The 144,179-nt window shown below is 34.6% G+C and overlaps 6 protein-coding genes, 2 long non-coding RNA genes and 1 other non-coding gene across 14 annotated transcripts; 7 read left to right on the forward strand and 2 right to left on the reverse strand.

Moving 5' to 3' along the window:
* The first annotated feature begins 1,027 nt into the window (after positions 1–1,027).
* On the forward strand, positions 1,028–1,100 carry Trnah-aug (transfer RNA histidin (anticodon AUG)). The gene has a single exon. It is a non-coding gene; the product is annotated as a tRNA-His (tRNA).
* A 14,618-nt stretch (positions 1,101–15,718) lies between these two features.
* Positions 15,719–28,509, reverse strand: LOC137393467 (uncharacterized). Its single transcript, XR_010978295.1, has 5 exons — positions 28,413–28,509; positions 23,801–23,946; positions 23,218–23,411; positions 22,971–23,066; positions 15,719–18,305 (listed from the first exon to the last, which is right to left on the reverse strand). It is a non-coding gene; the product is annotated as an uncharacterized lncRNA (long non-coding RNA).
* Positions 28,510–36,300: 7,791 nt separating this feature from the next.
* Positions 36,301–45,366, forward strand: LOC137394620 (uncharacterized). Of its 5 annotated transcripts, none has more exons than XM_068081363.1 (5): positions 36,301–36,862; positions 38,309–38,452; positions 40,503–40,677; positions 43,115–43,313; positions 44,966–45,366. In XM_068081363.1, exons 3-5 carry the CDS (start codon positions 40,519–40,521, stop codon positions 45,127–45,129), a joined length of 522 nt encoding a protein of 173 aa, XP_067937464.1. In that variant the 5' UTR covers positions 36,301–36,862; positions 38,309–38,452; positions 40,503–40,518; the 3' UTR covers positions 45,130–45,366. The 5 variants fall into 5 exon arrangements, with proteins under 5 accessions (XP_067937464.1, XP_067937465.1, XP_067937461.1 ...); XM_068081364.1 differs by having other exon boundaries at positions 38,309–38,440; XM_068081360.1 differs by having other exon boundaries at positions 36,303–36,862; positions 40,487–40,677.
* A 10,446-nt stretch (positions 45,367–55,812) lies between these two features.
* Positions 55,813–57,851, reverse strand: LOC137394547 (uncharacterized). The gene is made up of 4 exons (XM_068081271.1): positions 57,826–57,851; positions 57,102–57,235; positions 56,466–56,821; positions 55,813–56,010 (listed from the first exon to the last, which is right to left on the reverse strand). Exons 2-4 carry the CDS (start codon positions 57,194–57,196, stop codon positions 56,006–56,008), a joined length of 456 nt encoding a protein of 151 aa, XP_067937372.1. The 5' UTR covers positions 57,197–57,235; positions 57,826–57,851; the 3' UTR covers positions 55,813–56,005.
* A 12,449-nt stretch (positions 57,852–70,300) lies between these two features.
* On the forward strand, positions 70,301–70,804 carry LOC137394228 (protein FAM200C-like). Its single transcript, XM_068080950.1, has one exon. It carries the CDS (start codon positions 70,301–70,303, stop codon positions 70,802–70,804), a length of 504 nt encoding a protein of 167 aa, XP_067937051.1.
* A 5,401-nt stretch (positions 70,805–76,205) lies between these two features.
* LOC137393674 (uncharacterized) lies at positions 76,206–78,260 on the forward strand. The gene is made up of 4 exons (XM_068080315.1): positions 76,206–76,225; positions 76,815–76,948; positions 77,230–77,606; positions 78,064–78,260. The coding sequence occupies exons 2-4, from the start codon at positions 76,854–76,856 to the stop codon at positions 78,066–78,068; spliced, it is 477 nt and encodes a 158-aa protein (XP_067936416.1). The 5' UTR covers positions 76,206–76,225; positions 76,815–76,853; the 3' UTR covers positions 78,069–78,260.
* A 13,689-nt stretch (positions 78,261–91,949) lies between these two features.
* Positions 91,950–95,114, forward strand: LOC137393676 (uncharacterized). 2 transcript variants are annotated; one of them, XM_068080318.1, is made up of 5 exons: positions 91,950–91,968; positions 92,575–92,708; positions 92,990–93,093; positions 93,163–93,342; positions 94,918–95,114. In XM_068080318.1, exons 2-5 carry the CDS (start codon positions 92,614–92,616, stop codon positions 94,920–94,922), a joined length of 384 nt encoding a protein of 127 aa, XP_067936419.1. In that variant the 5' UTR covers positions 91,950–91,968; positions 92,575–92,613; the 3' UTR covers positions 94,923–95,114. The 2 variants fall into 2 exon arrangements, with proteins under 2 accessions (XP_067936419.1, XP_067936418.1); XM_068080317.1 differs by lacking the exon at positions 91,950–91,968 and having other exon boundaries at positions 92,990–93,342.
* An 18,812-nt stretch (positions 95,115–113,926) lies between these two features.
* Positions 113,927–114,671, forward strand: LOC137395177 (uncharacterized). The gene is made up of 2 exons (XR_010978458.1): positions 113,927–114,026; positions 114,475–114,671. It is a non-coding gene; the product is annotated as an uncharacterized lncRNA (long non-coding RNA).
* Positions 114,672–129,710: 15,039 nt separating this feature from the next.
* On the forward strand, positions 129,711–132,777 carry LOC137394229 (keratin, type II cytoskeletal 68 kDa, component IB-like). Its single transcript, XM_068080951.1, has 5 exons — positions 129,711–129,731; positions 130,713–130,778; positions 131,369–131,502; positions 131,783–132,135; positions 132,581–132,777. Exons 1-5 carry the CDS (start codon positions 129,711–129,713, stop codon positions 132,583–132,585), a joined length of 579 nt encoding a protein of 192 aa, XP_067937052.1. The 3' UTR covers positions 132,586–132,777.
* The last annotated feature ends 11,402 nt before the right edge of the window (positions 132,778–144,179 follow it).

The following is a 144,179-nucleotide window of genomic DNA, read 5'->3' on the forward strand; positions in this document are numbered from 1 at the left end:
TGGCAACGGAGTCGCGTTGCGACTCTTTGTCATCTACATCCACTTATCTCAACTTTAGAGTTATGGTTAAAAAATGTTAGCACTGCATAACTGGTAGCAACCCTGAGATTAGTAAACAGCATGCATGGTGTGAATAAAATGTTAAAAAACTAGCTTTTTACTTATTTCTTCTAAAAACATCATCTTGAAGAACTTCTTACAGCTACCTGGTGATCAGCCCATTTTCCGCCTAACAATAAGCTTGGGAACTTTTATAAGCGGCTCCTCTCTGTTTCAGAGCAAATGATCTGAGAAACATTTTGAAAACTATTTTTGAGAACTTTAAAATTTCTACAGAGAAAAATAATTGTATAAAACTATTTGTTTAAATAAAGGGTTAATAGAGAAGCAATGAGATGAATTTAAAATTGTATTTATTTTGTGAATGTGGATGAGTATTTGGTAGCAGAAATAAGAAAGGCTCACTCACAGATTGAATTCCACTTTTGGAGTTGCCTCACTTCGCATAGATATACACAAACTTTGTGTAAAGACTGCATAGATTACTAAATTGCATAAATTCCTAGTATGCATAAATGTTATTCTCGACTCATAGAATAAAAGACAGTCGCTAAATGACGACTCCCAGAAATTCTAGAAAAATAGAATCCATTACATGGCTCTTGCTTGTTGTGAATTTACAATGTGATAGTACTTCTCAACAACTACTGATTATTTAAACTAATGACTAAATCTTCAAGTCTTTAGTTAGAAATCTGGCTCTAGTAGTAGTCTACAGCCACCAACTTCCAATCTTTTCCGGAGCACCTTCATTCTGATAACGTGCGCGATCTCTAAAGTACCATTGTTTCCTCATAAGCATACAGATGAATGTATCTACTCTACATGTATGAAGTAAATCATCTGTTTGTTTGTACTTTTTAATCTGATTAGCTGAACTGCACAGCGTTAAAAGAACAAAACGCAAACATCAAACATCAATAACATAAAAAGTCATTAAGCCAAACATTTTCATTGTTTAGTATCTGGTCTTGTGGCCCAATGGATAAGGTGTCTGATTATGAATTAGAAGGTTGTGGGTTCGAGTCCCATCAACGTCAGCGTGCATTTTCTGTTTTGGCTTTTTTTAATAATTTTTAACCAGAGTTTTTTATATGGTCAGTACGATTTAGTCTTTAAAAATATATAATTGTTTCCTCACTCAGGTTTACCCAAATGGGTGGTAATGTCTACTTAAGTTTGAGTCTCTTATCAGAAACCTGAGAGTTTGAACACTCGCCTCAAGATCTTAGCTGTTTCAAATAATGAACTTTTCTGCAACTTCCTTGTGTAGACTGTTACTGTTATTTGGCCAAACTATATTTGATGTGCAGATTATTATTGTACTCAATGCTCTAATGACTACTAGCATTACAGTTGTTCTCATCTCCCTTTAAAGTTCCCCATTGAGTTGTTATTAACGTTGACTTAGCCAACGTTATGAATATATATACTGGCTGGTGTGTACCAATAACAATGAATGATTGATGTAAAATGTTTGTCTACTTGTGACACCTTAGTGTCACCTTAGACACCTTGTGTCCTGCTTAGACACCGATTGTGACTAGCACCTTGGCAACCCGAACCTGCCTTGAGAGATCTTCATGTGTAATAACTATGTACACAATTATGCTTAAATGCTGTGAGTCGTGAGAGGTTGTCATGTATAATAACTATGTGCACAATTATTCCAAAATATGGCGAAGTCTTGGGCTCATGAATGAAACATGATTCATAGATCTATAATAGCTCTAGCACCATCTCGCTTTGAAGGGCTATAATGAGACTGCATTTATAGATCTCACTCTTTCTCTATATACATGTTTGTAATAATCAATACTTTACATAGCAATATAAACAAGGCAGCGGTGAAGAATGCTAGAACATTTCAACTTGAGACCAAGAGAGACCAGCGAACATGAAGATTCTCAGAACTCTGTTGAAGGCAATGCTATTACTGATACTGGCTATATGTAAGTGTTATATTATATTCTAGTATTTACTAAACTTACTACATTAAAAGTATTAGTTAAATCCAATTGTTTAACCACATTAATTAGATAATTTAAAAGTACATTATAATCAGGTTTACGACAAAAGGTGGAATCAATTGCTGTTTACTATAATACATAAGAAATAATGTATAATATCTCAAATATACATGATATTTCAATAAAAATGTGTTGCTAAAGTTTAAAAAAATACCATTGAATTTAAGACGACAAAACCACAAGTATTAAAATACATTTGACTAGCCTAAGAGATTAAATGGGACATTTATACCAGACATTTTGAGAGATTTACATTTGTTAATGCAATTCCATGCAATTAAAAACATCTTTTTTGGGTCTCTTCTGTTTGTAGTGTTTGTCTCTACCAGTACATATGGGCAGTTCTACAGTTTGTATAACCCTGAGGGATCAACTGAAAACTACTACATCTCCGATCCTGATATCACAATGCCTGCTGACAACTTTACAATTTGTTTTTGGTGGAAGTCAAGTGAGGAAAGTCAAGTGCGGCCATGCTGGATCAGCATAGCAACAAAAAGTAATGGTGTCTCTTTAGTACATAATTGCACCATCGACATATCAGAAAAAGATAAGTGTGTACTTTGTATGTGTGAAGCTGTAAATCACTCGGTGTGATGAACATCATAAAGTCTAGACTTGTACCACAGAGCTGAAGACTTGAGCACTTTCACTAGAGGCTTGCTATATAATGAAATATTAGCAGTATGCATAAATAATATACCTGTTCTGCAAGCGCCATTACACCCAGTAAGACTATTATAACTACTTGTATTACTTTTTGCTATTGCAGCTTTTTACTGCTACTTTTATTGCTTTCTATTGTATTGCTAAACTTTATATAAATATTAGCAATACAACAGAAAGCAATGAAATAGATATATATTTTTTAAAAGTTAGAATGGGTTATTCTGTTGTTTCTATGTTACTGTCATAGTTATGTATGGATAGGGCCTAGTCATGTTTGTCATAGCATCTTGTTAGTTTTTTAAAAATCCAAATTCATGACAACCACCTGATTTTTAAAAACTTGCTAATCTACCTGATTGAGGGTATTGAGGAGTTAAATCCTAAATATAGAGAGGTCAAATCTTAAAAAAATGACAAACAGGAAAAAGTATCTGTATATTAATACAAATACAATAGCGTGTGTGTTCATTGTGTGTTTAGCTTTTGTCAATCTTTGCGGTACCGCTATACTTGCAATACTACTATATTAGATATACGTGTAGATGTGTCCAAAGATAAACATAACTAACACAAAAAATAAAGCAAAATATAACGTAATAGGAAATTTAAAATTCATCAGAATTCAACTCATATGAGCATATGCTGTATGTCTACCACTTTCTTGCTATAGTAAAACAATAGTATAGCATTGAGACAGAAAGTATAACAAAACACTTTATAGCTTTTGCATATGTGTTTAATGATACCGTCCATATTTATAATAAGAACAGCGATAATGTTGAGTAAATATAAATAAATCCAAAAAATTAATAAAAATAGTTAAAAGATTTATGTTTTAGTTTTAAACTTTGTTTTGTATTATCTCTATCAAACTTCATGTAAAATATAATTGTAGAAAAGTTAAACTATTTGGTGATATGGGGGAAAGATGGAGGGCTATTAACAGTGTTTCAAAATAAACGAAGCTTAGCGTTCAACTACTCTATCAGTTCGAACTGGGAATTCCATTGCGTGACAGCTCTGTATGGTGGCTCTAAGTATCACTTAGAGGTGAGTGAGGCTTATTGAATTATAATCACTTTTTTTATAAAATAGTAGTAGGCTGTCAGTCCCGTGTGCGGTGTGAGATCATCAAGTGTACTAAGTATGCGCATAATTATTTCACAATGATGTGAAGCGGTAGAGTGGCGAAGGTGGTAGTAGGTCTGGTTACCACATGATGCATCTTTTCTAACCTGTAAGAATGGCTTTGGACAAACAGACGGACTCTTATTTTATAAAGACTTGTAAGCTGGTAGTCCCACGCAGCCCGTTAGATCAGCGTGTGATATAAGTATGTGCATATTTATTCTGTTATGCTACAAGGTCATCAATTGCGCAGATAGTAGCCTCTTTGGTTAAGACTCTGAATATCCAAGTTCAATTCCTACATGGTGCAATATATTTTCCTGACTCTCGTAGGGTGGCTTTAAACAGACCGATCGACACCGCTCTTATTATAGTAGAAATAATAATAGCGGTGTCTGTCTGTTTGTCATTGGCTTAAAATAGTTTAAAATATACTAAACAATTTTAACGTACTTTTTGCTGATATGCATAGCGTAATGGTAGTAAAATAAAACATGTTTGCGATCAAAAATATTCTAGCACTTAGCATGCCTCTTTAGAAAGTATTTTGTACATACACTCATCCAATTTATTAATCGTATATGTTCTCCATCTTTCAAGATAGTTGTGAACAGTGGCTGATGTTTGAATCACATTTCACAACACTTAAAGATGACTGACACTAGATTCTATCAGAAAGTATCAGCATTTATTTATCATTTGCAATTGTTGTTAATTCTTGTGGCGATCTTTTGTTTGCGAATGTTTTAATGTCAATAATGTCCTAATAAGCCATAATGTTTTAAGATTAAAATCGAGAAATCTTGATTTTGACTAAAACACTAAGAAGAAAAGTATGAGACTGAATGATGTCACTAGTTGTTATCATTGCTGTAGTTGATATCAGCTCTTGTGTTCATTTTGCAGCATTACGCGTCTCTATTCTGTCAGTCTCGACTATAGATGTCATAATCACATTTTCGGTTGATCTGAGCGTTAAAGTTTTGTCGATTTTAATTTTGAAACATTTTAGCAGTCAGATCTTCTTGAACATTCAAAACAATTGCAAATGGTTGAAAAGCACTTTTTAATAAAAAGATGAAAACGTGTCGTGAATTTACTTAGATTTTTTACTTCTACAATAAACATGTAATGATAGGCCCAATTTGAAAACAAAGATACTTCACATAAGTATTGTATAATGATTAAACTATTTGTCAGCAAAGTTTTGTAACTTAGATTGCCTGTTTTGAAAATAAAAGTGCCAAAAATTTAACTCTTGAGCATTGGATTGTGAGTAACCATGGTTACTTCAACTTCTTTTTTTACTAACTGTTATCCTTCATTTACAACCACTTCCTGTAGACGTTCACCATTGGCGTTCATTTGCAATCACTTCCTGTAGACCTTGACCATTGGCGTTCACTTGTGATCACTTCCTGTAGACCTTCACCATTGGCGTTCACTTGCAATCACTTCCTGTAGACGTTCACATTGGCGTTCACTTGTGATCACTTTCTGTAGACCTTCACCATTGGCGTTCACTTGTGATCACTTTCTGTAGACCTTCACCATTGGCGTTCACTTGTGATCACTTTCTGTAGACCTTCACAATAAGATACCACTTGTGAACATTTCCTGAGAATTAGCACCTTTGGCATTCATTTGCAACTGCTTCACCACCGTTGACATTCATTTTTGACCACTTCCTGCAGCTCTTCCCTTACTAATGCACTTTACTCAAGCACAAAAGTACCGATATATACTTTGGGTATAACGTTTTGAATGGCTGGCGCTAGGGAGCGACTGAGCTAGTATTTAGATACTCTCAAGGTCTTAAACTTCATGCAGTTGCTTCACGACTTCTAAGCAGTGCTTCTGACTTTTCCAGGTAATCATAAAAACTCGGTGGAACCAGCAAGCGTGTATGCGCCTGTAAACAGGGACCCTTTTTAGCCGACTTCGATTTTACCACACTTTTTCCCTGCATAGAAGAAATACTAGTAGGGACTCAATAGTGTGACCGTTGAGCCATTTCTAAACAACCATATGATAGCATGAGTGCTTTGTTCCTATTTTCTTCATGTCTTCTGATCTTTTCAGAATTGTGGGCTATGAAAGATGCTTTCGTAAACTAAATATGGCTGGTCTAATGATGATATAAGAGCTGATGGTCTAAAGATTGATGGCTAAGTTGTTGATATCATGATTGCATATTGTTTAGCTGAGATTAAAGTGCTTTACATAATATTTTGGAGAGAATAGTCCGGAGATTGTTGTCTTTGGAACCGAGAGAAAGTTTTTATGTCGTGATTTTGCAACTTAAATTAACGCAAGTTCAACGACACAATAGTCAATTCTTCTATTTCTAACATCAAAGTGATGAGAGTTCGAAAGCTTCTTTGATTATTTACAACGTTTGTGAGAGCGCTTAGAGAAACTGGCTTCATAGAATCGATTAGTCATTTGTCTAGACGCTGGCAGCCTACTAAACTTCATCAAACAAGTCAATTTTAATATGTGAAGTGAAAAGAGAATCTCGCTCAATGCTACACTAAAAATAACACAGTCTAAAGTTTTTAAAACTTTTAAATAACGTTTTTAAAGGTTTCAAGCTCATTCATGGCTTGTGTTCTTGTTTTTTGCATGACAGTTACTGGTTTTAACTCACTGCATACAATATCTAAAAATAATTTTAAAAATATCCTTGCTATGTAGCTGCGTTAACAATCTTTCTCTTAATATTTGTTCTTTTAGCAGAGAAAGGTATTTTAAATGCTATTTGTCAAACTTTCTATTTTATCGGCTAACTGTTGCTCTTAGTTTTTTTTTATGGTCGTTATATGGTATTATTTAAAAAGAACTATTTGGTGATTTAGTTTTTTGTAAGGTCAACAGATAAAGGATTAAAAAAACACATTGAAGTAACATGGTGATGTAGAAATTAATCGAGCAGGTTTTTTCTTTTGTTTTTGGCAACTAAACCGTCAACTCACATGGAGAGGGTTAATTGGATGCCTTTACAGAACCAAAAACATCATCTTTAAAAGTACTGCGCTGCTGCACACTTACTACGTACTTACTTTTGTATAATATGCAACATTTATTTATAAGGTTAAATGTTGTATAATATACAACATTTAATTAGGAGGGTAATATATGTTGTATATTGTACAACATTTTATCTTATAGTCATATACATGTACATGTATTTAGATTTATATCTACAGCTAAGTGTATGATCAAGGAAATTGAAGTTTGTTAACAAAGCAAAAATATTACTTTAACCTCCAATCAGAATCAGTTTAGTACCGCACAACTCTACAGCTATTGGTCAGAGTGTATGAGCTTAAAAACTACCAAAGTTTCCTGTAGAACAGAGTCAAAGAATGTGTTAGAGAGCTTTGTTACTTTGGCAAAGCAAACTGAAACTGTCAATAAATATTACATTTATGTTCTCTACCTAGATCTGCACACTAGCTCTACCTCTCCATTAACTAATCTTTCCTTTACCCACGACATCTGTTGGCATCGAAACCTTCACTTTCAATATTCATTCAAAATCCCTTAAACATTTTGTGTCATTTGTAAACTATATCTACTGTCTGTACTGAAGAAGTCTATTAGTCTTTAGTATTTCACTTTTTATCTCTAATTCTTAAATGAATTCTTGCATCACAAACCACGATCAAGCGCAGCAAAACTGGTTTTCTGTTTTTCACGTTATTTTATTGCTATTCTGTTGTTAGTTTATTGTTATTTTATTGTTATTTTACTTTTAAAGTTAAATGTTTGAGAAACATTAATCTTTTGAGACTTCATCTTCATTATACACTCATCTTTTCTAACTTTTAGCATTATGTGAAAGATCAGTTTTCTGTTGACTGGACTGTCCAACATTCGTCTCTTGAGTTTGATATCACCATCACAAAAAGTAGCAAAGGCACTCTTGTTATTTACAATGATCAGGATGCTGTCGGAGGTAAGTAAATCTGACTTTACGGATTGAGACTTACAGAACTAGTGTAAAGGATGCGGCTAGGCTTTACTTGCCATACCAACAACACTAGCACTTGTAGACATAACAAATAATGTATAATATAATTAAATATAAAAATAATAAATACATTTATTTCATATCTAGCCAATTCGGTCCTTTAGGCCAACTGGTTCTGATATAAGCATGGTAGAGCATATTGAAATCATAGAGTAACACATACATGATATATTATATATTATCATTATTATTAGTTATTATTTATGCTTGAAAGTACTTAAAATGATATTACAAATAAATAGGATGTGAGTAGCATTTTTAGGAAGTTAAAATGATACAATCAGGTATGTTAAAAAGTTTACTCCTTAGTATTTATGTGGGCTTGTACGGCGAACCCTAAATATGTTTCACGATCTTCAATTTAAATAAGCTTTCGTATTAGACAAAATCTAGGAAAGTCTTGACTTCGCTAAAACCATGTAGCTAAGAAAAACTTCAAACTGGAGACAGATCAATACCAACTCATGGCAGATGACTGCTTGTAATTGAGTAATTGGAGATCTGCAAAAGGGGGAAAGAGAGAGAGGAAGAGAGAAAAAGAGGGAGAGAGAGAAGGAGAGAGAGAAAGGGAAAGAGAGAAGAAGAGAGAGAGAGAAAGGGAGAGAGCTATGTTATATATAGTACTAGTTGACTGAGTGGCATTGCTCGAGTAATAAAATTCTCTGTACAGAAAATTTATTTTTATTTAACTTATAATAACAATTACCATTCTAACTTTCAAACTTCATATCATGAGAAAAGTGTTTTGCGCAGTTTGAATGTATTAAGAGAAAAAATAAAACAACTGTAAAGGTTTTCAAACTTTGTCAAACAGCTGTAACTTTCAAGCTTCACATCATAAGAAAAATGTTTTGTGCAGGTCAAATAAGTTAAGAAACAAAATAAAACAACTATAAAAGTGTTTAAATGTAAATGTGAAAGACTTAGCAAGTAATAGCTACACCAAGTCTGTTTATCTACGATTACAATAAAAGATGATTTAGTAATGATACCATTATTACGAATTGAGAAAGCAAAATAAAAATCCTGAATATGCTGACTTAATTCAGCAATTCAGCTTATTCAGGATTTCACATTTAGATTTATAATTATACACACACACAATTCGTGCATAGAAGTGTGTGTGTATAAAAAAGGTTACTGCTTCAGCAGAAGCTATTTATCAAAACTCTGAATACGACGATACTGGTACCTCTTGATACTGGTACAAATGTAAAAATGAGATATCAGACTGTCTTTGTTGGGTACTTGGTTTGACCAAATAGAGATAAAGTAAAGGCTATTCTTACTCGAGACAATACAATTGTCCGCGTGTAAAGTAGTATTAGCCTTTACCGATTGAGCAGTTTAACCTTACGTAAAACTGGAAATAGATGTGTAATGGCACAGTTGAAATTGAAATGGTACATTTAAAAATTACAAATAAAAAAAATAGATATTGGTAGCGAAAAGATAGTTTTTAAAAAATTTCAAGAAATAACGAATGCAAAAGGTAATATTAGTTAATAATCAAAAGTACACATTTAGCCTGTGCATAAGGTATACGGTAAAGGATAAAAGTGATAAAATGCTAAGGACTTAATAGCTCAGTGGTTAAATGCGTGGGTCAACACTTGCGGTTGTTCTATATCTTGTGAGTTCAATTCCAGAGCGCCAAGAGCTTTTCATTTCAATATTTTAATAGCTATAGCTGGACACACCGAATGACAGGCTTTGAGATTTATTTATATAAATATAATATATAAGGTATATTCTGATTTCTTATACTTTTAATAATCTAATGAGTTTAACTTTATCTTTATTGGTCAAGTTAAACACCAATTGAGGAAGCATATCTATAAAAGTATCAATAATTATAGCATTGTTGACAAACAAGCTTCTCTCATCGAAACTTTTTATTTTATTTTTTCTTCAGGTTTGAACAACTTTGTAATATGGTGGACTTGAACAGGGCTGTTAAGTTCAGTAAACTAGTTTTTGTACTTGGTACTTCTTTTGCTAAAAATTATTACATAAAATTACTATATAAAATGTATAATTAAATAAAAAATGTATAAAATAGAAGAAATGTATGCGGCAGGAAGTCAACAATGATGGTGAGATGGTATGTTTAGTTTCAGAATGAGGTCCTTTTCACCTCACTTATTATCATGGCAATTTCTCTGATAGGAGTTTGCTAGTGACATGCAAGGGATTAGTATTGAACATCTATGAATTTCAGGATCGTTTGAGTATGAAGAAACAAGTTCTGGCTGGATAGCTTGCCTGAACATCTATAGCCGCAGCTTTCCTAGCGATGAGTTATTGGAGCTCGCTTCATGCATGAAACCGGGTGATGTGTTCTCTCTCCAGCCAGGAGTTGGCCAGATATTTGGATCCGTACAAGGCAGCAAAGATGCTGATGTACTAAAACCCAAGGAAAAACCTGGTGAGTTGAAACATAGTTTAGTAGCTGTGAGTTTACATTTAGGCTGAAGTCTCAATTAAGGCACATTTAAAAATTAACTCGCACAAAAATTTGGGCGGATTTTATTAAAAAATATCGGTATTTTTTATCATTCGTGGTTGTTTTTCATGTTTAAGGTGATCTGACTGCCAGGATGTTTCAAAATTAAAATCAAGAAAATTTGGTTGCATTTAAAACGCTCAGATGAAGCGAAAGTGTGATTATGGCAGCTATAGTTGCGATAAGACCGACAGAATTGAGACGCGTAATGCTGCCACTTGTACGCAATAACCGATATCATCTATAGCAACGATAGCAACTAGAGTCGTCTTTTTGCACATATTTTGCTTCTAAGCATTTTAACCGGAATCAAGTTTTGTCGATTTTAATCTTGAAACATCCTGGCAGTCAGATTTCCTCAAACATCAAAAACAATCACAAGTGATAAAACATACTGATACTTTCTAATAAAATCTACTAAAATTTTGTGTAAGTTCATCTACTCATAACTATTTGCAGGCCCGTATTCCCTGGGGCGGCTGTGCGGCTGAGCCGCCCCAACTTTTTAGTAATTTTCGGCGGCTGCGTCCTAAGAATTGCGATCTAAGCTCATCCACTTGGAATTTCCAAGTTGGAAATTCCAAGAACGGTTGGAAATTCCAACAGCTAATCTATTAGCTACCAGCGCTCTATATTGTCTCCGTGGTGATCTCGCCAAATGAGTGAGCGAGTCTCTGTTAAGACTTGCAAACTGAACTTTATAGCTTATAGTGGGAGTGAAAAGAGGACCTCCAAACTTGCATTTTCAATAATTTTCAGGCTCACTAATCTAGTAATGGTTTTCCCTGCCACTAATGTAATGAGTGAGAGATTCTTTTCTGTATTGAAGCGAATCAATACATCGACGAGGAGCGCTATGGAGCAGGCTTGGCTAAATAATCTCCTAATATTACACATATAGAAACATGTTGAAACAGATAGAGAATCAGTTGTGAAAGATTTCTGTCATGGACACATTGACAGAACTAGAGCTATTGCAATAAAGAAGTAATAGCTCTTGTTCTGTCAATGAACTTTACAGAAATCTGTAGTGTCACGAGTTTTATATTTTTCGTTGAATAAAGAAAAAATTTTGTCTACTATGAACCATAAAGAAAATATTTATGTAGATTTTGATGCTTATAATTGATTGCATTTAGGCACACCTTGAGGGTTGTTGATGCTTAAAGGTTGACTTGCAACAAAGTTCACATTACAGTTATTTGGTATCAAAAGATTCACCATGTCTTACTCTGTTGTGTTGTAGGTGCAAACTATGTGGAAATGTGATTACAAGCTCTTAATAGCTCAAAAATGAACAGTTAATCGCAGCCACACGAGACAGCCATAGTTTGGATTCTCTTTCCAAAACGGCTCAAATGTGACGTAGTTGTGAGAGATGGTTTCTGTTTACACCTTCATGCAACCTTATTCGTCAAAATATTTTCACAAATATACTTCACGCATTCAATAAAACTATGTCTATTGTTCTTACGCGTCTGTTTAATCGTCATTGTAATGCCGTCACTTTTAGCAGTGATATCTTATAACTTACCGTAAAAGTTCATTTAATTTTTTAACCTTACCTCGAAGAAGTTCATATTATTGTCTGATAATCATGACGAGCCTGTTGGTCACCTGTGATAATCAAAAAGTGCTGCAAAAATCATTTGCGAAGTATTGGGTCACATGATCAGATTACGACTTGCTGATTAGACTAGGCTGAAACAAAACTGTAAAGTAGGGAGCATCTATATTTGATACGGGGTCTTCGGTAAAACCCGAAGTGTTTGTCATAAACTAGTGCTATGATAAGTTTTATATTGAGCTTTTTATTGGCCTTCCAAATCACGTGAGAACATACGTGACAAAATAATAACCAAATTTCATGGCTACGTCATCGAAATAAAGAGATTCCAATCTACGGCGGTTCTTCGTTTTTGAGCTTTTAAGAGCTTGTAATCACATTTCCACATATTTGGCACTTACAACAGAGTAAGACATGGTGAATCTTTTGATACCAAATAACTTTAATGTGAATTTTGTTGCAAGTCAACCTTTAAAAGGTCCAGAGCTCCGGGACGCTGCTCCAAACCCCGTTGGGGGCTTACACCTCCCCCAAACCCCAGGTGATCATAACTATTTGCCAAACATTTGCAGCCCCAACTTGCAACCAGAGAATACAGGCCTGACTATTTGCTTTGTTTCACAATAGTTATAGCTAACAATAATTATTTAACAAATTGCACTGAATGCAGTTTCTTCTGTACAACTTGTTCTGTACAACTGCTGCTCAAAAGAAACTAACTGACTAGTTTATAACATTATACAACTCTCACAATAGACTAGTAAAAGTTGGCAGTTTAGTATGCTGTGAGAGATCATCATGTGTGCCAGTGAAGCGCAGATAACAAGCATGTGCACAATTTTTACTATAATGAGAGCTGTATCCGTCTGTCTGTCCAAAGTCATGACAGGAAGTTAGGAAAAAATATTGCATCACACAAGATTTGAACACATACTATCAGTCACAGAAGCCCAGTGCGCTACCATTTTCACTACCCATGTATTGCGGAATAATTGTATAGATGCTTATTACACCCAACTCTCTTGCGCACTGAACTGCCAGGGTGCTGGCATTCTGAAAGGAATAATGGAAGGCAGTTGTTAGAGTGTCGGACTGCCGAGCTGGAAATCAAGAGTTCAAATCCTGTATGAAACAGTCTTTTTTCATCCTAACCTCTATTCATAGCTTCGGACAGATTGATGGCTATACAAGCAGATGCTGCTCTTTTTATAGAAAATATTATTTAAAGAATATTTCGTTTTTCACATGAGGGATTTTAGTGAATTTAGATTTCTAAGTGAGAAGAGAATGGAGAACATTGCATCGATGCGTGGCCCAAATGTTTTCTATAAATAATAATTCAATAAAAAATGGCAGCCGGAAAACTACGCTACAGCTCACATATTTAATTCCAATATGTGTACAATTTTTATACACCATTCTTCTATCTTTTTAATATTTTGTACCATAATTTTATACAACTCGTCAAGACAATGGAGTACAGAGTTCTTTCCATGGAACAGTCTCCCATTAGACTTAGGCCTACCCATGGAACAGTCTCCCATTAGACTTAGGCCTACTAAAATATCAATAATTATTAACTTTAAATGAAGTGTCAATACAAACTTGCTAAACCTAGATTAATATAGACTAGCTTAGTTTCTACAGTAACTTTGGTGAAATGATGGATGTTGTCTTCATTGCCGAGTTACGCAAAATTTTTCGGGCTCAGTACCTCAACTAGCTGCAGTGCTACTGGGTGTGTGGGTCTCATCATGCATTACTGTGTAGGAATTAGGCTTTCATTTTGTTTATTTAATCAATATTGTAACTATATCTTAATTTTTGCTTAATGCTGTATTTCTACTAATTGATAAAATAAAACACACGCACACAGACACACAGACACGTGCATGCACCACGCACACACACATTATCTGGCAATTTTTGGGTACTGAAAGCTAAAAGTGCATCTCTAGTTTAATATCTAATCTACTACATACTGTAGTTTGTAATAATCTCAATAACATCAAATATTTTAGTTATCTTGCTATGATTGTTAGAATTTAGCTTCACGAAACCGTTGCTTGATTTTATATACTTGACATACATACTAATCTCATTGTCTGGTAAATAAATTGTCTCAATTGTGATTGCAAGGTGCATGATAAACAGGAAGCCATATAGCTTTATACCCTTTGAGCAACAATGACCATTACTTGCTCCACCACTACTGCTATTTTTTTTTTTTAGCTATTGCAACTGATGGTTCAACATACTTCTGCATCTTCAAGGACCAAGTGCTGCCTTTTGCCATGCTGTCCAAACACACTACAAATAGCTTATTTCACTGTGTGGCCATGTGCAAAGCGACCATGAATTGCAACTCGGTTAATTTTGAAGCTCAGACTAAAACCTGTGAAATAGGCCTGAATCAGGAATCTAAAGATCTTGAGGCCAAACAGAACTGGGTGCATGTTTCAAGCCATTTATGTGACTAAAATAGCTTGAGACCTTCTTTAAAACTCACCACCTTCTCTGTTAGTTGCTAGTTAAACATACGATTTCAAAGATGTACTTTTCTTGTTTGATGTTCTGTTCATCTCGGGCTGCCATCAATGAGTTTCAGCTTCTTATTTTTAAAACAACATAATTTAAGCTGCTGATGCTCTTTGAAAACTTCATTCTACTGTGAATACCACTGATCACTTTGTTATTGAAGGTAAATGGTCATGTCTTCCCATTCAGTCTTGTCTTCTCTTATAATTAGTGTAATTGTTTACTTATGCTACTGAGCCATCTGGACATCAGTAACTTCTTACTAACTATGAATGGAAGTCAACTAACTTCTTCATAACCTTCATAACTATAAGTTGAAATTAACTAGCTGCTTACTAACTCCGAATTGAAGTTAACTAACTCCTTACTATCTATGAATTGAAGTTAACTAACTCCGTACTATCTATGAATTGAAGTTAACTAACTCCTTACTATCTATGAATTGAAGTTAACTAACTCCGTACTATCTATGAATTGAAGTTAACTAACTCCGTACTATCTATGAATTGAAGTTAACTAACTCTTCACTATCTAAGAATTGAAGTTAATTAACTCCTTACTGTCTACGAATTAAAGTCAACTAACTCCTTACTAACTATGTAATCAAGTACTGTGTGAAGCAATATTGTTATTTACCACCTTGTAGTAAGAATATTGGCTGGCTTCTATTAGACTGGTTTCCTACTCACGACTTTTTTATAATTGCTAGAGCCTCAACCCATCTAATCTTTGAGTACTGTATATTCTTTAACGTATGACAACATATGGAATAACCACTAATTTGTTTCTGTGTGGTTAGGTATGGAGTACTTATGCATTGACCTAATTTTATGCCAACTCTTAAAAACTGCATAGAAACTTTGAATGTTGTAGTAGACGTTTTACTAAATGGTAACAATATTATCTACTCTGCTAGAAGCTAATCTTTGTTACTGTTACACTGTTTAATCAGTAGATTTGTATGCGTAGTGACATAGTTAGGGTGTGATTAGTGTTTCAACATTTTGATTTGCTACTTGATATAGACAATGCTTTTTATTTGGTTTAGTTTGTTTGAACTTTGTCACGTTGTTTGTTACTCAATAAAACAAAAATATCTTGTACCAGCCTTTTATCGTAACCTGTGCACATGCAATGTGTTGGTTGCGTGTGGCAACAAGGGTGGCTTCAGACAGGTAAGCATGGGGTTTATTACAGCAAAGATTAGGTGCAGAACGTATGACAAAATATGTAACTCAGGACAAAATAAACAAAAAAATTTATGAAAAATTGTACTAAAAAATTTAGTAAGGCTTAAACTGCTAGTCACATCAACCAATCAGAATAAAGATTTAGCGATACAAACAGGTACTGTAACACATGAGCTGCATACAGTAACGATGCAGCAGGTGGTTACTACTCATAGAGACAGCCTTTATTCATGATACATAGATAAAGGGTAACAAAAAGATTAAAGACAATTGTTTAAATAGAACTTCACTCTGTCCAGCTAAAAACTTTCAAGATCATAACATGGTAGGACAACTCTTGACTTATAATCTTATCCAAAACATGGAAGGACAACTCGTATGTTCAAAATATGAGTAAACCCTTAGTATAACGAGTGCACTTCTGCTAGAATATCGGCTGTGCTCACACTTGCAAAATAAGATATCATACTGGAATGATTAGAAAATCTCAACAATAAAATTTACAATGTTTAGATCCAATGTTTAAAGGTTGACTTGAAGGTTAAAGGTTGACTTGAAGGTTAAAGGTTGACTTGCAACAAAATTCACATTACAGTTATTTGGTATCAAAAGATTCACCATGTCTAAAGGTACGACCACACATAACGAATTATTTGTTAATCTGACCGAATTCACGAAATTCACAGATTTATTCTGCCGAATATCACAGAATTATCTGAGCTGTGCATGCACACCGAATTCGTCGACGAGAGCTTTTCATTGGCTAAACAATTTTTTATTTTAGCGAGCGCGATTCTAGCAGGTTTTGCAATTGGTATAGTCCAAGACCCGTACCAAGACACACAATAAAAGTATCAGCGCAATTCAACATAACACATACGATGCAGCTGCCTTAATTGCGCTATTGTTGGTTCTTTATTGTTTGGACAGCATGGTGACAAATCATTTCTTTTTTAATAATAATTTCTTTCTAGCAACCAAAGTCCTGTAGTAGAAAGAGTTGCCATCTTTGGTGCAATCAAGTTGAATGCATCGTATTTACTATGGCGAATTGTCGTAATGTTTTTTGCGTGTCGCGTTAATTGCCTCGGACTATACTAATTAGAAAAGCTGCAAGAATCGTGCTCGCTAAAAGATTGTTTAGCCAATTAAAAGCGTTTCATCGACGAATTCGGTGTGCATGCACAGCTCAGACAATTCTGTTCATTTCGTGATTTTGGTCAGATTGAACGAATAATTCGTTACGTGGGACCGTACCTTTACTCTGCTGTGTTGTAGGCGCCAAATATAAGGAAATGTGATTACAAGCTCTTAAAAGCTCAAAGACGAACAGTTAATCGCCACTATCACGAAACCGCCGAAGATTGGAATTAGTTTATTTCTCTGACGTAGTCAATCCATTTGGTTATTGTCTAGACACGTGATGCTCTCACATGAACTAAAAGGCCAACAAAAGGCTCAATGTAAAACTTCTCGTAGCACTAATTTATGACAAAACACTTCGGGTTTTACCAAAAACCTCGTATAAAATATAGATGCTCGCTACTTTACAGTTTTGTTTCGGCTTGGTATAATCGTCCATTCGTAATCTGATCATGTGACCCATACTTCCTGTCAAACAGCGCGGATAATTTCTGCATCATTTTTCGACTATCACAGGTGACCAACAGGCTCGTCATGCTTATCAGAAAATGATATGTACTCCTTCGAGCTAAGGTTAAAAAAATAAACAAATTTTCACGGTAGGTTTTAAGATATCCGTGCTCAAAGTGACAGTGTTACAATGATAAGTATACGCATAAGGTCAATAGACATAGTTTTACTAAATGCGTGAAGTATATTTGTGAAAATATTTTGAAGAATGAGGTTGCATGAAAGTGTAAACAGAAGCCATATTGTTCAATTACATCCCATTTGAGACGTTTTGGAAAGAGATTTTAATCTACAGCAGTTTCGTGATGGCGGCGATTAACTGTTCGTTTTTGAGCTTTTAAGAGTTTGTAATCACAATTCCACATATTTGGCACCTACAACACAGCAGAGTAAGAGATGGTGAGGCTTGTGATACCAAATAACTGTAATGTGAATTTTGTTGCAAGTCAACCTCTATGTAATAATACTGGGTGCAATAAATGATTCTATAAAATAGAGTCGATGCTCATTGATGAGAGCCAGAGATGCTCATTGATGAGAGCCAGAGATGCTCATTGATGAGAGCCAGAGATGCTCATTGATGAGAGCCAGAGATGAACAGAAAATCAAGCAAGAAAAGTACACCTTCGAAATCATTTAGCAAAGAATGCTTCGGGTGACATAAGTATGCACAAACACAAATAATCACTTGCTATATCAGCAGTGTTGTGCCTGAATACAGATAAAAAATATCTCTGTTAATCCAATCACATTGGATCCAATACACATTGACCTTTTCTGAAGTAGATATTTTTTGCTGTTCATAGTTCATGTAGACTACAAGAAAAACTTTTACAGCTATAACTGCACTCTTTGATTTCAAAAATCCTCAGATATTCCTTTGGGGATCTCTGTGTGAGCATTGATAAACTTGTAACATTTGACCAGCCTAAAACAACCAAGATACAAGGACATGTAATCTCGTACTGAGGAGTGTTCGCCTAGTTTTAATGAAAATAACAAATATTGTCATGTTAAACTATTATCGATTTGTGTAATACAAAAAACAAATATGGTTATCAACATTAATGTGCTTTTACAACAGTTGTTTTAACTTAATATATAATATTTTATTCACCTGATTATCTACATGTATATATATATGAAACTGAGTGTTTGTTTTTTGTTGGTCTTTATATCCGTAATCCGTGTGTCCAATTTAAAATCTAGTATGAAAACTCCGCTTCGCAGAAGATTACATCTTGGTACATCCAGGTCCGAAAACCAGCAATCTAAACCCCTACATTACAATCGTTTAACTGACTGTAGAGATGAATGATCGTGATTACATTAATAACATTGGTTAAAATACTCACACTTAGAGTACTTGGAGTTATTAACCAGCGCAGTTGTTCTTTACGCATAACATAATGATTATTAAGCTGGCTTCAAACACTGCTATTGTTTTAGTAAAGATTGATTGCTACTTGCTTATGAGGTAAGTTACTCAAATTCATTGGGTAATTATTTCATTATCCGTGCAATGCTGGGCGTTCAGCTAGTTGTAATATATGTCTTAAAAATTGCTTATTTTCCAGTGCCAAATAAAAGTGAACTGCCTAGCATAAGGGTTGATAGGACACACTCAGAACAAGATCTGCTATTCCCATGACTAATAGGTTGTTTTTCTTTTACTCTATGGCAAGTTTTTTGATCTCCTTCTCTTGATTCGTATAAATGAATTATATAATTATGGTATAGGAATTTCCAAACATTAAAAATAAATGACACCGCTCTATTTCATGAGAAGCAATGAACAATACTATACAGGAAAAGGCACGAAACAACATGTGAGCATCAACGCCACTCCTGCTAAACTAAATCATTATGTGGCATAGCGGCAGCGGCATAGCGGCAGCACAACAAAACAAAGATTTTGGCACTCTAGAGATAGGCGCTCAAGTTAACACACTTGCTCGAGCAAGCCTCAAGGCTCATTTCACAAATGAATTGAAAGGAATCGATTCTCTGGTATCTTTTACTTACTGTAGAATTGTATTGACTCAATGCACTATATCAGTAAGATTTGAACTAAATTGAGTCAATACTGTCACCATAAAAAAATTGACTCGATTTTCTATTTTAAATAAGCAAATAAACTCGAGTCCAAATGCACCAATCCTTCCCTTTATAATTACTGCATTGACAGAAAACCTATCACGGACACGATGTCCTAAGTAACACAATCTGTTACTTGATATGCGCCAAAGCGAAGATGTCAGTGCAGTCTCGTGTTGCCATCCGCACATGTTTTTAAAAGACTTCAATATCACTGCGTATATTTTATTAGTCAATAATATGTACAGCGCACTAGATTTATGGTTTGCCTGCGCACTGACAATAAGCGTATTTATAAACTTTGTAGCTGCTTGCGAATATCGTTCGTTCTACCGAAAAGCCTTTATAACGAGTCGCCTTTGTACCTATAAAAAAACAATGACCACGGATCGCAGTGTTATCAGATCCACTCAAATCTTTTTCACGATAAACTTAGGTTATCATTGTGCTGCAAACGAACCAATAGCATAGCTTTTCCTTTACTAATGAAACAGCATAAAATCATGGTTTCCATTTTCAAGAAATATTGAAAACAGTGACTTGAACGCATTTCTGCTAGTGAAATCCATCAACACTGGACCAATGATATTTTTGGCTACTGCACTTTTGTTTTAGATAATGTGTGTCTGAGTTCTGGTCAAACTGCAAAAGTGATACTGTTTTTTGCAGTCGGTTTTACTAAACTACAAAAATATTAAATATTTCTTTTGCTTTTCAAATGCATTGTTTCTTGTGCAGAATTTTTTGATGACTATAAAAAAACTTTAAGTTGAAGGTATATGACAGAAACTCTGCTTTCACAGCAAAAATATCGATGGTATAATAACAAAAATGGTAAGCATGACTAAATTGCACATGAAAAAGCAATGAAATACGTATTAAAATAGTCGATATTTGCTATACAAACAGTCAATAGACTGGGCTAATGCGTGTAGCTAAATTAGAAATTATGGATTATTGCTATTTTGATACATTGTCATAAATCAATTTTTATAAGAATTGAAAGGTAAGTGATTATGTTTATTTGGGAGAATTGAATTGAGTGATTGAAATTAAGATAGCTAAAGAATTGAGAATTGAATAGGTATATTTTTGCAATGAATTGTGAATTGAATTAATTCTTACATAGCATATGATGCAAAAGAATTGAAAATTGAGCAGTTAATTTTTTGATGAAAATTAAAATGTTATGAATCATTTGTCAAGGCCTTATAAACATATCTGAATTTTGAATAAAACAATGTCTAATTAACCGTTATTAAACAATGTCTAATTAACCATTATAAAACAATGTCTAATCAACCGTTATAAAACAATGTCTAATTAACCATTATAAAACAATGTCTAATTAACCGTTATAAAACAATGTCTAATTAACCGTTATAAAACAATGTCTAATCAACCGTTATAAAACAATATCTAATTAACCATTATAAAACAATGTCTAATTAACCGTTATAAAACAATGTCTAATTAGCCATTATAAAACAATGTCTAATTAACCATTATAAATTAATGTCTAATTAACCATTATAAAACAATGTCTAATTAACCATTATAAATTAATGTCTAATTAACCGTTATAAAACAATGTCTAATTAACCGTTATAAAACAATGTCTAATTAACTGTTATAAAACAATGTCTAATTAACCATTATAAAACAATGTCTAATTAACCATTATAAAACTACGCAGGAAATAACTTAAAATGGCATTTCCTAGATAGCAATTCAAATAGAAACTTCCCTGCCCAAACAGTTACAGTTGCCACCTCAATATTAATCCTCCTTTGGCGTTTAATAAATAAACTCATCAGTCATAACTTCAAAGGTCCTTCTATAACATTGTACTACACATGCAGTCAGTTATCTCCATCACACTTTCTAATTGCTGACAGAAGAGTGTTTACAGGTTTGTTACACACATCAAAACAAAACTTTTTGCAAAGAAACATTGATTTTTGCAGAATTATGAAAAAGGTGAAAACACAAAAAAAACAAGTTTTCACCCGAAAAAATTGTGCTTTAATCATGATTTAAATCATTTAATTGCCTTCGTGTCAACAATGTGTCTGTTTGAAGTGAGGAGGCAACTCCAAGGATCCATATGCCTCACTGACTCTTATATGTGAAGCTATTTTAACTACAGTCATACTTCAACTTACGAGCTTAATGCGTTCCGAGACTGAGCTCGTATGTCAATTTACTCGCATGTTGGTGCAATTTATTTATATATAGAACAATTAAATATATATTGATTGGTTTCCGTACTCTAAAAAAGCAAATAAAACACTCAAAACAAGATATTGTAACAGAAAGAACATGTTGGTTATTGTCCTTACGTACTACATGCTTTCAAAAAGCAACAAATAAAAAATAATGCAAGGAAATGTGATTAATTAAAATGTAAAATTAAATACATACAATAGCAGTTAACACTCGCATTTGCCAGGGAGGGAGATATAAGTTATCCTTCGTTACAACATTTGACTTTGATAAATTTGGATTTTATCAAAGTGTTAAAAGACAAACTTAGAAGCAAACCTAAAAGCAAACTTTCATTTTCAACTAAACGTAATTTAAATTTCTTCAGCGTTCATAGTTTGAAGTTTCTCGCTGGTTAGCGAGAAATTTTTCCTTTTTATTCTTTCACAACTAGCCGGCCGTTTTAAGATAAACCTATCTAAGGACGTTTGCCTTTGTCGCCCTTGCAACATGTTGCGATTAGGACGATCACAGTTGTCATCACAAATGGTTAATGCACGACCACTAGCCAGCTTGTCCGAATGTCTATTAAACAGTTTGGATAGATAGCGCCGGATTTTTCACATAGCATCGTTTCAGTTACGCTGTCACCAGCCAATTGTTTGTCCAATGCCATCAGCGGTCGTGAAGATCGCTGCACTGTTTGAAAACTATGGTTAGTCCTTTTGCGAACTAAATGCCCTGAATATAATCCTTCTGTTTGATAATTATGAATGTATATCTGTCATATTGCCGAGCTAGCTCAATCACGCATACACATTTCGCATATTTTTCAATATTTTTTCCGTTTAATATCAATTGTTATCATTTGCTTTTTCTTTGTATTATCTTTCATTTTACTGGCAAACTTTCGGTCTACGCACAGTACGTTTAATTCACATAATTCTGAGCAGAAAATCGTGCACAAAAAACACGGTACAACAGTATAACCTGAGCAGTTGAAAAATACAGAGTGATGCTGTTCTCATAAAACACCTCCGGCATACTTGGCAACTGGCTCAAGTGCTCGTATCTCAAACATGGCTCGTATGTTAGTGCTAAAACTTGCTTGAAAGCTGGCTCGTATCTCAAACTTCTCGTAATTTGGAGCACTCGTAAGTTGAAGTATTACTGTATATGAACTTCAACCCATTAATTTGCTATGAACAAGCAAGCGAGCTGGCAGCTAAACTGAAACCATAAAAACGGCCATTATGTGAGGGCTACTAATAATACAGCAGGTACAACTCACCTCTTCCTTTCTATGCAAACCCTTTTTCTTCCTCCTTTCTTTTTTAGTAAGTTATCATCTACTTCATAACTTTTTCCCTTCAGATCCCTTTCTTACCTAAACCAATAACCGATCAGAAAAAATGGTAACTTACAGCTAACCTTAAAACTTCCTATTGTATTCGCCTGCTCAAGTTAGAAAAGCTAATACTCTAAGCAATAACTAAATATTAGACAAATAGCAGTATGAACGAAATAATGGTACTAACAGTCATTGGTACTAAGGTGGGGAGGGGGAGACAGTTCGACGAATTGAAGGAGCTTGTGGACGGATTCTCAGACATAGCAGGAGAAGGAATCACCGAGTTTGGATGAACATCAATAGTGGAACACGTAGTAGAAACTCTACCGGGTACCATGCCAACACGGAGCAAGCCATATAACATACCAGTAGGAGTGAGAGCTGAAATCTAACAACAGGTTGATCAGATGTGAGAAAAAGATCTCATTTCTCCTAGCTCGGGAAAATGAACATCACCAGTTGTTTTGGTACGAAAGGAGGATGGCAACTGGAGATTCTGCGTAGACTACCGCAAACTCAACACTGCCACAGTGAAGCAGTCCATGGCCATATCATCGATTAACAGCGCAATAGAGATCATGCATGGTAAAAAATATTTGAGCTCGATTGACCTATGTTCAGGATTCTTTCAAGTCTCTCAACACAGAGATTCAAGAGAAAAATCTGGATTCATCACTCCATTCGGATTCTATGAGTTCAATACTATGCCACAAGGAATGCCAGGCAGCCCAACTACTTTTACAAGAATAGCACTAGCCATCATGGCGGACCTGATTAGTGAAGGCAGCAGCTGCGTCTACTTGGATGACTGGCCGATGACATCAAGAACTTTCAAGGAACACATCCATCTGCTGAGAACTGTCTTTACCCGCCTCCGCTTTGCTGGACGGAAGTACAGACCTTCCAAGAATCAACTCTACAAAAGAGAAATTCTATATCTAGGACACATTATATCAAAAGAAGGCATAGCAGTCACACTACACAACACAGAAAAGATAGAGAGATTCCTAGCCTGTCTTGACAACCTGTTGTTTTTGCGGAGTTGTTCCCCCGTCCGCGGGCGAGCAACACAACAGCTTGTCACAAGACGTACTGCACCTGATGCATCAGCTGCACTTATAGGGAGGTGTCCTCGTCCATCTATGCGGCTTAGTTGCAATGTTATGTCGGTTGCTCCATTGGTAATCATAACGAATTTCGCGCAAAAATTCATGTAGAAAAAATAAGATTATAACCAGCGACCAGTCTCTGCAGTAAACTTTAGTAGAACTTATGAACTTAGACAACAACAGCGACTAAACATGTCGTTATTTGTGCGCTCAGTCAGTTTTAATTCTATTTTTGTATCAGTCAGTTTTATTTGTTCTTATAGATTTTATTTTCAATTTATTTTATTCTTAAATTCTACTAACGTTTCCAACGGAGACAGGTATTTGGTTAAACGTTGTCATCTTTCTTGTTTCTGCATAAACTTTTACGCGAAATCCGTTATGATTACCAATGGAGCGACCGACATAACATCGCAACCAAGCCGCATAGACAGAAGAGAACAACTCTATATAAATGCACCTGATGCATCAGGTCCAGTACGTCTTGTGACAAGCTGTTGTAATGCTCGCCCGCGGACGGGGAACAACTCCGCAAAAACAACAGTTTGTCAAGACAGGCTAAGAGATTCCCCACTACTAAGAATAAGACAGAAGCTAAAAGGCTGCTGGGACTATTTGGCTACTACAGGATGCTTATAGAAGGATTTTCAAAAATTGCTTCACCCATCACACAACTGACAAGTAAAGATCGAGAGTTTGATTGGAGCCCGGAATGCGAATAAACAATGCGCATACTAAAGTCACGCATCACCACCGCCCCTATACTCAGCTTCCCAAACTTCGAAGAACCATTCATTCTAACTACAGACGCGTCATCTACCAATATTGGAGTCGTGCTATCTCAAAAACAAGTCGATGGAAAAGAGGACCCAATATCTTTCTACTCCAGAACAATGTGCAAAGCCGAGAAGAAATGGATTTCGTGAGAACAAGAACTATTTGCCATAGTGACTGCAGAGAAACACTACAGAGCTTACCTGATGAATGTACCTTTTAAGATCTTCACAGAAAATGCAGCATGCACCTACATCCTGAAGAAGCCGAAGTTGGCCCCTCGACTTGTAAGATGGGCTATCCAACTCTCAAACTATACTTTTGAAGTAGAACATAAGACAGGAAGTCCGAACAAGGTAGCAGATGCTCTATGAAGAGCAGTCTCAGCTATCAACACAGATGAACCGCCATTAACGGTAGACATTGACATGAGAGAAGATCAGAAAAGGGATTTTTTTCTAGGACCTATTTGGAGATATCTCACAGAATCGAAATTTCCACAAGACGCAGGAAAGGCAAGAAGGAGAGAGATTATAACAGACAGCAAAAACTTCGTTCTAAGAAGAGAAGTTTTCTATCGGAAACAGGATAAAAAATTACTGCTTGCTATGCCTGCAGTACAGAGACCACTTCTACTCTACACCATCCATGACAGGTTGACAGCGATGCACCCAGGAGTGACGAAAACTTTGCTGAAATTCAAGGGGAAGTATTGGTTTCCAGACATGTCACGTGAAGTGGAAGATTATATCCGACATTGCATCTCGTGTCAACAAAGGAAAAGCCCGCATACACCTGCACGAGTACCATTCGGCACCCCGATGGCTAAAGCACCATTTGAAGTTCTATCTGTCGACTTTCAGGGACCTCTAACAGAAAGTACATGCGGAATGAAACATATACTCATGTTTACAGACCACTTCACAAAATGGACGGAGATAGTACCAACTAAAGATCAGCTAGCTACAACAGTTGCTAAAGTATATGTAGAACAAATATTCTGCAGATATGGAGTTTCAAAAATTCTACTGAGTGACCGCGCTAAGAATTTTATGAGCGAAGTTATTGCAGAAATTAACAAGCTTTTGGGAGTAAAACACAGATTTACCAGCCCATACAGACCACAGACGAATGGACAAGTTGAGATCTACAACAAATCGATAGCGAACATGCTCTCACACTTCGTAAACCCAAACAATCACAAAGAATGGCCTCGATACATATCCTTCTGCCAACTCGCACATAATTCATCCAAGCACACTATTCTACAAGCCTCACCAAGCTCACTACTCATGTGCAGAGAAATGAGGTTGCCATGCGACCTGAAAAAATCATCACCTGAACCGATTGAAGCAGACGATGGCACATACAAGTCAAAGCTGCACGAGAGAATGACAGCGGGTTGGGAAAAGGCTAGAGAACAGAGAAAAGGAAAGCTAGACAAAAGAGCTACAATTACCAAAAAGCCTCATCCAGTTCCCTAAAAGTGGGAGACTACATTCTCTACTATGACAAAAGAGAACAATGTTACAGGAACAAGACATCAAAACTGATCAAGAGATGGAAGGATGTCTACGTGATTAAGAGCAGGACAGACAATAATGCAACTATTTGACCATTCGATCGCCCAGACCAACCAGCCATTACTGACACCTCAACATGCTTAAGCCACATTTTGGACCACTGATTAGAGAAGAACACACAGACATCACTATAGAATTAGACTCGCCAGAAGGAACAGACAGCAAACACGACGAAACTGGTCAAGACAGAATAGAGACACAGGATGAGACCACACGCTATGAGGATCCCGAAGAATTCGGTTCAGACTCACTTGAGGATATGACGGAAGACGTGGAATTGCCAGTGAGTAAGAAAGTACGTTTCCAGCTTCCGAAAGAAATAATTAATCCTGATGGAGAAGATCAGTACGATGACCTACCTGAAACAGGAAACCACACATTAATGACAAAACTAGATCGGGATTCAGATAAATGTGAACCTCATCTGCAATGCATGAAAGCACCAACAGAACACAACCAGACCCCATCACCTAGCTATAGTCAAGGATAGAAAGAAGACAGGACTCACGGACTCCGAAGAAGCCCTAAGCCAAAACAGATAGAAGACTTTGAATATTACGAATGATTACAGTTCTTACCTACACAACTGGAACAAGACTTTGGACTATAACGGATTCTTCTTCAAGAATTAACGCCCCCAGGACTAAGATTAACCGAACAAAACTAGAAAAAAAATTAACAAGATTTTATTTTCTTTTACAACAACAATAACAGATAGCAGTAACGACAACAACCACGGCCAAACCGCTGACACATAGAGCCACGACAAGCTTTGGATCTAAAACAAAACAACAATAGACAGCATACTCAAGGTAACTACTTAAAAATTGGAAAAACCTGATTGTACACGCAGCGAACATGGGATACGGATTACCTTCTTACCGATGATGACTGAAAAACCAGGAGTGACAACTCTCTTCCCTAATACCGGGGGTGTCGAAGGAGTCATCAACTTGGTTAGAATGTCAAGACCTATGACGAGACGATAATAAGGGAAGCTGACACTGCATACAGCACGATAGAAAAATGGACAATGCAATTAAGCAACCGTCTAATTACCTGCAGTGACCGGAACCCTGGCCTCGCGATCAGTGGTACACTGGGACAGGAAATGAAAACAGGTACATCGAGTGATGTCACACGGCTAAAAACATGAAAAGAAACTGTACACCAACGCTATAAACTATCAGATCATTTACGCACAAGTCAGATGGGAGGAGTAGAACTTACCGCGTTAGACATAGGCAAAGAGCTTCCGCCGATATGCAGAACCAAGACTATGAAGAGGAACGCATTTTGATACTCTGCTTACACCGAGAGAAATGAGTGCACACAACTAGAATCAGCAGAATAAGACCACACTCGAACACGTGACACAGAAACAAGGTATCTCAATGGCTACCAGTTTACCGCCAATGGCTGATGACTCCGCCTTTTTTTCAAGGCCACTAGTTGCGCAAGCCTCTGAATGACCTCCAGACTGGAATAGGCCAGGTGCACCCAATCACTCTGAAAGCAACCCTTAGCCAAGAGACATTGGATTGATTAGACTTGACAACAACATGAATGATTACAGGATATTTACACTTAGATCAAACGAACTGACACCTGGACTATCGCTATCCTGGGAATCAGCACCCTAGAACTGTTGACAACTCCCTTCTGCTCTACTATTCAAGACAAACAATCTTATGCCTGTACTTAAAAAACGCTGACGCTGATTAAATCGTACGCCTGATGCTTAAAAGACAGAGAATTACAGTGATTCTGAGCTTTATTTCAACTATACCCCATCGGCACACTCGCACCAAAGATCACGTGTTGTGAACTGGTTACAGTTCACACAAAATTGTGCACCGTGCGGACAGCGAAAATAACCCTGACGAATATAATTCAGGCATTCCATGCCACATTACCTCTCTTCTGAAGATTCCTCACCGGGTAGTAGAGTGGGCACGGACTGCCAAGACCGGACGCTCATCCTCTGAAGATTCCTCACCGGCTAGTAGAGTGGACACGGACTGCCAAGACCTATAAGATGAACATTACAAAGCTACCATCAAACCAACTGACACGAAGGAGAGGTCAAGGACACTCGCAGGCACATAACACAATTATCCATCTTGCTTACCTGGCTGGAGACGAGGCCACTCGTAGGGGCAGAGCGCCACGACCCCCCGACCCCCACGACGGTCGACATATATAGGTGATACTCTGGCTGCCCTTCTAGTTATGGAAGAAGGGTTAGCCCTTAGGCGCACTCCTGCTGTCCGAACGCCGCCCTCTGTCGAAGTAGGAGCTTCCCGCCTCTCAAACACCCCCTCCCGTTGAATTATCTCGTTGAGCCTACAAATACAGGAAAAAGAAGGTAAACACACAAATGGTAAGTACACACTCATGGTGACTAACCTTTCAATGCTTGGTGAGCACGAGCTTAATGGATGTAGTAACCCACCTCCTTACAAATATTAAAAGCTCTGCCACTACAGCATCAACAAGCGATTGTGTAGCCATTCTCCTAAAGAAAAGGTGTCCTTGAAATTCTGTTTAAAGATAATGACAAAGATAGGGAGAAGGCATTGTATTTATAAGCTACGGTCACCGCTGATTGTCTTACTTATTCATTTTGGTTGATAAAAGATATGCATTTTGCCACCCTCTAACAATTCCATTTCCTTGGCAGGTACAGAGTGCCGTAATGTTTTTTTTTTGACAACCCAAGCTAAGTGGCTAACTAGCTACAATGAGTCATGCCCTTGATAGCTTAATCTTGAGATGGGAATTGGTTGAAGCCACTGTAGGAAATGGTGGCGTGCCTCATTGCATGTAATTAAAATTGACTTTTGAATTTCTTAGGATAGACACTATTGTTAATAGACACGGCACATACCAGAAAACAAACTCACTTTAACTACTTTCACGACTTTCTTATTTTAGGATAGGACAGGTTAGTGATAAACACAAATGCTTGAACAATTTTCTTTCTTCTTGTAGGTAGCTCTGATAATGGAGAATGAAAATGCCTTATGCACAGCTCAGTCATGCATACTGTAACATATACTTTTGTGATTTTAGAATTCCAGAGGCACGCCAATTTTTACTATCATGTTATATGAAGTTTCTATTTCAAAATTTAGCTTCCTGCCTTGACCATTAGACTAACCACTACAGCCTGCCGACTACTACCCATACATACCAACATCCAGACATACATAAACGAGAGGACTCGTTTACTTTGCCAAGGGAGACGCGATGCAAACAACAGGACAGTAACACGCGATTCCGAAATGACAATTGACATTTGCCTACTACTACACGACAAAATAGTAACCATATCCTTCTGCTAGTTATTCTATATATGTTTATCGCTCTGGGAAAAATAAAAATAAATTTTCTTTTTTATTATTATGGTTCTGGATTTTAACTCATGGGTTCGGATTTTATTAATAGTGCTTAACTTTCATTAATACTGGTACATGGTTTTCAGACTACTACTACTCAACCACTATCTTTAATGTTTTTTTTTCTTCGCTATTATATATTCTCTTTTGCCCTTACGCCAGCACCAATTCGACCATAGAACGCCGACACCGATATGAGGACATATCGTTCTTCAACAATGGGAGAAATGTTATATTGACATTTCCCTAAAACTCGATACGGACACGGAATGGAACAGATTACTGGATTTACATGCATTATGCTGTTGCTTGGAAATACAAAGACACTGCCAAAGAATGGATTAAGCCCAGAAGTTGTACACACAATACACACAACGGGACGTACGGATAGCAAGCCACACCAGCAACACGACCTCTGAAGGCATCCAATGTCCAATAATTTAAATGCAGCAACAAGCTAATTAAAAACTCTAAACTTAGAAGAATCAACCACCAAGAGAAGCTGAAATCCAATCTTCTGCCAGCTGACACCGGACACTGACAAAATAACCAAATATATCATCACATTAATCTGGTGAATTTCCCTGACGTACACAACAGAAGCAACATTGTGCAACTACAACACTCGTCCCACCAGGACAACGCTCTTCCGTTGACGTACTTGAAGTCAGTGCTCCCTCAATGACCAACCACAGTAATATAGAGACACAATCCCTAACACTTATACGGCTACCCTCAGGCTAACCATATGCCTATAAAAGATAACATTTATAGTAGTTCATCCTCTTTTGACTGTGACCTCTTGTAGACGTACAAGACAGAGCTTAAGGGCAGATTCAACTAGTTGTTGGCGTAAGATATACTTTATTACTTAGCTTTTATTACTCATTGTTGCTTTGCTTTATTTTAGAATTTTGCTATTTGTGTATTAAGGTTTTGGTTTATGAGAATAAAGAGTACTTCTATTGCTACACTGACATCTGATAAATAGCATATTTAGACTTGCACTAAAGATTTGGGTCAATTCCTATAAATAGAACTCGCAACTCTTGACATCCATAATAAGGCGGCTTGCCTTCTGAGACATTAATCATAAACACATAGTCTAGATAAAGTGAGACAGGGTAATTACTAATCACTAATGTTAGTGTGGTGTTCAAGTGAGTAAATCCCTTAAATACCACACATAACAACACCACTCAAAGTTAACAACACACCGCTTAAAGTTAACAATACATCACGCTATGCCAACAATAAACGACTTTATGTTAACAATATGTAGTATAATCTCAAAGATACTTTAATTGAGTTTATATAATTAATCATTAGTTCGAGGTTATCTGGGGTTCGTTTCCGGTAGCCATTAAAACCAGTTATACAAAATGCATCTGCCTCATCTTAATCCTAATTCATCAGCCCAACGACACATGGTGGCAGCGAAATAGTAGTAAATATGGGTGATGAGGAGGCTGAAGCCGCTCCGAATGTTGTTATTCCAAGGTCTATGCCAAGGATTGACCCCCCAGCTGAATTAATATTAGACAGTAACAAAGAGGCCAATTTCAGGACTTTTAAAGCTAAGTGGCGCTCTTATTATGTCTTGTCCAGGTTGGGAGGGGAGGAACTGGAATACCAACGGGAGTTATTGTTATATACAGCTGGTACTGAAGCTAGCAAGATAATTGATAACTCAGCTAGGTATGCAGGTACAGGGGATGTGGATAAGACTTGTGACTTGGTTTTAGAGATATTGGAACAATATTGTATAGGTGAAAGGAATACAATCCATGAACGATATAAGTTTAACACACGTACACAACTCCCTGGAGAGTCCTTTGATGCTTTCTACACTGAGTTAAGAACGTTAGCAAGTAGTTGTCTACTTAACTATTGTGCTGCGGAGGGGGCACCAGCAGAAGCTGAAAGTCCTATAGATGAAATGTTACGTGATAGGATAGTGTTAGGCCTAAGAGAAGATGAACTGCTAAAAAGGTTGATTTCTCAGGGCAACAATCTTACACTGGCAACAGCTGTACGGTTATGCAGGTCACATGAGGTTACATCTACTACAATGCGGTCTATGAGTGGAGGGTCCAGTCAGCTGGCAGTCAATGCTGTCAGAGCTAGAAAGCGCTCTGAGCAGTCAAAACCGGCTACTAAAGGGAAATCGCACTCGAGAGCTAGCAGTGGAGAGCAGAATAAACCAAGTGATAAATTTCCAAACAGTCAAGCACAAAAATGTAGTTGGTGTGGGAAAACTTCAAATCACGCTAAAGATCAGTGTCCAGCTAAGGAAGCAGAGTGCAGAAACTGTGGAAAGAAAGGACATTACTCGAGAGTATGTCGTTCTAAACGCATCAATGAGGTCAAGGAAGAAAATGATGACAACTTCCTGTTTACAGGCGAACTAGTTGTTGGAGAAGTTGAGTGTTGGCAAGCTAAAGTAGATGTCAATGGATTTCAAACTATCTTCAAACTGGATACCGGAGCTGATGGAACGGTTGTCAGTCATGCAGAACCTTGGGTCAACCAGATGAAGTTATCTCCACCTGATACCATACTACATGGTCCTGGTGGAAAAGAGTTAGAGGTATTGGGAGTATTTGAGGCTAAAATGTCCTATAAAGGCCTAAAACATAGCGAGAAAGCTTATGTTATTAAAAACCAAAATACCTCGCTCTTGAGTAGAAATGCTTGTGTCGCATTAAATCTGGTAACTTGTCATGTAAATGAAACTCTGAAACTCAATGACATTTGTTCAGAATTTCCCAAGTTGTTTAAGGGGTTAGGATTGCTCAAGGGATATACCTATAAGATTTCCTTAAGAGACAATATAACACCCACATGTATATATACACCACGGAAAATACCTCACCCACTTAGAGAGAAGGCTAAGCTACAGTTACAGGAGATGGTCACCTCTGGGGTGATATCACCAGTGACTGAAGGGACTGACTGGTGCAGTGGACTAGTCACCCTCCCCAAAGCTTCCGGAGCCGTACGCTTGTGTGTGGACCTGACTGGCTTAAACGCTGAAGTAAAAAGGGAGATCCATCCTATGGCGACAGTGGAGGAGAGTTTGTCTAAATTGGGGAAGAGTTCTGTGTTCAGTAAACTCGATGCCAACAGCGGGTTTTGGCAGATCAATCTTGAAGAAGAATCTAGGAGACTAACTACGTTTCTATCACCATTTGGACGTTATTGTTTTAACAGACTTCCCTTTGGAGTGTTTAGTGCTCCAGAGATCTTCCAAAGAGCTATGTCAAGACTATTAGAAGGTGTACCAGGAGTTGTTTGCCACATGGACGATATTCTGGTCCATGGCAAAGATTTACAAACACATGATGGGAGACTCAGAGAGGTGCTTAGAATTTTCCAGGACTCTGGGCTTACGCTCAATGCTCAGAAGTGCGAGTTCAGGAGATCCTCTTTGACTTTTCTAGGTCATATTATTAGTCAGGAGGGAGTGAGACCTGATCCCACTAAGGTGGCAGCTATTCAGGATTTCCCCACTCCTACCAGTAAGACAGATCTGAGACGCATTAATGGTATGTTGAATCAGATGGCAAAGTTCATTCCAAATCTTGCTATTCTCAACGCTCCTATGAGAGAGCTGCTGAAAGAGAAGAGAGAGTGGATATGGGGACCAGCACAGGAGGATGCTTTTGCCAAAGTTGAGATACTCTGACATCTGCTGAGACTATGGCACATTATGACTCGAAGTTAGTTACTATTGTCAGCACAGATGCTAGCAATATTGGTTTGGGAGCCACTCTGATGCAAGTTCAGCCAGATGGAAACAGACGACCAGTGATGTATGCTTCACGATCTCTCACTGAGACGGAGAAGAACTATGCTGCTATTGAGAAAGAAGCTTTGGGGACCGTTTGGGCATGCGAGAGGTTCGATCAGTTTGTCCGAGGGATGGCTTTCACTATAGAGACAGACCACAAGCCTCTAGTGCCATTGATGATGTCTAAGGAGTTAGACCAGGTGCCATCAAGAATCTTACGGATGAGGCTAAGAATAATGAGGTATGCGCCTAGGTTTCAATATGTGCAAGGGAAACTTCATTTCTTGGCAGATGCCTTATCCAGAGCGCCAGTAGAATCTCCAAGCACAAAGGATCACATGTTGATCGAGGCAGTTGAAGAATATGCACAGAGTGTTATTCCTTCAAATGTAGCTGTTGACAGACTGAAAGAGGCTCAACACAAAGACGAATTATGTCTGGAAGTTATCCGATGTTGTCGAGAGAGGTGGCCAGTCTACAAGACAGATGCTTACTTAAGTGTTCAACCTTACTGGGAAGTGCAGCAGCATCTTACAGTTATTGATGATCTACTCCTCTATGATGATCGTATTGTGGTTCCCTCGAGTGAGAGGTTGAGAATGCTTGACATTATTCACCAAGCCCACCAAGGAATAGTTAAATGCAGATTGAGAGCAAGACAGTCTGTGTGGTGGCCCAGGATTTCAACAGAAATTCAGGAGATGGTACAGAACTGTAGAGTCTGTAAAGTCAATTCAAAACCTCCTACGGAACCTCTTCTTCCTTCATCACTCCCCGAGAGAGCTTGGCAACGTCTTGGGGCGGATTTGTTGGAGTTTCAAAAGTGTCACTATTTACTCTTAGTAGACTACTACAGCCGTTGGATTGAAGCCCGGAAACTTTGCTCATTACTTTCGAGAGACACCATTGAGGCAATGAAGTCTATCTTCTCAGTGCATGGAATTTGTGAGATGGTCATTTCAGATAATGGCCCTCAATTTGCCTCAGAGGAGTTCCTTAAATTTACAGAAGAATATGGATTTACTCACGTCACGAGTTCACCACGCTACCCAAAAGCTAATGGAAAGGCTGAACGAGCAGTTGGAACTGTGAAGGGACTTTGGAGATCAAACCCCAAAGACCCACATCTGAGCTTGCTTACTTATAGAGCCACACCTCTAGATAATGGCTATACCCCATCAGAGTTGCTGATGGGAAGGCAGATACAAAGAAACCTTCCTGTTCTCCAGGCTAACTTGATGCCTCACAAGACTGATAGAAGTCACATTGTGGAGAGCGAGGGGGCCAGGAGACAGGCTACAAAGCTGAATCATGATAAGCACTTCAGGGCCAAGGAGCTACCAGAACTCAAACCGGATAAAATGGTTTATATTCGGGACAGTCAGAAAGATGGTATGGTAGTGAAAAAAGTAGCACCAAGGTCCTACCAGATCCAAACAGATACTGGGATAGTCAGAAGAAACCGGAGTGCATTGGTAGACATGGAACAATCTGCAAATAATACAAAAGAGGAGGAACTACAGACTACACCCAAACGTAGTCAGGATGTCTATTCTCCTGGCTCTACCAGAAGCGCAAAGGGCAGGGCGATACGAAAGAGCCCACAGGCCAGTCCAGGTGGACGTCGGGGGTCTGAGTCGACTGTCGCAGAGGGCAGGGCGATACGAGAGAGCCCACAGGCCAGGCACGTTGACTCAGACCACAGGTTTAGTAGACGGCAGAGGTCGAACAGGGTACCAGGATATCTTACCCAGGATTATGAGCTTTACTAGTCAAGAGAGATGTTAAACACCCTAAATGGACTCGGACAATACTAGTCATATAAACATTGCAATCGGACAATCACTTGTTAAACACTCCTTGTTTATTACCAAAGATATTTGAGTTACATATGTTTTCTTATTTGGTTATGTATGCTTTGTTTGCAAACATCCATCTGGAACGGGGGATGTGGTATAATCTCAAAGATACTTTAATTGAGTTTATATAATTAATCATTAGTTCGAGGTTATCGGGGGTTCGTTCCCGGTAGCCATTAAAACCAGTTATACAAAATGCATCTGCCTCATCTTAATCCTAATTCATCAGCCCAACAACACACAATACACAACTCAATGATAACAATACACCACTTACCATTCATAGTTAACAATGGAAATGATGCACGGTGTATTCTGAGTATTCTCAATAAATGATCGTTCGTTAGTTATTATTTTCTCAACCAAGTACGTACTCACAAGATGGCAACGAGAAATATTTTTGTGGGTTGTAACAAGTTAAAACAGAAAAAGACTTTTAGGACGTGAGCGGAAAAATTTGTTACCGTATACACAGTATACCTTGGCTCCTCCAGGACATTTTGGATAGGAACTAATTTTACCGATACCTAACAGAAGCGATAACGTTTAAAAACGAAATAGCTTCGATCGCTAAATCAGAAAAACAATTACCGCCGGCGTCACATTCGAAATGAGGGAAATGAGGGTAGAAGAGCGAGTATGAGCTAGGCCCCGTACACGTTGTTCTATGCCACGCGCTAGCTCACTCCGTATCCTTATTGTTTAACTACGAAGTCTATACTTCAAGCCGATAAGAATATTTATGAGTCTTCAAAAGTAGTCGTAATGCTATGATTGTTACAATCATAGTTTGGTACAATCAGATTGTACCAAACCTCATTCACTATTAAATAACTAACAATAACTACCTAAAATTAACGAGGCTTTCCGGTTGTTATGCATATATATTTTGTCGATCAATTGTATCATGCGGGAAATACCCATGTGTTTAGAAGTTTCAAGTTTCTAAGAACCTGATTTATTTATGCTAGTCCTTTTAAATGGGAGTTGTTGTAAAATAATGATGGAAGTTTCAACCATGACGCATCGCTCAAAAATAGTCTGGCACTGCCAATATAGAAAACGGGATTGCATTGTGGAAGTAACATTTAGCTTTACTGTTGCCCTGGCACCTTCTCAATGCGCTTCAGGCATTTGTCTGCACATTTGATCATTTTTACATTACGAATAAACATTACTTTTTGCAGCTTTGTGAGAATGACAAAGCTGGAAAGAAGATTAGTTAACAAATCCAAAGCAGTGATAGGTGGTCAGAAATGCAGATTACAGTCATACTTCGACTTACGAGCTTAATGTGTTCCGAGACTGAGTTCGTAAGTCAATTTACTCGCATGTTGGTGCAATTTATTTATATATAGAACAGTTAAATATATATTGATTGGTTTCCATACTCTAAAAATGCAAATAAGACACTCAAAACAAGATATTGTAAAAGAAAGAACATGTCGGTTATTGTCCTAACTTGCCACATGCTTTCAAAAAGCAACAAATAAAAAATAATGCAAGGAAATGTGATTAATTAAAATGTAAAATTAAATACATACCTACCTACATACCTGTACATACATAAGTACAATAGCAGCTGACGCTAGCATTTGCCAGAGAGGGAGATATAAGTTATCCATCATTACAACAGTTGACTGATAAATTTGGATTTTATCTAAGTCTTAAAAAACAAACTTAGAAGCAAACCTAAAAGCAAACTTTCATTTTTAACTTAACATAATTAAAATTTCTTCGACGTTCATAGTTTGAAGTTTCTCGTTGGTTAGCTAATTTTTCCTTTGTTTCGCTTTCACGACTAGCCGGCCGTTTCAAGATAAACCTATCTAAGGACATTTGCCTTTGTCGCCCTTTCAACATGTTGCGATTAGGACGAACACAGGTGTCGTCATAAAGGGTTAATGCACGACCACTAGCCAACTTGTCCGAATGTCTATTTTTATAGTTTTGATAGATAGCACCGGCCTTTTCACATAGCATCGTTTCAGTTACGCTCTCATCGGACCAATTGGTTATCTTTTATCCAATGCCTGAACAGTCTTTCCATCAGCAGTCATGAAGATCGCTGCGCCGTTTAGAAGCTATGGTTAGTCCTTTTGCGAACTAAACGCCATGAATAGTATAATGTTTTGATAATCCTGTGTGATAATTGTGGATGTATTTCTGTCATATTGCTGAGCTAGCTCAATCATGCATACACATTTCGCATATTTTCAATAATTTTCCGTTTAATATCGATTGTTATCATTTGCTTTTTTTTTGCATTATCTTTCATTTTACTGGCAAACTTTCGGTCTACGCACAGTACTTTTAATTCACATAATTCTGCACTGAAAATCGCGCACAACAATACGTTACAAAAGTATAACCTGAGCGGTTGAAAAATACAGAGTGATGCTGTTCTCATAAAACACCTCCGGCATACTTGGCAACTGACTCACGTGCTCGTATCTCAAACATGGCTCGTATGTTAGTGCTAAAACTTGCTTAAAAGCTGGCTCGTATCTCAAGTTTCTCGTACGTTGGAGCACTCGTAAGTTGAAGTATTATACTGTGTATAGCTATGTAAATTTTATCAAATTAATTGTGCTATTCGCCATTCCAATATTTTAGAAAAAAGTACTGTCAAAGATAATTACTATATCTGGAACCACTAAGGGAAATGTGATTTGATACTTTGATGCAGACATGTCCTACCAGTTTTCAACCTTTCTTATAACTCATAGTCTATCCAATAAGAATTCATGACATTGCAGGTTAAAACTCTGGCATGACTTTGATGTTAAGCTGGCTGACTTGGGGCTTACTGCCTAACTGCAACAGCTGAGCTAAAAAATTGCTTCAATATAAGCTTACAGACAGCGGATGAGCTACGTCTAGTCTGTTAGGTTAGTTAAGAGGTAACTACTAAGGTTTGTCATAACATATACCAGATAGTAACGTTATACGTGGCGCTGAAATGGTGTATGGTTGCCAGAAATATTTTGCTTGGTTCTTTGGTGTTTACTGTTCATAGCATAGTATGACCTTTACCTTCTGTGTATAGACAGTTGGAGAGATGGCAAGCCCTCTCTCTATCCATTATCAGTAGATAAAAAGCTAAACTTGCGCATCTGTGTGTCCCTGCAGCCAACTTTTTATGAGTTTTGTTGATGAGCTTTTGTGAAGCTCTGGTTGAAAGTGAGTTCGCCGGCGGCTCACCGAAAATTTTGCTAGCCAGTTTTGGTAGGGTTCAGTTTATAGCTAATAATTCGCAAAACTCTCTCTGTGACAATGGATAAGGTTTAAAATTAAAAGTAGTCTTCCCTTTCATTTCAACCCCCTATTCAGAAAAGGTTGATAACTCCGTGTGTCAATTTTTTGCATTTCACTTCTCCAAATTGAGGGTTCAGTTCATCCAAAGCAGTGTTACTAAAATTTTTTGCTTCAAATTTTCGGTGGAAAGTGTGCGAATTTATGCATATTTTCCTTTTGTTACTTTACAGAAAATACCGTCTTCGTAGACCTTGAAATTGATTATTTATATTGACTGATTTAGATCTTTAGTAAGCACTTTTACTGCCCATACTGTGAAATACAGGTACGCATACATAGGTACAAGGCATATCATGGAGGTGTACCATCCATCAGTACAACATATGAATTAGATGCCTCTTTATAGGGCATTTAATCCATGATAGCAGCATCTATAGTAATGTACAGATCCATGGTGGTGTACAGGTGTGTGGGAATAGCATCCATGAGAATGGACAGGTTCATGTTGGTGTACCAGTTTATGGATCATGTCATCCGCAATAGTTTCATTGTACAGGACCCCTGCTGTATAGTGGTGCGAAGGACATATCCTCTGTGATAGTGCCATATGCTAGTGTATGCTGGTGTACTGTGGATGGTACAGGTATCCTTATAATGGCGTACAATATCGAGATAGTGTACAGGCCAATAGCAGTGTACAGGCTCATGTGAGGAATGTAGCTCACACATTAGTGTCTGGTAGAACCTTTGGCTGTATACATATTTTATGATAATGCACAAGTCTTCGATAGCTTCCATGTTTAAGGCAACGTGCCGTACAAGCCTATAGCACAGTATAGATATATAATCATGTACAACTTTAAGTCAATGTACAATTCTATGGTTTTGATCATGCTTGTGGCAGCTCACAGGTTGTACACAGGATTACAGCAATGTACCGGTGTTTGTTAGCGGACGTATTTATAGTTGTTTGCAGGCATATATTAGATTAACTGAAGAGAACTCTGAAAAACATGTAATATTGCTCATACAGCCATGTTACATGGGCTCTGTAACACGGCTATTGCTGCGTTTCCATGCTTCGAATGTGTTTGGAGTTGCTTTCACTCCAAGTCATGGAAACGGTAAAATCCAAAAATTTTGCGTGATTTGTAATTTGTGTGAAGGCATTTGCGGTGAGGATACTTCAAAATTTTAGAAGTGCTCATTGGTTATGGATCCAAATCGATTATACTCGACTAAGCTTTCCCAAGTGGAGGCAACGGGGATCTTTACTACGAAAACGTTCTACAGTTACTCACTACTGTTTCTGCTTGATTTTTTGCCTTTTCATTAATATTTCCCTGCCTGGGATGGTTGTTCATATGAGGATGACGAAATAATTACTTTTTAGTGCAACTAGTTGAATACGCATGAATTAAAAAGTGATTGTGACACGAAAGCGAGTCTACTTTAACAAGTTTAGTTTTGAGGGTTACATCACAAATCTTGGAAAGATCTATATAGTATAACTCCGAATTGTTGAAGCAGCTAGATGCGAATTCATCGATAGAGGTCAACTCCTAACCCTTTCGAAGCATGGAAACCCAGAAAGCAACATACAATATTTCAAACAATCCGACATATGCAATATATCCTGTGTTGATATTGTTTAATACTGGTATATTTTTCCTCACTAGGGTGGGTTATTATTAGCCATTCGTAGGAGGCCATGGCGTCTGCTGAGAGTGAGCCTGAGACCAAACATGATAACTCTCTTTCCATGAAATTAACTTGCCTAGGAATAAGAAAGAAGTTTTCAAGAGTTCCTCAGCTGTCTACAGAAGAACTCGCTAAGTGGATAAAGGAAGGAAAACCTTTTACACTTTTGGTAAGAATAGCTATCTTTCTATAAGATATTCTCGAATGACTCCTGCAAATAGTCATAGTCACAAGATGGTATAAACTCATAAGATTAAAAAGCGGAGAAAACTACCACTACGCTGTATATCTGTTTGCTCTAATTGGCCTAAACTGTATCTATAGAGCAAAGTGTTTGTATATGTTGGACAATACAGGAACAATATTTTTTTAAAAATTGTGCAAAAAGATATACAGTGGAACTTGTACTTACACAAGTCTACATTTTGTTTTATAACTTTTATAAACGTAACTTATAAAGTTACATTTTGTAACTTTCAAGTTACAAAACGTCTTCTGGTATAAATCTTGCCTCAACTTACGAAAGATATTTCTAGATACAAAATACTTTTTGTACATTGACCTGTTTGTTAGTGGTGTGTCTTGGCCTGGTTTTTCCTGTGGGTATGACTTAAAACACCCCTTACTCAGTCACTTTTGCTAGTGAAAGTCAGTAAACAGCAAGCGTTTTGTTTTAGTTCATTGTATATTTTGGAGTTATCATCAATCGCATACATGGTAGGACAACTTTTGATTTTAGCAATTAAAGTTTGTGTTTGCTATATGATGACAGTTTTTTCAGTTCATGCCGATGTAAATAAATCTTTCTACCTATGTTTTAAAAACATTTACTTTCAACAAAACCAAGACAACAATACAACACCTCCTGGTAACAACAACATAATAAATAATAATAACAACACCACACAAAAAACATACCAATCATAGTTTTTAGTTATTTCTCTGTTTTTTCTTTTTTCTCTGTATGCTTTTTCTATTTATTATGTAATAATATAATTCTAGCCTGTATGTATATATTACAGGTTCTAACCATGACATGTATTTATAATTTATGCAAATATTATATCCGAGTCTTGGAGGCGTGGAATGGATTAGGATATGTACATAGTCAAATTGGTTTCTACTCGTAACATTTTCTACTGATGAAATGATTTTTGGAACAAATTATTTTCGTAAGTAGGGGTTCTACTGTATACTAAAACATGAGCTCCATTTGGCCAGAGAGCTGTATTTATAAACACATGTCTGATGGTGACGTTTGTTACCATTTTAGACAACACCAGCACCCAGATAAACCATCTTTTTGCATTTACCATCAACTAAAGCCAGGAACCATCATTGAAGGCAATTGGTATCAATCTCTCCAGTGATTGATGTACACGTGGAATGTTTTACGTTTTTGTATCAAAAACTTAAATGGAGATTATCTTCACATTAAGGCTTTTAACAAGACAACTAGAAATCTGGTTTATCATGAAGTCCTGTAATAAGAAGATGTAACATCAAACTCGATTTTATGTCGTATGTAGCAAAAATGTACTTATAGCTAGGATATATTAGGAAGTAGTAAAAGTGAGTATTCATTTTTAACAGTACTAATAATTCCGTTAGCTATTATAGTACTAGTGATAACTCGTCTGGCTCGAAATGTGCTCAGTTTGCCAACCATGGTAGTGTGAAGAAGACAAAAAGTGTCTAGAGCTCATTTGTAGCCTTTTTATAGCATCAGATGATTTAAAATTTTATGCTAATTAATTTGGTCAAATGTTATGACAACTTATATGCGCCAATGTCAAATATTTTGTTTTACCGAATAATTAATTGTCTCTGTCGAAAAGTTTAATTGGTAGCCAAAGAGTTGATAAAATAAATAAAGTAAAAATGAATTTTAAGTAAAATTTTAGGCTTTAAAGTAAATATGCAGCCTTTAATTGTGAAAATAAAATTATAGGATTTTGTTTCTAAATTGTTAGTAAAATAAAAGCGTGATAACATTCTTCAAATATTTACTTTTGAAAAATGGTATGAATAAATGAAATAGCTGTACTTTAAACAAATATATGCAAATGCTAAATTAAGATTTAAAATTTATATTAATATTTTGGCTGCTGATAAGCGTGGCTGCCCTTGCTGATGACTTTACACAAAGAATAAACTCAGATGCATGTTTTTACCAACCAGTTCTGCTGCTAATATGCTTTGTTCAGAGTTTTGAGGAAATATCTGAGTCTTTTTTGATCTACTTTAGGAGGCTCTCAAAGATATGATTTCTTAACTTGTTAAATAGTCTAATTGAATACGGTGGCTTTATAATAACTATACTGACAGAGCTAGCTCGTAGCGTAAAGCACTAACCTGCGCATGTTTTAGTTCATTTCCCCGCTTTTCTTCCCGGTTTCATTAATGAATGTTACACAGGCAGTTATTCTATGACAGACTTTATTTACCACAAAACACCGCAACAATCTTTGACTTTAACGGCTCGGTATGTTTTAATACTGTGCGATGATAGTTTCCTCTCTCATGTCTCGAGGTTGAAGGTGACTACTAGTAAGTTATATGAACAGAGCACCTGTACAGAAGAGTTTGTATATCTAACTTGACAGGATGTGAGACCAGAGGTGGAGCATAAGGTGAGCAGCATTGCTGGTTCTATCAGAGTAGATCCTGATAACGTTGCAGAAGGTCTTGCAGTAGTTGAGAAAGAAACAAGTCAGTCACTCCATCCTGTAGTACTCTACTGCTCCGTTGGCTATCGGTCATCAATGGCAGCCGACAGCCTCATCCAGATGTCGCAATCTAAAGGTAAAACATAGTTATGGTTTGCTTTAATGGCTGCCAGTAAGGCAACTGGACTTTTTCTCCTCTGACCTGTTATACCCTTTTTATTGTACTGTCAAACCTTGATTTAGGACCTACCATATGTTACTGCATATAAGCCTATCTCGCATATAAGCCGACCTTGGAAAAACAGCCTTGAAATCAGAGAATTTATAAGAGTTCACATCTAAGCCGACCCAATAAATCGTAACACGCCGACTTACCTATCAAAGCAAAAGGTTGCAAAAATGGAGCGGCTTGGCAGGCTTAGTACAAAACGTTTCTGATTGGTGAGTATTTGTATAATTAGCCTATTGCCTCTCCACTTAATTGAAAGGAAACAATCAACTGTTTGCCTTCATCCAATAAAAAACATGTTTGCATCTCATGCTGACCTTGGTTTCGTTTTTCAAAAACACATTTTAATAGCTATTTCTTCTTCGCGATGATCAGAACCATTCCAGTTATTCAGGTTTCTGAACCAGTCTTAACTGGTTCACACCATATCGCTGTATGACAACATTTTCCTTTCGGCGTTCATCGTCGATTATGTGAACAGTAAACCGATGGCATGGACGAAGCAACACGGATACATCGGTAAAGTTTGCAGCTCTCAAACTTTCCCGATATTTCGCTGAGCATCGGCGACCGCCTGCACAATGTGATCTATTTCAGCGATAGTAATTTGTGGTCGCTGATAGCGAAATTTATTTATGTTTATGATAGTCGCTGCGAGACTAGTATTTGATTCAAACATGCGAAAACAAAGAGTTTTTTTCGCGAAAAATTAAAAAGAAAAATGAGAACCCTATGTCACGGAGTATTTGATGATGCAAACACGGATGAGTTTGGGATAGTGTTAACATCGTAATCATCGACGATCATCGATGTATTGTGGCATCAATGTTGAGATACGGCGATATTGTGTGAACCAGCCTTTAGTTTTATGAATTTATTGCGTTCTAGAATCGGCTTATATGATATGTGGGAATATACGGTACACTTTTTGCTACATACGACATAAAATATTTGTTTCGACACACAAAGCAATTTCTAACATATGACTTTTGAAGTTGTTTCTTAAAACGTAGTAGTTTTGTAAGTAAATATTAAATATAAAATAAACATAACTAAAAACATGAATTAAGTTAATATAAACTGTATATCTACCGTTAAACTAAGTTACGCTGCGCGTTTTTTCCGTTCACCAATGCACTGTTCCACCAGCCTTTTCAAATCTAGAGTAACTAATTGCAAAATACTTTGAATACTGACAATCTATTTTTAACTTCATATTCAGTCTGTTGGTTTTCAGAGTTTTGGAGTTACCTCCTTTATTCACTAACAAATGTTTTTTGGATATAACTTGTTTGCCAGACAGGCTGAACTTTATAGTCTGCCAAATCTTCACAATAGTTTATAGTATTTTACTAGATATCCACCAGATACAGATCAGTGATACTCTGGAGACTGTCTAGTTATCTGTTACACTTGCCTAAGGGGCACCTTACTACTGTTTTATACGAAATTAGGTTATGCCTTTTGTATTGCGATGTACTCGTTGTACATCTATTTGACATCTTGAATAGCTTATTGTAGTCTCACTATAAGGACTGACTATTAATATATTGTTACAGGGAATCTTCAGAGGCCGATATACAATTTGGAGGGATCCATATTTAAGTGGGCCAATGAGAATCGCGCTATAGTTGACAGTGAAGGATCTCCAGCTCAGCAGGTCCATCCGTATAATTCATTCTTTGGAAAAATTCTGGATTCTTCTAAAAGGTTTAAAATTTAAGACTTGAAACCTAATTCTCGCGAACATTGGTAAATGGACAGCATAACATAGCCTGATAAAATCTCATTATTAGTATAATTAACATGGATTTAAAAACAACCGCAGATTGAATCTGAATATTTGTATGGAGTTGTCTTTTCATGACTAGAGTGATAATCTATGTTGCAATAAAACTAAGCCTAATTACAAGGCTATGTTACTTTTTCACTATAAGTTTAAAAAATAAACTGTGAATAGAACGAATATAATACATTCCTCTGTACAACTACACTTTGACTAGGAATGTGAATGACTGTTCTATGAGGAACCTGGGTAAACCTTACCAGATCACAAAATGTTCCTTTTGACCAAACCAAATATCATTCTACTAGTTACAAAACCATTGTACGCCTTTGAAAGCTTTGTAAGTATTTCAATTTGATCAGGTGAAGTAACAAGTGGACTTTGGAAACGTAAAATTCATTAAAGACAGTCAATGTCTCTATAATGTTCAAACTTTATTTGAGGCGTATGTAAATGTTACTTGAAGAGTATCATGGTATAAATAAAAAGTTGCTAAGACCTAAGTTAGGGTATAACAGTTAGTGCTAGTGTTAACAAATACCAGGATTAGCTAGTGTTAATGTTAATTAATGCTAATGTTAACAAGTATTGGTATTAACAAATGACCAAACTTAAAAAGCACATGTGTTAACATTACATGTGTTAATAAATGATATTGCTAAGAATGCTTGTAGTCAATTTCAAAAATCAACCCAATAATGACAGCAGTGAGGTGAAATGCCCACTCTCTCAAATACACATACTCTCAAAGTATTAGTATAACAGGTAAAAACAAAAGGTGCTAGTCATAAAAAAGCAGCTCATATAAGAAGTACAAAATACCATCAATAATAGTGTGAAGGTTGTCAGGGGTTCAAAACTTGTACCAAGATAGAAACTGAAGCTTCGCTCAGTGAATTAGTTTTAAAAGATCAATGCCGATAATAAAAGAATGTCAGAGTTTCATTGGTGCAGGCAGCTGGCGGCAGCCTCTCCGACAGCACTGAGTTTCCATACCGATCTAAAATGAGCTTGTAAAGGTCCAAACACACTAGGCGATTTTATCGCGAGCGTCATGGGGAGGGCGGAGATATCGCTGGTGTGTGCATAAACACACTTGAGCGATTCACTAGCAAGCGATATAATTGGCACGCCTACAAACCGCCAATAAAACTTCGTATCATTAGTTTCTTCGGAGTTGTTAATAAATCTAGGTTAGTCAATATGGCGCCGTCTAGGCGACAACGTAAACAACTTACGCATTTGTTATTAAACCTATCTCACTTTCACGGATTGTACACTGCCTACACTACAAGAAGACATAAAAAAAAAACGATTATTGTATTTTTAACTGTAATATTTTTTACTATTTTTATACATATTTTATTTGGTAGTGGTTTTTTATACTTAATATATGAAATATTTACCGTTCTCAAGATGGTCAACCTGCGCAACGATTGACTCCAAATGTTGGTTTTCAACTCGGATTTTTGTAAATTTTTTGTTATGGTGTACAGGACTGGGAGTGCTATTATTAAATTTATGAACAATCTAGTGTTTGTTCTGAAGATGTTTCAATTGTAACAAAATAGCAAATTGTTGCTGCTGTATGTTGGTGAACAACGATAAGAAATAATTACCCGCCATAAAATTGCATTCTGGTAAAAGCCAACCAATCGAAATGCATCTCGCTAGCGATAAAGTTGTGTAGAGAAAATCTAATGTTATCGCTCTGCATGAGCACGCTGAGTGAATTCTAGCGCAGATTAGCGCTACGCAGCGCTATATCGCTCTAAATATCGCCTAGTGTGTTTATACCTTAAGGAGTTTTTGCAGCCAAGTTAAAATCTATGAGTGTTATAAAAATTGAATAGTCTAAGGTATATTGAAAAGCTCTTGAAATAGAGCGAGTTTTTCATGATCACAAATGGTTCAGAGAACCAAGGTAGCAAATGAGTCTGAGCATGCAATTAGTGTAAATAGAGTAAAAAGGAAATAATTCCAAAGCTTATTTAAAGGTTGACTTGCAACAAAATTCACATTACAGTTATTTGATATCAAATGATTCACCATGTCTTACTCTGCTGTGTTGTAGGTGCAAAATATGTGGAAATGCGATTGCAAGCTCCTAAAAGCTCCAAAACGAACAGTTAATCGTAGCCATCACAAAACCGCCGTAGATTGGAATTTCTTTCCAAAATGGCTCAAATGGGACGTAGTTGTACAAGATGGCTTCTGTTTACGCTTTCACGCAACATCATTTGTCAAAATATTTTCAAAAATATAATTCACGCATTCAATGAAACCGTGTCTATTGTTCTTACGCGTCTATTTCATGGTCATTGTAATGCTGTCGCTTTCAGCACTGATATTCTGAAAATTCGTTTAATTTTCAACCTTAGCTCGAAGGAGTATGTATCATTGTCTGATAGACATGACGACCTTGTTGGTCACCTGTGATAATCAAAAAATGCTGCAGAAATTATTCGTGAAGTATGGGTCACATGATCAGATTACGACTAGACGATTAGACCAAGCCGAAACAAAACTGTAAAGTAGCGAGCATCTATATTTGATACGGGGTCTTCGGTAAAACCTGAAGTGTTTGTCATAAACTAGTGCTACGAGAAGTTTTATATTTAGCCTTTTATTGGCCTTTCAATTTACGTGAGAACATCACGTGACAAAACAATTACCAAATGTAATGACTACGTCAGAGAAATAAACTGATTCCCATCTACGGCGGTTTTGCGATGACTGCGATTAACTGTTCGTTTTTGAGCTTTTAAGAGCTCGTAATCCCATTTGCACATATTTTGCGCCTACAACACAGCAGAGTAAGACATGGTAAATCTTTTAATACCAAATAACTGTAATGTGAATTTTGTTGCAAGTCAACCTTTAAGAGAACAATCTAGGCTACTGATTATCTCTTAGACACAAGAGCACCGATAATGAACTAAAAATAAGAAGTATTGTGGTGGGAGCCAGCCTGCCCTTTGTTTGGCCCAGCTCTGAACTCTGGTTGACTCGGCCACGTTGCCAGTGAATAAAGAAACTGATATGGCACGTGGTTAAGGAAGGCAGAGCTTCCTTTGCCTTTGTTTATATCTCAAGAAAAGTAACACAAATGTGAAGCATAGCTTCTTTGTAGTTTCTCTATATACAGTGTGTGCTTCATTCTATATCCAGTTATACAATTCTTTACTATAATAAGAGAGTTTCTCTATATACAGTGTGTGCTTCATTCTATATCCTGTTATACAACTCTTTACTATAATAAAAGAGTTTCTCTATATATATATACAGTGTGTGCTTTATTCTATATCCTGTTATACAATTCTTTACTATAATAAGAGAGTTTCTCTATATACAGTGTGTGCTTCATTCTATATCCAGTTATACAATTCTTTACTATAATAAGAGAGTTTCTCTATATACAGTGTGTGCTTCATTCTATATCCTGTTATACAATTCTTTACTATAATAAGAGAGTTTCTCTATATACAGTGTGTGCTTCATTCTATATCCTGCTATACAATTCTTTACTATAATAAGAGAGTTTCTCTATATACAGTGTGTGCTTCATTCTATATCCAGTTATACAATTCTTTACTATAATAAGAGAGTTTCTCTATATACAGTGTGTGCTTCATTCTATATCCAGTTATACAATTCTTTACTATAATAAGAGAGTTTCTCTATATACAGTGTGTGCTTCATTCTATATCCAGTCATACAATTCTTTACTATAATAAGAGAGTTTCTCTATATACAGTGTGTGCTTCATTCTATATCCTGTTATACAACTCTTTACTATAATAAAAGAGTTTCTCTATATATATAATGTGTGTGCTTCATTCTATATCCTGTTATACAATTCTTTACTATAATAAGAGAGTTTCTCTATATACAGTGTGTGCTTCATTCTATATCCTGTTATACAACTCTTTACTATAATAAAAGAGTTTCTCTATATATATAATGTGTGTGCTTCATTCTATATCCTGTTATACAATTCTTTACTATAATAAGAGAGTTTCTCTATATACAGTGTGGGCTTCATTCTATATCCTGTTATACAATTCTTTACTATAATAAGAGAGTTTCTCTATATACAGTGTGTGCTTCATTCTATATCCTGTTATACAATTCTTTACTATAATAAGAGTTTCTCTATATACAGTGTGTGCTTCATTCTATATCCAGTTATACAATTCTTTACTATAATAAGAGAGTTTCTCTATATACAGTGTGTGCTTCATTCTATATCCTGCTATACAATTCTTTACTATAATTAGAGAGTTTCTCTATATACAGTGTGTGCTTCATTCTATATCCAGTTATACAATTCTTTACTATAATAAGAGAGTTTCTCTATATACAGTGTGTGCTTCATTCTATATCCAGTTATACAATTCTTTACTATAATAAGAGAGTTTCTCTATATACAGTGTGTGCTTCATTCTATATCCAGTTATACAATTCTTTACTATAATAAGAGAGTTTCTCTATATACAGTGTGTGCTTCATTCTATATCCTGTTATACAACTCTTTACTATAATAAAAGAGTTTCTCTATATATATAAAGTGTGTGCTTCATTCTATATCCTGTTATACAATTCTTTACTATAATAAGAGAGTTTCTCTATATACAGTGTGTGCTTCATTGTATCTGCCGGTATATAAACCTTTACTATAATAAGAGAGTTTCTCTATATACAGTGTGTGCTTCATTCTATATCTAGTTATACAATTCTTTACTATAATAAGAGAGTTTCTGTCTGTCCGAAGCTACGTCAAGAGTGTTGGAAAAAGATTTCACGCATGGGAGTCAAACCTGCAACATCAGATCATAAGGCAAGAACACTACCATTACACCACTAATCACCCCTAAGTATCCACTGGATAATTCTCCATATACTGATTACTCATGACAATCTCTCACAGTAAACTTGACTGGCAAGCATACCAGTACATATTTATTTGACTACCACTGTGCAGTTGATTTGAGATCGGTGTGGTGCGGCATGGAGGAGTCTCCCAGACTTCCTACATTACCTTACCTACTACATTATTTTTACAATAAATTACCCGCAACTGTTTATAAGCTGTTTTTGTTACCCGTGAAAATGCCGCGCATGCACCCAGTGAATCCATACCAGATCACAAGGCAAGCCCACTACCATTACACCCCTAACCAGCCCTAAGAACTCACTGAATAATTCTCCATATACTGAATACTCATGACAATCTCTCACAGTGAATCGGAATGGCAAGCATACCAGTACATATTTATTTGACTACCACTGTGCAGTAACTTAGTACTGGACACGAGTACTTTTTGGCCAACGGGTTTCTTGGGTATCGGGTTTGTTGATGTGGGTTTTATCTCTAGAATTTTCGAACAGACATATTTTCAAATTTACACTGCAATTATAATTCTATTCATTTTATTTGTTGTTTGTTTACTATTTTCTAACTAGAAATTCCCCTGTCATACAGCCCACGACCAAAGTGATATTGAAAAAAAATAAGGGTATGGATAGTTGAGAAATGCAATATTAGCAGTCAAATGGCACTGCAGTGCAATAGGACAACTGCAATGGCAGCTGTAATGTACTGGGTGTGGGTGTTATTATATACAACAAACAGCAATAATGAAAGGAAAAGATTATATGTTTATATCTTCCCCCTGCAATAGGAGAAATGCCATATTAGAAGTAAAATGCACTGATATTATTAGAATAACCAATATTATTAATATAGTAATACAGTAATAATAGAAAACCAATGCACAATTTTGTTTACATTTTAAAACCTCATAGCAACCAATATCAAGAAGTTGTGATGTTTATCTAGATTTTTAGAAAATTTATTTAACAAAATTATTTAGAAAAAATAATAACAGTAACATATTGCCCAACATCAGTCACTATATACTTTGATCTTGTAAATTCGAATGACTATTCTTATAATTAAATCTTATAAAATCGAATAATTATTTTTGTAATTAAACATCGTAATAATCTTCTGAGAATCGTTAGAAAAATATCATCGTCATTTCCATTACTTTTAATGCTTTGGACATCAGTTGGAATACCAAAGTACTCATAATAAGTATCTAGAATGTCAGTTACTTTGAAATCGGCAAAAAAGAAACGATTACTTTTCAGTACTTCTCTGTTAGTTACAGAAACCTTCGACAATTCGACAATGCTATAGACTGGTGAAATGTGCACGTTTTTCTCGTAAAATGAGCACGACTTGATGGTTCTACTCTCTGTCTCACGGCTTTCTCGGCGTTTCGTTGGCCGGTCTTAATTTTGATTAAAAAAAGCTTGTCAAAGTTTTAATAGCGATTTTAGGCTAAATTAATCTGTCTATTTATGTATAATCCGATCAGATGGGTAAGGTTTAGGATATTGTCTACAAATTTCAAAGACTTGGTAACATTCAAATAGGTTTATATGTGTTTTGTATTGTTATTATACTTAAACGACTCCATTGACAAATGGTTAAATTTGTTGATGAGATTTCGGTACAAGAGTTTGCGACGGCCGTTGATGAATAATTTTCGTGAGCTGTGTGCACATATGCATTTATCATAAAGCTCCCGAACAATCGCTTCGCTCGTGTTTGGTCATGGGACAATTGATATTCGTGCGCGCAGCCTTAACCCTTTGAAGTTTGAACCCCAATTGTCAGTTTTCAGGTATGGTGTAGGGTGTGTCAGAATCTTTATCGTTCGGAATTCCGGCATTCACATGGCTTTGTTTAGAAAATCCGTTTCTAAGTAACAGCGTTTACCAATCAAATTAATTTTTGCACAAGATATTAGACCAGAAATTTTACTCCCACTTGTAACAATTGTCAAATATCTTTACCTGCTTCCTTCGTTTTACTAGCAAACTTTATTTGAACGATATCGTGAAAAAATTGAATCGACTCGTTTGTTGGTAGGTCATGAATGATTGTGATGCAAATAAAAAACTTTATAATACTAATTACAATTTTTCAGTATATTTTGAGTCATAAAATAACGATGAACATGTGCTCAATGGATATGATGCTATTGTGAATCTTTTTACGAGTTTTTTAAAAATTGTACAAACTTTTATAGTTTTAGCCCGAATAATAATAAAGTACTGCTTTTTCTGTTTGATGACATTTGCTGTGGATTGCCCGACCTTTTTACTAGTGTTTTACCAAATATCATTGTATTATGAGTACGTTCAGATATATATATATAATAAAAGGTTAAAAACTTCGGATCGTTGGACAAATTGCCCAGGGTTACTAACACACAATGACAAAAAAGTGTTCAAAGGGTTAACAGGCTGGTTATTAAACAGTGTTCAGAGATCAGGGCACATTAGATCGAGTTTTTGTCCACTCTACTCAACAGATCCGTGTAACAAACCCCGAACTCGCAAGTCAAAACCCGAACCCGCGGGGCCGAAATGCTCAACATCTCTATTACCTGATACTCGAGAGAAAATAAACCCGCGAGTCCAACGAGTTTTATTACCCGGGCCCAACACTAGTGCAGTTGATTTGAGATTGGTGTGGTGCGGCATGGAGGAGTCTCCCAGACTTCCTCCATTACCTTACCTACTACATTATCTTTACACTACATTACCTGCAACTGTTTGTAAGCTTTTTTATTGCTTGTGGAAATGCAGGCATACATCTAGGAGTCTATGCTCCTCGAGGCTAGCTGGTAATCGTTATGTGGGATACAACAGTTATGGGTATTTTAACTGATGTAATTGATATCTTCACTATTATCAATAGCTGTTGGCAGTTGTTGGTGTAGTCTAATGAGTAAGCTTGTCTTGTCCAGAACTGGAGGCTTTGAAATCAAACCCTCTGCGAAGGTGATTTTTAATGTGTAAAATTTTATCAATATTATGAGGTTACATGGATGACCGACCAACAAAAGACAAGGATTGAGATTTGCATATAGGAGATTTCCTAGGTGAGTTTTGCAATTGAAGAGCCCTGTGCTAAAAGTTCTCAAGTCACAAGATGGTCAACTGCGGAAAGACACAAGTTGACGTTTGAAACTTGTTGTGAAATCAGAGAACGGTCACCAGGCAAACTTTACCTACATTATTAGGCTCATAACTGTCACTACATTCACATTGTAAGTTCCTTAGATCTCTTCGCACTACTGGATTGCAAAAAGCTGAGATGTTTTTTATGGACTTGAGTACTTATAGCGCAATGGCTTGCGTTTTTTAAAGGATTAACACATTTTTATTCATGTATGATGACAGTGAGAATGATTAGGTGAACAGCAGATGTATATAACTGCAATATCAGATTTAAAGCTTGCATAATAAAACCATTTTCTAGCCCATTCAGATGAGTTACTAGCCCTTTTTTAGCACTTGAAGTTAGAAGTTCAGGAATAGCAGCTTCATCTACTTGCTCAGCCATTGTTGAATGCTCTGGACAGAGCACTGGAATCACATGTCCCAATAGCCTCAATATGATTGGCTGCTCTAAAGACTTCAAGTACATTTAGTGCATCAGTATAGAAAATTTTGTTTTACTTTTGTAATTTATACAAGATTGTTGTTGTTGGAATTATGCGTGTAAGCTTTACTATTCTACATTGAAAACTGCAGTTGGCCAAAATAGTGACTTGAGTACTTTTAGCACTAGGCTTTTCAATTTAACAATAAACAAAATTAACCTGAGTTGAACTCATAGCTAAACAAAATTATTAAATTAGTATTAAAAATAGAAGGTTTCAACTGACAATCAGTAGAAGGAGCAAAGTTATGCATAGGTCTATGTGTGATCAGATGGAGTAACAACAATGAGGGGCGAGAGTTATGGCCATTCAGCTGTTGGCTGGCTCTTTCTTGTTTAACCGCTCGTATTGGATCTTGACTTGGACTACTAACCTGTGATATCATTCAACCATAAATTACTGAAGTTAAACATTTTTACTCATCTTCTTTAGACAAGACTAGTTGAAATAACATACTAGTATCTCAAGTTAAGGTTCATGGGATGTAAACAAGCGTTATTTATTTGCATTGAGTATAATAGCTGAATCTATTTTAATAAATTCATCTGAACCACGGAGTGGTTATGGTTCAGTTAATGCACTGGTATATACTCAGTAGGTCAGTGGTTTGAATCACAGAAGGACAATTTGTGGTGTTAGGAAGAGCTTCCAGCCACAATTGTACTAAATCCCATGAGCAAATGGTTGCAGTATATTTAGTTTTCAGAATGAATCTGGTTCAGAATAAAGTATAATGCAGCGGATGGAAAATGAATCTTAATAATTAAAAAATTGAAAGGTGAATCTTCCTGCATCATTGTGTGTGTGTGTAGTTGTCTCTTTGTCTGCATAAGTGCGATTGTTTCACCATTATTTGTAAATTCTGTCCAAACTTCACCCACACTGTGCCTTCAGTCACGTCACTAAAAGTATTTGGCTTCAAAACTCTGTTTGATTTCTGAGAACCAGCCTCTTAAACAGCCACCTGCTGGCTATTGCCAGGCTGAGTGCTACTTATATAAAAATTATCTTTTTTTTTTATCACAACCACCACACAAAAGATTAGCTCATGATTTGCAAAAAATTAATTATTTTGGTGCAGATATTTGGAGTAGTGCAATATATTTGCTTCGGGACCCTATGAAAAAGCCCCATAGAAAGCATATAGAGACTAATTCTATTCAAAATATAATACTATTGGTGCTTCTTGCCTGTATGGAAAGAATTATAACCATGAAACAGAAAAGTAATTCAGACATTCTTAGCTTGTGGGTATCTTTTCATGAGCTGCCATGATGTAGTGTTTAGTTGCCTAACAAGTGGACAATTGACTGGAGTTACAATTCCTAAAAATGCCTGTGGTGATGTCAGAAATAGCCACCAACCTATAAGCACTCTTCTAATCCAACTAACGAAGCAGGCCAGTTTGAAGTTTGACAGGCAATCGCACAGCTGGAGTGTTTGAGATGTATTGTGCTTTTTAAATTGTAAATTTTCCAACCTAATCCTTATACGCTTGATACTGTAAATACATTTTTCATCCTTTCTAATCTAGTTTCAGAGCAGTTTGAAAAGAGACAAATAATTTTTTTGAGAATGTATGGCAGTCGCTGGCTTTGCATTTGCTGTAAAAGCTTGTATTTCATTTTGTTTTCAAGTAGGTTTTGTGGGAATTGTTCTCCAACTGCTAAGAAGTAATATATAAATTAAGTATTTTAATTGTTTGTTAGCTTTCTGCTTATTTATAGAGTCAGCACAAACTGTGAAAAATATAGTCTACTATATTAATATTATGGTCATATCTTGCTTTTAATCCTAAAAAGGTTGCCTAATAATGTAAACATATGCCATTCCTTATTTGTTGGTTTTTGGCTGTTGGTTTGCATTACAAGAAACATGTTGAAACCATATCTTAAATCAAGTTTACTAAGATTCTATCCAATACAGCAACTAAATAACATCTTAACTAATATTTGTAACTGTTATTATCTAAGCATTGCTCACCTGCCAACCTTTTACTTATTTCGTTTTTTAGTTTATGTTAAAAACTTTAATTATTTGCTTGTGATGCATGACTTTAGTTGTTCGACAATGTAAAACTTATTATAGAGTAATATCATAAAACAAATACATTTATTTTGAAATCAACAAGTGATAGAAAAGGTAAAAAACAGATAACAAACATTAAAAGTGGTATAACTTAGTAATCACATGCTACAGTAACATATAAATGAAGTGTTCATCATCCTTCCAATCAGATATGGCCGCAGGAAGTCAGTGTCCCGAGGTTGTGTAGGGTGTCCATAGATTTAGTCTGTAAAAGTTTTATCAAATTGACAGTCAATAATGAAATAAATAACAAACACTCTTTAGAACCATAAACATAGAGGCTGTACAAAAGTTGAACATTCATTAGAAGCATCGACATAGATGTTCTCCGATAGTCATCAGAAATAAAAGTTCAAATTTAGGCAGTTTTGACTAAATATTAAAAAATTTAGAATCATTGAAAAATTAAATAAAAAAAAAAACTAAGTTATTAAAAAGATGCCAAAATAATTCATGTTGATTTTTGCTAAAATCTTGGTTTTTCTCTGCAATTTCTGTAAATACTTCATCAGGTTTTCATGAGAATATTAAAAGTTTAATATACATATATATAAATATATATTCACAAGCAATAACGAGTACGTATCTTTCTGTGAGGAAATACAAATTTATTAGTTCACTAACTGAAAGCAAAATATGGTTAGAAATATTATTACTTACACCTTCCATATGATCTTCCAGAACCTCCGCTAAATCCACCTCTGCCTCCGCTGCTGAAACCACCACGGCCAGCTCCGCCTCCAAATCCTCGGCTAGATCCGCCTCCAAACCCTTGTCTAGATCCGCCAAACCCTTGTCTAGATCCTCCTCCAAAACCTCTGCTAGATCCTCCACCAAAACCTCTGCTGGATCCACCTCCAAAGCCTCTGCTGGATCCACCTCCAAAGCCTCGGCTGGATCCACCTCCAAAACCTCTGCTCGATCCACCAAAGCCTCCTCTGGATCCACCACTAAATCCTTGTCCAAGCCCTCCTCCAAACCCACCCTGTGATCCTCCAGATCTTGCTCCTCCAACTCTGAAGCATAATATATAAAAAATGAAATATTGATGTTGCCTTATGGGAAGAATAAGACTAGTTGAAAGTTTCAACGGGTATGAGCATAGGTGCAGGATTCAAGGTACATAAATACGCTCATATTTTAATAGTTGACAGGGTTGCAGACGGTTGTTAATTTTAAGTGACTAACAAAATCTCCTTTACGTTGTTTAAAATGAGAATAATATTCTCTCATCAGCAAAAGAACAAAAAGAAACAGAAAATAAGAAACCGAAAAAAAAACAACAAGCACACATACCTAGAGTTGCCGAAACTGTTGCTGCCCTGATAGCCGCTTGCACTGATTTGATGGAAAGCAAGGCAGACAGCCATGAATACTACCAAAAACTTCATTATTGTAGAAGATGTGTAGACCTAAGAGAATCTGTAAATCTACAAGATACAGGGATGTATTATGGATACAATTAACCAACGTAATAGGACTAAGAGTAGAGAGTTATAGGCTAGTATTTTAGCTGCTATCTCTTTCAAATTTAAACTAATAGAATGATATATTAAACAGATGTTACCCTGCCACCTCAGCAATGTTATGCTAAACCTACTACCAAACTAGTTTGTGCATTTCTCACTTAGTGAAATCTCTTGCATTAATATTATATATATGACTCGATACTAAACATATACCTGTTTCCTCAGTGTTTGCAGGTGAACTAATGCCAATATCAACTAACTGGTCTGTTGCATTTTTCAATAATTATTAATGGTCAATATTTAAGAGTTAAAAAGTGACCCAGAATTTTTAGTAGTTCATCTTCAACGTTATTGCTAGACTAGCAACTACTGAGGTGCTGACTATATGCTGATTTCTGTCTTCTTTAGATGTTAACTAATAAAATGATGTATACAACAGCTGGTCTTTAATCCCAAGAGTGTTACTGTAACCTTACTATTAAACTATCTTCTATTTTACTAGCTTAAAGAAATCAGCATTAAGGATATATGAGTAAATAGTAAACATTTACCTGTTTCCTCTGTGCTTGCAGTTGATCTGATGTCTGACTAAAGTAGTTAGCCTTATATAGTTTTCTATACTCATCAATCATCTAAACTCGGAAGTGAGAACATGACTTGGCATTTCTAAGCAGTTCATCTTCTCATGATGTCATTTTTTTGATGAGGACTGATTGGGACATCCTAATTCTCAGCGCTGTTAAATATAACGACTATGTAAATTTTCATTTCCACATTCTAACACATTGCCGGTCGTTCTCAATTATGCTGACTCATAATCAGGCTTTTCTGGCACTAAAATCTTCTAGAGTATTGAAAAGGCAATGAGATTTCTTTCATATGTTTTTATATTCATGAGAGACAGGTCTCATTTAATAGATGTTAATAAAGCTATCAATAAAGTTATAAATACTTTGAATAAGCAACGGGACTGCCTTTAAAGTCTTTGATGACTGTCCAATTTTTGAATCTATAAACAGACAAAGTTGAGAGGCACGTTTGATACAAAAAATTAACATGATAGTTATTTTTGGTCGTATCAGCTACAACCTGGTTAATAGATTCTTAATCTTTCATCTCATAAAACTTGATTTTACTTATAAATCGCAGCTGGTCAGTCAATGTAAATTCTGCAAACTTGTAAATTATGTTCAACTCTGTAAACCAACAATATACAGAAATTAGCTGGTAAAACTAGAGATTGACAGCCATTGTCATGGCTGCTATGTGAGAAAGTGGATGATGTAGATCATTTTGACTGTTAAGAGCAGTTTGAAGTTTAATTCTCAAAATAGGTCACCCTTGGTGACGGAAAGGGCATTTAATCTTACGTTATACTCTCTCCGCCAAATGAACTCAGGAAGATTACTCTAATATTACATTACAGATAACATATGGTAAGCAAAACCAGTGAAAGTGAAAAGAAAAACAGAAAAAGACATTAGGATCCTAAGACTTTTTACAGTATCTTAGAGGCAAAGAAGTTTCTCTCATATCTGATTATATTCGTGAAACCGGTCTCACATAATAAATATTAATAGAGATATCAGTAAAGTTGTAATTACTTTGAATAAGCAATGAAACGGCTCTTGAAGTCTACGATGGCTGTTTTCGTTTTTGAATCTAAACTGACAAAGGTGAGAAATGTGTCTGATACTAAAAATTAAAATGGTGGTTATTTTCAGTTATATGAACTACAAACCGATTTATATTTGCTCACTCTATCATCTTAATAATTTGGATGCAAGTTATAAATCCGAAATGTTCTATCAATGTTTATGGTCATCAACTATTAAAACCTCTACTAAACAACTTGTTAGTTTTAAAGAGAAATAATAATGAATCTAAATATACAATAATGTTATATAAACAGCTGAATATTACTAAAGAACTTAAAATGATAATCGAAAAGCAGCCTGAAACCGAAGTAGCCAATGTGGGATTATGTTTTGTAATTTTTTGTGGTCTTACTAGTTCAGCTTTTAAAATAGCTGTTGGCTTTATTAGAAAGAATCAGAGATTCTCTAAAAGATTCATATAGATTTCTCTTTAAAAAATCTATGGATACTCGCATTCTAGAACTATTAATTATCCAGAAGTAACGGCAGTTGGTTCCTGCTTTGACCAGTAACATCAATTGACAGTTAATGAACTCATTTATAACCAATCCATCATAGCTGTGCTACGGAGTGTCAGGAATATTTATGGTACTGCAAATAGGTTTTTAATTTGTATTAATTTGCAAATCACCATCAGCTCCGCATGATTTATATTAATAAAACACTTAGGCGTTCTTTATTAGTGAATCATGATGAAGTTTATGCCGGTTGAATATTTAAAAATCTTCAAAAAGAATACAATTGTTTGACTTTGTCGAATCTTCCTAATTAAAGGAACGCTTCTCTGTAACCTATCAACCAGCTTTATTCATGTTATATACTGTCCCCTGTTTCTACTTTGAAGCTGGTCATCTTTGTGAAAAAGCAGTCAACCCTCATCCAAAGTTCACACGAAAAGTTATTCATTGAAATTATACATGACTATAGATAGTTTGGCCGTGCCCTTGCCGAGCCATAAAATTATTAGTTTTATACAGTGATAGCGTAGCTACCCACCCCCATACAGTGATAGCGAAGCTACCCACCCCCATATGGCACAGCGATGACACCATGGAAACAGTCGCATCCCTCTAATTCTGTTACGATTCAGTGTTGCTGTTTGAAAGTGAAACTTCCATGCGATGCACCATCTTTGTGCTATGAAAACAGACTTAGCAACCAACCACATCCCACCTTTGCATGCTCGTAGGCCTTGCTTTCCTAAGTTTTCATATGCACCGCACAACCATCGCACTAGTATAGATTCTTATGGAAACCTGATCTGTTTGTCATCCCTATGTGTTGCTTTGACACCAGCACACGCAGGTGTCACTACACTATAGCTGTATAGAAGTTTAGTAATTCTTTTAAAAATTAATATAGATAAGCTTGAAACCAGAAAATACAAGTGTTTATTTGTGCATACACAATGCTTAACAGGTAAAAATACTATGCAAGTACCGATGCTAATTAGATGGAATTGCTATTCAAATAGCAACGCTATGCAGACTCCAATATTTTATAGATAGCAGCACTGCAGCTCTCAATATTGCGCAGGTAGAAATGCAATGCAGGGAGCAATGCGCTAAATGTTGCTAGGCAGAGACAATAACAAGTTTATGAAGAAGTTAGTTGCGCAATCATCTCTGAATAACTATCTGAAGTACTTTAAAGCACTGAGGCTGTTATATTTAGATACAGCACAGGAAGCATTTGAGTTAAAGATCTATGTACACTAACAGCTTGGCAGTCTCAAGTGCCGTGAGAAAATGTTATGGGTATGAATAGAGCACAGAAAATTAATATCTGCACAATCATTCAATGTTCTCGGAAGTGCAAATGATTGGTACGGATGATAGCGTACCTTGTAACTAAGCAGAATATTATGGGTTGAAATCCTACTCATTGCATTATTTTTTTGATACTTCATCTGTTGATTTGGACAGGCGGACAAACAGACTTGGCTCATATTATAGTAAAGGTTGTTCGAAAAGTAAAATAAAAATTATTTCTTCTTTATTTGATGGCCGTGGGTGAAAGCTCTGTTGAGCTAGCATGAAGCAAAATCTTTTCTGATAAATTACAAAATTATGCATAAATATCAAAAAAGTTAGAAATAGAACTGCCAAATCTGCTTTGTCAAATAAATAATGTTATTTAATCAATGCCGGGTTGGATGTTACAGAGGAAAAGTTACATCACTTCCTCGTTTCGCCTACTTTTTAAGAACCTGCTGGGGTTCAATATGTGATATTAAACTTAGAAACTAATTTTCTCCCACCTCACCAATAATTAGTATACTGATTACCTGTCAGTCTTTAGACTAATCACCATAAACTCATTTGACAGAGTGAATAGTCAAAGACTAAAGGCCCTTCCCCTCACCGACAGTGACTTTTTTGAAATTCCAACATGTGCTTCACAGTTCATATGCTCCAGCCTATTAGGCTATGGCTGCTTTTTAAGCAGTAATATTTACTATAATAAGAGCCGCCCATGCCATCTATTGGAGCATTAGAAAAAAAGATTGCATTTCATGGGAATGAAACTCATATATTCCATTCGCATCCAGACAGGTTAAAAATTCCCATTACTCAGCCACTTTGCCACATTCCGGAATAACTATGCACATACTTGGTACACACGCAAATATCTCATAGCGCATGTGACTGTAAGCATGCTAGGTTTTACTATATAGTCTTTACAATTATAACAACTGTGTCTGTCCAAAGCCATAGCTAGAAGTTGGAAGATTTAAACTTGTGACTTTCAGCATATCAGTAATGCACGCTGCCATCTGCACCCATCGCCAATGATCAGATCAAGTCATCGGTGTAGTTATTGTGCACATTGTTATTACACCTGACAATTTCTTACAGTACATCAGACTGCCAGGGTACTAGTCTCTGGATATTGCTAGTTTACAGAGACTTGAGTCTCAATAGCTTCTATTTGCATTTGGTAGAACCAAGTGAAGTTCACACTATTCTGTATAACACTATTTTTGTATCAATATGCAAATACTATATTGTTTATAAACTAACAAAACTAACCAACTCTCTAAAGATCTCTATAGCTGTTACCCGGTGGTCTAGAATGTTTGACTTGAAAGCAACAGGTTGGGGTTTATTTCTAAAGGAGGCTATTGGTGGTGAAAAGACTGACATCCAACCAAAAATTGCTTTCTGCGACTGATAATGTCTCCAGTCATCGAACTTCGCTTAGCACATAACTCAGATATGTCTAGCCAGGCTCACAGAGCCAGCGTATGTTCAACAATGTTCGTAAAAACACACGCGCAGCCTCTGCTAGCAGTAAGCTAAGCATACAACTTACTCCCTCTTCGAGAGATTACTCACACATAAATCATGACTTTTGGTATTCAATTCAAGCTTTATCTAAAATAGTCTTCCTCGCCATGCAGTGTTTTCAAAATGCTTAGTACTTCTGAATCTGCCTCCATAACATTTTATTCCTTTCCAACCAGCTCATATCCTCTAGACATTATTACAAGCTTGTGGATATCAAAGAAGCAAAATTGTCCATAACAGTAAGAGGTATAGTGGTTGATAGTAGGTATAATACTTTTCAAAAAAACACGCACAGCCTCTGCTCCCAGTGAGCATAGCAGACGTTATACTTGATATTCAAGTGATTGCTCACACACCATTTGATACAAAAATATACTCAGAGTAAAATATTGTGGGCGTCTTTAAGTACTCAATACTTTTTAAAAATGTCTTTAAAATCTTTCTCAAATTAGCTATTTGGTTAATTTTCTTTAATAAAGGTGAACATTTAAAACAAGTGAATTTTATACTTCTAATCAATTTTGTGACGTAGAACAAAGCAAAATATTTGCAAAGCCCTTTCGCAGAACTTTCAAAGGCAATTTTTCTCTGACAAAGCTACCACTCAAAAAAAAACTTTTCTAACGAAAAAAAATCAAGTTCTTCAGTAAGCTTCTCAGAACTCGATGTCATGTTATATTTACCTCATAATTACTCTAATCTGAATGTGTTATAATGTGAAAATAACATGCGAATATAATGTGAATGCAATTGTGAACCTTCGGAAATGTACGTATTTTTAAAGATTCATGACTGTCTTAGATTTAACTTGCTAAGAATCCCATAAGGTGCTAATTTAAACATTCATTTCAATGTTTGAACTTTTTCTAACGTAGCAATCTCTCGGATCATCAATTTAGGCTAAAATTGATAATCCCAGAGCTTTGTGACACTTCGAATGTAAAGAAAAAGATTACTTCACCAGGGATTTGAACCAATGAGTAGCTGATTCAAAAGCAAGCACACTATCTCTACACCACCCAACCACACTGCTGCTGCAGCTGGTAACCCTGTGCATAATGAACACTCATGAAGATTTCTCACAGTGCAATTAACTGGCAAGTGTACTGATTAGCTATAATATAATATATTATATCCAAATTAGTACACTTGTGGTATTAGACAACTATCTTGTTTAGTGCCACATTGTTATTGTTATTATTATCTATTGAAACCGCTTGATTTAATAAACTGTATTATATATAAATATATATATATAAATATATATATATGTATCTATATATATATTACAGGATGCTATATATATATATAACTTATCAAAAAATGAGAAAATGAATTCATTACATCATTTCATCACCTCTACTTGGCTTTTACACAAATGCTGTTTTACTGCTTGTTCACGGATTAAGGATTACTGTAATCTTCAGCCACATAATCATAATAGTGTGATTGTGCGTCATGCTAGTCGATTGTCATGAAGCCGGACACTGCATCCTGGTAAATAAGAATGATAAAGCATTTCTTTAATGTTTCTAAATGAATCATATTTTATGCAAGCTGACAGTCTGAATAAAAATCTAATATTTTCAGCTTAAGAATATGTATGAGCTGGTATAACTTACATCCTATTAAGTCTCGGTTAGCTCTTTTATGGACTCGGTAAAAACTGTAAAAAGCAATGTGCGATAAGTATTCTTTTTTGACGCTCATCTCATTTTAACCTTATGGTTGCAGTTTACAACGGTAAGCAGATTTCTAGTTTTGTGTAAGTGATGTGTGCAAATATTTAGACAATGAAATCACAAAACAATTGAGCTGAGCAGTTTTTAGCAAATACCACAAGCAAAAAATATACATGTAAATTACATCTAAAAACTGAGCTAAGTTGGAGTTTGCCAAACAGTATTGCTTACGGTACAGGCCGTGACTCACTTCTTGTATACAGGAAATTGTTAGACCACAAATAATCAATATATATATTTTGACCAAATTTCAATTTTACTTCAATTTGGGTCTTTTAAAAATTTAAAATGTTGGCATTTTTAGCTTAAAGGTTGACTTGCAAAAAAATTCACATTACAGTTATTTGATATCAAAAAACTCACCATGTCTTACTCTGTTGTGTTGTAGGTACAAATATGTGGAAATGCGATTACAAGCTTTTAAAAGCTAAAAAACGAACAGGTAATCGCAGCCGCACAAGACCGCCGTAGTTTAGATTCTCTTTCCAAAATGGCTCAAATGGAACGTCGTTGTGGTAGATGGTTTCTGTTTAGACTTTCATGCAACATTCGTCAAAATATTTTCACAAATATACTTCACGCATCCAATAAAACCATGTCTATTGTCCTTACGCGTCTGTTTTATCATTATTGTAATGCTGTCACCTTTAGCAGTGATATCTTATAACTTACCGTAAAAATTCATTTAATTTTCAACCTTACCTCGAAGGAGTACATATCATTGTTTGATAATCTAGATGAGCCTGTTAGTCGGCTGTGATAATCAAAACGTGCTGCAAAAATTATTTGCGAAGTATTGGGTCACATGATCAGATTACGACTTGACGATTAGATCAAGCCGAAACAAAACTGTAAAGTAGCGAGCATCTATATATGACACGGGGTCTTCGGTAAAACCTGAAGTGTTTGTCATAAAGTAGTGCTACGATAAGTTTTAGATTGAGCTTTTTATTGGCCTTTCAATTCACATGAGAAAATCACGTGACGAGGCAATAACCAAACTGTCATGACTACCTCAGAGAAATAAACAGGTTCCAATCTACGGCGGCTTTTCGTTTTTGAGCTTTTAAGAGCTTGTAATCACATTTCCACATATTTGGCATCTACAATACAACAGAGTAAGACATGGTGAATCTTTTGATACCAAATAACTGTAATGTGAATTTTGTTGCAAGTCAACCTTTTTAAGCATCTTAAAACATAAAATAACTTGTTAGTTTTAAAATCTGTCTTAAAATTTGAACTGTATCTAACCAATGCATCTAAGTAATCATTTACTTTTTATTTTGAAATGTCCATTTCTGAATTTCTATAGCCTGTACTTATTTTTGACATCAATATTGTCTTACCGTTTGTCTATGGATTAAGGATTACTGTAATCTGTAGCCACATAATCATAATAGTGTGATAGTGCGTCATGATAGTTTATTGTCCTAAATCTGGACACTGTATCCAGGTGCATAGGAATGATCAAACATTCTTTTAATGTCTCTGAATGAATCACATGTTTTACAGGTTCGACACTTCACTGAAATACCAGTGGAAGTGGCGACGGGTACAAAAGCCGTGGCAACAGTTAAAAATGGAAAGTTACACTTATAAAAGTAAGCCCGAGACTAACCCTGCCTCAGTTGACTCTTGTTAAGAATTCCTTGAGTTTGTCAGCTACATCAGTTGTGACATTTGCGCCACGGAATATGGCAGCTGCAAAATGAACCAGCGCAAGTTTTGAAAATGAATATTTGTGTGTGTGTGCGTGCGAGCGAGCGTGCGTGTGTATTTTATTTCATCAATAGTGGAAATATAACATTAAGCAAAAATGAAGATATAGTTATAATATTGATTAAATCAAACAAAGTAAATAAAAGCTCAGTTCCTACTAGTTGAGGCATGATGAAGCCCAAATGCGCAGTAGCACTGCAGCTAGTCGAGGCGCTGGGCCCACAGAATATGGCAAACCTAAACAGCAGGTCTAAATTAACTTAGGCTTAACAAATGACTTTTAACGTTAACTCTAAAATTAGTAAATGCAGCGGTTTTGTGTAAGTCTAATGGAAGACTGTTCCATTGCGTCGGTACTCTGTAGCTGTTTTTTTTACCTGAAGCAGAATAAAATAATGGTAAAGGTAGACTGGTTTGTAAGAATCTGGTGTTAAAGCGGAGTCTTTTTTTACAACTTGTAAAATTAGTTTGTAAATTAGTAGAGCACGGCAGACAGTCACATATTGCACTAGATTGACATATTACTGGGTGACGAACTGAAACACTGTTTTTCATCAAGTATGAACTGGTATAATTTCCTTAGTTGAGACTCAATACAAGTTTCCATCTTTAGAACTATACTGGATCAGTCATATTCATTTTACTGCCTTTAGCATCTATCTTATGAGTTAACAATTAGTCTAAATATATATTTTCCGTGATAAGGCAAGAAGTTCTAACCATTCTACTTTCTACTTAAGTTTTAGGTCTCTATCAATACATGTATTTTAGCTTCAAACTTTTTACAAATTAGACGTCATTTATTTTTAATGTAGTAGTACCGTTATAAAATACAGTATAGAAAAGATTACTTTATATTAAACTTTTTAATTTTTCAAGAAAGAAACTTGATAGGAATAACTATAATGATTTTAGAGTTATTCTGATTAACTCTCTTGAATTTCAAGATAACATGATAATTTTGAAATTACAACTTAACCTTTTCAAAGGTTTGATTAGAGCCTCTTAAGAACCTTTAGAGCTGTCAAGGAAAAAAAGATGACTATTTATAAAACTTGATGTATCCATTAGAATATCTCAACCAAGTCTATATAAGCTGTTCAACACTCACTTTAGCAAAAAGATGACATTTCAATCCAACCGCCAACTTGCATTAAATATGATTCATTAAAAAGCGGCTCAAAAATTTCAACATCATAAAGATTTTTTTAGTTTTCTCAAATGACGAACCTAATTAGCATTCAGTTTCCATTTCCAGCTTCATCACCTCTCGTGGCACACGGTATCCCAGTTTAGATTGATTGATATTTAATTAATGTATGGCCTGTAGTACTGATATAATTGAGTGATTATACAATAATTTATGATCTGTCAACAACCTTGTTATCGGCGTCAGTCTCCGGCATCTAGTAATCTTAGTGGCCAGGGTCATCAGTTTTATGATAAAAAAGAACAATAGCATAGACATTTGACTATGTGCCTTAAGTGGATGCTTATAGATATCATCTAGAACATTTTTAGAACTCATATTTAAAGAGGCGTCGTTTATAAATAATCAGATACAGATCGTATCCACAGATCACCGCTAAAAACTATTTTCATCCAGGTACCAAAACAGACATCATACGCTGCAATGTTTATTGTTACTTGAATATATAATCTATAAAGTATGCATCTATTTATTTTTAAATATTTATTAAAAAAGCACAAGATTTTCTTGGTAGCATTTGTACACAAACGTATCACATTCTGTTCCTGGCAGCTGGTGGTCATAATAATTGTTTTATTTAATTGGGAATAGCCACAAATCTTACTTATATGACTAAAAAACAGGTTTGCTGACCTTACCTGCTGTGGTTCACAGAGATGCATAAAAGACATTTGAGCAATAATAAACAAAAATCATTAAAACTACATATTTGACAGATTAAAACATTCAAAATGTTGTATTTTACAGTGATCAGTGTGATAAACATAAACTGATACAGTTAAAAAGATAAGTATATCTCTGCTCATGAACTTAATACCTCTATTACAAATATCTCAGTCAAGTCTACATGAGCTGTTTAACGTCTACTTCAGCAAAACAAATACTAAAACTTTATAATTTTAATATTCATGAGCACAGAGCATGAAGTTGGTGCAAAACTACTAAGCTTATAAAAGCAAGTAAACTTGCATTATAACAGTTGGAAGCAGTTTGAACCCACTTTTGTCAGTGTTTAAGTAACATGCATCACCATTTTTACAAGAAACAAGTTGTTCCTGTTTCAAGCTGATTTGGTTATAGTAAATTGAGAGTATCTTTTTATTTTAAATTAAATATTTTAACTATGAAATCTGCCATTTTCTGGTATTTAAAAACAGAGTGGTTATAATAAGAAAGAGAAATATTGATTAATCTTCAGCTAGTATATGATAATTATAGCGTCTAGCTGTCATATTATTGTAAGACTAGTATATTCACATGTGATTTAAAATATCTATGTGAAGAGTGCCAAGAGATAATTAGATTACATTTAAAAAAATGAATGACTCTTCACTTTAAATGCAATAGCTAACTATAACTATAACTACAATAACTAAAGCGATCTTTATAGTTATAGCTACATCTATAGTTATAGCAATAGCTATAATCGTAGTTATGCTGAGTAGAGGGCACCAACAGATAATCAGATGTTACCTTCAAAAAGTTTTACTTATTGCTTTTCTCACATACGTAACCACCTTATGAAGTGCTAGCTGCTGATACCCATCCACACAAATAAGCCAGAGCAACTAAGATTTCTCAAGAGTTATCTTTTATGCTGTAGAATAACTCTAAATTTGCAGCTTCTATTGCAACTGTTGTGCCATTCAGATTATACATACATACACACGCACACACACGCACACGCACATATGCACGCATGTGCACACGCACCCGGGCATACGCTGGCACCAGCGCTAGCACCAGCGCCCGCGCCCGCGCCTACGCTCGCACCCGCATCCGTACCCGCACACACATTATTGGAGTTATTGGAGTTGTCGTATTATTGTAGAGACAACTGATAATGAAATTGACATTCTAGGCCAGTGGTTCTCAACTGGTGGTCCATGGACCCCTAGGGGTCCATAGACCAATAGGGAACCATGGAGAACCACTCAGAATCTAGGAAACCACTAGGGAACCACTCAGAACCTCCTATGGACCCCTAGGGGTCCATAGGAGGTTCTGAGGGGGTCCACAGGCTGGTGCCATTATTGGTTTTTCTAGCTAGTTATTTACAGCTATTTCTGCCTTATAGTGGTTGGATCAATGATATAAAAACCTAAAAGGATAGGCGACGGCTATCATATGGGCGGGGTTTATTGATCGAGCTCTGTTGGAATTGTGCTAGCCTGTGTTTCGGGGCTAATGCAATTCCCGCGAGGTGGTCGCATTGTTTTGTTAGATTTTTGGGTCCAGACTTTTATCCCCTATGTGCATCAATCGCTGGTAGTACCTGATTTCCAGTTAGTAGTACAAAACAACAAAACCTGTAACCAGCAAAATTCTTTCTCTCCCTCTTCAATTTCAGCAATATACTAAGATCCATATAGAACGGTGGTTCCCAACCTGGGGGGAATTTCCCCCCAGGGGGGAATTTGGCATTTTAAAAGGGGGAATTTTAGTTTTTATAATTTCGCATTTTGCGAACGCGCTTTTAAGCCTTAACAAAATCCTAGATGTGTTTTCTGTTCTCATTCCTCTTCTATTACATGTATATTCTGGCTGGGGTAGTAGACCAAATACCTTTTACTGTACATTCATTGTAATACAGCCTGCATGTAGGTACTGTAAATGTAGCAATCTTTGCCAACAATTTAGAAAAATTCCAATAAGCCTGCTTGACCTTAATTAATGACTTTAGTAACCAAGGTCAAACTAAGGCTTAGTTTGGCATTGTGCTACTCATCGTGCACATGTATTTGACACAAGGACATACTCACTTATCAACTACTGCATCACATGTAAAAGAAAAAAATCTGTAAGATTCTTTGTACATGTATAATTACATATATGCTCACATTGTTGTTTCCTATTATTATTCATGTTATGTTTTACTTGCTTTTCTGCAAAGAAGTCACATAATCATGCATCTATAGTAAAAGAACAAATGAAAAATATTAATACAGTCACAGATGATTATTATTGTACAAACAAATACAAAGTCGTTTATAATATTTTTCAGCCGCCGCTTGATTTTTACAACTATTAATTAGAGCAAGATGTCAAAGGCAAAGAAACGAACCTACACTGAGAGTTACTTGGATTATGGGTTTTCGTATCTTATGAAAAACAATCTTCGGCTTCCGCAATGTGTGATATGCCTGAAAACTTTCTCAAATGACTCAATGAAACCCTTTCAGTTGAAGCAACACTCGCAAAAAATTCACTCCACAATAGCTGAGAACAACCGGGATTACTTTTAGTCCAAAGAGCGGCAAGTAAAGAGAAGTAGACTTGATGCAAGTGGCGATCTCTATCATGCTCATAGTAATGCACTTATTACAGCTTCATACACTGTTTCCAACCATATTGCTCAGAGTAAAAAACCACATATAATAGGAGAGACCCTAATCAAGCAATGTATGTTAGACTGCCCATCATTAGTACTTGGAAAGCCAGCTGGGCAAAAATTTCAACACCTCCCACCATCCAACAACACTGTGAAACGACGCATTGATGATATTGCAGCAAATATTGAAGAGAAAGTAGTTGTTAAAATTAAAGCACCCCTGTTTTGGGCCATACAACTTGATGAGTCAACTGATGTTGCTAGTCTTTCCCAGCTATTGGTGTATGGTAGATATGTGCATGACCCACCCATTGAAGAGGAGTTTCTGTTTTGTCAGCCCTTGCTTAGAAGAACTTCAGCAAGAGATGTGTTGAAAATAGTTGACAATTTTTTTGAAAAGGCCAAGTTAGGTTGGAAGAAGTCAATAAGTGTATGCACTGATAGAGCACCTGCTATGTTAGGATGTAGACCAGGCTTTGTAAAACAAATCAAGCAGAAGAACCCTGATATAGAAAAGGAGTGCATTGCTTCATTCACCGGGAAGCATTGGCATCAAAAACTCTTCCACAAGCGTTGAAATCAAACTTGGATGTGAACATGAAAGTTGTGAATTACATCAAAGCATCAGCACTAAATACCTGATTGTTCTCAGCACTACGTTCTGAAAGTGATGTCATGTTCACAACTTGTTATTTCATACTGAAGTGAGGTGGTTGTCCAAGGGAAACATGTTAGGCAGGCTCTTTGAGCTACGTCCGAGGTTATGAAATTAATTTCTTGAAGGCAAAGGCCAGCATGAACTTTTAGCAGCCATGAAAGCCGATAACTATGTATTTGAGACTGCATACCTGGTTGATACATTTGCCTCGCTAAACAAGTTGAACTTGAAGTTACAAGGGAGCAATCATCATTTCCTTGCCTTTCATGACAGCATTGGTGCTTTCAAAGCAAAGCTGGTACTGTGCTATAGACAAACCGGCACTGGTTACACGGTATCCTTTCCCACACTCAGTGAATTATTGGAAGACAAAACTCGCTCCTGGTAGTCTAGTGGCAACCATTATTAAACACCTGTCTGATCTCATAACAGAATTTGGATGCTACTCCCCTGAGCTACCTTCAGAAAAAAAGAAAATGCTCAACATCACACGAAATCCATTTCAACGCACTGTTGAAGAAATTCCAGAGGAGCTACAATAGGAGTTTGTTGAGTTGGTTAACATTTCTGCACTAAAAATGATCTAAGATCAATGTCTATTGACTAGTTTTAGCTCTCAGCAAGACACATTTCTCCACTTATTGCTGAAAAGGCAATAAAGATTCTGATGCCATTTAGCTGTACCTACCTACACGAAGTAGGATTTTCATCAATGGTGCACCTTAAATTTGAGAAAAGAAATTGACTTGACCTTAAGAGCGACTTGAGATGTGCATTATAAAAAAAAAGCCTGATTTGTGTAAACTTGCACAGAGGCATCAGCAGGAGTGGTCTCATTAAAATTCATAATCTTATATACCCCACACCTGTTGAGTGAACGGAATAATAATAAGGTTGACATGATTTATTACTATATATGCTACACTCAGTTATTTAACAAATAAATACATGTATATATGCTGCTGACCTACATATATGTACCTGTGTAGCCCTTTCAGTGAATACAATATAATATAGGTTCACACTCCACGTTTTCCAAGGGGGGAATTTGTATTTGAAAATTTTGCAAAGGGGTAAAAGCAAAAAAAAGGCTGGGAACCACTGATATAGAAAATAAAACATTTCAATTTACAATGCATTGTTAGAAACCCCATATATTATGATGCTTATAAAGGGGTCCGCGACTTTTAGATAAGGAGCTCAGGGGATCCATGGCTCCAAGGTAGTTGGGAACTACTGTTCTAGGCAAAGACAAGTTCTGAAACTTGCAGTATTGAACAATTTTGCATCTTTTAAGACATTGTACCAAAAATACTCCTGCTGCAATGCTGCGGCATTGGAAGTATTTATTGAATGCAGACATTGACATTCTTAGAACACTCATGCGAATGTATCAAAGGCATTGATATATATGTCTTGTCTCGCCATATTGACAACAAAATAAAATATTCCTCTTACAGAAATCTATACTAAGACTTGTGTACTATTTATCACCTATTCCAGCTTACCAAACTTCCACCATCACATCACTAAATCTTTGAACATATTACCCTATCTCAAACTTGCTCATTTCTGCAGTTTTGTTACAGGTTTCAAAATCCTGCTTAAACTATGCCCAGAATCTGTGTAATTAGCCTTCTACACAAATGACAAACAATGTTTTTTATATTGTGACATGAACATACTACATACATCCATCATCGTATGTTTCAGTTTATGAACTTTCTGTTAATACAACCTTCAATTCACTATCCTGACTCCACCGCAATTCTATCAGATTACCAACCTTTAAAACTCATTGAATCATCTCAATATTTACCGATTTCTGTCTGTTCACTTTTTTATACGTACATTGGCATACTTTGGCATACATTGGCAATATAACGCCAAAGCATTAAATTGCCTTGGCGGTATATTACCAAAGCAGAAGCAGTATTAGAATTCTGTATAACAAAACGTAATGGCAACATAATAGCCTTTTTATGAGCTACGATGAACATAAAAACACACATGAAAGTATACCAATCCTGAAAAGCATGTTAGGAAATGCTTCATGTAGATAAGATCTAGGTATAGCAGAACTTGAATACCATAACTTGATATGACAATAAATACCAGTTCACTATATTGCTTTATGTAAGAGTTGTCCTCTCGATGATTTTTCATGGACTATGTGCCTATAAACCAATGACATTGTCAATGTAAGGTCAAGGTAAGGTGCATACATCAATAAAGATTGAAGCTGTCCAACTTTCTTAATAGTTTGCCCAGCATCCACAACAGCCTCTGGCAGTGAGCACCACTCCGGTGATGGTGAATATCCATCGTAGATTGCTCAATTTACAAATGAATATTGTATATCATGACTGTTACTACCTTAGTAGTCTTGAATAGTATTTCATTGTTTCCAATAGCACATTGTATAATGAGAAAGCTATACCATGGACGGGTCACTGAACTAAACTGAATGGGTTTGTGGTATTGTGAACATTGTTATTACAGATGATCACTGAAGTACTGTGTGATAAACACTAACATACAGTGATAGAATGTGTACCAACCTTCATGTAATGTTAACTCAACATCTGCAGATGCTCCTTGGCAACTCACTTCAGATCAGCATAGAAATTCAATGGAGTGGAGAGGCTACCGTAAGCTGCTTGCAAAAACAAACTCTGACATTCTCTTATTATCGGCACTGATCTCTTTAAACTAATTACCTGAGTGGAGCTCAAGCTTTGACCCTGACAATCTTCACTCTATTAGTGATGGTATTATGTACCTCTTTTATGAGCTGCTTTTTTATGAATTTAGTCCTTCCTACCTCTTATATTAATACTTTGAGAGGGTGTGTATTTCACATCACTGCTGTTATTACTGGTTTCATTTTTGAAATTGACTACAAGTATTTTCAACACTATTATTTGTTAACAAAAGTATTTTTTAAAGTGGTCATTTGTTATTACCAATACTTGTTAAAATTTGCATTAATTAGCATTAACACTTGCTAACGCCAGAATTTGTTAACGCAAGCCCCATTTGTTATACACTAATCTAAGTTTTCGCAACTTTTTATTTATACCATGGTACTCTTCAGTTAACATTTACATACAGCTAAAAATAAGTATGAACATTATATAGATATTGAATGCCTTTAATAAATTTTTTTGTTTCCAATATTTAGTTGTTACTTCACCTGATCAAATTGAAATACTTACAAAGCTTTCGAAGATGTACAATTGTTTTGTAACTAGTAGAATGATATTTAGTTAAGTCAAAAGGAACATTTTGTGATCTGGTAAGGTTTACCCAGGTTTCTCATAGGACAGTCATTCACATTCCTAATCAAAGTGTAGTTGTACAGAGGAATGTATTATATTTCTTTTGTTCACAGTTGATTTCTTAAACTTATAGTAAAAAAGTAACATAAACTTGCAATTAGGCCAAGTTGGATTGCAACATAGATTATCTCTCTAGTCATAAAGGGACAACTCCATACAAATATCCAGATTCAATCTGAGGTTGTTCTTAAATCCATGTTAATTATACCAATAACAAGACTCTATCTGGCTATGTTATGTTGTCCATTTAGCAATGTTCACAGCAATTAGCCTTTAAATCTTAGATTTTAAATCTTCTAGAAGAATCTAGAAGTTTTCCAAAGAATGAATTATATGGATGAACCTGCTGAGCTGGAGATCCTTCACTGCCAACTATAGCTCGATTCTCATTGGCCCACTTAAATATGGATTCCTCCAATTTGTATATTGGCCTCTGAAGATTCTCTGTAACAATAATATATTAATTATCCATAATTATAGTGAGACTACAATAAGCTATTCAAGATGTCAAATAGATTTACAATGGGTACATTGCAATACATAATGCATAACATAAGTATTACGTACAGTAAGTATTAGTAAGTATATAACATTACTATTCTTTTTATTTCCTATAAAACAGTAGTAATGTTCCCCTTAGGCAAGTATAACAGATAACTAAACAGTCTCCAGAATATCACTGATCTGTATCTGGTGGATATCAAGTGGAATACTAGAAACTATTGTGAAGATGGTAGACTGTAAAACTCAACTTGTCTACTAAACAAGTTATATCCTTAAAACTGTTTGTTAGTCTACCAAGGAGGTAACTCCAAAACTCGTTTAAAACTGCGCAGCTCAACCAATCAGATTAGAAAGTACAAACGCACAGAGGATTGACTTCAAACATGTATAGTAAATATATTCGTTTGTATGCTTTTGAGGAAGCAATGATACTTTAGAGAATGCAGAAGTCATCAGAATGAAGGTGCTCTAGAAAAGATTGGAAGTTGGTGGCTGTAGACTACTACTAAAGTCAGATTTCTGACAAAAGACTTCAAGATATAGTGATTAGTTTAAATAGGCAGTGGCTGTTGAGATATACTATCGCATTGTAAATTCACAACAAGCAAGAGCCATGTAATGGATTATATTTTTCTTGAATATTTGGGAGTCTTCATTTATTGACTGACTTTTATTCTGTATATCCAAAATAACATTCAAATTTGCCATGGTATTTTTACAACAATATGCTAATTCATATCTTATGAAAGTTTTCACTCAGCTCCCCTGTTTAGCCATTTTTTTGACTTTTGTTGCCTTACTTCTTGTCATAAAGTATCTGGCACACCTGCTCAGTCGTGTCTCAGCCATTCACTACACTTTCTGTCATTCTTCACTTCAGAAGTGGTGGCTGATCTGTAGATAATGTTTACTATCGACTGTGAATGACCCAGACAAAAGAGAACTTCATGTTTACGGTTGTAGTGCTGACAGAAGCCTTTTTATCCCCAGCATGCTATAACAATTCAATGATACTAAATGAAATTTGATTATCAGATTACATGTATATACCTCATTCTTGCTGAAAGCGAGGTATTGACTTTAAAGAGAAATGTTGAGAGTTTTCTCGTGTAGTTTTGCAGGAGGTGTTAACAGAATGGACACAAAGTAAACATAGAGCTAACATGGGGTTAACTTACAATAAACGTAGATTGAACACTGGAGTCAGCATAGATTGAACATCCAGTAAACATAGAGTAAGTATAATTGAGAATGACCGGCAATGTGTTAGAATATGGAAATGAAAATTTACATAGTCATTATATTTAACAGCACTGAGAATTAGGATTTCTCAATCAGTCCTTATCAAAAATTTACATTATGAGAAGATGAACTGTTTAGAAATGCCGAGTCATGTTCTCACTTCCGAGTATTAATGATTGATGAGTATAGAAAACTATATAAGGCTAACTATTTTACTCAGACATCAGATCAACTGCAAGCACAGAGGAAACAGGTAAATGTTTACTATTTACTCATATATATTATTAATGCGGATTTCTTAAAACAGAAGATAGCTCAATAGAGAGGTTAAAGTAGCGCTATCGAAACTGAAGATTAGCTGTTATATACATCATTTTATAAGTTAACATCTAAAGAAGACAGCAATCAGCATATTGTCAGCACCTCAGTAGCTGCTAGTCTAACAATAACGTTGAAGATGAATTACTAAAAATTTTGGGTCACTTTTTAACTCTTAAATATTGGTCGATAATGAATATTGAAAAATGCAGAAGACCAGTTAGGCGATGCAAGTATTAGTTCACCTGCAAACACTGAGGAAACAGGCATATGTTTAGTATCGAGACATATATATATATATAATATTAATGCAAGAGATTTCCCTAAATGAGAAATGCACAAACTAGTTTGGTAGTGGGTTTAGCATAACATTGCTGTGGTGGCAGAGTAACAGCTGTTTAATATATCATTCTATTAGTTTAAATTTGGAAAAGATAGCAGCTAAAATACCAGCCTACAACTTTCTACTTTTAGTGCTATTACGTTGGTTGATTGTATCCATAGTACATCCCTGTATCTTGTAGATTTACAGATTCTCTTAGGTCTACACATCTTCTACAATAATGAAGTTTTTGGTAGTATTCATGGCTGTCTGCCTTGCTTTCCATCAAATCAGTGCAAGCGGCTATCAGGGCAGCAACAATTTCCGCAACTCTAGGTACGTGTGCTTGTTGTTCTTTTTTTCGGTTTCTTATTTTCTGTTTTTTTTGGTTCTTTCGTTGATGAAAGAATATTATTCTTATTCTAACCAGCCTAAAGGAGATTTTGTTAGTCACTTAAGATTAACAACTGTATACAACCCTGTCAACTATTAAAATATGAGCGTATTTGTGTACCTTGAAACCTACACCTACGCTCATATCCGTTAAAAATTTCAACTAGTCTTATTCTTCCCATAATGCAACATCGATATTTCATATTTTATATATTATGCTTCAGAGTTGGAGGAGCAAGATCTGGAGGATCACAGAGTGGGTTTGGAGGAGGGCTTGAACAAGGATTTAGTGGTGGATCCAGAGGAGGCTTTGGTGGATCGAGCAGAGGTTTTGGAGGTGGATCGAGCAGAGGCTTTGGAGGTGGATCCAGCAGAGGCTTTGGTGGATCGAGCAGAGGCTTTGATGGAGGATCCAGCAGAGGTTTTGGAGGAGGATCTAGGCAAGGGTTTGGAGGAGGATCTAGGCAAGAGTTCGGCGGATCTAGACAAGGGTTTGGAAGCGGATCTAGCCGAGGGTTTGAAGGCGGAGCTGGCCGTGGTGGTTTCAGCAGCGGAGGCCGAGGTAGATTTAGCGGAGGTTCTGGAAGATCATATGGAAGATGTAAGTAATAATATTTCTAACAGTGTTTTTCCTTCAGTTAGTGTAGTAATGAACTTGTATTTCCTCACAGAAGGATACATACTCGTTATTGCTTGTGAATATATACTTATATATATGTATATTAAAGCTTTTAATATTCTCATGAACACCTGAAAAAGTATTTACAGAAATTGTAAAGAAAAACCAAGGTTTTAGCAAACTTCAACATGAATTATTTTTGTGCCATTTTTTAATAATTTTTTAATTTAATTTTTAATTTTTAAATGATAACAGGTTTTTTTTAATATTTGCCAAAACTGGCTAAATCTGAACTTTTATTTCTGATAACTATCACACAACATCTATGTCTATGCTTCTAATGAATGTTCAACTTTTGTACAGCCTCTATGTTTATGGTTCTAAAGGGTGTTTGTAACTTATTTCATTATTGACTGTCAATTTGATAATACTTTTACAGACTAAATCTATGGACACCCTGCACAACCCTCCTACACTGACTTCCTGCTGTCATATATGATTGATAGGATGTTGAACACTTCATTTATATGTTAACGTAACATGTGAACACTAAGTTATACCACTTTTAATGTTTGTTATCTGTTTTTACCATTTCTATCACTTGTTGATTTCAAAATAAATGTATTTGTTTTATGATCTTCCTTTATAAAAAATTTACACTGTTTAACAACTAAAGTCATGCGTCACAAGTAAATAATTAACACTATTAACATAAACTAAAAAATTAGATAAGTAAAAGGTGGCAGGTTAGCAAGGAGTAGATAATAACAGTAACAAATATTAGCTAAGATGTTATTTAGTATTTAGTATTAGATAAAATCTTTGTACACTTGATTTAAATTATGGTTTCACTATATTTCTTGTAATGCAAACCAACAGCGAAAACACCAACAAATGAGGAACGGCATATGTCTGCGTTATTAGGCAACTTTCTTAGGATTAAAGACAAGAGATGACCATAATATTAATAAAGTAAACTATATTTTTCACAGTTTGTGCTGACTCTATAGACAAACGAAAAGCTAGCAAACAATTAAAATACTTTGTTCATATACTGGTTCCTAGCAGTTGGAGAACAATTCCTACAAAATCTAATTGACAACAAAATGCAAAACAAGCTTTTATAGCAAATGCAAGGCCAGAGACTGCCATGCACTTTCAAAAAAAGATTTGTCTTTTCTCAGACTGACCTCAAACAGGTGTAGATGACATGAAAAATGTATTTAAAGCATCAAAAGTGAGGATTAGTTTGGAAAGTTTAAAATGTAAATGGCAGATTACCTCTCAAACACTCAGGTTGTGCGACTGTCTGTCAAACCTCAGAATGGTCTGCTTTGTTAGTTTGATTAGGATAGTGCTTATATGTTGGTGGGTGTTTTGGACATTCCCGTAGGCTTTTTTGGGAATTGTACCCCTAGTCTATTGTCCACTTGTTAGGCACATTAAACACTACATCATGGCAGCTCATGAAAAGATACCCACAAGTTAAGGATGTCTGAATTACTCTTCTGTTTCACTGTCATACTTCCTTCCAAACAGACAAGAAGCACCACTAGTGTTCTATTCTAAATATAATGAGTGTCTATGATTTCTACGAGGCTTCTTTAGAAGGTGCAAATGTAGCCAATATATTGCACCACTCTAAATACATGTATCTGTACCAGAATAGTTAATATTTGGCAAATAATGAGCTAAGCTTTTATGACGTGGTTGTGATGAAATAACGAGAAGGTAATTTATATATACATGTAATTGGATGTCATATATTTTGTTTAGGGCCACATTATTATTATCCATTGAAGTTGTTTGCTTTACTAAAACTTTGAAAAAGATTATACACAACTTATCAAAAAATGCAGATGAATTAATTGAATACTGTCCATTACGTTATTCCTAAAATGCTAGCAGTAGCTAATGTCAGTGTTGGTTTAACGTTACAGCTCCTAAAATTTGAGCCAGGAAATAGTTTAGTCATGCAACATGAATGTTTATATGTTGATGGTTTAAGATTGGTTAGGCTTTGTTAGAACATTAACAAACTAAATTGAGATACAAAACTACTGGCACGTACACAGGGTAGATGGTTCTTTCAGACAACTTACACTAAACTTATTAGTCTAAAAAATAATGGTAAACAATCAATTCAAAACAAACTATTTACAAAACAAATTAAAAAAAACTATCAAGTAATTGTTCTTGAAAGTAGATTGTAGATGTGTATTGTAAATTTAAAGAAAGAACAGTTCATAACAACTGATTGAATGACTTAAAAACAAAAACAAAAGTTTTGCGCTATCATAACCAACATTTTATACGCTAAAGTAAAAGTAATACAGAACATCAGGTAAAAAGAGGTTAAATTTTATTTGAGTAAATAATTTTTAATAACAACTTATTATCAAAGTTATTTCTATCAAATATATTAATATTATTTTAAAATATAATACACGCTACTCATATCTATAATCCTATGACACTATAAACTGAATACTGTATATAGAAAACATTCTAAGATACACTAACACAAATAACTAACTTAACATAACTTTAATACTTAATTTAAGAAAAATGTATTTGTTTACCTTTATTTATTTAAGTTCAACAGATTTATTGTCCTATTTAGTTAATGCACTTTTTTCTCTACTACTACACTTTTGTTGATATCAGTGTTAAAGTATGAAAGCCAGCAGCAAAGTAGACTGTGGCAAAGTAGAGAAGGAGTTTACATAGTTATTGTATTTATTCAGACTAAAAGATAAAAATATCTTCATCTTTATTCGTCATAAAAATCTTATATTAAAGTAAGAGATGAATCACTGAGAAAAGTTATATCCTACATCCGAATACTGACAGTTAATACATATTGAGAAGTTGAAAAAGACAGCGGTTGAATACAGGCATTAGTTAACCAGCAAACCTATAATAAACAAATAACATACAGTAAACAGGTTTTGCCATCAGGTTATCTAATTTTTGTAAGTATATAGACTTCAGGTAATAAGTAAATATTCAAATCATTTTAGTTTAATGCAAGTTGAGTGCAACACTATTGTGACTAAAATTGTTTACTTTTGTATACAGACTTTTGTTTGATGTATGTGCCTAAAATTACTTTTGAATGATAAAAAAGCAATCAGATGATTGTGACCCAAAGCATGCTTACAAAATATTATGTACTCACAGATCTTTAAACGAAGCAAACTAATATAAACCAACTATCTGACGGTTTAAAGTTTAGAAGCTGGTGATTCTGAGAATATAAGTGTTCATCCTAATATAAGTGTTCCGATATTCACTTTTCTAAATTTATGGACAACTGTGTAAATGATATTGATTTTAGCTTCCAGATAATTGACCCCTACCAAACACTGCAAATAATTGATTCTTTCAGTCTTCCTAAAGCAACCGGCTATGATAGGATTTCTCTCCGTGCAATAAAAGAAAATAAACTAGTCCTAATTCCAGTTTTAACACATCTTATAAATCTTGTTATACAACAATCTAATTTCCCAAATTGTTTAAAAATAGCTCGCGTGACTCCATTATTTAAAAAAGGAAATAGAACAGATCCATCTAATTACCGGCCCATTTCCATTCTTCCTGCTTTATCAAAAATTTTAGAGAAATGTTTGTCTTTGCAAATACGGGATTTTTTAGAAACCAATAACATCTTGTCGCCTAAACAATTTGGTTTTAGAAAAGGTAAAAGCACCACTACAGCAATAAACAGTCTAATGGAATTTTTATATACTAATTTAGATCAAAGTAATATAACTCAGGGCGTATTTTTGGATTTTTCAAAGGCATTCGATACGATTAATCACAAAATTTTAATTGACAAACTTTTTTACTACAATTTTAGTATAAAGTCTTCCTCTCTTATTCAAAGTTATCTCCAAAATAGATTTCAATTTACCAAAACAGATACTGATTGTTCGCAAATGAGGGCAATTACGATTGGTGTCCCACAAGGATCAATTTTAGGACCCCTCTTATTTTTAATTTTTATAAATGACTTAGTAAATGCTGCACCTGCTTTGGATTGTATTTTATTCGCAGATGACACCAATATATTTTCAACAGATAATTCTAAACTCCAAGAGGAATTAAATATTATTAATGAATGGTGCCTATCAAACAGACTCATTTTAAACAACAGTAAAACATTTCAAGTAGTTTTCAAAAATCCGTCTAAAAACACTCAAAATTATAATCTAAGCCTTTCTTTAAACAATTCTCAACTACAAATCAAAGATTCGACTCAATTTTTAGGTATCACGTTAGACAACAACTTGACTTTTAAAAAACACATCCAAAGTCTCATCAAAAAACTTAATTACATATTACTAATATTACGTTTCATTCGCCCCTACCTAGACAAATCAACCATGATCAATTTGTACTACAGTTTTTTCTATTCTCTTTTAATTTATGGAATCGAGTTTTGGGGCCACGGCAACAAAACTGATTTAAACAAACTTTTAATCATGCAAAAAAAGGCAATCAGAATAATACTCAATTTTAAACCAAATCAAACAGTTTCCAAAAATTTTAAAATTTTAAAAATAATGCCAATTGAAATTTTATTCCAGTATCGCCTGCTAATGTTTTTAACAAATTCTTTCCCCATGGAAGAGTTGCAAGATTTTATGATAGATCATTGTCAAGATACCCGTTTAAAAAGTAAAAATCAATTAAAGTTGAAAAAGTGTTTGTCTTCTAAGGGACAGAGATCGATATTTTTTAGTGCAATGAAATTATATAATAAATTTTTGAGTGATTGTGCGGGCTCTGCTCCGGGTCAGCTGAAGGCGAAGTTGGTAGAGCGCCTGTGGGCGTCCTGGGACTGTCCTTCCTGACTCTGGTGCTCCGGAGTGTGCGCTTATCGCTGATTCTGTTTCTTTTCCTACTGCTTGCTGGGGCTGCCTTGACTCTAGCCTCTGGCTATCTGGCATGTCCTATTGCTACTCTGTGTATTTTTTTACTCATATTGTCATGTTATTATTACGCAATAAAAATCAAATCAAATCAAATCAAAAAAATCCATTTAGAGATGGTATAGCCTCAGTGACTCTATATTTCCAGGAACATGTATTACTTTTGATCATTCATATGAGCTAACTACTGTATCGATCACTTTTTATACTGAAGCATGTCTAGCAACTATTCAGTGATATACAGTTGTTTTTAGCCCTTTACCTCTCCATATTGTTGTTTATGAATTGACAGCGATGACTTCAATGAACCTGATGCAAACAAGGAAGTTGCAATCGAACAGAAGTAAAGTTGCTGTATGTGGAAACTTCAAAGACAATGAACGAAATCTCAAATATAAAAGCAAAAATGTAATTAAATTAACTTTATTTGAAGTTTGCTTAAGTTAAGACAGACAAGCCATACCTTTATTATCACCTCAACCTGCATTTCATATATCCACTATACCAGCAAGGATATCCATATACAGCTATCAGCATGTATATCCACAAAAAACTATCAGCAATGATGTCCATATACAGCTACCAGCAAGAATATTCATATACTGCTATCAGCAAGGATATCCATATGCAGCTATCATCATGGATATTCATATACAGCTATCAGCAAGGATACCCATACACAGCTATCAGCAAGAATGTATTTGTAGGACTTTAACAAAGAGTAAACATGAAAATAAAAATTTAAGCTGCATGAATTATATATTAACAAAAAAATAATGAAAATAACAAAAGTAGATAAAATATTAACAGCGGTAAATTTCAATTTCACACAATGCAATAGAATGTTGTCATAATGTCTACCATTTACTCCATCAGATGAGCCAGTCAAATGTTTGTGTCTGAAGATGGTAGTAAGTGTCCATGTATTTACTATGAAGAAAATATGAATCAGCTGATAAGTAGCATTACTACATGTACGGTTAGTTCAGTAGTTGATTTAGAAGTAAAACAAACAAGACTGGGGAATTATCCAAAAAAATCAAAATAGCGTTCAGATTGATACCAGAAATATATTTAACTATTCTTAATGTCTCATATTTAAAGAAATGTTCATGTATGATAGTTACTACATTATAACTTTTCACAAGATGCAGGTACTGTGGTATATGATTTGTAATACAGTTTCAAGGTTATGAGTTCAGTGTATATTAGGAAAAGTTAAACAACTTACTAAAATATACACTTTCGGAATAATGAAAGTGCAAACTCAGCCATTTTGTAACTAAACTTGAACTAATAAAATATTTATACTTACATCTTGTTGAACCCTTTCTAGACTTTACTCCAAACTCTTGGCTAGATCCCTGTCTAACTATTTAACCGGCCTGAGATCCAAACCATCCTCTAGGTTCTTCTCCAAACCCTTGAATAAATCTCAGTCGAACTCTTTGACCTGACTGAAGTCCAAACCCTCTACTAGCTTCTCCTCCAAACCCTTGGCTAACTCTTACTTCATGCTCGCAGTTAAACCCCTTCCTGTCCCTTTGATCCGAATGAGATCTAAACCTTTTTCTAGCTCCTCCAAATTCTTAGCTAAATTTTTCTCCCATCTCTTGGCTGAACCTATTTCTAACTTTTTGACTGAGCTGAGATCTAAATCTTCATTAGCTTCTCTTCTAAATCCCTGACTGATTTTTCCTCCAATACCTTGGCTAGCTCTTCTCTTATATCTCTCTCTAACTGCTCTCTGGAATCCTCCAGATCTTACTCCCATAGACTTACTCTTTTTGACTCTGAAGTATCATAACCAAGCTATAAGATGTCTCTGTTAAATTAGCAAAAATAGGCAAAAATACAAGGGTTAAAGCTTAAACAGGAATTCATATGCATCTGAATATAAATATCTCAATGTGTTTTAGAAAGTTTGTGATATTATTAAAGTCAATTTAACATCTAACAATTCTGAATATTTCTATTCATAAAGTTGAATTTGTCCTTTGACTCTTAATTCTCAAGTTTATGAACTTAAAATGAAAGAGCTGGTTATTGTAACAAAGATTAAAATGTATAAAAACGTAGTTTTCTTTCTTAAAGACTGTAAGACTACGTTACAAGCTCTGAAACATTCACTTCAATAGCTTCAACTACGCAATGACCTGTAATTTGTTAACCTAATTAAGGATACTACACTCGGCAATATTAATCAGATTGTAACTTGTTTTAGTTGGATGTTGCACTGTATTCTCAGTAATAGAAATCAATGAAAATATACCATTCAAGTCTTATAAAAAACTTGATTGTGAAAAAGTAAACAAATCTGCATCAAAATTATAGAAAAAGTTTCATAAATCTTTTTGTCAATATAAAATAAGCCCATTAGTAAAAGACTATGTGAGCTGAAGTACTTAACTGCAGTTGTAAAATCTTCTATTGTATTCAACCAATAGTAACAAATGACAGTTATAAAAAAATTGAGTAAAAGCCTTTAGGAAACCTTCTAGATTTGTCTAATAGACTAAATTTTAGCAAAAGGAAGTTTGTGTTTATAGAACATCAGGCTTCTATTCTAAACATCTCAGCCTGATCTATAAGCCCTTTTTAACAAGTACTTCAGTAAAAAACAAGTCTCATTTTAAACACCAAACCTGCATTAACTATGAGATATGAATATCTCTTTTTTCCTTTGTCACTTAGAAACTGACGAAAGAAAAGAGAGATTGCATCAGCTTATATTTTTGCAAAATTTACTCTGACTAAGAACTCTCATTAGAATTTAACACCTAATTCCAGTGCCATCACCTTTCATGACAAACAGTAGTACATTTATGATTGATTACATATTAGTGTATAATCTGTCAATCAACAATTGTTGATAGAGGTAACAGTATCCTGCCATCCACCACTGCTTCATGGTAATTAATAGTGAACAAGGTCATACACTGGGATATTCTGTCGAGTCTAGGATTTCCATAAAATTAATGAAGTACTAGATTTTAAATTAAGCCATGAGGTAAAAGTTGTTAGATCTGTTGTAATAGTAACTATAATGAGAGAGTGATTATGTGATAAAAAAGTAACCATTTATAATACTGAGACAAAGCCAGCAGTCTTTTTTATTGTCAATCGTAGGCTTCGGTAATTTACACTTATAAGAACCAAACACAAATGAATGGAAGATAATGACTAATATCACAGTTCAGATGCATATAACTAGTTTTATTTATGAGTTTTATTTCTAAGTTGCTTTTGCTGTTTTAGCTCTAAACTTGGTAAAATAAAATATAAAATAATTTTGTACAATCAACATATGCAGCAAAATTTATTTATTGTTTTACATGTTTAGTTTTGCTGTTTTCCAAACCTGAGACGTCACTAGTAAGAAAAACAACGACGATTTTAGCCATGAAAACTTTAACCAAATATTATAGATTCTACTTTCAAGACTGGCTTTTGTGGAGTCACACTAAAATAATATAATAATTTGAAAATTAAAGCTCAACTTTGTCTAAGGTTTGATTAGAGCTTCTTAAGAACCTTCTAGAGCTGTCTATTCTTTAAGGAGAAAAGAGATGGCTATTTATAAAACTTAATGCATCCATTAAAAATACCTCAACCAAGTCAATATGAACTGTTCAGCACTCACTTTAGCAAAAAACTGAAGTTTCAATTCAACCACCAACTTGCATTAAATATGAAAAAAGCGGCTTAAAAGTTTCAACATCATAGAGATTCTGTAAGTTCTCTCGAATGACGAAACCTAATTAGCATTCAGTTTCCATTTCCAGCTTCACCACCTCTTGTCGCAAACAGAATCACAGTTTAGATTGATTGATATTTAATTAATGTATGGGCCAGTATGGCCTGTAGTTCTGATATAATTGAGTGATTATACATTAATTTATGATCTGTCAGCAACCTTGTTATTGGCGTCAGTCTCCGGCATCTAGTAATCTTAGTATCCAAGGTCATCAGTTTTATGATACAAAATAACAATAGCATAGACATTTGACTATCTGCCTTAAGTGGATGCTTATAGATAACATCTAGAACATTTTTAGAACTTATAACTAAAGAGGCATCGGTTATACAGATCACACCCACAGATTACCACTAAAACTATTTTCATCCAGGTACCAAAACAGATATCATACGCTGCAATGTTTATTGCTACTTGAATATACAGTATATAAAATATGCATCTATTAATTTTAAATATTTATGAAAAAAGCACAAAGTTTTCTTGGTAGTATTTGTACACAAAAGTATCACATTCTGACCCTGGTAGCTGGTGGTCATAATAACTGGTTTTTTTAAAAATGGGAATAGCCACACATGTTATGTTACTCATATGAGTAAAAAAAACCAAGTTTGCTGACCCTTTTAGCTGCGGTTTTTAGATATGCATAAAAGTCATTTGAACAATACTAAACAAAATTCATTAAAACTGCATATTTGAAAGATTAAAAAATTCAAATGGTTTTATTTTAGAGTGATCAGTGTAGAAAACATAAACTGATACAGTTAAAAAGATAAGTACATCTCTGTTAATGAACTTAATGTCTCTATTACAAATATCTCAGTCAAGCCTACATGAGCTGCTTCACGTCTACTTCAGCAAAACAAATACTAAAATTTTATAATTTTAATATTGATGAGCATAGAGCATAGAGTTGGTGCTAAACTACTAAACTTGTATACAAGCAGGTCAACTTACATTATAACAGTTAGAAGCAGTTTGAGCACACTTTCGTCAGCATTTAAGTAACATGCATCGCCATTTTTACAAAAACAAGTTGTTTTAATTTTTAAGCTGATTTGGTTATAGTAAATTAAGAGTATCTTTTTATTTTGACTTCAAACTTTCAACCAGAAAATCCGCCATTTTCTGGTATTTAAAAAAAACAGATTAGTTATAATAAGAAAGCAAAATATAATTAATCTTCAGCTAGTATATGATAATTATAGCGTTTAGCTGTCATATTATTGTAAGAATAGTATATTCACATGTGATTTAACATAGCTATGTGGAGAGTGTCAAGAAATAATTAGATTACATTTTAACCAATAGATGACTTTTTACTTTACATGCAATAGCTATCTATAACCTTAACTCTAACTAAAGATATATTTATAGATACAGTAGTAATAGGTACAGCAGTTATAGGTACAGTAGTTATAGGTAATAGGTAGTTGTGTGTGTGTGCGCGCGCGCGTGCATACACACAATACATGAAGACATACATGTCAACAATGTTGAAAAAAACAATGTAAATTTACAACGTTTCAGGCTCAAACGAATTGAAGTTATTGGAGTTGTCCTATTATTGTAGAGACAAATGATAATGAAATTGATATTCTAGGCACGGTCAAGTTCATGAAACTCATAATATTGAACAATTTTGCATTTTCTAAAACATTGTACCAAGTATTCTGTTGTTACAATGTTGATGCATCGGCAGTATTGATTGAATGCAGACGTCGACATTCTTAGAACACTCATAAAACTGTATCAATGGCATTGATGTATATTTCCTGTTTCACCATATTGATGGCAAAAAAGAATATTCTTCTGAAAGATATCTATACTAAGACTTGTGTACTATCAATTGTGTATTTCAGCTTCAGCTCATCACTTTACAAAATCTTTGAACATTCTGAATTATCCGAAACTTGCTCATTTCTGCATTTGTTTTCCAGGTCTCAAAGACCTGCTCAAGCTGCGCCCCGAATATTTGTATTTATCCTTCCACACATGACAAACATTGCTTTTTATTCTGTGACACAAACATACTACATCTATCATTGTATGTTTCAGTTTATGATCTTTCTGTTACTACAACCTCCAGTTCACTATCCCTATTCCTCTGCAATACTATTAGATTACTAACTTTTAAAACATGTTTGTCCAACTCAATAATTACCTATTTCTGTCTATTCATTTTTCTTCTTTTAGACATATAATATAATAATAATATAATATAATAAAAACATAATTTTGTTGATTATTACTAATAGCAATAAAAACTATACATTACATACCACTTTTTGTCTATGGCCTGTGTGTTTTGACACGGTATATACTAACAGTAGCAGTAATGTGGTTGATGCTAAACAGGCTTTGTATTAAAGGCTGTTCAACATTACATTGCCTTGGCGGTATATTGCCAAAGCAGAAGCAGTATTAGAATTCTGTATAGCAAAACATAATGGCAACATTATAGCCTTTTTATGAGCTACGATGAACATAAAAACGCATGAAAATATATCGATCTTGAAAAACATGTTAGGAAATGCTTCATGTAGATAAGATCTAGGTATAGCAGAACTTGAAGACCATAACTTGATATGACAATAAGGCCAGTTCACACTACATTGCTGTATGTCAGAGTTGTTCTCTCAGTGATAATTCATGAATTATGTGCACTATAAACTGATGGCATTGTCAAGGTAAGGTCAAGGTGAGGTGCATACATCAATTAAGATTTAAGCTGTCAAACGTTTTTAATAGTTCGCACAGCATCCACAACAGCCTGCGCAATGTGCACACTTCGGGGATGGTGATTAGCCGTCGTAGATTGCTCGACCTACACATATATTGTATATCTTGATCATTACTAGTATTGGCTAGTATTTCATTGTTTCCAAGAGCACATTGTATAATGAGAATGTTATATTATGGACTGGTCATTGAAGTAAACGCGGATGGGTTTGTGGGAATGTGAACATTGTTATCACAGATGATCACTGAAGGATTGTGTGATTAATACGGACATGCAGTGATAGAGTGTGTACCAGCCTTTAAGGAATAGCTCAACATCTGCAGAAGCTTCTTGGAAACTCACTTCAGATCAGCATGGAAACTCAATGGGGTGGAGAGGCTGCCGCCAGCTGCCCGCACCAACAAACTTCTGACATTCTCTTATTATCAACACTGATCTTTTTAAACTAAGTCACTGAGTAGAGCTCAAACTTCTATCTTGGTACAAGTTTTGATCCTGACAACCTTCACTCTATTAGTGATGGTATTTTATATATCTTATATGAGCTGCTTTTTATGACTTTAGCCCTTTCTACCTGTTATATTAATAATTTGAGAGGGTGTATGTCACATCACTGCTGTCATTACTGGTTTCATTTTTGAAAATGATTACAAGCATTTTCGACACTATTATTTGTTAACAAAAGTATTTTTTCACGCGGTCATTTGTTAAAACCAATACATGTTAACATTAGCATTAATTAACATTGACACTTGCTAACGCCGGCATTCATTAACGCAAGCCCCATTTGTTATGCCCTAACTTAGATTTAAGCAACTTTTTATTTATACCATGGTACTCTTCAATTAAAACTTACATACAGCTAACAATAAGTTTGAGCATTATAGACATATTAAATGTCTTTAAAGAATTTTTCGTTTCAAAAGTCCACTTGTTATTTCACCTTGTCAAATTGAAATACTTACAAAACTTTCAAAAGCGTCCAGTTGTTTTGTAACTAGTACAATGTTGTTTGGTAAAGTCAAAAGGAACATTTTGTGATCTGGTAAGGTTTACCCAGGTTTCTCATAGAACATCCATCGACATTCCTAGTCAAAGTGTAGTTGTACAAAGGAATGTATTATATCTGTTTTATTCACAGATTAATTCTGAAACTGACGGTAAAAAATAACATAGCCTTCCAACTAGGCTTACTTTGATCGCAACATAGATTATGACTCTAGCCATAAAGAGACAGCTCCATAAAAAATATACAGATTCAATCCGAGGTTGTTCTTAAATCCATGTTAATTATACCAATAACAAGACTTTATCTGGCTATGTTATGCTGTCCGTTTACCAGGGTTTGTGAGAATTAGTTTTTAAATCTTAAATTTTAAATCTTCTAGAAGAATCTAGAAGTTTTCCAAAGAATGAATTATATGGATAAACCTGCTGAGCTGGAGATCCTTCACTGTCAAATATAGCTCCATTCTCATTGGCCCACTTAAATATGGATTCTCCAACTTGTATATCAACTTCTGAAGATTCCCTGTAACAATAATATATTAATAATTCGTAATTGTAGTGAGACTACAATAAACTATTCAAGATGTCAAATAGATGTACAAGGGGTACATTGCACTACAAAAGGCATTACCTAATTTCGTATAAAACAGTAGTAAGGTGCTCCTTAGGCAAGTATAACAATTAACTAGACAACCTCCAGAGTATCAAGGTGAATATCAAGTGGAATACTATAAACTATTGTCAAGATGGCAGACTGTAAAGTTCAATTGTCTAGCACACAAGTTATATTCTTAAAAAATATTTGTTAGTAGACAAAGAAAGTAACTCCAAAACTCTTTTAACGCTGTGCAGCCTATCAGATTAGAGAGTACAAACACACAGAGGATTTACTTCATACATGTATAGTAGACATATTCATCTGTATGCTTATGAGGAAACAATGGTACTTTAGAGAACGCGTATGTAATCAGAATGAAGGTGCTCCAGAAAAGATTGGAAGTTGGTGGCTGTAGACTACTACTAGAGCCAGATTTCTAACAAAAGACTTGAAGATATAGTCATTTTTAAAAATATTCAGTAGTTGTTGAGACATACTATCACATTGTCAATTAACAACCAGCAAGATCCATGTTATGTATTCTATTTTTTCTAGAATTTCTGGGAGTCTTCATTTAGGGACTGACTTTTACTTTGTAAATCTAGAATAACATTTATGCATACTTTAATGAAATTTATGCAATCTAAATAAATATACATTTGCACAAGTAAAATCATACTTGTCATGGTATTTTCACAACAAATTGCTAAAAGTTTACTACTGACTGTGATGGACCCAGACAAAGGACAACTTCATGTTTATGGTTGTAGCGCTGACAGAAGCCATTATATCTCCAGCATGCTATAACAATTCCATAATACTAAATAAAAATTGATTATCAGATTACATGAATATACCTCATTCTTGGTGAAAGCGAGGTATTGACTTCCAAGAAAAATGTTGAGAATAGTCTTGTGTAGTTTTACAGGAGATGTAAACAGAATGGACACAAAATAAACATAGAGCTAACATGTGGTTAACTTACAATGAACGTAGATTGAACACAGGGTTAGCATAGATTGGACATCCAGTAAACATAGAGTAAGCATAATTGAGTATGACCAGCAATGTGGTAGAATATGGAAATGAAAATTTACATAGTCATTATATTTAACAGCGCTGAGAATTAGGACGTCCCAATCAGTCCTTATCAAAAAATGGCATTAAGAGAAGACGAACTGCTTAGAAATGCCAAGTCATGTTCTCACTTCCGAGTTTAGATGATTGATGAGTATGAAAAACTATATAAGGCTAATTACTTTACTCAGACATCAGATCAACTGCAAGCACAGAGGAAACAGGTAAATGTTTACTATTTACTCATATATATTATTAATGCTGATTTCTTTAAGCTAGTAAAATAGAAGATAGTTTAATAGTAAGTTAGAGTAACACTCTTGAGATTAAAGACCAGCTGTTATATACATCATTTTATTAGTTAACATCTAAATAAGACAGCAATCAGCACATAGTCAGCACCTCAGTAGCTGCTAGTCTAACAATAACGTTGAAAATGAACTACTAAAAATTCTGGGTCACTTTTTAACTCATAAATATTGGTCATTAATGAATATTGAAACATGCAGAAGACCAGTTAGTTGATGCAAACATTAGCTCACCTGCAAACACTGAGGAAACAGGTACATATTATTATGTATATATTTATTATTGAGTCATATATATAACATTAATGGGAGAGATTTCACTAAATGAGAAATACACAAACTAGTTTGGTAGTGAGTTCAGTATACATTGCTGAGGTAGCAGGGTAACAACCGTTTAATATATCATTCTATTAGTTTAAATTTGGAAAAAATAGCAGCTAAAATACCAGCCTATAACTCTCTACTCTATTAGTGCTATTGTGTTGGTTAATTGTATTCATAATACATCCCTGTATCTTGTAGATTTACAGATTCTCTTAGGTCTACACATCTTCTACAATAATGAAGTTTTTGGTAGTATTCATGGCTGTCTGCCTTGCTTTCCATCAAATCAGTGCAAGCGGCTATCAGAGCAGCAACAGTTTCGGCAACTCTAGGTATGTGTGCTTGTTTTTCTTGTTTTCGGTGTCTTGTTTTCTGTTTTTTTTTGTTCTTTTGCTGATGAGAGAATATTATTTTTATTCTAAACAACCTAAAGGAGATTTTGTTAGTCATTTAAGATTAACAATTGTCTGCAACCCTGTCAACTATTAAAATATGAGCGTATTCATGTACCTTGAATCCTACACCTATACTCATACCTGTTGAAGCTTTCAACTAGTCTTATTCTTCCCATAATGCAACATAAATATTTCATATTTTATATATTATGCTTAAGAGTTGGAGGAACAAGATCTGGAGGATCACAGAGTGGATTTGGAAGAGGGCTTGGACAAGGATTTAGTGGTGGATCCAGCAGAGGCTTTGGTGGATCCAGCAGAGGTTTTGGAAGTGGATCAAGCAGAGGCTTTGGTGGATCGAGCAGAGGCTTTGATGGAGGATCCAGCAGAGGTTTTGGAGAAGGATCTAGGCAAGGGTTTGAGGGAGGATCTAGGCAAGGGTTCGGCGAATCTAGACAAGGGTTTGGAAGCGGATCTAGCCGAGGATTTGAAGGTGGAGCTGGCCGTGGTGGTTTCAGCAGCGGAGGCAGAGGTGGATTTAGCGGAGGTTCTGGAAGAACACATGGAAGATGTAAGTAATAATATTTCTAACAGTATTTTTTTTCAGTTAGTGTAGTAATGAACTTATATTTCCTCACAGAAGGATAAGTACCTGTTATAGCTTGTGAATATATATTTATATACAGTCAAACATGGATAACTCGTCCACGGATAGCTCGAACACATGGTTAATTCGAACATTTCCTTTGGTCCGTTCCCACGTAATGATAAATTGCTATAGATAACTCGAACTCAACACTGTTAATTCGAACTGTTTTTTTGCCCAACAGCTACCGAAACGGTTGTTTTCGCTTTAGAAAATCACTTTATTCAAAGCCATAGAGGTAAACTTCATCTTTTCGTAATTTATAAGCGTCGTTATTACCACCATCGGCAAAATATTTTTGTCAACGACTTTTCTAAAAGTTTGGTGAATTTTGATTTATACTGCGATACGATGAATAGCACGGGCTAGCCGGGTCACGCGCGCAAGAATTTTCGCCACGCACATACAAAACAAAAATCGCATGTTGTTTTGTATGTGCGTGGCAAAAATCTTTGAGTGCGTGACTCGGCTAGCCCGTGATGAATAGTTTTCCGACGTTGATTCCGTGTTGAATCAACGTCGGAATGTTGAATGTTTAAAACGTCTTAAAAAATGTTGTAATTAAACGTATACGTTGTCTGAGCTACAAAAAACTATTCATCGTTTGACCTAAACACAGAATACGTGTGTACATTCAATAAGTATCTATTAAAAAAGCGTGAGTGATATAGAATGTACCGTAAAACCTCGTAAAACTTCTAATTGAACTGCCCCGGAGTGTTGCTCTTAACGAATCCCAGGTAAAGTAAGGTAATCTGCATAAATTTCAAGAAAAAACGGCAAAATTGATCGTGGGTAAAACCCCAAAAGAAAAAAATGTCTTTTCTTTTGAGCATTTTAACAACGATCAAGTTTTGCCAATGTCAATCTAAAAAACGTCCTGGCAATAACATCACCTCAATTAACAAACCAATCTCAAGTGATAGAAAAATCTCTATACTTTTTCATGAAAACGTTTTAAACTTTACATTAGAAGCATTTAATTTGAAACAAGCCATTTGTGCTTTTGATTTATATTATAGTTTGTATATGTACATGTATCTACTAATAAATAAGTAAATATATGGACTTGTGACAGTGCTCTGATAACTTGAATGCTCTGATAATTCGAACACTTTTGCTCGGTCCCTTGAAGTTCGAGTTATCCATGTTTGACTGTATATGTATATTAAAGCTTTTAATATTTTCATGAACACCTGAAAAAGTATTTACAGAAATTGTAAAGAAAAACTAAGGTTTTAGCAAATTTCAACATGAATTATTTTGGCGCTTTTTTTAATAATATTTCAATTTAGTTTTTAAATGATAACAAAATCTTTCAATATTTGCCAAAACTGGCTACATCTGAACTTTTATTTCTGATAACTTTCACATAAAATCTACTGTGTGTCTATGCTTCTAATGAATGTTCAAATTTTGTACAACCTCTACGTCTATGGTTCTAAAGAGTGTTTGTTATTCATTTCATAATTGACTGTCAATTTGATAATACTTTTACAGACTAAATCTATGGACACCCTTCACAACCTGCCTACACTGACTTCCTGCTGTCATATCTGTTTGATAGGATGTTGAGCATTTCATTTATATGTTAATGTAACATGTGAATACTAAGTTATACTACTTTTAATGTTTATTATCTGTTTTTACCATTTCTATCACTTGTTGATTTCAAAATAAATGTATTTGTTCTATGATATTACTTTATAATAAGTTTACATTGTTTAACAACTAAAGTCATGCATCACAAGCAAATAATTAAAATTTTTAACATAAACTGAGAAATGAAATAAGTAAAAGGTTGGCAGGTTAGCAATGCTTAGATAACAGCAGTTACAAATATTAGTTGAAATGTTATTTAATTGATGTACTGGATAGAATTTTAGTAAACTTGATTTAAGATTTGGTTTCGCCATGTTTCTTGTGATGCAAACCAACAGCGAAAATCCAACAAATAAGGAATGGCATATGTTTACCTTATTAGGCAACCATCTTAGGATTAAAGGCAAGAGATGACTACAATATTAGTACAGTAGACTATATTTTTCACAGTTTGTGCTGACAATATAAATAAGCAGAAAGCAAGCAAACATTTAAAATACATACATGTAATTCATATATTAGTTCCCAGCAGTTGGGGAACAATTCCCACAAAACCTACTTGAAAACAAAATATAAAGCAAACTTTTATAGCAAATGCAAGGCTAGAGACTGCCATTCATTTTCAAAAGATTATTTGTCTTTTCTCAAACTGACCTCAAACAGGACTAGATGACATGAAAAATGTATTTGCAGTATCAAGAGTGAGGATTAGATAGGAAAATTTACAATTTAAAAGGCAGATTATGTCTCAAACACTCAGGTTGTGCCATTACCTGTCAAACTTCAGAATGGTCTGCTTTGCCAGTTTGATTAGGATAATGCTTATATGTGACCTCTCATGTGAAAATCAACCAAAATGAGGGATTTTCAGGTTTTGAGTTAGTAACACAGCCAGATGCAGAATTTTGTGGAGAATTTAAAGCATTTTGAATTTCTTAGTTAGCTTAAGTGGTTCATGAGATATTGCGAATTTTTGGAAGGCACGTCAGCCAAAACTCTCAAAATCTGAAACAGAGAAAGTCGCGAATAAAGACGCGACGCACAGAAATAGGTTGTTTACGTTAGGTTCTCTTTGGATACGGCCATTTATATTTCACTGACTGAGGTGAAACTTGGTCTCTAGGGTAAGTAAACATGCTGAAACAGCTGGTGTACACCATTTTAAGGTAAGGACAACAAAAGACTGGTAAACCCTGCTCTCAAATTGAAAAAAAATTGGACATTTTTACGCATCCGTACTTTACACTAACCGCACATTAGGAATAAGATGAAAAGCTCCTAGGTATATCACCACTAACTGATAAGCTGTATGATTTAACATCACATCTGAAATCCATACTGAGGTTTATTTTGCCAAAACAGTGAGGGTAAAAAACACAAGGGGTATCAGACCCAAGACTACGATTACATTCCTTCTCACATCTGACTCAGAAAAAAGGCTAAAATTCATGCTATGGTCACGTTTTACGCCTTTTACCATGAGGCTTTAGGCAAACTAAACCCTCAGTGCCAAGACGGCAAAATTCTCGAATGTTAGTATGCAAGTATTCTTGACGGTCATAGTCTAAACCTTCAGGTTTTATCACATTCAGCAGTCCATTGATACCTTCGAGTCTTACATCATACATCATGGCAGGGAGAGTCTAGATACGTCTGAACTTTTACTTTTCCTAAACAAAACAAAAACATGGCTGTGCATCAAAGTGACCCTGGTGGCATGGTTAGCAAACAGTACACACAACAATCTATAAGAATAACATGTCATCGTACCGGGGTAAGCTTGGCTGAACACCCACCAACATATTATGTTGGTGGGTGTTTCTGACATCTCAGTAGGCCTTTTTGGGAATTGTACCCCCAGTCAATTGTCCACTTGTTAGGCACGCTAAACACTACATCACGGCAGCTCATGAAAAGAAACCCAAAAGTTACGAATGTCTGAATTGCTTTTCTGTTTCATAGTTATAATTCCTTCCAAACAGACAAAAAGCCCCAAAAGTATTATATTTTAAGTATAATGAGTGTCTATGCTTTCTATGGGGCTTCTTTAGAGTGTTCCGAAGCAAATATATTGCACCACTCTAAATACATGTATCTGTACCAAAATAATTAATATTTGGCAAATAATGAGCTGCTTTTATGTTGTGGTTGTGATGAAAGAACGAGAATGTGATTTATATATACATGTAATTGAATATTATATCTCTTGTCTAGGACCACATTATTATTATTATTATCTATTGAAGATGTTTTTTTTAAAAAACTTGAAAAAAATTTATACGCAACTTTTCAAAAAATGAGCAAATGAATTAATTGAATACTGTTTATTACGTTTTTCCTGAAATGCTAGCAGTAGCTAAAGTCAGTGTTGGATTAACGTTCCAGTTCTTCAAATTTAGGCCAGCGAATAATTTAGAAATGTTACATGCATGTTTATATGTTGATGGCTTGAGATTAGTTAGGCTTTGTTTGTAACAGTAACAAATTAAACTGAGATACAAAACTACTGGCACGTACACAGGGTAGATGTTTCTTTCAGACATTTTACACTCAACTTATTAGTCTAAAAAATAATGGTAAACAATCCATTCAAACCAAACTACTACAAAACAAATTAAAAAAAAAACTATCAAGTTATTGTTGTTGAAAGTAGATTGTAGATGTGTATTGGAATTTTAAACAAAGAACAGTTCATAACAACTGAATGAATGACTGAAAAACAAAAACAAAGGTTTTGCGCCATCATAACCAACTTTCTATCTTTTAAAACAATAATTGAACAATTCATTTTTACTTTTTTCAAGCTAGAAGCTTAGCAAATTAAATCTTGCAGAGAATTCTTTTAAAATACTTGCCCTTGACCTTTTGCAGATCATCAGAGTGTTGCCCATTTCACCTTGTCACTTTTAACCTTGATTTGCATTAACACTACTATACAATAATGTTCATTGTGTTCAACTTTGCTATTTTTTTAACTTGGCGCTTTAGTTTGTAAATAAAAACTACAAATTGAATGAATTATATATAAATCAAAAACCAGTAAAATTAACAAAAATGATAAAGAAAATTAACAGATGATGATTTTCAGTTTAGCACAATTCAGTAGAATGTTTCCACAGTGTCTACCATCAACTCCATCAAATGAGCCAACAAATGTCAGTGCCTGAAGGTGGTAGTAAGTGTCCATATATTTACTATGAAGAAAATATGAATCAACTGATAAGTAGCATTAATAAATCTACAGTGAGTTTAGTAGTTGACTTAGAAGTAAAACAAATAAGACTGGGGAATTTTTCACATCATCAAAATAACGTTCATTTTGATACCCAAAATATATTTAACTATTCATATTGTCTCATATTTTAAGAGATGTACATGTATGGCAGTTATTACATCATAACTTTTTACAAAATGCAGGTACTGTGATATATAATATGTAATACAGTTTTAAAGTTTTGAGTTCAATGTATATTAGGAAAAGTTAAACAACTTACTGAAATATACAACTTTGGAATAATAAAAGTACAAACTTAGCCATTCTGTGACTAAACTTTACTTTAATAAATTATTTATAGTTTCATATTGTTGAGCCTTTTTCAGACTCTGCTTCAAACCCTTGGTCCAATCCTTGTTTAACTATTTGACCAGACTGAGGTTCAAACTATCCACTAGCTTCTCCTCCAAACCCTTGGCTAGATCCTGGTTCAACTCTTTGACCTGACTGAGGTCCAAACCATCCACTAGCATCTCCTCCAAACCATTGGCTAACTCTTCTTTTATGTTCGCTGTTAAACCCCTTCCCTTCAACCTTTCCTTAAATTGTCCTTTTGATCTGAACGAGATCTGAACCTTTGTCTAGTTTCTCCAAGTCCTTGGCATGATTTTCCTCCCATCTCTTGACTGAACCTGTTTCTAACTTTTTGACTGAGCTGAGATCTAAAACCTTCATTAGCCCCTCATCTAAATCCCTGACTGGCTCTTCCTCCAACATTTTGACCTGCTCCTCCAACACCTTGGCCAGCTCTTTTCTTATATCTCTTTCTCCAACCGCTCTCTGTAATCCTTCAGATCATACTCCCATAGACTTACTCTTTTTGACTCTGAAGTATCATAACCAAGCTATAAGACATCTCTGTTAAATTAGCAAAAAAATAGGCAAATTTACAAGGGTTAAAGCTTAAACAGGAATTCATATACATTTGAATATAAATAACTCAATGTGTTTTAGAAGGTTTGTGATATTAGGTGACTAACATACACTATAGCTGCAATTTCTCCCAAGTAGAAATAGTACATGATCAATGCAAACAATGAAGTTTAGAGCTAAAATGGTCAACCTTATCCGAAGTTACTAAAGCTGTTGCTGCCATGATAGCCATTTACTGTGATCTACAAAAAGCAGAAATCGAGGCAGAAAACCATAAGTTCTACCAAAAGCTTCATTGTAACAGAAGGTATCTAGACTTTAGATAATCTGTAATTCTACAAGATACAGGGTTGAGCTGGTAAGACCATGTACTGTAGATATAATCAGTCAACACCACAGCAAATAGACAAAAACAACTACTGAGATGTTGACTATATGTTGATTACTATTTTCTTTAGATATTAAATTGGTATAATGATGTATATAAAAGCTTGTCTTTAATTACAAGAGTGTTACACTAAAGTTATTACCAAACTAATTTGTGTAATTTTTTGCTCAGTAAAATTCTTAGCATTAATAATATATATCACTAATTATTAAACATACATATTATTAGTGTAACTATAATGTAATTTTAAGGTATAACTTATATATAACCATATAATGTATAGTGTAACTTTAATTATTTAATAACTGACCTTTTATATTTTGAAATATTCATCAATTGAAAATATTTAAATCATAGGAAGTGACTCAGTATTTTTACTAACGCCTCATCGACTTTATTATAACACCCATATGATAAGCTTATTTATAGCTTTATCGGGAATTCTCAAGCATATTGTTTTTTATACACTTATCTGACAAATGACATTTTTTCATTGTTTTACAAAATAAATGATCTCTCAGCTTCATTGGATTTTTGTATTCACTAAAGTTAGTTTAAAAAATATGAATTGAATAAAGTCATGACAACTCTGCATAAACTATTCATAAGGTTTAACTTGTTCTTTGACTCTTAATTGTCAAGTTTATGAACCTAAAATGAAAAAGCTGGTTATTGTAACAGAGAGTAAAATGTATAAAAATGTAATTTTCTTTAAAGACCATAAGACTACGTTACAAGCTTTGAAACATTCACTTTAATAACTTCAACTACGCAATGACCTGTAATTTGTTAACCTAATTAAGGATACTACGCTCGGCAATATTAATCAGCTTGTAACTTGTTTTAGTTGGATGTTACACTGTATCCTCAATGATAGAAATCAATGATGGTACAATTGAAGTCTTATAAAAAACTGGATTGTGAAAAAGTAAACAAATCTGCTTCAAAATTATAGACAAAGTTCCAGAAATCTTTTTGTCAATATAAAACAAGCCCATTAGTAAAAGACTATGTGAACTGAAGCACTTAACTGCAGTTGTAAAATCTTCTATTGTACTAACCAATAGTAACAAATGACAGCTATAGGAGTTTTGAGTAAAAGCCTTTAGGAAACCGTCTAGATCTGTCTAATAGACTAAATTTTGGCAAAAAGAAGTTTGTGGTTATGGAACATCATGCTTGTATTCTAAATATCTCACTCCGATCTATTAGAGCTTTAAACATGTAATTCAGCAAAAAACTAAGTCGCATTTTAACCCCCAAACCTGCATTAACTATGAGATATGAACATCTCTCTTTTTCTTAGTCACTTAACAAGTGACAAAGGAAAAGAGAAATTGCATCAGCATATATTTTGCAAAGTTCACCTGACTTGGAACTCTCATTAGAGTTCAACATCTAATTTCGGTGCCATCACTTTCCATGACAAACAGTAGTACAGTTATGATTGATTATATATTAGTGTATAATCTGTCAATCAACAACCCTTTCTAGAGGTAGCATTATCTTGTCATCCACCGCTGCTTCATAGTAATTAATAGTGAACAAGGCCATACACTGAGACATTCTGTCTAGGATCTCCATAAAATTAATGAAGTAATAGATTTTAAATTAAGCCATGAGGTAAGAGTTGTTAGATCTGTTGTAATAGTAACTATAATGAGAAAGTGATTATGTGATAAAAAAGTAACCATTTATAATACTGAGACAAAGCCAGCAGTCTTTTTATTGTCAATCGTAGGCTTCGGTAATTTACACTTATAAGAACCAAACACCAATTAATGGAAGAGAATGACGAACATCACAGTTCAGGTGCTTATAACTAATTTTATTTATGAGTACACAGTCTGCTGAAATCTGAAATATGAATCATTTTAAAGTGACAAAGGAAAAGAAAAATTTCATCAGTGTATATTCTAATTTCAAGAGGGGGTTTTTGGGGAATCTCACTAAAATAATATAATAATTTGAAAATTACAGCTCAACTTTATCTAAGGTTTGATTAGAGCCTCTTAAGAACCTTCTAGAGTTGTTATTTTCAAGGAGAAAAGAGATCGCTAATTATAAAACTTGATGCATTCATTAAAATATCTCAACCAAGTCTATATAAGCTGTTTACCACCTACTTTAGCAAAGAAATAAAATTTCAATTCAACTGCCAACTTACATTAGCTATGATTTATGATACAAAAGCGACTCAAAAGTTTCAACATCATAAAGATTTTGTAAGTTTTTTCGGATGACGAAACCTAATTAGAATTCAGTATCTATTTCCAGCTTCATCACCTCTCGTGGTACAGGATATCACAGTTTAGATTGATTGATATTTAATTAATGTATGGCCTGTTACAGTAGTACTGATATAATTAAGAGATTATACATTAATTTATGATCTGTCAGCAACCTTGTTATTGGCGTCAGTCTCCGCCATCTAGTAATCTTAGTAGATAGGGTCATAAGTTTTATGATACAAAAGAACAATTGCATTGACATTTGACTCTGTGCCTTGAATAGATGCTTATAGATATTATCTACATTAGGACATTTTTAGAACTCATAACTAAAGAGGCGTTGGTTATAAATAACCAGATACAGATCGTATCCACAGATTACCACTAAAACTATTTTCATCCAGGTACCAAAACATATATCATACGCTGCAATGTTTATTGTTACCTGAATATACAGTATATAAAATATGCATCTATTAGTTTTTAAATATTTATGAAAAAAACTCAAGATTTCTTCAGTAATATTTGTACACAAACGTATCACATTCTGTTCTTGGTAGCTGGTGGTGGAAATAATTGTTTGTTTTTTTAAAAATGGGAATAGCCACACATTTCATTTATATGACTACAAAAACCAAGCTTGCTGACCTTATCAGCGGCGGTTCTCAGAGATGCATAAAAGTCATTTAAGCAGTCACAAACAAAATTCATTAAAACTCCATATTTGAAAAATAAACACATTTAATTTGTTTTATTTTACAGTGATCAGTGTAGAAAACATAAACTAAAACGGTTCAAAAGGTTCGTATATCTCTGTTCATAAACTTAATGTCTCTATTACAAATATCTCAGTCAAGTCTACAAAAGCTGTTTAACGTTTACTTCAGCAAAACAAATACTAAAATTTTATAATTTTAATATTCATGAGCACAGAGCATAGAGTTGGTGCAAAACTACTAAACTTTTATAAAAGCAGGTAAAATTTACATTATAACAGATTGAAGCAGTTTGAACCCACTTTTGTCAGCCTTTAAGTAACATGCATCACAATTTTTACAAGAAAAAAGTTGTTTCTTTTACAAGCTCATTTGGTTATAGTAAATTGAGAGTATCTTTATATTTTAAATTCAAAGTTTCAACTAGGAAATCTGCTAATTTTTGGTATTTAAAAAACAGAGTGGTTATAATAAGAAAGAAGAAGGGAGACTAACCTTCACCATAGTATATGATAATTATAGCGTTTAACTGTCATATTATTGTAAGACTAGTATGTTCACATGTGATTTAACATAGTGGAGAGTGCCAATAGATAATTAGATTACATTTAAAAAATAAATGATTTCACTTTACATGCAAGATGTAGCTATCTATGGCTATAACTATAATTATAGTTATAGCTACAGCTATAACTATAATTGTAGTTATGCTGAGTAGAGGGTGCTAAGAGATACTAAGGTATTACCTTCAAAAATAAAAAATCAATGACTTTAAACTGCTTTACTTATTGCTTTCCGAACATATGTAACCAGTTTATGAAGCACTAGCTGCTAATACCCATCCACACAACAATGCCAACAACGGTTTCTTGAGAGTTATCTTTCATACTGTAAAATGACTAAATATTTACACGCACGCACGCGCACACACACATGCAGACATACACGTCAACAGTGTTGAAAAAACAATGCATTTTTACAATGTTTCAGTCTCAAACATTTTGAAGTTATTAGAGACATTGTACCAAGTATCCTGTTATTGCAATGCTGAGGCATCGGAAGTATTTATTGAATGCAGACATCGACATTCTTAGAACACTCATAAAATTGTTTCAATAACCTTGATATATATACAGTCAAACTCGGATAACTCGTCCTCGGAGAGCATGAACACATGGTTAACTCAAACGGATTTGTTTGGTCTGTTTCCACGCAATGAAAAATTGCTTTAGATAACTCGACCTCAACTTCGTTAACTCGAACAGATTTTTGCCCAAATACTATCGAGACGGTTGTTATCACTTTAGAATATCACTTTCTTCTAAGCCATACAAACAAACCTCAAATTTTAGTAGTTCATACGTATCGTTATTACCATCATCGGCAAAAGATTTTTGTTAACGGCTTTTATAAAGCTTTGCAAAAAATCAAATTTTACCAAACATCTGTTTATCGATGGTCCTTCGAAGGCATGGACAAGCAAAGTAACCTTCGGATAAACTTTAAAAAAATCGGCAAAATTGATCCTGGTTAAAACGCTCAAAAGAAAAATATGTCTTTTCTTCTGAGCATTTTAACAGCAATCAATTTTGGCCAATTATAATTTAACAATGTCCTGGCAGTCACATTACCTAAAACGGCAAACAATTCTCAAATGGTAGAAAAATCTCTATACTTTCTGATAAAACTTTTTTAAACTTCACATTAGAAGCATTTAATTTGAAACAAACCATTTATGCTTTTGATTTATATTATAGTTTGTATATGTACATGTATCTACTAATAAATAAATAAATACATAGACTTGTGACAGTGCTCTGATAACTTGAACGCTCTGATAACTCGAACACTTTCGCTCAGTCCCATGAAGTTTGAGTTTTCCATGGTTGACTGTATTTCCTGTCTCATTATATTAGTGGTGAAAATCAAAATTCCTCCTACAAAAAGTCATGCTAAGACTTGTGTACTATTTATCACAAAATCTAGCTTACCACACTTCTACCAATCACCTCACTAAATCTTTGAACATATTACCTTATCTCAAACTTGCTCTGCACTTTTGTTACAAGTTTAAAAATCCTGCTTAAACTACGCCCAGAATATCTGCATTTAGTCTTCCACACAAATGACAAACATTGTTTTTTATTTTGTCACACCAACATACTACATTTATCATCATATGTTTCAGCTTATGAACTTTCTGTTACTACAACCATCAGTTCCCGAATCCTCCCAGTATGTTTGTAATGTATGTATGTATGTATGTATGTATGTATGTATGTATGTATGTATGTATGTATGTATGTATGTATGTATGTATGTATGTATGTTTGTAATGTATGTATGTATGTATGTATGTATGTATGTATGTTTGTAATGTATGTATGTATGCATGTAATCCTCCCCAATTGTAATCCTCCCCTCTCGTAAGTTTCTGCATATGATTTTTCTGTTACTACAACCATCAGTTCACTATCCCGACGTTCCACAATTCTATTAGATTATCAACTTTTATGACTCCTTTGTTCAATTCAATGATTACCGATTTCTGTTTATTCATTTTTTTTCATTTCAGGCATCTAGTGAAAAACATCATTTTGTTAATTATTACTAATACCAATAAAAAGCTATACATTGCATACCACCTTTTGTCTATGGCCGGTGTGTTTTGACATGGTATATACTAACAGTATTAGTAATGTGGTTGATGTTAAACAGGCTGTATTAAAGGCTGTTCGACATTACATTGCCTTGGCGGTATACTACCAAAGCAGAAACAGTATTAGCAATCTGTATAACAAAACATAATGACAAAATAATAGCCGTTTTATGAGCTTCGATGGACAAAAATGCATGAAAATATATCAATGCTGAAAAATATGTGAGGAAATGCTTCATGTAGATAAGATCTAGGATACTAGTATTTGTCTAGTCTTTCATTGTTTCCAAGAGCACATTGTATAATGAGAAAGCTATATCATGGACTGGTCACTGAAGTAGACTAAATGGGTTTGTGGTAATGTGAACATTGTTATTACAGATGATCACTGAAGGATTGTGTGATAAACACTAACATACAGTGATAGAGTGTGTACCAACCTTTACATATCGGTAACTCAACATCTTTGCAGTTCTAACTGTTGGTTTAGAAATTTCGTCTCTTTTTCTATGAGAAGATATCTATTCATGTGTTTTTGGCACTAGGCTTTGTAGGAGGTATTGCCTATAAAATTACAAATAACGCATGCAAAAACTCAAGACCAAGATTATTTGCTAACGCAGATATATTTGAAACAAAGAAAAGAAACCTTACCTTCTCGAGTCCTGACAATGTTACAATACAGTCCTCTAGATGTGGAAGTTGATTCAATAAATAAGGATTCTATAACATAGAATAAAAAAGGGATAAAAATAACTCAATGATGTTAATGCCAGCAGTAATAAGACTTGATGGCTTGATAACATGATAAACGGCAAATGCAGAAAGAAGTATATTTTAAACCAAGTAAACAAACCTGTACATCAAAAATACCAACAACTTATTTTAGCAGTCTTCTAGATGTTAATATTTTACTGGTGTTTATTCACTGGTACTATGAAAAGAAATGAAAACAATGGAAAACTAAATAATGGGTTTAAAAAATATGTATTGTGAGTTATCAGCATTCAAAAATTGCAGTGAAAGCGACATTTAATAATTAGTTTGATTACATTATTAGTTAGATACAAAACATATCACTGCTATACCATTCACATGTGTTGTTAATTTTTACTATAATAGGAATGATGTTCATCCATCTGCTTCTCTGAAGGCACCCTAACAGCGTTAGGGAAAAAGGTTACCTCACAAAGGAATTGAACCCAGGGGCATCAGATTCACTATTAATTCACAGTGCACTAGACTGCCAAGTGTACTAGTTGGATATCATATCTCTTGTCTAGGGCCACATCATTATTATTCATTGAGGTTGTTTACTTTAAAAAACTTAAAAAAATATATATACAACTTTTCAAAAAATGAAGATAAATTAATTGAATACTGTTCATTACGTCTTTCCTGAAATGCCATGCTAGCAGTAGCTAAAGTTGAATGTTGGTTTAACGCTACAGCTACTAAAATGTAGGCTATATGTACTAAAGTTTAGGCCATTTGTACTAAAGTTTAGGCCATTTGTACTAAAGCTAGGCCATCTGTACTAAAGTTTAGGCCATCTGTACTAAAGTTTAGGCCATCTGTATTAAACTTTAGGCCATCTGTACTAAAGTTTAATGTCTGGATGGAGCACTCAGCCTGACAATAGCCAGCAGGTAGCTGTTTAAGAGGCTGGTTTTTAGGAATCAAACAAAGTTTTGAAACCAAATACTTTTAGTGACTTGACTGAAGGCACAACACATATGTGAGTGAAGTTTGGACAAAATTGACAAATAATGGTAAAACAATACCGCTTATGCAGACCAAGAGACAAACAGACACACAATGATGCAGTAAGATTCACCTTTCAATTGTTTAATTATTAAGATTTATTCCCTCTCCGCTGCATGGCCCTTCACTCTGAACCAGATTCATCCTAAAAACTAAATATACTGCAACCATTTACTAATGAGGTTTGACACATACGGAAGCCCTTCCTAACACCATGAATGGTCCTTCTGTGATTAGAACCACTGACCTACTGATTATATGTCAGTATACTAACCACTGAACCATAGCTGCTCCGTGGTACAGATGATTTTATTAAAATAGATTTAGCTATACTCAATACAAATAACATAAACCTTAATTTGGGATGCTAGTATGTTATTTCAACTAGTCTTGTCTAAAGAGAATCACTAAAAATGTTTAACTACAGCAATTTAGGGTTGAATGATATCACAGGTTGGTAGTCAAAGCTTAGTAAGATCTAATACGAGTGGTTAAACAAGAAAGAGCCAGTCAACAGCTGAATGACCATGACTTTCACTCACTTTGTGGTTACTCCATCTGAACACACATAGACCTATGCATAACTATGCTCCTTCTACTGATTATCAATTGAAACCTTCTATTAATATTACTGTAACAATTTCGTCTAGCTATGAATTCAACTCAGATTGAATTTGTTTATTGTTAAATTGAAAAATCTTACCTATGAAATGTCCCATCTATATAGTGTATAAATCTCAATGACTGTCTTTTATTGCTCAGTCATCTATGTGACCAACCCGTTATAGCGATAAAGGTTAAAGAATTAAAAATCTTCTTTGAGGAGGGTTTGATCTCAAAGCCTCCAGTTCTGGACAAGACAAGCTTACTCAGTAGACTATGCCTCCAACTGCCCACAGCTATTGATAAAAGTGAAGATATCAATTACATCAGTTAAAATACACATAACTGTTGTATCCCGCGTAACGATTATCAGCTAGCCTTGTGGCGCATGCACGCATGAACTCACTGGATGCATGCGGGCATTTCTACGGGTAATAAAAGTAGTTTATAAACAGTTGCAGGTAATGTAGTGTAAAGATAATGTAGTAAGTAAGGTAATGTAGGAAGTCTGGGAGACTCCTTCATGCCGAACCACAACAATCTCAAATCAACTGCACAATGGTAGTCAAATAAATACCGTAAGTCCTCATGCTCAAGCCGTGCGGCTTGTGCTCAAAAACAGATGACTCACGAAGGAAAAAATAATCCTCCAACAAGCCGCATATGCCTACAGACCGTGGCTAATGACTGAGGTTTTGTCGTCCTTGACCCCTTCGGGAGCGAGAGTGTTGAGACGGATTTCGCTATACCCCGTCCTTTTGAATAAGAAAACAGGCTACATCAGTACACGTAAAAAGAATTTTCTTTTACTTCCAAGTTTGAATTAAAATTCCTAAACCCTTGCATCAAGAACTTACTTGTCATGTCTCAGCTAGACTTTTATTGCGCTGTTAGAGGGCTTCACGTTTATGAAAATATGCCGGTAAAGAATGAAAAGGTGTTAATAACGTATGACTGAGGTGAGTTAAGCGTGAGCGAGAAATTCTTTTTAGTCTAAGTTATCCATAAACATGACCTTGAGAATAAATGAGTAGGTCGTCAAAACCACTTACATTAAAGTGTATCATGACTTCGGATTTATGGTTATATCACAAAACTGAGCAGATACCGCATTTATCGAGAAGCCGCCCTGAGCCCCACATAAGTTTTAAAAACTTGGCTTTAGCCGCGGTCTATGACCTTGAACCAGAAGCCGCGCCCAACGACAAGCCGCGGGGCTTGAGCATAAGAACTTACGGGATGTACTGGTATGCTTGCCAGTCCTGTTCACTGTGAGAGATTGTCATGAGTAATCAGTATATGGAGAATTATTCAGTGAATTTTTAGGGCTGATTAGTGGTGTAATGGTAGTGTTCTTGCCTTATGATCTGATGCTGCAGGTTGGACTCTGTGTGACTGAAATCCTTTTTCCAACACTTTTGATGTGGCTTCGGATAGAGGGAAGGGCACTCCTCTTATTATAGTAAAAATTGTATAACAGGATATAGAATGAAGCGCACACTGTATATAAAAACTGTCTTATTATGGTAAAGAATTGTATAACAGGGTATAGAATGAAGCACACACGGTATATGGAGAAACTCTCTTACTGTAGTAAACACTTGTATAACAGGATATAGAATGAAGCACACACTGTATATAGAGAAACTCTTTTGTTATAGTAAAGAATTGTATAACAGGATATAGAATGAAGCACACACTGTATATAGAGAAACTCTCTTATTATAGTAAATAATTGTATAACAGGATATAGAATGAAGCACACACTGTATATAGAGAAACTCTCTTATTATAGTAAAGAATTGTATAATAGGATATAGAATGAAGCACACACTGTATGTAGAGAAAGTACAAAGAAGCTATGCTTCATGATTGTGCTAATTCTCTTTAGATATAAACAAAAGAAAAGTAAGTTCTGCCCTCCTTTACCACATGCCATATCGATTTCTTTATTCTCTGGCAGCTCAGCTGAGTCAACCAGAGTCCAGAACTTGGCCAGACACAGGGCAGGCTGGCTCCCACCACAATACTTCTTATTTTGAGTTCATTATCTGTGCTCTTGTGTCTAGGGATGATCAGTAGCCTAAATTGTTCTCTTAAATAAGCTTTTGTATCATTTCCTTTTTACCCTATTTATACTAACTGCATGCTCAGTCTCAATGGCTACCTGGCTACCTTGATTCTCTGAACCATTTGTGATATTGAAGAACTCGCTCATTTTCAAGAGCTTTCAAAGATACCTTGGACTATTCAATTGTTACAACGCTCTTAGATTTCAACTTGGCTGCAGAAGCTCCTTGGAAGCTCACTTCAAATCGCCATGGAAACTCAGTGCGGTTGGGGAGGCTGCCACCAGCTGCCTGCATTAACAAAAGTCTGACATTCTTTTATTATTGACACAGATCTTTTTAAACTAATTCACTAAGTGGATCTCAATCTTCTATCTTGGTACAAGTATTGACCCCTTCGAAAACTTCACTCTATTAGTGATGGTATTTTGTACCTTTCATATGAGCTGCTTTTTATGACTTTAGAACTTTTTGTATCTACCTGTTATATTAATACTTTGAGAGGGTGTGTATTTCACATCACTCCTGTCATTATTGGGTTGCTTTTTAAAAATTGACTACAAGCATTCTTAACACTGTCATTTGTTAACGCATCTGTTTTTTAAATTTGGTCATTTGGTAATACCAATACTTGTTAACATTAGCATCAATTAACATTACCACTTGCTAACACTGATTTTTGTTAACACAAGCCCTATTTGATATACCCTAACTTAAGTTTTAGTAACTTTTTATTGATACCATGGTACTTTTCAGTTAACATTCACATACAGCTAACAATAAGTTTGAACATTATATAGATATTGATGCCTTTAATAAATTTTTTGTTTCAAAAATTTAGTTGTTACTTCACCTGATCAAATTGAAATACTTACAAAGCTTTTAAAGGCGTACAATTGTTTTGTAACCAGTAGAATGTTGTTTGGTTAAGTCAAAAGGATCATTTTGTGATCTGGTAAGGTTTACCCAGGTTCCTCATAGAGTAGTCATTGACATTCCTAGTCAAAGTGTAATCGTACAGAGAAATGTATTATATTCGTTCTATTCACAGTTTATTCCTTAAACTTATGGTAAAAAGTAACATAGCCTTGTAATTAGGTTTACATGTAGTTTGATTGCAACATAGATTATCACTCTAGTCATAAAGGGACAACTCCATACAAATATTCAGATTCAATCTGAGGTTGTTTTTAAATCCATGTTAATTATACCAATAACGAGACTTTATCTGGCTATGTTATGCTGTCCATTTACCGATGTTTGTGAGAATTAATTTTTTAATCTTAAGTTTTAAACCTTTTAGAAGAATCAAGAATTTTCCCAAAGAATGAATTATACGGATGGACTTGCAGAGCTGGAGATCCTTCACTGTCAACTATAGCTCGATTCTCATTAGCCCACTTAAGTATGAATCCATTCAATTTGTATATTGGCCCCCTGTAACAATAATATATTAATTATCTGTAATTATAGTGAGACTACAATAAGCTATTCAAGATGCCAAATAGATGTACAAAGGGTACATTGCAATACAAAACGCATAAAATAATTTCTTATAACACAGTAGTAAGGTTCCCCTTAGGCAAGTATAACAGATAACTAAACAGTCTCTACAGTATCACTGATCTGTATCTAGTGGATATCAAGTGGAATACTATAAAATATCGTGAAAATGGCAGATTGCAAAGCTCAACTAGTCTAGCAAACAAGTTATATCCTTAAAAAATATTTGTTAGTTTACAAAGGAGGTAACTCCAAAACTCATTTAACGCTGTGCAGTTCAGCCAATCAGATTAGAGAGTACAAATGCACAGAGGATTTTCTTCATACATGTATAGTAAATATATTCATCTGTATGCTTATGAGGAAACAACGGTACTTTAGAGAATGCACAAGTCACCGGAATGAAGGTGCTCTAGGAAAGATTGAGAACTTGTGGCTGTAGACTACTACTGGAGCCAGATTTCTGACTCAAGGCTTCAAGATATAGTCATTAGTTAAATAGTCAGTAGTTGTTGAGACATACTATCACATTGTAAATTAACAACAAACAAAAGCCATGCAATGGATTCTATTTTTCTTGAATATTTGGGACTCTTTATTTATACTGACTTTTAATCTGTATATAAAAAATAACATTTATGCATACTAGAAATTTATGAAATCTGAATATACATTTAAATTCATATTTGTTACGGTAATTTTACAACAATTTGCTAATTCATATCTTATGAAAGTTTTCACTCAGCTCACCTGTTTAGCCATGTCGGATTTTGTTGCCTTACTTCTTGTCACCTTTTATTTAACTTACCTGTTGGGTCATACCTCAAACATAAATTTTACTTTCTATGTCATTTTTTACTCAGCTTACCTGGTTAGTCTTGTTTACGCTGGTTGCCTTATTTCTTGTCATAAATTATCTAGCACGCCTGCTCAGTCGTGTCTTAGCCATCCACTACACTTTCTGTCATTCTTCACTTTAGACGTGGTGGCTGATCTGTAGATGATGTTTACTATCGACTGTGATTGACCCAGACAAAGGAGAACTTCATGTTTATGGTTGTTGTGCTGACAGAAGACTTTTTATTCTCAGCATTCTATAACAATTCCATAATACTAGTATATGAAATATGCTTATAAGATTACATGTATATACATCATTCTTGCTGAAAGCGAGGTTTTGACTTTCAAGAGAAATGTTGAGAATCGTCTCGCGTAGTTCTACAAGCGGTGTAAACAGAATAGACACAAAGTAAACATAGAGCTAACATGTGGTTAACTTACAACAAATGTAGATTGAACGCGGGAGTCAGCATAGATTGAACATTCAGTAAACATAGAGTGAGCATAATTGAGAACGACCGGCAATGTGCTAGTATGTGGAGATGAAAATTTACATAGTCATTATATTTAACAGCGCTGAGAATTAGGATGTCCCATTCAGTCCTTATCAAAAATTGGCATTATGAGAAGATGAACCGCTTAGAAACGCCAAGTCATGTTCTCACTTCCGAGTTTTGATGATTGATGAGTATGAAAAACTATATAAGGCTAACTACTTTACTCAGACATCAGATCAACTACAAGCACAGAGGAAACAGGTAAATATTTACTATTTACTCATGTATATTATTAATGCGGATTTTTTAAAACAGAAGATAGCTCAATAGAAAGGTTAAAGTAGCACTACTGAAACTGAAGATTAGCTGTTATATACATCATTTTATAAGTTAACATCTAAAGAAGACAGCAATCAACATATAGTCAGCATCTCAGTAGTTGCTAGTCTAACAATAACGTTGAAGATGAACTACTAAAAATTTTGGGTCACTTTTTAACTCTTAAATATTGGTCGATAAAGTATATTGAAAAATGCAGAAGACCAGTTAGTCGATGCAAGTATTAGTTCACCTGTAAACACTGAGGAAACAGGCATATGTTTAGTATTGAGTCATATATATATATAATATTAATGGGAGAGATTTCCCTAAGTGAGAAATACACAAACTAGTTTGGTAATGGGTTTAGCATACATTGCTGAGGTGGCAGGGTAACAGCTGTTTAATATATCATTCTATTAGTTTAAATTTGGAAGAGATAGCAGCTAAAATACTAGCCTATAACTCTCTACTCTTAGTCCTATTACGTTGGTTAATTGTATCCATAGTACATCCCTGTATCTTGTAGGTTTACAGATTCTCTCAAGTCTACACATCTCCTACAATAATGAAATTTTTGGTAGTATTTATGGCTGTCTGCCTTGCTTTCCATCAAATCAGTGCAAGCGGCTATCAAGGCAGCAACAGTTTTGGCAACTCTAGGTATGTGTGCTTGTTTTTCTTGTTTTCGGTGTCTTGTTTTCTGGTTTTTTTTGTTTTTTTGCTGATGAAAGAATATTATTGTTATTTTAAACAACGTAAAGAAGATTTTGTTAGTCACTTAAAATCAACAACCGTCTGCAACCCTGTCAAGTATTAAAATATGAGCGTATTTGTGTACCTTCAAACCTACACCTATGCTCATACCGCTGAAACTTTCAACTAGTCTTATTCTTCCCATAATGCAACATCAATATTTCATATTTTATATATCATGCTTCAGAGTTGGAGGAGCAAGATCTGGAGGATCACAGAGTGGGTTTGGAGGAGAGCTTGGACAAGGATTTAGTGGTGGATCCAGCAGAGGCTTTGGTGGATCCAGCAGAGGTTTTGGAAGTGGATCAAGCAGAGGCTTTGGTGGATCGAGCAGAGGCTTTGATGGAGGATCCAGTAGAGGTTTTGGGGGAGGATCTAGGCAAAGGTTTGGAGGAGGATCTAGGCAAGGGTTCGGTGGATCTAGACAAGGGTTTGGAAGCGGAGCTGGCCGTGGTGGTTTCAGCAGCGGAGGCAGAGGGGGATTTAGCGGAGGTTCTGAAAGAACACATGGAAGATGTAAGTAATAATATTTCTAACAGCATTTTTCTTTCAGTTAGTGTAGTAATGAACCTTTATTGCCTCACAGAAGGATACGTACTTGTTATAGCTTGTGAATATATGTATATCTATTAAAGCTTTTAATATTCTCATGAACACCTGAAAAAGTATTTACAGAAGTTGTAAAGAAAAACATAGGTTTTAGCAAATTTCAACATGAATTATTTTGGCGCCTTTTTTAATAATTTTTTAATTTAATTTTTAAATGATAACAAAATCTTTTAATACTTGCCAAAACTGGCTAAATCTGAACTTTTATTTCTGATAACTATTGCACAACAGCTGCTACTGTGTGTCTATGCTTCTAATGACTGTTCACATTTTGCACAGCCTCTACGTCTATTTTTCTAAAGGATGTTTGTTATTTATTTCATTATTGACTGTCAATTTGATAATACTTTTACAGACTAAATCTATGGACACCCTTTACAACCTGCCTACACTGACTTCCTGCTGTCATATCTGATTGATAGGATGTTGAACATTTCATTTATATGTTAATGTAATATGTGAATACTAAGTTATACCTCTTTTAATGTTTGTTTTCTTTTTTTACCATTTCTATCACTTGTTGATTTCAAAATAAATGTATTTGTTTTATGATATTACTTTATAATAAGTTTATATTGTTTAACAACTAAAGTCATGCATCACAAGCAAATAACTAAACTTTTTAACATAAACTAAGAAATTAAATAAGTAAAAGGTTGGCAGGTGAGCAAGGATTAGATAACAGCAGTTACAAATATTAGCTGAAATGTTATTTAGTTGTTGTATTGGATAGGATCTTAGTAAACTTGATTTAAGATATGGTTTCACCATGTTTCTTGTAATGCAAACCAACAGCCAAAAACCAACAAATAAGGAATGGCATATGTTTACCTTATAAGCCAACCATCTTAGGATTAAAAGCAAGAAATGACCACAATATTAGTACAGTAGACTATATTTTTTACAGTTTGTGCTGACTCTATAAACAAGCGGAAAGCTAGCAAACATTGAAAATACTTGATTCATATATTAGTTCCTAGCAGTTGGAGAACAATTCCCACAAAACCTACTTAAAAACAAAATACAAAACAAGCTGTTATAGCAAATGCAAGGCCAGAGACTGCCATGCACTTTCAAAAAAATATTTGTATTTTTTCAAGCTGACCTCAAACAGGACTAGATGGCATAAAAAATTTATTTACAGTATCAAAAGTGAGGATTAGGTTTAAAAATTTACAATTTAAAAGACAGATTATGTCTCAAACAATCAAGTTGTGTGATTACCTGTCAAACTTCAGATTGGCCTGCTTCGTCAGTTTGATTAGGTGAGTGCTTATAGGTTGGTGGGTGTTTTTGACATCACCATAGGTCTTTTTGGTAATTGTGCCCTCCAGTCAATTGTCCACTTGTTAGGCACATTAAACACTACATCATGGCAGCTCATGAAAAGATACCCACAAGTTAAGAATGTCTGAATTACTCATCTGTTTCACTGTCATACTTCCTTCCAAACAGACAAGAAGCACCACTAGTGTTCTATTTTAAATATAATGAGTGTCTATGCTTTCAATGGGGCTTCTTTATAGAGTTCCAAAGCAAATATATTGCATCATTCTAAATACATGTATCTGTACTAAAATAATTAAAATTTGGGAAATAATGAGCTAAGCTTTTATGTCGTGGCTGTGATGAAAGAAGGAGAAGATAATTTATATGTACATGTAATTGGATATCATATCTCTTGTCTAGGGCCACATTATTATTAGTCATTGAATCTGTTTGCTTTAAAAAGCTTAAAAATATATCTACAACTGATCAAAAAGTGAGAAGATGAATTAATTGAATACTGTTCATTATGTTTTTCCTGAAATGCTAGCAGTAGCTAAATTCAGTGTTGGTTTATCGTTCCAGGTCCTAAAATTTAGTCCAGCGAATAGTTTAGGAATGCTACATGGATGTTTATATGCTGATGGCTTGAGATTGGTTAGACTTTGTTGTGAAATTAACAACTTAAACTGAGATACAAAACTACTGGCACGTACACAGGTGGTGCTTTCAGACAAATTACACTTAACTTCTTAGCCTAAAAAATAGTAGTAAACAATCCGTTCAAACTAAACTGCTACAAAACAAACTTGTAAAAAATTATCAAATTATTGTTGTTGAAAAAGTAGAATGTAGATGTGTATTGGAATTTTTAACAAAGAACAGTTCATAACAGCTGACTACGTGAGTGAAAAGCATAAACAAAGGTTTGCTGCCCATCATAACTTACTTTTTATGCATTAAAGTAAAAGTATTACAGAACATTAGAATAGAGAGATTAAATTTTATTTGAATAAATAATTTTTAATAACAACTTATTACCAAAATTATTTCTATTAAATATATTAATATTATTTTAAAGTATAATACTCACCACTCATATCCATAGTCCCATGACATTATCAGCTGAATACTGCACATAGAAATTATTTTAATTTACACTAACACAAATAACTAACCTAACATAACTTTAATATCTAATTTAACAAGAATGTATTTGGCTACCTTTATTTATTTAAGTTTAACAGATATATATTCTTATTTAGTTTATGTTAAAGTATGACAGCCAGCAGCGAAGTAGACTGTCACAAAGTAGAAAAGAGAGTTTACATAGTTATTGTATTTATTCAGACTCAAAGATGAAGATATCTTCATCTTTCTTCATCATGCAAATCCTATATTAAAGTGAAAGATGAGTCACTGTTAAATGTAATGTCCTACATCCAAATATTGACAGTTAATACATATTGAGGAGTTGGAAAAGACAGTGATTGAATACAGACATTAGCTAAACAGCAAACATATAGTAAACAGATAACATACAGTAAACAGGTTTTGCCATTGGATTATCCAATTTTTGTAAGTATATAGACTTCAAGTAATAAGTAAGTAAATATGAAAATCATTTTAGTTTAATGTAAGGTGAGTGCAACACTATTGTGACTAAAATTGTTTACTTTTGTATACAGACTTTTGTTTGATATATGTGCCTAAATTTGCTTTTGAATTATAAAAAGCAATCAGATGATCGTGAACTAATGCATGCTTACAAAATATTGTGTACTCAAAGATCTTTAAAAGAAACAGGCTAATATAAACCAATTATCTGGCGATTAAAGCTTAGAAACTATGATTATGAGTATATAGCTGTTCATCCATTTAGAGATGGTAGCCTCAGTTGGTGACTCTATATCTCCAGGAACTGGTATTACCTATTATTATTCATATAAGCTAACAACTGTATCAATCACTCTTTATGACAAAACATGTCTAACAACTATTCAGTGATATTCAGTTGTTTTTAGCCTTTTACCACTTCATTTTGTTGTTTATGAATTGACAGCGATGACTTCAATGACCCTGTTGCAAACAAGAAAGTTGCAATTGAACAGAAGTAGAGTTACTGTATGCCGCAACTTCAAAGACAATGTACGAAATCTCAAATATAACAGCAAAAATGTAATTAAATTAACTTTATTTGAAGTTTACTTAAGTTAAAACAGACAAGTCATAACTTTATTATCACCTCAACCTGCATTTCATATCCACTATACTAGCAAGGATATCCATATACAGCTATCAGCATGTATACTCATACGTGGAGTAGATGCTGAACTTTTTCACTTATTAATTGAACAATTCATATTACCAATACTTTATTCACGCAAGAAGCTTAGCAAATTCTTGCAAATAATTCTTTTGAACTATTTGTCCTTGACCTTTTGCAGATCAACAGAGTGTTGCACATTTCACCCTGTTACTTTTAGCCTTGATTTGTATCAATAATACTAAATATTAATTTTTATTGTGTTAAACTTTGTTAGTTGCTTTCATTGTGCATTTTAGTTTATAAATAAAAATTATAAGCTGAATGAATTATATATAATTCAACAAACAATAAAAATTACAAAAACAGATAAAGAGAACTAACAGCTGATGAATTTCAGTTTTGCACAATGCCATAGAATGCTTCTATAGTGTCTACCATCCACTCCATCAAATGAGACAATCAAGTGTCAGTGTCTGAAGGTAGCAGTAAGTGTCCATATATTTAGTCTGTAAAATATGAATCAACTGATAAGTACAGTAGCATTAATAAACCTACAGTGAGTTTAGTAGTTGACTTAGAAGAATAACAAACAAGACTAGGGAATTATTCACATAAACCAAAATAGCATTAATATTGATACCAGAAATATATTTAACTATTCTTATTGCCTCATATTTGAAGAAATGTACATGTATGATAGTTATTACACTATAGCTTTTCATAAGATGCAGGTACTATGATATATAATTTGTAATACAGTTTAAGGGTTATGAGTTCAATGTATATTAGGTACATGTATATATAGTTCAACATATATATATATATATATATATATATATATATATATATATATATATATATATGTTAAACAACTTACTGAAATATACAACTTTGAAATGATGAAAGGGCAAATTCAGCCATTCTGTAACTAAACTTGAACAAGTGTTAGCTATAAGCAAGAACACCAATAACGTTACTCATGGTCATGCCAAATGCATCCTCAAAATACTTGAGTTAGTTATCACAAGGAGAAACCATTAATCATTAAATACTGTTGGCACTGTTCATTAAGCTATGAGACAACAAAAGTTCTTATGTAATTTAATTATAAAGAAAGAACTTGATAAAATTTTTATACTTACATCTTTTTTGTTGAGCCTTTTTTAGACTTTGCTCCAGACCCTTGGTTAGATCCCTGTCCAATTCTTTGACCTGACTGATGTCCAAACCATCCACTAGCTTCTCCTCTAAACCTTTGGCTAGCTCTTCCTTCATACTCGCAGTTAAACCCCTTCCCATCCCTTTGATGTGAATGAGATGTGAACCATTGTCTAGCTCCTCCAATTCCTTGGCTAGATTTTCCTCCCATCTCTTGGCTGAATCTGTCTCTAACTTTTTGGATGAGATGAGATCTAAAACCTTCATTAGCTCCTCTTCTAAATCCTTAACTGGCTCTTCCTTCAACATCTTGGCCAGCTCTTCTCTTATATCTCTCTCCAACTGCTTTCTGTAGTCTTGCAGATCTTACTCCCATAAACTTACTCTTTTTGACTCTGAAGTATCATAACCAATCTATAAGACGTCTCCGTTAAACTAGCAAAAGAATAGACAAAAATACAAAGATTAAAGTTTAAACAGGAATTCATGTACATCTGAATATAAATAACTCAAATTGTTTTAGAAGGTTTGTGATATTAGGTGACTTACTAACACTAGCTGCAATTTCTCACAAGAAAAATAGCACATAATCAATACTAGCAATGAAGTTGAGATGTAAATTCGCCAACCTTGCCCAAAGTTACTAACGCTGTCGCTGCCATAAAAGTAATTTGCTCTGAAGGAAAGCGAGGCAGAAAGCCATAAGTGCTACCAAAAACTTCATCATGATAGAAGGTATCTAGACATTAGAGAATCTGTAAATCTACGAGATACAGGGATGAGGTGGTAAAAATTTGTACTTTAGTTATAATCATTCAAAATTATAACAGATAAACAGAAACAACTACTGAAATGCTGACCATAAGTTAGTTGGTCTCTTCTTTAGATGTTAAATTGGTATAATGATGTGTATGCAATATAACAATATACATAATTTTATTGAATGCGTGAAGTATATTTGTGAAAATATTTTGATGAATGAGGGTGCGTGAAAGTGTAAACAGAAGCCATCTTGTACAACTACGTCCTATTTGAGCCGTTTTGGAAAGAAATTCTAATCTACGTCGGTCTCGTGATGGCGGCGATTAACTGTTCGTGTTTTAGCTTTTAAGAGCTTGTAATCACATTTCCATATATTTTGCGTCTACAACACAGCAGAGTAAGACATAGTGAATCTTTTGATACCAAATAGCTGTAATGTGAATTTTGTTGCTAGTCAATCTTTAAAGAATGTAAGACTATGTTACAAGCTCTGGAACATTTACTTTAATAGCTTTAGTTACGCAATGACCTGTAATTTGTTAACATAATTAACGATACTATGCTCTGCAATGATAATCAGCTTTTAGCTTGTTTTTAGTTAGATGTTGCACTGTATCCTTAATAATAGAAGTCAATGATGGTACAATTAAAGTCTTATAAAAAACTGGACCGTGAAAATGTAAACAAATCTGCTTCAAAATTATAGACAAAGTTCCAGAAATAGTTTTGTCAATATAAAATAAGCACATTAGTAAAATAATATGTGAACTGAAGCACTTAACTGCAGTCGTAAAACCTTCTATTGTACTGACCAATAGTAACAAACAACAGCTATAAAAGTTTTGAGTAAAAGCCTTTAGGAAACCTTCTAGATCATCTGTCTAATAGACTAAGTTTTGGCAAAAAGAGGTTTGTGTTTATAAAACTTTAGGCTTCTATTCTAAACATCTCAGTTCGATCTATAAGAGCTTTTTAACATGTAGGCCTACTTCAGTAAAAAACTAAATCTCATTTTAACCACCAAACCTGAATTAACTATGAGATATGAATACCTCTTCTTTTCTTTATCACTTAAAAAGTGACAAAGGAAAAGAAAGATTGCATCAGCATATATTTTGCAAAGTTCACCCTGACTTGGAACTCTCACTAGAAGTCAACATCATTATTCAGTGCCATCATCTTTCATGACAAACAGTAGTACAGTTATGATTGATTACATATTAGTTTATAATCTATCAATCAACAACCGTTGCTAGAGGTAGCAGTATCCTGCCATCCACTACTGCTTCTTGGTAATTAATAGTGAACAGGGTCATACACTGGGACATTTTGTCGAGTCTAGGAATTCCACAAAAGTAATGGAAAGCAAAAGTGTGAACTGAACTAAGAGTTAAGAGTTATTAGACACAGTTATACAAAGCTGTGTACATATTCTTACAGTAAAGCCTCTTCCTCTCCTATCAACCAGCCATGTTCAAGTTACTATCTTTAGTATTAACTTGGTAGTTGCTTATCAGCCTAAATAAACCTTTTTCTGTAATAAGGCAGGCAATTCTAAATATTATGTTTTCTACTGAAGTTATAGGTTGCTTTTGCTGTTTTAGCTCTAAACTTTGTAAAATGAAATAGAAAATAATTTTTGTACAATAGAAATATTCAGCAAAACTTATTTATTGTTTTACATGTTTAATTTTGCTGTTTTACAAACATGAGACTTCAGTAGTAAGAAGAGCAATGATGATTTTAGCTGAGGCTATGAAAATTCTAACGAAGTCTCATTGATTCTAATTTCAAGAGTGGTTTTGTGGAGTCACACTAAAATAATATAATAACTTGAAAATTAAAGCTCAACTTTATCTGAGGTTTGATTAGAGCTTCTTAAGAACCATATAGAGCTGTCTCTTCTCAAAGAGATAAAAGATGGTTATTTATAAAACTTAATGTATTCATTAAAATATCTCAACCAAGTCTATAAGCTGTTCAACAACTACTTTAGCAAAAAACTGAAATTTCAATTCAACAGCCAACTTGCAATAATGATTCATTTAAAAGCGGCTCAAAAATTTCAACACCGTAAAGATTTTGTAAGTTCTCTTAGATGACGAAACCTAATTAGAATTCAGTATCCACTTTTAGCTTCATCACCTCTCGTGGTACAGGGTATCACAGTTTAGATTGATTGATATTTAATTAATGTATGGCCTGTTACAGTAGTACTGATATAATCGAGAGATTATACAATAATTTATGATCTGTCAGGAACCTTGTTATTGGCATCAGTCTCTGGCATCTACATGTAGTAATCTTAGGAGCCATGGTCATCAGTTTTATGATTCAAAAAAACAATAGCATAGACATTTGAGTATGTGCCTTGAGTGGATGCTTATAGATATCATCTACATTAGAACATTTTTAGAACTCATACCTATAGAGGCGGCGGTTATAAATAACCAGATACAGATCGTATCCACAGATCACCACTAAAAACTATTTTCATCCAGGTACCAAAACAGATATACGCTGCAATGTTTATTGCTACTTGAATGTACAGTACATAAAATATAAATGTATTAATTTTTAAATATTCATGAGAAAAAAGCACAAGATTTTTTTGGTAATATTTGTACACAAAAGTATCACATTCTGATCCTGGTAGCTGGTGATCGTTATAATTGTTTTATTTAAATGGGACTAACCACACATGTTACTTATATGACTAAAAAACCAAGTTTGCTGACTTTATCAGCTGTGTTTCTCAGATATGCATAAAAGACATTTGAGCAGTAATAAACAAAATTCATTAAAACTACATAGTTGAAAAATAAACAAACTGTTTTATCTTACAGTGATCAGTTTAGAAAACATAAACTGTTACTGTTAGAAAGAGCCGTACGTCTCTACTCATAAACTTGATGTCTCTATTACAAGTACATGTATCTCAGTTAAGCCTACATGAGCTGCTTCACGTCTACTTCAGCAAAACAAATAATAAAACTTTATAATTACAATATTAATGAGCACAGAGCATAGAGTTGGCACAAAACTATTAAACTTGTATAAAAGCAGGTAAAATTTACATTATAACAATTTGAAGCAGTTTGAACACACTTTTGTCAGCGTTTTAATAACTTACATCACCATTTTTACAAGAAGCAAGTTGTTTCTTTTTCAAGCCGATTCGGTTATAGTAAATTTGAGAGTAACTTTTTATTTTTATATAGCTACGTGGAGAGTGCCAAGAGATAATTAGATTAAATTAAAAAATGACTTTTCACTTTCCATGCAATAGCTATATAGCTATAACTATAACTTCAGCTATAGTTATAGCTACAGTTGAAGTTATAAAAATGGCTACAGCTGTAATTGTTGCTATGCTGAGTAGAGGGTGTCAAGAGATAATCAGATATTGCCTTCAGAAATAAAATTCAATGCCTTCAAATATTTTTACTTATTGCTTTCCTAACATAGATAATCCCCTTATGAAACACTGGCTGCTAATACCCATATACACAAATAAGCCAGAGCAACAAAGATTTCTTGAGAATTATCTTTCATACTGTAAAATAATTTCAAATTTGCTGCTTCTATTGCAACTGTTGTGCTGCTCAGACTATGCATACACGCACACACACACACACACACACACACGCACGCACGCACGCACGCACGCACGCACACACACGCGCACACACACGCGCGCACACACACACACACACACACACACACACACGCACGCACGCACGCACACACACGCGCACACACACGCGCACACACACGCGCACACACACGCGCACACACACGCGCACACACACGCGCACACACACGCGCACACACACGCGCACACACACGCGCACACACACGCGCACACACGCACACACACGCGCACACACACGCGCACACACACGCGCACACACACGCGCACACACACGCGCACACACACGCGCACACACACGCGCACACACACGCGCACACACACGCGCACACACACGCGCACACACACGCGCACACACACGCGCACACACACGCGCACGCACACGCGCACGCGCACGCACACGCGCACGCGCACGCGCACGCACACGCGCACGCACACGCGCACGCACACGCGCACGCACACGCGCACACACACGCGCATACACACGCGCACACACACGCACACACACACGCACGCACACACACACACACACACGCATGCACGCACGCACACACAAACACACGCACGCACATACATGTCAATATTTTTGGTAAAAACGATGCAAATCTACAAAGTTTCAGGTGCAAATGAGGTGAAGGTATTGGAGTTGTCCTATTATCGCAGAGACAACTGATAATTAAATTGACATTCTAGGCAAATTCAAGTTCTTGAAACTTCTAGTATTGATCAACTTTGCATTTTTTAAGACATTGTACCAAGTATCCTGTTATTGCAATGCTGAGGCATCGTAAGTATTTATTGAATGCCGACGTCGCCATTCTTAGAACACTCATAAATTTGTATCAATGGCATTGATACATATTTTCTGTCTCACCATATTGATGGCGAAAAAGAATATTTCTCTGAAAGAAATCTATCCTAAGACTTGTGGACTATTTATTACGTATTCCGGTTTAATCACAAAATTTTTGAACATTTTGCTTTCTCTCAAACTTATGCATTTCTGCATTTGTTTGACAGGTTTCAAAGTTTTACATAAACTATGCCCAGAATGATTGTATTTATCTTTTTACACATATGATAAACATCGTTTTCTGCTTTGTGACACCAACAGACTACATTCACCATCATACTGTTCAATTTGAAAACTTTCTGCTACTACAACTATTAATTCACTGTTTAGACTGCTCCACAATGCTATTAGATTACCAACTTTTAAAACACGTTTGTTCAACTCAATAATTACTGATTTCTGCCATTCTGTTTTCTTCTTTTAGACATATAATAAAAACATTATTCTGTTGATTATTACTAATACCAATAAAAACTATACATTACATACCACTCTTTGTCTATGGTCTGTGTGTTTTGACATGGTATATACTAACAGTATCAGTAATGTGGTTGATGCTAAACAGGCTTTGTATTAAAGGCTGTTCGACATTACATTGCCTGGTGGTATATTGCCAAAGTAGAAACAGTATTAGAAATCTGTATAACAAAACATAATGACAAAATAATAGCCTTTTTATGAGCTACGATGGACAGAAATGCATGAATATATATCAACGCTGAAAAATGTATGAGGAAATACTTAATGTAGATAAGATCTAGGTATAGCAAAACTTGAATAACATAACCTGACATAACAATAAAGGCTGGGTCACACTATTAACATTACTGTGTGTCAGAGTTGTCTTCTCGGTGATAATTCATGGATTATGTGCACTATAAACCGAAGGCATTGTCTAGATAAGGTAAGGTGCATACATTAATAAAGATTGAAGCTGTCAAACTTTCTTAATAGTTCACCGAGCATCTACAACAGCCTTTGCAATATGCACTATGCACTATTTAGGCGATGATGGTGATTGGCCGTCATAGATTGCTCGATATACACATATATTGTATATCATGATCATTACTAGTATTGACTAGTATTTCATTGTTTCTAAGAGCACCTTGTACAATGAGAAAGCTATAATATGGACTGGTCACTGAAGTAAACGTGAATAGGTTTGTGGTACTGTGAACATTGTTATCACAGACGATCACTGAAGTATTGTGTGATTAACAGTGACATACGGCGATAGAGTGTGAACCAGCCTTGACGTAATGTTGACTCAACATCTTTGCAGGTCTAACTGATGCTTTAGAAAATTGGTTTCTTTTTTTATGAGAAGATATCTATTCTTGTGTTTTGGCACTAGGCTTTGTAGGAGGTTTAGTCTTTAAAATTACAAATTAGCATGCAGAAATTTGGTACCAACATTATTTGCAAAAACAGATATTCATGTATTTGAAACAAAAAAAGAAACCTGACCTTCTTGAGTCTTGACAATGTTGCATTAAAGTCTTCCAGGTGAGAAATTTGCCTCAATGAAGTATGATTCTACAACATTGAATAAAAAAACATTCAATGGTGTTAACGCATGCAGTAACCAGATTTGATGGCTCGAAAACATGATAAACAGTAAATGCAGAAAGAGGTATATTTTAATCCAAGGAAACAAACCTGTATTTCAGGAATACCAACAATTTGATTTAACAGTCTCCTAGATGTTAATATTTTACTGGTGTTTATTCATTGGTACTACAAAAGAAAAGAAAACAATCCAAAACTAAATGGTAGGTTTAAAAATATGTATTATGAGTTAATAACATTCAAAAATCGCAGTGAAAGCTGCATTAAATGAGTTAGGTAGAAAACATATCACTGCTATACTATTTAAATGTGTTGTTAATTTTTACTATAATAGGAGCAATGTCCATTCGTCTGCTTCTCTGAAGGCCCCCTAAAAGCATTAGGAAAAAGGATTACCGCACAAAGGAATTGAACCTAAGGCGACTGATTCACAAGCAAGCACACTATACAACTTCACTACTCGGTTGCCTTGACACTGCATTGTATAATCCTGCACATAATGAGTACTCATGATGGTCTCTCACAGTGCAGTGGACTGGCAAGTGTACTAGTTGGATATCATATCTCTTGCCTAGGGTCACATTATTATTATTATCCATTGATGTTTGCTTTAAAAACTTATAAAAATATATATACAACCTATCAAAAATGAGAAAATATATTAATTGAATACTGTTCATTATGTTTTTTTTGAAATGCTAGCAGTAGCTACAGTCAGGGTTGGTTTAAAATTACAGCTACTAAAAAAAGGCCATCTGTACTGAAATTTAACGTCTGTAAGTAGCACTCACCCTGACAATAGCCAGCAGGTGGCTGCTTAAAAGGCTGGTTCTCAGGAATCAAACAAAGTTTTGAAACCAAATATCTTTAGTGACCTGACAGAAGGCACAGCGCATATGTGGGTAAAGTTTAGACAGAATTAACAGAAAATGGTGAAATGATACCGCTTATGCAGACCAAGAGACAAACAGACACACAATGATTCAGTAGGATTTACCTTCCAATTTTTTAATTACTGAGATTTACTTCCTTTCTGCTGCGTGGCCCTTCATTCTGAACCAGATTCATCCTAAAAACTAAATATACTGCAACCATTTATTTATGAGTTTGGTACAGTTGCAGCTGGAGGTCCTTCCTATCACTACTAATGGTCCTTCTGGTATTCGAACCACTGACCAACTGATTATATGCCAGTGTACTAACCGCTGAACCACAGCTGCTCTGTGGTCCAGAGGATTTTATTAAAATAGATTCAGCTATAATCGATGCAAATAAATGTGTGTTTACATCACATGAACCTTAACTTGAAATACTGGTATGTTATTTCAACTAGTCTTGTCTAAAGAAAATGACTAAAAATGTTTAACTACAGTAATTTAGAGTTGAATGATATCACAGGTTGGTAGTCGAAGATTAACAAGATGTATTATGAGTGGTTAAACAAGAAAAAGCCAGTCAATGGCTGAATGACCACAACTCTTGTCCGTCTTTATTGTTACTCCACCTGACCACACATAGACCTATGCATAACTTTGCTCTTACTGATTGTCAATTGAAACTTTCTATTATTAATATCACGTTAATAATTTTGTTTAGTTATGACTTCAAATACGATTAATTTTTTTTATTTTTAAATCGAAAAATGTTACCTAGGAAATCTCTTATCTATATATAAATCTCAATGCTTGTTTTTTGTTGGTCGGTCATCTATGTGACCCATTGTAATGATAAAATTGTAAGCATTACATATCTGCTTCGCAGAGGGTTTGATCTTAAAACCTCCAGTTCTGAACACAACAAGCTTACTCATTAGACTATGCCTCCAACTGCCTACAGCAACTGATAATAGTGAAGATATCAATTACATCAGTTAAAATACACATAATGACGTTGTGTCCCACGTAACCATCACCAGCTAGCCTCGCCGGTATTGACTCACTAGATGTATGCGCAGCATTTTCACGGGTAATAAAAACAGCTTATAAACAGTTGCAGGTAATGTAGTGTAAAGATAATGTACCGTAGTAGGTAAGGTAATGTAGGAAGTCTGAGAGACTCCTTCATGCCGCACCACATCAATCTCAAATCAACTGCACAGTGGTAGTCAAACAAATGTGTACTGGTATGCTTGCTAGTCCCGTTCACTGTGAGAGATTGTCATGAGTAATATGAGCAAAGGCAAGATTTGGACAAAGGCAAAAGTAGCTCGGCCCTTCTTTACCGTGCATGCTATGTTGGTTTCTTTATTCGCTGGCAACGTGGCTGAGTCAACCAAAGCCCAGAGCTGGACCAGACACAGGGCAGGCTGGCTCCCACCACAATTCTTCTCCTTTTGAGTTCATTATCTGTGCTCTTGTGTCTAGAAATAATCAATAGCCTAAATTGTTCTCTTAAATAAGCTTTTGTATCGTTTCCTTTTCGCTCTATTTACACTAAGTGCATGCTCAGTCTCATTTGCTACCTTGATTCTCTCAACCATTTGTGATAGTGAAAAACTCGGTCTTTTAAGAGCTATCAAAGATAACTTGGACTTTTCAATTGTTACAATTAACGCTCATAGATTTTAACTTGGCTGCAGTAAGTGGAAGCTCATTTCAAATCTGCATGGAAACTCAGTGCAGTCTCAGTGAGAGGCTGCCGGCATTATCTTCCGACATTAAAATCCGACATTATATTATTAATGGCACTGATCTTTTTAAACTAATTCGCTGAGTAAAGCTCCAGCTTCTATCTTGGTACAAGTATTGACCCTTACAATCTTCACAATATTAATGATTGTACATTATTTTATACTTCTTATACGAGCAGCTTTTTTATGACTTTAGCCCTTTTTGTTTCTACCTGATATATGATTTTACATCACTGCTGTCGTTATTGGGTTCACTTTTGAAATTGACTACAAGTATTTTTAACACCATAGTTTCTTAACACAAGTGTTTTTTAATGTGATCATTGTTAATACCATTGCTTGTTAAAATTAGCATTAATTAACATTAACAGTTGCTAACGCTTGTATTTGTTAACACTAACACTATTTGTTATACCCTAACTTAATCTTTCGCAACTTTTTACTTATACCGCGGTGCTCTTCAGTTAACATTTACTTTACTTACTAGGTTCCTCATAGAACATTCATGGACATTCCTAATCAAAGTATAGTCGTACAGAGGAATGTATTATATTTGTTCTATTCACAGTTTATTCCTTAAACTTATAGTGAAAAAGTAGCATAGCCTTAAAATTAGGCCTAGTTAAATTGCAACATAGATTATCACTCTAGCCATAAAGCGACAACTCCATAAAAATTATCCAGATTCAATCTGAGGTTGTTTTTACATGTAAATCCATGTTAATTATACCAATAACAAGACTTTATCTGGCTAGTTTATGCTGTCTATTTACCAGTGTTTACACAAATTAGCTTTTAAATCTTAAATTTTAAATTTTCTGGAAGAATCTAGAATGTTTCCAAATAATGAAGTATATGGATGGACCTGCTGAGCTGGAGATCCTTCACTGTCAACTATAGCTCTATTCTCATTGGCCCACCTAAATCTGGATCCCTCCAAGCTGTATATCAGCCGCTGAAGATTCCCTGTAACAATAATATATTAATAATATGTAATTATAGTGAGACTACAATAAGCTACTCAACATGTCAAATGGATGTACAACGGGTACATTGCAATACAAACAGCATAACATAAATTCCTATAAAACAGTAGTAAGGTTCCCCTTAGGTAAGTATAACAGATAACTAGACAGTCTCCAGAGTATCACTGGTCTGTATCTGGTGAATATCAAGTGGAATACTATAAACTATTGTGAAAATGGCAGACTGTAAAGTCCAGCTTGTCTAGTAAACAAGTTATATCATTAAAAATATTTGTCAGTGAACAAAGGAGGTGACTCCAAAACCTTTTTAACGCTGTACAGTTCAGCCTATCAGATTAGAGAGTGCACACACAGAGGATTTACTTCCTACATATACAGTAAATATATTCGTTTGTATGCTTTTGAAGAAACAATGGTACCTTAGAGATTGCGTAAGTCACCAGAATGAAGGTGCTCTGGGAAAAGGTTGGAAGTTGGTGGCTGTAGACCACTACTACAGCCAGATTTCTGACTAAAGACTTGAAGATATAGTCATTAGTTTAACTAGTCAGTAATTTTTGAGATATACTATCACATTGTACATTACCAACCAGCAAGAGCCATGTAATGGATTCCATTAATTTGAATATTTGAGAGCCTTCATTTATTGACTGACTTTTATTCTGTAAATCTAGAATAACATTTATGCATATTAGAAATTTATGCAATCTAATTATACATCTAAATTCATATTTGTCATGGTATTTTCACAAAAATTTGCTAATTGATTTCTTATAAAAGATTTCACCCAGCTCATCAGTTTAGTCTTGTCTACGCTGGTTGCCTTACTTCTTGTCATCATTTATCTAGCACACCTGCTCGGTCATGTCTCAAACATCCGCTACACTTTCTGTTATTCTTCACTTCAGAAGAGCTGATCTGTAGATCACGTTTACTATTGACTGTGATTGACCCATGGAGAACTTCATATTTACGATTGTAGTGCTGACAGAAGAATTTTTATCCCCAACATGCTATAACAATACCAAGATACTATATGAAATATGATATTCAGATTACATGTATATACCTGATTCTTGCTGAAAGCGAGATATTGACTTTCAAGAAAAATGTTGAGAATCGTCTCATGTAGTTCTACAAGAGGTGTAAACAGAATGGACAAAAGGTAAACATAAAGCTAACATGTGGTTAACTTACAATAAATGTAGATTGAACACAGGGTAAGCATAGATTGAACATCAGTAAACATAGAGTGAGCATAATTGAGAACGACCGGCAATTTGCTAGAATGTGGAGATGAAAATTTACATAGTCATTATATTTAACAGTGTTGAGAATTAGGATGTCCCAATCAGTCCTTATCATAAATTGACATTATGAGAAGATGAACCGCTTAGAAATGCCAAGTCATGTTCTCACTTCCGAGTTTAGATGATTGATGAGTAGGAAAAACTATATAAGGCTAACTACTTTACTCAGACATCAGATCAACTGCAAGCACAGAGGAAACAGGTAAATGTTTACTATTTACTCATATATTATTAATGCGGATTTCTTTAAGCTAGTAAAATAGAAGATAGATTATTAGTAAAGTTGGATTACTTCTCTTGGGATTAAAGACCAGCTGTTATATCCATCTTTTCATTAGTTAACATCTAAAGAAGACAGCAATCAACATATAGTCAGCATCTCAGTAGTTGCTAGTCTAGCAATAACGTTAAAGATGAATTACTAAAAATTTTGGGTCACTTCTTAACTCTTAAATATTGGTCATTAATGAATATTGAAACATGCAGAAGACCAGTTAGTTGATGCAAACATTAGTTCACCTGCAAACACTGAGGAAACAGGTATATATTTAGTATCGAGACATATATATAATATTAATGCGAGAGATTTCACTAAGTAAGAAATACACAAACTAGTTTGGTAGTGAGTTTAGTATAACATTGCTGAGATGGCAGGGTAACAACTGTTTAATATATCATTCTATTAGTTTAAATTTGACAGAGATAGCAGCTAAAATACCAGCCTATAACTTTCTACTCTTAGTCCTATTACGTTGGTTAATTGTAACCATAATACATCCTTGTATCTTGTAGATTTACAGATTCTCTCAGGTCTACACATCTTCTACAATAATGAAGTTTTTGGCAGTATTCATGGCTGTCTGCCTTGCTTTCCATCAAATCAGTGCAAGCGGCTATCAGGGCAGCAACAATTTCCGCAACTCTAGGTATGTGTGCTTGTTGTTCTTTTTTATGATTTCTGGTTTTCAGTTTTTTTTGTTTTTTTGTTGATGAGAGAATATTATTGTTATTCTAACCAGCCTAAAGGAGATTTTGTTAGTCATTTAAGATTAACAACTGTCTGCAACCCTGTCAACTATTAAAATATGAGCGTATTTATGTACCTTGAATCCTACACCTATGCTCATACCTGTTGAAACTTTCAACTAGTCTTATTATTCCTATAATGCAACATCAATATTTCATATTTTATATATCATGCTTCAGAGTTGGAGGAGCAAGATCTGGAGGATCACAGAGTGGATTTGGAGAAGGGCTTGGACAAGGATTTAGTGGTGGATCCAGCAGAGGCTTTGGTGGATCCAGCAGAGGTTTTGGAAATGGATCAAGCAGAGGCTTTGGTGGATCGAGCAGAGGCTTTGATGGAGGATACAGCAGAGGTTTTGGAGGAGGATCTAGGCAAGGGTTTGAGGGAGGATCTAGGCAAAGGTTCGGCGGATCTAGACAAGGGTTTGGGAGCGGATCTAGCCAAGGATTTGAAGGCGGAGCTGGCCGTGGTGGTTTCAGCAGCGGAGGCAGAGGTGGATTTAGCGGAGGTTCTGGAAGAACACATGGAAGATGTAAGTAATAATATTTCTAACAGTATTTTACTTTCAGTTAGTGTACTAATGTATTTATATTTTGTCACAGAAAGATATGTACTCATTATAGCTTGTGAATATAAATATCTATTAAACCTTTTAATATTCTCATGAAAACCTGATGTAGTATTTACAAAAATTGCAGAGAAAAACCAAGATTGTAGCAAATGTCAACAAGAATTATTTTGGCGTCTTTTTCAATAATTTAATAATTTTTTAATTTAACTTTTCAAAATTAACAGAATTTTTTAATATTTTCTAAAGCTGGCTAAATCTGAACTTTTATTTCTGACGACCATCGCACAACATCTATGTCGATGCTTCTAATAAATGTTCATTTTTGTACAGCCTCTATGTTTATGGTTCTAAAGAGTGTTTGTTATTTGTTTCATTATTAACTGTCAATTTGATAATACTTTTACAGACTAAATCTATGGACAACCTGCACAACCTGCTTACACTGACTTCCTGCTGTCATATCTGGTTGATAGGATGTTGAGCATTTCATTTATATGTTAATGTAACATGTGAATACTAAGTTATACTACTTTTAATGTTTATTATCTGTTTTTACCATTTCTATCACTTGTTGATTTCAAAATAAATGTATTTGTTTTATGATATTACTTTATAATAAGTTTACATTGTTTAACAACTAAAGTCATGAGTCACAAGTAAATAATTAAACTTTTTAACATAAACTAAGAAATGAAATAAGTAAAAGGTTGGCAGGTTAACAAGGAGTAGATAATAACAGTTACAAATATTAGCTAAGATGTTATTTAGTATTTAGTATTGGATAAAATCTTCGTACTCTTGATTTAAGATATGGTTTCACTATATTTCTGGTAATGCAAACCAACAGCTAAAAAAACCAACAAATAAGGAGTGGCATATGTCTACGTTACTAGGCAACCATCTTAGGATTAAAGGCAAGAGATGACCATAATACATAATGGCCATAATAATGTATTAATATAGTAGACTATATTTCTCACAGTTTGTGCTGACAATATAAACAAGCAGAAAGCTAGCAAACATTTAAAATACTTAATTCATATGTTAGTTCCCAGCAGTTGGGGAACAATTTCCACAAAACCTACTTGAAAACAAAATATAAAACAAGCTTTTATAGCAAATGCAAAGCCAGAGACTGCCATGCATTTTCAAAAGATTATTTGTTCTTTCTCAAACTGACCTCAAACAGGACTAGATGACATGAAAAATGTATTCGCAGTATCATAAAGTGAGGATTAGACTGGAAAATTTACAATTTAAAGCGGAGAGGCAGATTACATCAATTAAAAGGCAGATTACGTCTCAAACACACCAGTTGTGCGAGATTGCCTGTCAAACTTCAGACTGGTCTGTTTTGTTAGTTTGATTAGGGTTGTGCTTATATGTTGGTGGGGGTTTCTGACATCCCCGTAGGCCTTTTTAGGAATTCTAACCACAGTCAATTGTCCACTTGTTAGGCACACTAAACACTACAGCATGGCAGCTCATGGAAAGATACCCACAAGTTACGAATGTCTGAATTACTCTTCTGTTTCGCTGTCATACAATGTAACTCTTTCGATACAGACAAAAAACACCATTAGTATTATATTTTGAATAGAATGAGTCTCTATATGATTTCTATGGGGCTTCTTTAGAGGGTTCCAAAGCAAATATATTGCCTCATTCTAATACATGCATACGCACCAAAATAATTAATATTTGGCAAAGCGTGAGCTGATCTTTTATGTCATGGTTGCGATGAAAGAACGAGAAAATAAATTATATGTACATGTACATGTAATTGGATATCATATATCTTGTCTAGGGCCTCATTATTATTATTCATTGAGGTTGTTTGCTTTAAAAAGCTTAAAAATATATCTACAACTGATCAAAAAGTGAGAAGATAAATTAATTGAATACTGTTCATTATGTTTTTTTTGAGATGCTAGCAGTAGCTAATAAAGCTGTAAAGTCAGTATTGGTTTAACGTTACAGCTACTAACATTTAGGCCAGCGAATAATTTAGGAATGCTACATGGATGTTTATATGTTTATAGCTTGAGATTGGTTAGGCTTTGTTAGAACATTAACAAATTAAACTGAGATACAAAACTACTGGTACGTACACAGGGTAGATAGTTCTTTCAGACAAATTACACTGAACTTATTTGCCTAAAAAGTAATAGTAACCAATTCATTTAAACTAAACTACTACTAAACAATTTTTTAAAAAGTTATTAAAATATTGTTGTTGGAAATAGAAAGATTCTAAAGTAAAGAGCGTACTTGACATACTTTGTATTACAGAGTGGTATTATTAATAGCTTCCGTGTATAATAATACATTTAAAAATGAACATACTCCAAGTTTTAGTTGATTTGATCAAAAACTATTTTATATTTATATATATATTTATATATATATTTATATATATATGAATATAAAAATGTTTTTTATATTTTAAAATTTAAATATACTTTATATATATGTATATATATTTTATATTTATCAGTATTTTTCTATTTTTAGTAATTGGTTTTGATGTTTGAGGTGATCTGACTATCAAAACCCCAAACATCGGTTTGAGGTTTTGTTAGTCAAGACCTCAAACTGAGTTCTTGACTAACAAGATGTTTCAAGACATGATGTTTCAAGATTGAAGTCGACAAAACCACAGTTATAGCACACAGATTGTCTATAGTTTTAAAGACACCAATAGAATGGAGATGCGTAACGCTGCGGCTTGAATGCATTAGCCAATATCAACTACAGCAATGATAACAAATAGTAGTTGTAATTTTGCACATATTTTCTTTTGAGCGTTTTAACTGCAATCAAGTTATGTCGTTTTTAATCTTGAAACATCCTCGCAGTCAGATAATCTCAAACATGAATACAATTACAAATGATAGTAAAACACTTATACCTTACAATGAAATCTATTAAAATTTTGTTTAAGTTTATTAATTACCAAAATGTTATTACCTAATACTGTCTCAAGAACATACTTGTTGTTTCAACAGAAATAATTAACTACGAAAGAAAATACACATGTTTACTATTAAGCAGAGTACCAAATACAACATTGTTAGTCGCGGAGCTGTTGCAATCCATAAACAATACAATATTGAACCTGAATTACTTATTTTTCTGTCAAAGAATGTAGATGTGTATTGGAATTTTCAACAAAGAACAGTTCATAAGAGCTGACTGCGTGACTGAAAAACAATAGCAAAGGTTTGCTGCCCATCATACCCTACTTTTTATGCATTAAAGTAAAAAATATTACAGAACATCAGGAAAAAAGAAGTTAAATTTCGTTTGAATAAATGATTTTGAATAACCCTTTATTACCAAATTTATTTCTATCAAATATACTAATATTATTTTAAAGTATAATACACACTACTCATATCCATAATTCTATGACACTATAAACTGAGTACTGTACATAGAAATTATTCTAAGTTACACCAACACAAATAACTAACTTAACATAACTTTAATACTTAATTTAACAAAAATGTATTTGTTTACCTTGTGGATATCAGTGTTAAAGTATGACAGCCAGCAGCGAAGTAGACTGTCAAAAAGTAGAAAAGAGAGTTTACATAGATATCATATTTATTCACTCAAAGATGAAGATATCTTCATCTTTCTTCATCATAAAATCATATATTGAAATGAAAGATGAGTCACTGATAAATGCATTGTCCTACATCCAAATATTGACAATTGATACATATTGAGGATTTGGAAAAGACAGTGTTTGAATACAGAAATTAGTTAAGCAGCAAACATATAGAAACAGGTTTTGCTATTAGATTATCTAACTTTTATAAGTATATAGACTTCAGGTAAGAAGTAAGTAGATATGCAAATCAATTTAATCTAATGCAATTTGAGTGCAACACTATTGTGATTAAAATTGTTTACTTTTGTATACAGAATTTTTTTTGGTCATAAAAATATAATGATATATATGCCTAAAAACTACTTTTGAAGTTATAAAAATGCAATCAGATGATCATGACCCAATGTACGAGTATGCTTACAAAATATTATGTACTTACAAATCTTTAAATGAGGCAAGCTAATATAAACTAATTATCTGGTGATTTAAAGCTTAAAAACTACGATTCTGAATATTTAGCTGTTCATCTATTTAGAGATAGTAGCCTCAGTAAGTGACTCTCTATCCTCAGAAATATAGGTATTACATGTACCTTTGATTATTTATATAAACTAATAATTGTATCATATCAATTACTCTTTATACCAAAGCATGTTTAGCAATTATTCAGGGATAGACAGTTATTTTTAGCCTTTTACCGCTTCATTTTGTTGTTTATGAATTGACAGCAATGACTTCAATGACCCTGTTGCAAACAAGAAAGTTGCAATTGAACAGAAGTAGAGTTACTGTATGCGGCAACTTCAAATACAATGTACGAAATCTCAAATATAAAATAAAAATTTTTATTAAATTAATTTTATTTGAAGTTGACTTAGGTTAAGCTAGACAAGCTGTACCTCCATCATCACTTCAACCTGCATTTCATCTATCCACTATATCAGCAAGGAAATCTATATACACATATCACCAAAAATATCCATATACAGCAATCATCCAGTATATCTATATACAGATATCAGCAAGTATATCTATTAACAGCTATCAGAAGGATAAACAACAAAAGTCCTTATGTAATTTAATTATAAATGAATAACTTGATAAATATTTTGTACTTACATCTTGTTGAGCGTTTTCCAGACTTTGCTTCAGACCCTCGGTTAGATCCCTGTCCACTTCTATGACCTGACTGACGTTCAGACCATCCACTAGTTTCTCCTCTAAACCTTTGGCTAGCTCTTCCTTCATGCTTGCGGTTAAACCCCTTCCCATCCCTTTGATCTGAATGAGATGTGAACCATTGTCTAGCTCCTCCAAATCTTTGGCTGGATTTTCCTCCCATCTCTTGACTAAGACCATCTCTAACTTTTCGACTGAGCTGAGATCTAAAACCTTCATTAGCTTCTCTTCTAAATTTTTGACTGGCTCTTCCTCCAACACTTTGATCCGCTCCTTCAACACTTTGGCCAGCTCTTCTCTTACATCTCTCTCCAGCTGCTCTCTGTAATCCTCCAGATCTTACTCCCATAGACTTACTCTTTTTGACTCTGAAGTATCATAACCAAGCTATAAGACATCTCTGTTAAATTAGCAAAAATAGGCAAAAATACAAGGGTTAAAGCTTAAACAGGAATTCATATACATCTGAATATAAATAACTCAATGTGTTTTAGAAGGTTTGTGATATTAGGTGACTAACATACACTATAGCTGCAATTTCTCCCAAGTAAAATTAGTACATGATCAATGCAAACAATGAAGTTTAGAGCTAAAATGGTCAACCTTATCCGAAGTTACTAAAGCTGTTGCTGCCATGATAGCCATTTACTGTGATCTACAAAAAGCGAGGCAGAAAGCCATAAGTTCTACCAAAAGCTTCATTGTAACAGAAGGTACCTAGACTTTAGATAATCTATAAATCTACAAGATACAGGGTTGAGCTGGTAAAACCATGTACTGTAAATATAATCAGTCAACACCGCAGCAAATAGACAGAAACAACTACTGAGATGTTGACTATATGTTGATTACTATTTTCTTTAGATATTAAGTTGGTATAATGATGTATATAAAAGTTGGTCTTTAATTACAAGAGTGTTACACTAAAGTTATTACCAAACTAATTTGTGTAATTTTTTGCTCAGTAAAATTCTTAGCATTAATAATATATATCACTAATTATTAAACATACATATTATTAGTGTAACTATAATGTAATTTTAAGGTATAACTTATATATAACCGCATAATGTATAGTGTAACTTTAATTATTGAATAACTGGCCTTTTATACTTTGAAATATTCATCAATTGAAAATATTTGAAACATGGGAAATGACTCAGGATTTTTACTAATGCCTCATCGACTTTATTATAACACCCTTATGATGAGAACAGATTGAGGCACTTTCATTCATAGCTTTACCAGAAACTCTCAAGCGCCCTGTTTCTTATACACTTACCGTATCTGACAAATGACACTTTTTTCATTGTTGTACAAAATACATGATCTCTCAGCTTCATTGGATTTTTGTATTCGCTAAAGTTAATTCAAAAAATATGAATTGAATTAAGTCATGATAACTCTGCATAAACTATTCATAAGGTTTAACTTGTTCTTTGACTCTTAATTGTCAAGTTTATGAACCTAAAATGAAAAAGCTGGTTATTGTAACAGAGAGTAAAATGTATAAAAATGTAATTTTCTTTCTTAAAGACCGTAAGACTATGTTACAAGCTCTGAAACATTCACTTTAATAACTTCAACTACGCAATGACCTGTAATTTGTTAACTTATATAAGTATACTAAACTCAGATTTAACTTGTTTGTAGTTGGATGCTGCATTCCATCCTCAATAGTAGAAATCAATGATGGTACAATTGAAGTCTTATACAAAACTGGATTGTGAAAAAGTAAACAAATCTGCTTCAAAGTTATGACAAAGTTCTAGAAATATTTTTGTCAATATAAAATAAGCGCATTAGTAGAAGACTACGTGAACTGAAGCACTTAACGGCAGTTGTAAAACCTTCTATTGTACTGACCAATAGTAACAAATGACAGCTATAGGAGTTTTGAGTAAAAGCCTTTAGGAAACCTTTTAGATCTGTTTAATAGACTAAGTTTTGGCAAAAAGAGATTTTTGTTTATGGAACATCATGCTTGTATTCTAAACATCTCAGTCCGATCTATTAGAGCTTTTAACATGTACTTCAGTAAAAAACTAAGTCACATTTTAACCCCCAAACTTGCATTAATTATGAGATATGAATATCTCTCTTTAAGAGGCGGAACGAGACAGGTTTTTCAAGTTCGAGACGAGACTCGAAACACTGTCTTGTAAAAATTCGAGACTCGAGACACGAGACAGTAAAATAATGAGCATTTGGTGATGATTTCACTACACAAGTACTAGCGTACTTGATACATATAGAATTAATAAACCTTTTTTTAAATTGTACTTTCACCTGATGTAAATGATTTAAATACCACATTTTAATAGTGATATGCATGTATTTTTTTGTAAACAAAAGTGACACAAACAGTTCTAAAATAGCGAAGTTATATATTTCAAAGAAATTTGAGCTTGATTGATAATAATTATTATAAACAAAATGCTTTGTACATGTAAACTTTTACCATATATTGAATAGGTCTTACTTTTTATTGCAATGTGTAATGAAACTGATAGCCATCGCTCTACAAAAAATACTGCAACTAAAAGAACACACGATAACACTTTCATTCTTATTGTTTCATTAATGTTAAGTTTTATTTGTGTATTAACTGTAGTATGTGAATTATATTTAAATTGTACTCATGAAATTATATGACTTACTGTATACATGTACATGTATATTCTTATACTGAACTAGCAATAATGTCATTGTTAACTAAACACGGACTATGGTCGACACGGCCTTTCGTTCGTTTCTCTGTGTCCGGGCAAGTTTTACCCGCAGTTGGTAGCAAATAAAAGAGGCCTGAATTTTATGAAGGGCAGTTGGTGTTAGGACATGATACAATAAGATAAAGACATTTTACCCGCAATAGTCTTATTTATTAAATCGGATTATCCGGAGGGTAATTGGATACAACCCGGTATCTGTTTTAAGGACACAGAACCGAACTACAATATATTAACAGGGCCGTTGTCCGGACTACATGATTAGACTCGGTGGCTAACATAATCAATAGCAGCAGGTGGTAACGGACCAGGTATAACTTTGAAGGCAGTTGCCCGTAATCCATTCCAATATATGGAGTTGTTGTTACCGCGAGAAGCCATGTTTTAACAACCGTGCGCAAGCGCTTTTGTACTATTTCCTGTCTCGAGTTTGGCAATAGTTAAGTCGAGATGAGACCGATACGAGACGAGACAGGTCGATACTCGAGACGTCTAGTGTCTCGTTCCACCTCTACTCTCTTTTCCTTTGTCACTTAAAAAGTGACAAAGAAAAAGAGAAATTTCATCAGCATAAATTTTGCAAAGTTCACCCTGACTTAGAAATCTCACTAGAAGTCAACATCTAATTCCAGTGCCATCACTTTTCATGAAAAACAGTAGTACAGTTATGATTGATTACATATTAGTGTATAATCCCCCTGTAACATTATTCTGCCATCTACCACTGCTTCTTGGTAATTAATAGGGAACAAGGTCATAGACTGGGACATTTTGTCGAGTCTAAGGTTTCCATAAAAAATAATGAAAAGCAGAAGTGTGAACTGAGCTAAGAGTTAGGAGTTATTAGACACGCTATACAAAGCTGTGTACAGAGTCTTACAGTAAAGCCGCACTCTCTCTCTCCTATCAACCAGCTATGTTCAAGTTACTATCTTCAGTATTAACTTCATAGTTGCTCATCAGTCTAAATAAACCTTTTTTTGTAATAGGGAAAGCAATTTTAAATATTATGTTTTCTACTGAAGCTATAGGTTACTTTTGCTGTTTTAGCTCTGAACTTTGTAAAATGATATAGAAAATAATTTTTGTACAATAAAAATATGCAGCAAAACTTATTTATTGTTTTACATGTTTAGTTTTGCTGTTTTTCCAACCTGAGACTTTACTAGTAAAAAGAACAATGATGATTTTAGCTGAGGCTATGAAAATTCTCACCAAATCTTATGGATTCTAATTTCAAGACTGGCTTTTGTGGAGTCTCACTAAAATAATATAATTTGAATATTAAAGCTCAACTTTATCTAAGGTTTGATTAGAGCCTCTTAAGAACCTTCTAGACCTGTCTATTCTCAAAGAGAAAATAAATGGCTATTTATAAAACTTAATGTATTCATTAAAATATCTCAACCAAGTCTGTATAAGCTGTTTAATACTTACTTTAGCAAAAAATGAAATTACAATTTAACCACCAACTTGCATTAAATATGATTCATTCAAAAGCGGCTCAAAAATTTCAACACCCTAAAAATTTTGTAAGTTCTTTCGGATGACGAAACCTAATTAGAATTCAGTTTCCATTTCCAGCTTCATCACCTCTCATGGTACACGGTATCACAGTTTAGATTGATTGATATTTAATTAATGTAAGGCCTGTAGTACTGATATAATTGAGAGATTATACAATAATTTATGGTTTGTCAGCAACCTTGTTATTGGCGTCAGTCTCCGGCATTTAGTAATCTTAGCAGTCAGGGTCATCAGTTTTATGATACAAAAGAACAATAGCATAGTCATTTGACTATGTGCCTTAAGTGGATGCTTATAGATATGATCTACATTAGAACACTTTTAGAACTCATACCTATAGAGGCGGCGGTTATAAATAACCAGATACAGATCGTATCCACAGATTACCACTAAAAACTATTTTCATCCATGTACCAAAACAGATATCATACGCTGCAATGTTTATTGCTACTTGAATGTACAGTACATAAAACATACATGTAGATGTATTAATTTTTAAATATTCCTGAGAAAAAAGCACCAGATTTTTTTGGTAATCTTTGTACACAAAAGTATCACATTCTGATCCTGGTAGCTGATGGTCATTATAATAGTTTTATTTAAATGGGAATAACTACACATGTTACTTATATGACTAAAAAACCAAGTTTGCTGACTTTATCAGCTGTGTTTCTCAGATATGCATGAAAGACATTTCAGCAGTAATAAACAAAATTCAGTAAAACTACATAGTTGAAAAATAAACAAATTGTTTTATCTTACAGCGATCAGTTTAGAAAACATAAACTGTTACTGTTGGCAAGAGTCTCTACTCATAAACTTGATGCCTCTATTACAAATATCTCAGTCAAGCCTACAAAAGCTGCTTCATGTCTACTTCAGCAAAACAAATACTATAACTTTATAATTTTAATATTGATGAGCATAGAACATAGATTTGGTGCAAAACTACTAAGCTTATAAAAGCAAGTAAACTTACATTATAACAGTTTGAAGCAGTTTAAACCCACTTTTGTCAGCATTTAAGTAACATGCATCACCATTTTACAAGAAGCAAGTTGTTTCATTTTTTAAGCTAATTTGGTTATAGTAAGTTGAGAGTATATTTTTATTTTAACATAGCTACGTGGAGAGTGCCAATATATAATTAGATAAAATTAAAATATGACTTTTCACTTTACATGCAATAGTTATATATAACTATAACTATAACTACAGCTATAGTTATAGCTACAGCTAAAGTTATAAAAATGGCTATAGCTGTAATTGTTGCTATGCTGAGTAGACGGTGTCAAGAGATAATCAGATATTACTTTCAGAAATAAAAAATCAAGGCCTTCAATTTTTTTACTTATTGCTTTCCTAACATAGATAATTACCTTATGAAACACTGGCTGCTAATACCCATACAACAAAGATTTCTTGAGAGTTATCTTTCATACTGTAAAATAACTCCAAATTTGCTGCTTCTATTGCAACTGTTGTGCTGCTCAGACTATGCATACACACATGCACGCACATACATGTCAATATTTTTTGGAAAAACAATGCGAATCTACAAAGTTTTAGGCGCAAACGAGTTAAAGGTATTGGAGTTGTCCTATTATTGTAGAGACAACTGATAATGAAATTGACATTTTAGGAAAATTCAAGTTCTTGAAACTTCTAGCATTGAACAACTTTGCATTTTCTAAAACATTGTATCAAGTATCCTGTTATTGCAATGCTCAGGCATCAGAAGTATTTATTGAATGCAGACATCGAAATTCTTAGAGCACTCGTAAGAATGCATCAATGGCATTGATAAACATAAACTATGCCCAGAATATTGGTGTTTATTCTTCCACACTTATCACAAACACCGTTTTCTGCTTTGTGACTTCAACAGACTACATGCACCATCATAATTTTCAGTTTCAGTGTCTAGACCCCTCCACAATACTATTAGATTACCAACTTTTAAAACACGTTTGTTCAACTCAGTACTAACTGATTTCTGTCTTTCTGTTTTCTTCTTTTAGACATATAATAAAACATTATTTTGTTGATTATTACTAATACCAATAAAAACTATATATTACATACCACCTTTTGTCTTTGGTCTGTAAGTTTTGACATGGTGTATACTAACAGTAGCAGTAATGTGGTTGATGCTGAACAGGCTTTGTATTAAGAGCTGTTTGACATTACATTGCCTTGGCAGTATATTATCAAAGCAGAAACAGTATTAGCAATTTGTATAGCAAAACATAATGGCAACATAATAGCCTTTTTATGAGCTACGATGAACATAAAAACACACATGAAAGTATACCAATCCTGAAAAGCATGTTAGGAAATGCTTCATGTAGATAAGATCTAGGTATAGCAGAACTTGAATACCATAACTTGATATGACAATAAATACCAGTTCACTATATTGCTTTATGTAAGAGTTGTCCTCTTAGTGATTATTCATGGACTATATGCACCGTCAATCGATGACATTGTCAAGGTAAGATCAAGGTAAGGCGCATACATCAATAAACATTGCAGCTGTCAAACTTTTTTAATAGTTTGCCGCCGAGCATCCACAACAGCATGTGCATGAGCAGCACTTTGGTAATGGTGATTGTCCTTCACACATTGCTCAATCTAGATTGTATATCATGATCATTACTAGTATTGACTAGCATTTCATTATTTCCAAGAGCACATTGTATAATGAGAAAGCTATATCATGGACTGGTCACTGAAGTAGACTCGAATGAGTTTGTGGTAATGTGAACATTGTTATCACAGACGATCACTGAAGTATTGTGTGATTAACAGTGACATACGGCAATAGAGTGTGTACCAGCCTTTACATATCGGTAACTCAACATCTTTGCAGGCCAAACTGTTGCTCGAATAATTTGGTATCATTCTCTATGAAAAGACATCTATTATTGTGTTTTGGCAATAGGCTTTTG

This window comes from Watersipora subatra, chromosome 4 (genome assembly GCF_963576615.1).
Source record: "Watersipora subatra chromosome 4, tzWatSuba1.1, whole genome shotgun sequence".
NCBI lineage: Eukaryota > Metazoa > Bryozoa > Gymnolaemata > Cheilostomatida > Watersiporidae > Watersipora > Watersipora subatra.

Coding starts and splice junctions, on each gene's coding strand:
- LOC137394229 (XM_068080951.1), top strand. CDS start 129,711: ATGAAGGTGCTCTGGGAAAAG. Junction 129,732..130,712: donor TGAAGGTGCTCTGGGAAAAG/GTTGGAAGTTGG, acceptor ATTGATGAGTAG/GAAAAACTATATAAGGCTAA. Junction 130,779..131,368: donor TGCAAGCACAGAGGAAACAG/GTAAATGTTTAC, acceptor TGTATCTTGTAG/ATTTACAGATTCTCTCAGGT.
- LOC137394620 (XM_068081363.1), top strand. CDS start 40,519: ATGGCGTCTGCTGAGAGTGAGCCTGAGACCAAACATGATAACTCTCTT. Junction 40,678..43,114: donor GAAAACCTTTTACACTTTTG/GTAAGAATAGCT, acceptor CTAACTTGACAG/GATGTGAGACCAGAGGTGGA. Junction 43,314..44,965: donor CCAGATGTCGCAATCTAAAG/GTAAAACATAGT, acceptor ATATTGTTACAG/GGAATCTTCAGAGGCCGATA.
- LOC137393676 (XM_068080317.1), top strand. CDS start 92,614: ATGAAGTTTTTGGTAGTATTCATGGCTGTCTGCCTTGCTTTCCATCAA. Junction 92,709..92,989: donor AACAGTTTCGGCAACTCTAG/GTATGTGTGCTT, acceptor ATTATGCTTAAG/AGTTGGAGGAACAAGATCTG.
- LOC137394547 (XM_068081271.1), bottom strand. CDS start 57,196: ATGAAGTTTTTGGTAGTATTCATGGCTGTCTGCCTTGCTTTCCATCAA. Junction 56,822..57,101: donor AACAGTTTCGGCAACTCTAG/GTATGTGTGCTT, acceptor ATTATGCTTCAG/AGTTGGAGGAGCAAGATCTG.
- LOC137394228 (XM_068080950.1), top strand. CDS start 70,301: ATGTTAGACTGCCCATCATTAGTACTTGGAAAGCCAGCTGGGCAAAAA.
- LOC137393674 (XM_068080315.1), top strand. CDS start 76,854: ATGAAGTTTTTGGTAGTATTCATGGCTGTCTGCCTTGCTTTCCATCAA. Junction 76,949..77,229: donor AACAATTTCCGCAACTCTAG/GTACGTGTGCTT, acceptor ATTATGCTTCAG/AGTTGGAGGAGCAAGATCTG.